A 144,179-nucleotide genomic window follows, 5' to 3' on the forward strand; every position below is an offset into this window, starting at 1 on the left:
GCTGATGAATCTCTCTGGTCTTCAAAGTATAGCATAGTATTATCCTAGATTCCTATTCCAAACCTTTCCAAATTGTTGGGACCTGCTGAGTCTCATGTTCAGCATTTAAAGACCAAGAGTAAGTATAATGGTGGGATTATCACAGTGAGATCTTATAAAAATAACTATCATTTCTTAGGAAGTACTCCCTTTTGAGAAATCCATAAACTTCTTGAGATTCAATCACTAACCTTTTTTTTTTTTCATGTTATCTGGCACTGTAAAAATTTGGAAAATAAATGACTAATTACCTCCCTTCTACCTGACAGTATAAGTCCTGCTTCTCCAAGGCCATACTTAACAACTCAAGTCTCTTCACCTAGCTCAGGATAGAATGTTTGACAGCATAATCACTTCTACTTCCTTTGTAAGCTTGAGGAAATTCAGGAGATAAAGTAAGAAAATAGCCCTTCCATAGAGTCTTTTGAGTATTATTTTTTAAGGATTTTCTTTTTCAATGTTGATCTATATATTTTTTCTTTCCTCCAGTATAGGTCATCTCAGACTTCATGAATGATTATAACAACTTATTATGGTCAAATAATAATAATAATAATCATGCAGCATCCATTAAGGAGATGAGCCTTTCAGTCAATAATCCTTACTATGTAATATTCCCTATTCTTGTCACTGTTTTACTATTCTTCATTCAATCATTTTATTCTGCAGAGGTTTTGTTGTTAGGATCAGGTTATAAGCCATGAAATTGTCTTTGATTTTTTGTTTGTTTGATCTACTTTAGAACAGAAAATAAAATTTGGACAAAGAAGCTGCTTCATCTGACTCCCAGGAATGCCAACATTCATCAATGAGTATTTCATGATCTCTGCCAAAATCCCACAAATCTACTTAAGTTCTTGAGGAAAGCAATTGAGTGTTTAGGCCTAGAAAAAGTTTGTGGGGAGCCCATCAAAGGTGGAATAAAACCCAATCAGTTCCTCCATAACAAAGGAGGGAGTAGGTAGTCCTCAGTTAGAAATCAGTTTATTTTGAAATAGGCAAAATATAAAAGAAAGAGCAGAAGTTCAAGCCCTACCTCTGATAAACACTAACTGCATGGGAAGGAAAGAGAGAAAGAAGGAAGGAAGAATGGAAGGAAGGAAGGAGGAAGGAAGAAAGGAAGGAAAGAAAGAAGAAAGGGAGGGAGGGAGGGAAAGAGAAAAGGAGGGAGGGAAAGAGGAAGGAAGGAAGGAAGGAAGGAAGGAAGGAAGGAAGGAAGGAAAGAAGGAAGGAAGAAAGGAAGGAAGGAAGGAAAGAGGGAGGGAGGGAAGAAAGGAAGAAAGAAAGGGAGGGAGGAAGGTAAGGAAGAAAAAGAAAAGAACCAAAAAATAAGAGAGTCTTTTCACACATGGTAGGTCTCAATTCAAATACACATTTTTAGCTCTCATCAAACTGGAAGTTTCTTAGTCACTGTTAGGTAGAGTTATGGTAATTTGAAATTTTCCCTCACTTTCTGGAGTTCTCTCTAATAAACCAAATGCAGTCAAACCCCACCAGTATTCTTAGCTTCTGCATCACTAATGGAGGCCACTTTTCTCTTCAGGGAAATAAAGAGAATTGCCCTCCTTTATTAGTATGCATGGAGCATTAGTAAATCTTTCAGAATCAAAATAAACTAGAAAAACATTGTAAACAGCATTCAGTCATCAAAAATATATTAAACAGTTATTAAGTATCAAGCAAAGTGATAAGCAACAATGTGACTTCATCATAGATATCCTTAGTTTGTAAGCTCCTTGAGGACAGGAATGGTGACATTTTTCATTGTTGTGTCCCCAGAACCAAATAGAGTTCCATGTATATTTGAAAAGTGGGAATGGAGTGAAAACCTATGATTTTTTTTTTTCAGTGCAAGAATCTCTTCATGTGGGAACTGGCCATTCATTTGTAACTTCTAAGAGGCACTGAGAGATTTAGTGACTTTTTCATAAAGCACTATTGTTTTTCCTTCATTCAGAGAAAACCAATGATGTTTTGGTGATGTCTTGACTTGCATATATATTGGACTGAAGTGAGGCAGAGTTATGCAAAGTTATCAACCTCACTGTGTTCCTGAGTCAGCAAAGTCCAGTGGAAAGACAAAAGGCAATGTGACTGGTGATGGTCTGGGATTCAATGGATGATCTTGGTATCTCTGGTGTCTGACCAAGCTGTAAGCTCTCCACCATGCCTGTTTCAAGTGACTTCATGGTGGTTGGAGCAAATTGTTTTTATCTGCTCATTCATCTCAGGAGAGCCTTCACATAGGATAGACATTCCCACACCAGAAGTGCTAGTCCTTTCTGAATACCTCCATACAACTCTGTAATAACATAACTAGTAATTATCAGAGGTAAAATTCAAACTCATGTCTTCCCAATTCTAAATTTAGTCCCCATACAATTCATCATCATACCTCATAGAGAAAACTTAACAATTGTTGAATAAAACTTAATTCAAAGAAGACACTATTGATAGTAATTATCATTATCTAAATCCATTTTTCAGTAGCTAAATTGGACACAGCACTGTTGGGGACTCTATATAAAGACAGTTTCACAGATATTGTTACTAATCAGGCAAATAGATTTGCTTGAAAAAAGCAGTGAGTTCTATATCTACTTTTTATACTTCCATTTATCCTTATTACAGTTATTATTTACAGACCTGTTAACTGTTTCATGAACTTTGATTTTTCTTATGTGGTCACCCCATTTCTGATCATTTTTGGCCAAGACTGCAGTCAGCCAAAGCCACTTGGTCACCTATAGCCTATCCACATATTGCCATATGACTTCAAAGTTGTCATTGTTGGGTTTTTGTTTTTAATTTTGCATGCATGCTTATGGTAAACAAATTATCCAATCTCTAAAATTCTTAAATTAAAAAAACTGATATCTTATGTGTCTATATTCTACATTTCCTAATATCTACTCCTTCCTAAAGAGCAATCATTTATAATGAAAAATAATAAAGAAGAGGGTGGGGAAAGCAATTCAACAAAACTAGTACCAAAAAGTCTGGTATTATTTATAGAATTCTATGCTCATAATTCCCTTCCTCTGCAAATAACAAAAGGAGATGTTTTCTGATATCTCTTCTTTAAGGACAAAGTTATTGGTCATAATTCTACTACATTCAGTTTCAATTATTTAGTTGCTATTGTCTCCAATTTCACAATTTAATATGTTATTTTCCTAATTTTGCTTACTTCACTTCTCATCAGTTTCTAATTTTTCCCATGCTTCTCTGAATTCCTCTTAGTCATCATTTCTTAAAACACAGTAATGTCGGGGCAGCTAGATGATGCAGTGGATAGAGCACCAGCCCTAAAGTCAGGAGGACCTGAGCTCAAATCTGGCCTCAAACACATAAGTCTTCCTAGCTGTGTGACTCTGGACAAGTTACTTAACCCCAATGGCTTCAGGGAAAAAAACACACAGTAATGTCCTATTATATCTATGTGCTGTTATTTCTTTTTTAATTAATATTTTATTTTATTTTATTTAATAATAACTTTATATTGACAGAATCCATGCCAGGGTAATTTTTTTACAACATTATCCCTTGCACTCATTTCTGTTCCGATTTTTCCCCTCCCTCCCTTCACCCCCTCCCCTAGATGGCAAGCAGTTCTATATATGTTAGCTATGTTACAGTATATCCTAGATACAATATATGTTTGCAGAACTGAACAGTTCTCTTGTTACACAGGGAGAATTGGATTCAGAAGGTAAATATAACCCGGGAAGAAAAACAAAAATGCATATAGTTCACATTCGTTTCCCAGTGTTCTTTCTTTGGGTGTAGCTGCTTCTGTCCATCATTTATCAATTGAAACTCAGTTAGGTCTCATTGTCTAAGAAATCTACTTCCATCAGAATACATCCTCATATAATATCGTTGTCGAAGTGTATAATGATCTCCTGGTTCTGCTCATTTCACTTAGCATCAGTTCATGTAAGTCTCGCCAGTCCTTTCTGTATTCATCCTGCTGGTCATTTCTTACAGAACAATAATATTCCATAACATCCATATACCACAATTTACCCAGCCATTCTCCAATTGATGGCATCCATTCATTTTCCAGTTTCTAGCCACTACAAACAGGGCTGCTACAAACATTTTGTATGTGCTATTATTTCTTTTTTTTTTTTTTTGATTTTTAATTTTTTTTTATTTTGAAAAAAAATTTCTTTTCAACATTATCACTTGTACTCACTTCTGTTCCGACTTTATCCCTCACTCCCTCTACCCCCTTGCCCAGATGGCAAGCAGTCCTATACATATTGAATATGTCACAGTATATCCTAGATACAATATATGTGTGTAGAATGGAACAGTTCTCTTGTTGCACAGGAAGAATTGGATTCAGAAGGCAAAAATAGCCCGGGAAGAAAAACAAAAATGCAAACAGTTTACATTCATTTCCCAGTGTTCTTTCTTTGGGTGTAGCTGCTTCTGTCCATCATTGATCAATTGAAACTGAGTTAGATCTTCTCTTTGTTGAAGAAATCCACTTCTGTGAGAATACATCCTCATACAGTATTGTTGTTGTTGTTGTTGTTGTTTTATTTTTTATTTTTTTTTAATTTTTATTTAATAATTACTTTATATTGACACTCTTTTCTGTTCCAATTTTTTTTCCCTCCATCCCTCCACCCCCTCCCCTAGATGGCAAGCAGTCCTTTATATGTTGGATATGTTGCAGTATATCCTAGATACAATATATGTTTGCAGAACCGAACAGTTCTCTTGTTGCATAGGGAGAATTGGATTCAGAAGGTATAAATAACCCGGGAAGAAAAACAAAAATGCAGATAGTTCACATTCGTTTCCCAGTGTTCTTTCTTTGGTGTAGCTGCTTTTGTCTGTCATTTATCAATTGAAACTCAGGTCTCTTTGTCAAAGAAATCCACTTCCATCAAAATATGTCCTCATACAATATCGTTGTCGAAGTGTATAATGATCTCCTGGTTCTGCTCATTTCACTTAGCATCAGTTCATGTAAGTCTCGCCAGTCCTCTCTGTATTCATCCTGCTGGTCATTTCTTACAGAACAATAATATTCCATAACATTCATATACCATAATTTACCCAGCCATTCTCCAATTGATGGGCATCCATTCATTTTCCAGTTTCTAGCCACTACAAACAGGGCTGTTACAAACATTTTGGCACATACAGCTCCCTTTCCCTTCTTTAGTATTTCTTTGGGATATAAGCCCAATAGAAACACTGCTGGATCAAAGGGTATGCACAATTTGATAATTTTTTGGGCATAATTCCAGATTGCTCTCCAGAATGGTTGGATTCGTTCACAACTCCACCAACAATGCAATAGTGTCCCAGTTTTCCCGCATCCCCTCCAACATTCATCATTATTTTTTCCTGTCATCTTAGCCAATCTGACAGGTGTGTAGTGGTATCTCAGAGTTGTCTTAATTTGCATTTCTCTGATCAAGTGCTATTATTTCTTTAGCCATCCCCTAACTAATAAATAGGCTTCGATTTATTTACAATGCTTAGCTTTTATAAAAATCTTGCTATAAATAGTTTGGTTTATGTGGAATCTTTCTTTTCATCACTGACCTCTTTGGAGTATAAGATCAGCAGTGAAAACTTGTGATCAAAGATTATGGACATTTTAATCACATATTTGCTGTGACTCCAAATTGTTTTCCAGAGTTGTTAGACCAATTCACAGTTCTAAGAAAAGTCCATTGGTGTGCTCATCTTTTTACAAGTTTCTTAGGAAATTTTTTACATACATATACACATGTTTATTTTCTCCTAATTACATGTTAAAACAATTTTAACATTTTTTTAAGTTATGAGTTTCCTAATTCTATCCCTTCCTTTCTCCTACTCCTTCCCATTCCTGAGATGGTAAGTAATCAGATATAGGTTATACACGTGCAAAATGTATAAATACATTTGTAAATGTTAAATATTTCTTGAAATATATTCAAATTTTTATTGAGATCCTACTATATACAATTTTCTATCATGCATTATCTCCAGTTATTAGGATAGCATAATACTTAAGGGGCAAGATCTAAGAAGAAGCATAAACTATAGGCAGAGACTTAAATCCAATATTCACAACATTCCTTCTCCACTCAGGCCATCTCCTCTCCATCAAAACCTTGGACTATCTCTACAACCACCCTACATTCTGACTGGCAAGCTTTCTCCTTACCTTGTCGTGATACAGGTTTCCATCTCACACTCCTCCCCTTCCAAACTGTTTTCTTCATGTAGAAATAAGTTTTGAGGGCAGGGACTCTCTTGCTTATATATCTATATCTATCTATATCTATAAACATAGATATAGATATGTATTTCTGCCACTTAATACAGTGTATTATGCCTTCGCTATCGGACTATCTCATGCAACTCTCTAGTATTCACTTACTAATCATAGTTGAGTTCCTTGGAAAAGAGAGTTTCCATATCCAGAGTATGTAATAATAGCAAAGTGATTTACATATTTTGTCTAATTTTATCTGATCCTCACAATAACTCTATAGTATAGGTTTTGTGATATCCCCATTTTACAGAAAACTGAGGTTCAAAAAGATTAAATGATTTGCCCAGGGCCACACAGTTTGTCTATGTCTGAGGCAGAACATCATCATCTCATTTCTTCCAGTGTCTAGACCCAGCAGGCTATCTACGACGCCATCTATCTCCCTAAACTGATGAAATCACATTCTGAGTATTTTTCTATGCTATATATACAAGGTATTTTAAGATATTAAGGAGTCAAAGAGTACTAGGACAATAAAGAACAGTATATCAGTATGGATAATAGGAAAGTCTTTCTGGAGATATGGTCACTTTCTTCCAATTTTCATATTTGCTAATTCAAAGAAGCATGAATAAAAATATTGATTTCATAAGAACCACACTAGACCAAACCAGTTTCTCATCCTTCCTGTTCTATTGTTGATAGTTAAACTAAAGGAATATTTATAGCTAAGAACATGGCAATTTTCTACCATGCATTATCTCCAGTTATTAGAAAGGGGATCTTCCCCCCTCTCATTGAAATCCCCAACTTCCCTTTAACTTCCACAAATTAATCTCAACCTTTCATTAACTTATTTATGTAGTTAGTCTGCACAATTACTACAGGACATGTTTAGTGAACTTATTATGCTTTATATTAAACAATACTCTCTTCAGTTGATCTCAAGATTATTTTAACTTCAAGCTTCAGCTTCCCTAATTTTAATATGCTGGGATTTGGTGAAATAACCATGACTGGTCTTTCTGCTGATGCAAGTCCCAGCAACCTTGCATCTTTATAGTTTTTTTGTTGCTATTATCTAAAATATTCATTTTTGAATAGAAAAAAATTAAATTTTAGGACAGTTATTTTATTTACTTCAAAAGAATTAAAGTTTCAGAATTGCAATGGATGTGAGAGATTATTGTTTGTATATCTCTCATGTTTATCAATGAGAAAATTGAAGAATGAAGGGTTAATTTGTCTAAGATCACATGGCTAATAAATAACCAAAATAGGATTTGATCCCTTACATTGCATTTTAATATCTTTTATTTGTACAATATCATCATTTTCAGAAATATTAAATTTACTTATTAAACTTATTATTTATTAAACCTTTTGAATTGCACTCTTCCAACATATATCAGAGATTTAAAAGGAACTTTATAGTGACTGTACTTCTATTTCTGACTTTCATTTTACCTATAAATGTCAGTCAGCTAACTAGCATTTGTTAAATGCTTACTATGTGCCAAACACTATGCTAAGTACCCCATAAAACAGATAAATCATCTGTGATAACTCCATAGTCAAAACCCTTCCAACTTGGTAGGACTTATAAGGATTCCTGTTTTATTATCATAGCCAATATAACCTTTCCAAAATGGTAAGACATCAAAGAAAGTAACTAGGTATATATCAACCTATCCACACCTTTCATGATTTTAGAGAATTAAATTATCTTTCTTGGTGGAAGAAAGTTCTAATCTTTGCTCCTAAGGAAACCATTTTGTTATTTTAGTTTATGCTTTCTTTACCAGCTTTTGGAATCTCCCTATGTTTTGTTTTGTTTTGGTTTGGTTTTTTGGATGCTCAGTTTATATACTTGCCCAAGGCATTCTATGTTTTTGAATTAGGGTAAAAAAATCTGTTTAAGTTTTCCAAGAATACATAATTTTATAATATTCTTTCCAAGAATACATAATTTTGGCAAGTGTTTCTTTGACCTGATAGTTGTCCATTGATATTCTCTTTAAGTAGAAGATAGAAGCCATTAATTTATGTAAAAATATAGCAAAAGTAGAATTTTTTAAAATTTAATTAATGACAGACCAGCTATCATTTCAAATTTTGCAGAAAAAAAAAATAGTACCAGATAGAACATTTCAGAGTTTAATGCCTTTTGTTGGCAGTGATTTAAGATTAAATAGAAAATAGATAATAAATATTGAAGATAAATTTTGCATTAATAACTATTTCTCCTGATAATGCAAAAATAATGATCTTCTTTTAATCTTCAGTACTTCCTAGACCACAGTAAAGCCAATCTAAAGAGAGGTCTTGAAATCATGGATTCTGGGTTACAAGCTCAATCCTGGACTCTCAGAGCTCACATTTGTTTACTCTTGGCAAAATGGTCTTCCTGCTTTTAGAAAAAGAGGGCTTAATGAGGCTTATGTTCTCTTGTACATCAAATAGCTTCTGCAAGACATCTTTCCAATTAAATGGAAGTCAGAAATATAGACAGTCATTGCAAATCACATTAAAATGACCAGCATGAAATGCAGAAGGCATTTGCCAAAATAGATCCTAGTAAACCCGAAACATTGGAAGATTTCTTTGAGGTGCTCCTGGAATCTAAATTATATGTGAATGCCTACTTCTTTCATATAAATCTATCCTTTCTACAGAAACCTGTTGCATTGGCAGTTGGGGAATTCACCAAAAATCCTGCAACTGCAATCATTCTGAACAAAAGTGAGTCGCAGCATGTATACCAACAAAATAAATAAGGTATATTGTCTATGTCTCTAAACATTTCGGGTTCAGATAAATTTCTATGGTACAAATGAAACAAAAAGGAAAAGAGGGAAACAATTTTTAAACAAGTATTCATTCTGTCTTCACAATAGCCCTGTGAAGTTGACAATGCTTATGTTATCATCTCTCTTTTTGCAAAGAAAAGCCACTATTTAGAGCAGTAAATGATTTGCTCAAAGCCACACAACTATTAAGTGGAAGAGTTACATTTGGACACTATCTCCACGACAGACATTTTTCTCCTTCACTACTCTGACCACTAGATAGAAAACTAAAAGCTGACTTCCTTTGAGTGGGAGAACACTATTAATAAGCACGGAGAAGCCTATTTGTATATATCCCTTAATGAGTTAGAGAATCTTTTTCATACATTATCTCATTGATCCCTATAATAACCCTGTAAGTAGTAGTAGTAGTAATACCTAGATTCTATAGATAAGAAACTGAGACTAATCAAAATCACACAGTAACCGCCAGAGGTGAGATTCAAAGACCAGTCCTTACGACTCTCTTTCTCTCCCGTGAGAAGAATTCAACGGTACAAAAGCTCTGGTCATAGGAGTACAAGGTTTCCTGAATAGGAAAAAGCCAAACTTTCATAAACCCTTGGCCTTCCTCTCAAAGCTCTCTTGCGTGGGTTTACAATAACCCCTTTTTAAGAACTGAGTCTTCTTTCAACTGCTGATCCTTGTGGTAACAGGTTGAATATATGTATTTAATCTTAGAAAAGCACACATCCCAAAATATATTTTTCCTGTTCTATCTCATTAAACCAAACAGGCCACAAAGCAAGCTCAAATAAATCAGCCTCTAGAGGGCCAGGCCACAAAGATCCAGAGAATTTGTATCACAAAGGGAAGACATGAGGTTGACAAATCACCCCAGTCAAAAGGAAGCTCCTTCCATCCCCATGTCCTGGGTTGACCCCAGAATCTGGAATGTGTTAAGAAAAAGTGTACCACAGACCTTCAACCTAGGTTGTGTACAACAAGAAAAACAAACAAAAAAAAAATGTCTGAAGTAAGCAAAACTGAGTTGGATTTCAAAAATAACTTTCATTTGGTTTTAAAGACAAAACACCTACCATCTTTAATTTCATAATGCTAAAATTCTATAGGCATATAGCATAAAGAAGCTATTGACAAAGGAGTAAATACATGTACTTCAAGCAAAAAACAATATCCTGGATGAGGATATGATGCATAATGAGGCATTGTGACTTCTCTGAAATAATAACTTGCACACCTGATATTCATTAAGTGGACAGAAGTCTGTTGGACACCAGTAATACCCTGAGCATCTGCCAGAGGAAATGGAGTTTTAAGGAGAGAGAATATCAAAACCAATGGTGGGAGGACAGAGCAGATGTGCATCTTAGGGCTGGCCAGACTCTCTAGTGTGGTCCCTTGGCATTCCTTATTGGCTATAGAGCTGAGACATAAAGAATACAAAATGAGGATAGTGTGACTTTAAAGAACTTGAAGAGATGTGGTTGGTCCGAAAAGGAAGAAAGGATTGTATTATGTGTAGACCAACCTAATCCCAGCTCTGAGATTTTCATCCTAAGTGACATTTCAAACTATCCCCTTTCCTGCCCTCTCTTGTGAGCATTGTCTTGTTTGGAAAATGTACAAGTGTCAATATAATAAAGGAATGATTTAAAATCAGTGGCATCAATCAATTTTATTTTTTAAGTAAAAAACCTATTTATTATCAATATGAAACAAAGTATTATTTTCCCTTTTTTTGGAGGATGGTAGTAGAGGGAATTAGCCTTCCTTCTCGAAAAGTTGCATAATATATTTTTACATGGCCTTTATTTAATGGAAACAGGGAATTTAAGAAAGTATAAATTTATCTGATCCTCCATAGGGAGGATACCTAAAAATCATCTTAGTTCAGGACACAATACAGGGAAGAGCACAAAGGTGGATTCCTAAGCTACATATATCAAGGAACTATTGGAAAATATAATCAGTAATCAATCAACAGACACTTAGTAAGCATATATTGTGTATCAGACTCTGCACTAGGCTTCAGAAGTTAGTGTAAGTCCCTAAGGACTTGAAATTTCCAGGCATTATCTTATGAATGAGAGAGACTACATAACCAATCGGGATATTAATTAAGATTCAGTTTTTTCTCAAGGAAATTTAGCTATCTCTGGCAAGAAGATGAACTCAGTGACAGAGAAATGAAGAGAGATATGGACATTGAAGAAAAGAATTGAAATAAAGACTAATTTTTGTATGTTTGAATGCGCTTTATAAAGAGCTCCTGAGAAGAATCAACTTTCACCAATGCAGAACAGCAATGGATCTGCAATCTATAATGTCAGATAGAGAGTCACTTGGAATACTGAAGGTTAAATAATTTGTCAGGATCACATGGCCAGTATGCATCAGAGACAGGACATGAATAATATCTTCATGCCCTGCCTGACTTTCTATCCACTATGACGCACTCTCTCACTCTAATATAATTTTACTATCTAGAATCTAAGTTTGATATCTGACTACTGAAAATAGCATATGCTATTTCAATTTATGACCACAAGATAGCAGGAGAACTTTTGATCTGAGCTCCAAACACTGAGGTCTTAGACTCAGAAAATAAGAGTAAATCAGGAAACCCATTTGAAGAACTACTGTGAAGCAGAACAGAAAATAAGCCAGTTATATTTTACTTGATTTAAAATATTTATCACACAAACAATTTGGTCATACTTATTTTAATGGCCTAATATTTAGAATGTTGTGAAAAAATTAATAAATAGATTACTAAACATAAAGAATATTTATTTTATAAATAAATTTATATTTGATCCTCAAACAGAATATGCCTCGGTTTTATTTAATATTATTATGCATAAATAGACACCTCATATACCATTTTCCTCATCTATAAATTGAAAAGATAGGACTTAATAGAACCTAAGGTCCTTTTAAAATCTCGATATGTGCTCCTAATATACATACATGAGGCACATAACCTGCTAAATACAGGATTGGGCTTGAAATTAAGTAATACTTACATTCAAATGCTGTATTTGACTCTTACTAGCAATCTGGCCATGGATAAGTCAATTAATGTCTTTTAAGTCTTATACACTGTCTAAAGTGAATCTATTATATTAAAGACATTAAATCTATTACATTGATTTGGTTAAGATAATTTCCCATACTGATGAAATTGGGTTTCTGGTATTTTTAGATACACGATACTCATACATATATATAATAGATATATATTTATAAATAAAAATGTATGCACTATAACAAAGATCAGGAGTAAAATTCATTGGAGAAAAAAGTAGGGCTAGTAATCGTTGATCTCAGACAAAAAAAATCAAAGATTCAGTTAAGAAAGAAATCTGCATTATATGTCAGCCATATTAATATTGTTTTAGATATATGTCTACATATATGTAAATGCATACCTAAACATTGTGTGTATGTAGTGTATGTAGCTGTATGTGTGTGTATGTGTATTTTTTTTATATACATATATATGTAAATATATATGGGTATGGGTATGGGTATAAATATGTGTGTGTGTATACCCATGCTTCACTATAGCTTGCTTTGGGGAAAGGGGGGAGGAATAATAAAATAAAAACTGTGCAACAGAGAACAAAAGAATAACCTACAAAGAAGCAAAGAAAAAAAGATGGATATGATCTCTTCTATTATTATATATGCTTCCTTGAAATGGAAACTTGTTGTTACATATTTTGAATGCTACCTCTGTTCTGCTGCACACATGATGCTTTGCTTTGTTTTTATTCTCCTTTTCTGTCTTTTTCTATTTTTTCTTATTTTGTGTTGTTTTAAATAAATAAATATTTTTAAATAACATAAACATTTATATATAATAATTAGTAAAAATTTATTAAATGCTTGCTTTATATCAGGCAGTGGACTAAGCACTGGAGATACAAGAAGAAGCAAAAGAGAGTTTCTTTGTCAAGGAGCTTGTGTGTGTGTGTGTGTGTGTGTGTGTGTGTGTGTGTGTGTGTGTGTTTGTATGTGTGTGTATTCATACACACAAACCAAATACAAGGTAAATAAGAAATAACAAAAGGGAACTTAAGAAGGGATATGAAAAATTTCCTGGTGGGATTTTAGTTAGACCTTAAAGGAAGTCAGAAAGCAGAGAAGAGACTATTTCAAGCATGGAGGTGAGGGGAGGAGAGGAAGAGGAGTCAGAGAAAAGTTTTAGAGTTGAGAGATAAGAGTGTTTTGTTCACATGAAGGTAAGAAGGCCATTGTCCCTGGATCAAAGAGTATATGACAAGAAATAAGATGTAAGAAAATTGAAATGGTAGGGAGGTGTTAGTATATGAAGGACACTGAACACAAAGCAGAGGATTTTGTATTTAACCCAAGAGATAATAAACTCATTGGGGTTTATTGAGTAGGAAGTGAAGTAGCTAAAACTGCACTTTCAGAAAATTATTTTGGAAGTTGAATATAGGGATTTGAAGTGGGCAGAACCATGAGCAGGGTATGCAATAGCACAAGTATAAGTGGGTTACACTATGATGATATCAATATCAAGAGAAAAAGGCATGCATTTGAGAGATGTGACAAATGTAAAATTGAAAGATCTTGACAAAAGCTTGGATGTGAACAATGAGAGGCAGTGAAGAATCAGAGGACTCCTAGATTTCAAACTGCATAGATTAAAAAGATGAAATTGTCTTCTACAATGATAGGAAAAGTTAGATAAAGAGAAGGTTTGAAAAGAAAGATAATGAGTTTCATTTTGGACATGTTGAATTTAAGATATGTAATAAACATCCAGTTTCAAATGTCTAAAAGACAGTTGTAGATATGAGATTGGAAGTCAACAGAGAGGTTGGAACAGGACGGATAAAGATGAGAGTTGTCAATTTAAAGAAGAATTAATTTTAATACTATGCAAATTATTTAGAAAAATAGGGAAAGAAGGAGTCCTACCAAATTTCTTTTATACCACGATATGATGCTATACTTAAACCAGATAGGATCAAAACATAGAAAGAAAATTATAAACCAATTCTCCTAATGAATATTAATGCAAAAACCTTAAATAAAATATTAGCAAAGAGATTACAGCAAATTATCACCAGAATAATTCACCATGACCAAGTAGGATTTATACAAGGAATGTAGGGTTTGTACAATATTAGGAAAACTATTAGCATAATTAACAATATCAATAACCAAACTAACAGAAACAATACAATTATCTCAATCGTATCAGAATCAATCAGAAAAAGCATTTGATTAACTCCAACAACCATTCCTATTAAAAACACTAGAGAATGTAGGAATAAATGGAGTTTTCCTTAAAATGATCAGTAGTTGATATGTAAAACAATTATCAGGCAACATATGTAATGGGAATAAACTAGAAGCATTCCCAAAAAAGTCAGGGTTAAACAAGTTGCCCACTATCACCACTGCTATTCAATATTGTATTTAAAATGTTAGCTTTAGTAATGAGAAGAAAAAAAATCAAAGGAATTCAGAGTAGGTGATGAGGAAGCCAAATTACCACTCTTTGCAGATGATATGATGATATACTTAGAGAATCCTAGAGAATCAACTGAAAAACTGGAGTAGTGGATCAGTAGAATAGGTTAAGTTCACAAGACACAATAGTCAGTGACTAAAGTAATCTAATGTTTGATAAACCCAAAGACCCCAGTTCTTAGTTAAGAACTCACTATTTGATAAAAATTGCTGGGAAAATTGGAAAATAGTATGGAAGAAACTAGGCATTAACCAACACCTAACACCAAGATAAGGTCAAAATAAGTTCATGATTTAGACATAAAGAATGATACAATAAATAAATTAGAAGAACAAAGGATAGTCTGCCTCTCAGATCTGTGGAAAAGGAATGAATTTATGGCCAAAGAAAAATTAGAGTACAGCATGAAATGCAAAATGGGCAACTCTTAATTTAAGTTAAAGTTTTTATACAAACAAAACCAATGCAGACAACATTAGAAGGGAAGCAGAAAACTGGGAAAAAATCTTTACATCCAAGACTTCTAATAAAGTCCTCGTTTCTAAAATATATACAGAATTGACTTAGATTTATAAGAATACAAAATATTCTCCAATTGATAAATGGCTAACGGATGTGAACAGACAATTTTCAGATGAAAAATTTAATACCATTTCTAGATATATGAAAAAATGCTTTAAATCATTATTAATCTAAGAAATGCAAATTAAAACAGCTCTAAAACTGGTAAAACAGTGGTACTGTTAAAAAAGTGGTAAAACAGTACCACTACACTCCTCTCAGATTAGCTAAAATGACAGGAAAAGATGGTGACAAATGCTGCAGGGAATATGGGAAAACTGGGACACTAATACATTATTGATGGAGTTGTGAACTGATTCAATCATTCTGAAGAGCAATTTAGAACTATGTTCAAAGGCCTATCAAACTGTGGATACCCTCTGATCCAGCAGTGTCTCTACTGGGCCTATATCCCAATGAGATAAAAAAGAGGAAAAGACCTACATTTGCAAAAAGGTTTATAGCAAGTAACCTTTTTATAGTGGCAAGGAATTGGAAACTGAGTGGATGCCCATCAGTTGGAGAATGGCTGAATAGGTTATGGCATATAATTGTAATGGAGTAGTATTATGCTATAAGAAATTATGAAGAGAGTAGTTTTCAGCAAAACTGATACAAAATGAAGTAGTTTTCAGCAAAACTGATACAAAATGAAGTAGTTTTCAGCAAAACTGATACAAAATGAAGTAGTTTTCAGCAAAACTGATACAAAATGAAGTAGTTTTCAGCAAAACTGATACAAAATGAAGTAGTTTTCAGCAAAACTGATACAAAATGAAGTAGTTTTCAGCAAAACTGATACAAAATGAAGTAGTTTTCAGCAAAACTGATACAAAATGAAGTAGTTTTCAGCAAAACTGATACAAAATGAAGTAGTTTTCAGCAAAACTGTATGAATTGATGCAAAATGAAATGAGAACCAGAAGATTAATGTACCCAGTAACAATAATGTTGTATTGACAATTAATTGTGAAAGACTTGGCTACTTTGATCAATACAATGATCCAAAACAATTAGAGTAGACTGATGATTAAAAAAAAATTATGATGAAAAAAGGAAGAACTAATGAACTCTAAGTGCACATTAAAGCATAATTTTCTCATTTTTACTCGAGTATTTTATTTTTTCAATTATATGTAAAGATAGTTTTGAATGTCAGATTTTGTGTTCCAAATTTTTCTCCTTCCTTCCCTTACCACGACCTTCCTCAACACAGCAAGCAATCTGAAATAAATTAAACATGTAAAATCACATTAAACACATTTCCATATTTATCATGTTGTGAAAGAAAAATCAAAACAAAAGGAGAAAAAAACTCACAAGAAAGAAAAGGCAAACAAAAAAAAAGGTGAAAATAGTATGTTTCTCTTTTTGTGGTAGCAAAGAATTGGAAAATAAGTAGATGTCCATCAATTAGGGAATAACGGAACAAGTTGTGATATATGAAAGTAATGGAATATTATTGTTCTATAAAAAATGATTTTAGAAAAGCCTAGAAAGATTTACAGTGCTGAGCAAAAGATGCAGATCCAGGAATACATTCTACACAATGACAACAAAAGAATGTGTGATGATCAACTATAAAAGACCTGGTTCTTCTTAATGGTTCAGTGATTCAAAGCAATCACAATAGACTTTGGACAGAAAATGCCATCTACATTCAGAAAAATAACTAAGGTGACTGAATGTAAATGAACACAGGTTGTTTTTACTTCTTTTTTCTTTTTTTTTTAAATCTCTCTGGTGTTTTTCCCTTTTTCTCTGATTTCTCTCCCAACTTGATTCACAAAACAATGTGTATTAAAAATAAATTTACTAGAAAAGGAAAAAGATGAAAGAAAATAGTATACTTCAATATGCATTCACTCTCCATAGTCCCCTCTCTGAATGTGGATGACATTTTCTTTCCCAAGTCTTTTGGAATTTTGGAGACTTGGAATTCCCAAGTCTCAAATAATACATTGCTGAGAAGAGATAAGTCTATCTTAGTTGACTGTCATATAATCCTGTTTTATTATATACAATGTTCTCCTGGTTCTATTCAGTTTACTCCATCAGTTCATGTAAGTCTTTTTTTTTCTAAAATCAGCCTACTCATCATTTCTTATAGAGCAATAACATACCATTATATTCAAGTACCATAACTTATGCAGCCATTCCCCAACTGATGAGCATTTACTCAATTTCCAATTCCAATAACAATCATATTTTACATGATTTCATATGTAAAATTAATTATCATGCTGTTTGCTTTTTCACTGGGTCACAGAGGGGTGAGAGGAAAAGAGAAAACTGGAATTCAAAATTTAAAAAGAAAAAGAGATGCCTGTGGAATAATACCTCCAATGAGGGGAAGAGCTAAATAAAAGTATAGTCAAAAGAGACTGAAAAAAAGCAGTCAAGTAGTTAGGAAAAGAACCAGGACAGATTGATGTCCTGAAAACTTGAAGAGAGAATGTCTTGAAAGGCAGGAGGATCAACAGTGTCAATGGCTGCAGAGAGGTCAAGAAAAATGAAGATCGAAAAAATATCACTGGATTTGGCAATTAAGAGATCATTGCTGACTTTGGAGAGTATAATTTTGGGGGAATGATGAGGTTGAAAACTTTATCAGGCTGAAAGAAATTAAAAATGGAGTGAGAGGAGACAAAGTGAAGCTATCTACTGTAGATGACTTTTTCAAGGAATTTATCTACAAAGGAATGTTGCTGAGAGTGAAGGAATGGAAGAACCAAGGGAGAGTTTTTATTTTCAGATTAGGGGAGACATGACCATGTTTGTAGGCAGTAGGAAATAAGTGAGTTGACTGAGAGATTGAAAATCAGTGATAAAATGAGGATCACAGAGGATCCAATCCATTAAAGAAAATAGGAGGAAGGAAAAAATAGTGGCAGAAGGTGTGTGAACAATAGGTGAGAAAGAGAGAAGAAGAGAAAGCTCACAGAACATAAACTTCTTTTTTTCTATAAATTATGAGGCAAAATATTCAGATACAATATGGCAGGGTAAGGACAGGACCCACTGACCCCTCTCAATAGCCTCCCTCCAACAACTTTGAGGGAAAAAAAAAAAAACATTTCAAATCCCATTTTGGACTAGCAGAACCAAAAAATAACAGAAGGAGATATTATCCAGGATAAGACATCACAGGAGATCCACAGGAGAAGTCTGTAACAGCAGAGAAGGCACAAGCCTGGAGTGCTACAAGAGCATCAGAGGTCAGCCTTGTAAGCTGACATCCCAGCAACAACAGCAGCAGCTTCAGGAATTCAGCCTAATGACTGAAAGGGAATCAGAAAAGAGGTTAGAGAGTACAAGGGATCCCTTTCTGGAAGATACAAACTGTCACTGTATCCCAAAGAGATCAATAAAAAGAAAAAGAAAGAAAAAGGGCTGTATGTATAAAAATATTTAGAGCAGCTCTTTTGGGGATGACAAAGAATTTGAAATTGAGGGGATGTCTATTACCTGGAGAATGGCTGAATTGGTCATGACATATAATTGTAATGGAGTAGTATTATGCTGTAAGAAATTATGAAGAGAGTAGTTTTCAGCAAAACTGATACAAAATGAAGTAGTTTTCAGCAAAACTGTATGAATTGATGCAAAATGAAATGAGAACCAGAAGATTAATGTACCCAGTAACAATAATGTTGTATTGACAATTAATTGTGAAAGACTTGGCTACTTTGATCAATACAATGATCCAAAACAATTAGAGTAGACTGATGATTAAAAAAAAATTATGATGAAAAAAGGAAGAACTAATGAACTCTAAGTGCACATTAAAGCATAATTTTCTCATTTTTACTCGAGTATTTTATTTTTTCAATTATATGTAAAGATAGTTTTGAATGTCAGATTTTGTGTTCCAAATTTTTCTCCTTCCTTCCCTTACCACGACCTTCCTCAACACAGCAAGCAATCTGAAATAAATTAAACATGTAAAATCACATTAAACACATTTCCATATTTATCATGTTGTGAAAGAAAAATCAAAACAAAAGGAGAAAAAAACTCACAAGAAAGAAAAGGCAAACAAAAAAAAAGGTGAAAATAGTATGTTTCTCTTTTTGTGGTAGCAAAGAATTGGAAAATAAGTAGATGTCCATCAATTAGGGAATAACGGAACAAGTTGTGGTATATGAAAGTAATGGAATATTATTGTTCTATAAAAAATGATTTTAGAAAAGCCTAGAAAGATTTACAGTGCTGAGCAAAAGATGCAGATCCAGGAATACATTCTACACAATGACAACAAAAGAATGTGTGATGATCAACTATAAAAGACCTGGCTCTTCTTAATGGTTCAGTGATTCAAAGCAATCACAATAGACTTTGGACAGAAAATGCCATCTACATTCAGAAAAATAACTAAGGTGACTGAATGTAAATGAATACAGGTTGTTTTTACTTCTTTTTTCTTTTTTTTTTAAATCTCTCTGGTGTTTTTCCCTTTTTCTCTGATTTCTCTCCCAACTTGATTCACAAAACAATGTGTATTAAAAATAAATTTACTAGAAAAGGAAAAAGATGAAAGAAAATAGTATGCTTCAATATGCATTCACTCTCCATAGTCCCCTCTCTGAATGTGGATGACATTTTCTTTCCTAAGTCTTTTGGAATTGTCTCAAATAATACATTGCTGAGAAGAGATAAGTCTATCTTAGTTGACTGTCATATAATCCTGTTTTATTATATACAATGTTCTCCTGGTTCTATTCAGTTTACTCCATCAGTTCATGTAAGTCTTTTTTTTTCTAAAATCAGCCTACTCATCATTTCTTATAGAGCAATAACATACCATTATATTCAAGTACCATAACTTATGCAGCCATTCCCCAACTGATGAGCATTTACTCAATTTCCAATTCCAATAACAATCATATTTTACATGATTTCATATGTAAAATTAATTATCATGCTGTTTGCTTTTTCACTGGGTCACAGAGGGGTGAGAGGAAAAGAGAAAACTGGAATTCAAAATTTAAAAAGAAAAAGATTGATTAACACAAATAAATAATCATTCATTTAAAATATGAGATAAGTTTCTCAGCCAAGAAGGTGCAGAAAAGGAAAGCCATGATAAGTATAAGAAGAAGCGAAAAGATTTATAAAAGTTAATGTAGAAAGTGTGATAGTAAGTTGATGAGTCAGTTATAGTAAGATTACCTAACATCATTAAGGACCTAGTTGAAGTTGTGCAACATAAATTTGCCATTGATCCAATCAGAAAAGTTGCATGATTTTCTCAACCTTAGTTCAGCAGTATACATGTAAGAACTACAAATGGTGGGAGTGATATATGACTGAGGCTTGGTAGGGTAAAAGAGGCGAAATGATAAGGGGTCTAAGGAATCAATAGAGAAAGACATTGTAAAGTTAATTTGGTTAAACAAGAGGTCAAAGTAGATAAAAAGAAGCCTAAGTGGCTGATACATAGAAGAGAACCTGGTAAAGAAGGGCATGATCAAGAGACTAAGAGGACACCTCAAACTGGATGTCCAATAGACATCTTAAACTTAATAAATCCAAAACTGAATTCATCTTTTTCCCTAAACCTTTCTCCTTTGTTGTTGTTCAATTCTTTCAGACTCCTTAAACCATTTGGGATTTTCTTGGCAAAGATACTGGAGTGGTTTGCAATTTCCTTTTCTAGCTCATTTGACAGATGAGGAAATTGAGGAAAATGACATAAATATTTTGCACAGATTCACATATCTAGTAAGTGTCTGAGGCCAGATTTGAATTCAGGAAGATAAGTCTTCCCAATAGCAAGCCCAACACTTAATCTACTATGTCACCTAATTCCATCTCCTACTTTCCTTATTATTGTAAAAGGCAACCCATCTTCAGAGAATCTCAGGCTTTCAACCTACAAGTCATCCTGCATTACTATATCGCACCCCCCATATCCAATCTGTTGCCAACATTGTTAGATTTTACTTTTGTATTATCTATTGAATAGATCATTCTAGATCAGGCTTTCAGTGCGTCACACATGGATTCTTGCAGTAGCTTACTGGTGTCTCAAGTCTCTCCTCCTTCATTATTCAGAAATAATTTTGAAGAATAAGAATAAACTATCTACCATTCTTGCCCTAGCTGCTTTTCTGCATCCTGCATTTATTTGTCATAGCACCAATCCACACATCTTTATGGGTTGTGTTAATGATTTCATTAATAATTATGAAATACTTGGCTACTTTGATCAATACAATGATCCAAAACAATTAGAGTAGACTGATGATTAAAAAAAAATTATGATGAAAAAAGGAAGAACTAATGAACTCTAAGTGCACATTAAAGCATAATTTTCTCATTTTTACTCGAGTATTTTATTTTTTCAATTATATGTAAAGATAGTTTTGAATGTCAGATTTTGTGTTCCAAATTTTTCTCCTTCCTTCCCTTACCACGACCTTCCTCAACACAGCAAGCAATCTGAAATAAATTAAACATGTAAAATCACATTAAACACATTTCCATATTTATCATGTTGTGAAAGAAAAATCAAAACAAAAGGAGAAAAAAACTCACAAGAAAGAAAAGGCAAACAAAAAAAAAAGGTGAAAATAGTATGTTTCTCTTTTTGTGGTAGCAAAGAATTGGAAAATAAGTAGATGCCCATCAATTAGGGAATAACGGAACAAGTTGTGATATATGAAAGTAATGGAATATTATTGTTCTATAAAAAATGATTTTAGAAAAGCCTAGAAAGATTTACAGTGCTGAGCAAAAGATGCAGATCCAGGAATACATTCTACACAATGACAACAAAAGAATGTGTGATGATCAACTATAAAAGACCTGGTTCTTCTTAATGGTTCAGTGATTCAAAGCAATCACAATAGACTTTGGACAGAAAATGCCATCTACATTCAGAAAAAGAACTAAGGTGACTGAATGTAAATGAACACAGGTTGTTTTTACTTCTTTTTTCTTTTTTTTTTAAATCTCTCTGGTGTTTTTCCCTTTTTCTCTGATTTCTCTCCCAACTTGATTCACAAAACAATGTGTATTAAAATAAATTTACTAGAAAAGGAAAAAGATGAAAGAAAATAGTATGCTTCAATATGCATTCACTCTCCATAGTCCCCTCTCTGAATGTGGATGACATTTTCTTTCCTAAGTCTTTTGGAATTGTCTCAAATAATACATTGCTGAGAAGAGATAAGTCTATCTTAGTTGACTGTCATATAATCCTGTTTTATTATATACAATGTTCTCCTGGGTCTATTCAGTTTACTCCATCAGTTCATGTAAGTCTTTTTTTTTTCTAAAATCAGCCTACTCATCATTTCTTATAGAGCAATAACATACCATTATATTCAAGTACCATAACTTATGCAGCCATTCCCCAACTGATGAGCATTTACTCAATTTCCAATTCCAATAACAATCATATTTTACATGATTTCATATGTAAAATTAATTATCATGCTGTTTGCTTTTTCACTGGGTCACAGAGGGGTGAGAGGAAAAGAGAAAACTGGAATTCAAAATTTAAAAAGAAAAAGATTGATTAACACAAATAAATAATCATTCATTTAAAATATGAGATAAGTTTCTCAGCCAAGAAGGTGCAGAAAAGGAAAGCCATGAGAAGTATAAGAAGAAGCGAAAAGATTTATAAAAGTTAATGTAGAAAGTGTGATAGTAAGTTGATGAGTCAGTTATAGTAAGATTACCTAACATCATTAAGGACCTAGTTGAAGTTGTGCAACATAAATTTGCCATTGATCCAATCAGAAAAGTTGCATGATTTTCTCAACCTTAGTTCAGCAGTATACATGTAAGAACTACAAATGGTGGGAGTGATATATGACTGAGGCTTGGTAGGGTAAAAGAGGCGAAATGATAAGGGGTCTAAGGAATCAATAGAGAAAGACATTGTAAAGTTAATTTGGTTAAACAAGAGGTCAAAGTAGATAAAAAGAAGCCTAAGTGGCTGATACATAGAAGAGAACCTGGTAAAGAAGGGCATGATCAAGAGACTAAGAGGACACCTCAAACTGGATGTCCAATAGACATCTTAAACTTAATAAATCCAAAACTGAATTCATCTTTTTCCCTAAACCTTTCTCCTTTGTTGTTGTTCAATTCTTTCAGACTCCTTAAACCATTTGGGATTTTCTTGGCAAAGATACTGGAGTGGTTTGCAATTTCCTTTTCTAGCTCATTTGACAGATGAGGAAATTGAGGAAAATGACATAAATATTTTGCACAGATTCACATATCTAGTAAGTGTCTGAGGCCAGATTTGAATTCAGGAAGATAAGTCTTCCCAATAGCAAGCCCAACACTTAATCTACTATGTCACCTAATTCCATCTCCTACTTTCCTTATTATTGTAAAAGGCAACCCATCTTCAGAGAATCTCAGGCTTTCAACCTACAAGTCATCCTGCATTACTATATCGCACCCCCCATATCCAATCTGTTGCCAACATTGTTAGATTTTACTTTTGTATTATCTATTGAATAGATCATTCTAGATCAGGCTTTCAGTGCGTCACACATGGATTCTTGCAGTAGCTTACTGGTGTCTCAAGTCTCTCCTCCTTCATTATTCAGAAATAATTTTGAAGAATAAGAATAAACTATCTACCATTCTTGCCCTAGCTGCTTTTCTGCATCCTGCATTTATTTGTCATAGCACCAATCCACACATCTTTATGGGTTGTGTTAATGATTTCATTAATAATTATGAAATATTCTGTGTGTATTTGATTAATAAAAATTACTAGTGTCACTAGGGCTGGATGATTATTCACAGCCCTAAAGTTGACAGAGATAACAATAAACATAGCATCTAAAGATTCCCAGCTTGTCTCAAGAGAAATGCCTTAAAGCTTTCTTCACATCTCTCCCCCAGAGCAAAAGCCTGAGAAAACAGATGGGTCTCCCTCAGTGACCTACAGATCAACCACCTCCCTGCCTGGCAGCTGGATGAGAGGAAGAAGTTCCAAGACTCAGGGCTCTGCATCAGAAACATGCTGCTTCCTACCTCTAAAGTTCAAAGTGAGACACCATCCCCAACATGCCCTTCTTTGATCAACTGTTGAGAAGACTGTTTGGGAATGCAACCAGGATAGCTGTCCCAGTGGATTAAGACAATGCTGGAGCCAAAGCAGTAGGATGTGAGGTGGTGGGGGTGGACAAAAAGTTTTAAGAGATATATTTATTTGCACTAGAGAAATGAATGGGTGGTTAAGACAGAATCCCTCCCACCCCACCCCCCAAAAAAAACTTTTATAAGAATGTGGAGGTTGGAATTTTAATTTTAAATTCATTTCAATGAACTTAGATAAGTTGATCTGGTTGCTACTGATGAGAAATAGTGCAATAAAACTTTAGCCCTCCAGTGATCATACATAAATCATGTCCCAGTAAGGGGCCAGGAGCACAAATGCTTTTAGTTCTTAGACACCCATCTGCCCATTGTAATGCACATACCTGGGGCACACAAAAGAACTCAACCAAGAGCACTCACTGTGAACATACACAAGGACTGCCCATGCTGAATACAAATGAGGTTGTCTGATCTGTTTTTCCTAAATTATATTGTCAGGTATGTTCCAGGACTATGCATTTCAGAGAAGTGAACATTTCTCCAGCATACAAAGCCTCTAAGTATGCAAACAAGGGCCTCTTGAATGTATCACAAAATAATGCTTCAGCTCGGTTCCCCAAGCAAATCAGATACCTAAACCTAGGGTACTGCTGCTCTGAGCTAGCTACATCAGTCTGTCAGGAAAAGAAGGGAAAGAAGCAACAGAAATAGAAGCCATCCATCTGAGTTCAAAATTAGTTTCAGATTCTTGCTAGTTATATTACTAGCTTGGTTTGTATTACTCAAAGTGGAGTTGGTTAATATAAGAATCTACCTCACAGGGTTGTTGTAAGGATCCAATTAGATTATCTGCAAAGCTCTTAGCACAATGATTGGCCCATAATACATATTTAATACATGTTTGTTCTTTTCCCTTTCCCTTCCCCCTTCCCATCCTCTTTTGCATCTCCACAGGCATCTTCACTTATAAAAATATTAAATACTTGAGAAACTGAAAAATAGAGAAGGGTTAATTCATATTCCTATCCTATGGCCCATAAACCTCTATGGTTTTGTACAATTATTGAATCCTTAGATACATATATGAATCCCTAAATAAGCAAACATACTTTTTATACAATAGACAAGTTGTCTAAATACATATATATAAATTCATTAAAAATGTGACAAAATTCTTACTAGTTTTTTGTCATCGTATATTTTCTTAATGGATATTAATGTTATCATGTGGGTAGCTAAGAAAACTGTATTTTGTTTTATTTTTAATTTATGAAATAAAACAAGCATTTTCATAACAGTACAATAAAAATATGATCATACATGAAACTGCTAATCTAGTATGCACACTTGTTATTTCTCTAAGAAATTGTTTGAAACTAAAAAAGGATACCCATATCCTGAAAGGTGGGAAATCACTATAGTTTATTAGAAAGAACACAAGAGTAACTTCTGGCAAAGATGATATTATGAAAGAGTCAACCCAAACCCAACTCCCCCTAAAACCGTCTAAAGAACAGCAAAAAATTGGTCCCAAATAAAACAAACACAACAAACACAAAGAAAGAAAAGAAACTCTGTAATGTAATCACACACAGGAGAATAAAACAGCAAGGGAGCATGCTTTCTGTTCTGAATTACAAACTTCTGAGGCAATGCCATGAAGATCCTATAACCTGACTCAGAATGAATCAGGGCCCAGAGAACACAATTCCTCACTTGGTACTAGAGTCCATAAAGGATTATAATGAGGAGGAAAGAACAGAAGCTACTATCAACCAGGCTTGCCAGTTGCCCTATTACAATCCAAAGACAAAGAGATTAACAGCCTGCTTTTCCCACAGGATTTAGCCATTTCAGAGCTCAAAAAAATTCAGAAGAAATAGCAGAGAATTGGAGAGGGGGTACAGGAATTTTACTACTGGGGGACAATATTAGAAAAAGCATAATGCTATGAGTTTATTCAAGGATAAAACTACAGAAAAGAGCAACTTAATAATAAATAGAATGCCAGAAAAGAGACTAAATTGATTTTATTGATTAAAAGAATAAATTAACAACTTGGTAAAAAGAAATTAAGGAAAAGAAAGGAGAGAATAAGAGTCACATTCATGCTCTTAAGAATAATAAGTTATTTAAAACAGAAGAAAACCTTTCCAGAGTAAATTTTCTGGAAAGGAAATTGAAGCAACAAATTCAATGATGCAAGACACATAACAGAAAAGTCAAAAGACAGGAAAATGTAGGAAGCAATTAACTATTTTCCATCAAAAACAACTGACCTAGAAATTAGGAAGAGTAGAGAAAATTTAAGAATCAATCAGGCTTCCACATTAGCATGATAAAACAAAAAACCTTGACACCAAATTTCAAGAACTCATCAAAGAAAACTGCCAGAGTTTTACAACCAGAGAACAAATTTTAAATAAGTCAAACCTGTCTGCAAGAAACTCCAAATTCATACACAGAAATATGAGAATGGAATTTCAGAGTTTTCAGATTGCAGAAATATATTGAAATAATTCAGAAAGAAAGAAATTACATACCAAGGATTCCATGTCAGATTTACACAAAAATATTCAGCAAAAATAAAAGCAGAATTTTGCAGAAAAGTGAAACATAAAATCCTGCAACCAAAAAAGATATAGCCTTTTACATAGTTAATACTTTAATGGAGAAATGAACATTTAAAAGAGTTAATGATTTCCAGTTGTTCCTATTAAGATAACTTAAGAGACAAGAGAAACCAAGAAAGAAAAACTTGAGAAATTTGAAATTGTAAATATTTCTTACAAAAGAAATTTATTTATTCTATTTATGTTGAATTCATTTATCTATATAAATCTAGAGAATTTATATATTTATGTACATATATAAAAAATAGTATGTAAAGCACCAGATCTAGAGCAAGGAATACCTGAGTTCATATTCTGCCTCAGACATTTAATAGCCCTGGACAAGGCACTTCATTCCGTTTGCCTTAGTTTCCACATCCATAAAATGAGCTGGAGAAGGAAATGGAGTACAATTCCAGTATTTTGGCCAAGCAAACCTCAAATGGGGGAGTCAGAAAAGAGTCAGTCATGTCTGAAATGACTGACAAACAACAAAATAAGAACAAGAGCCAATTAATAAGAAAAGATAATCTACAAGCAATCAATGAGAAAATTTACAACTATAAGGTGTCATATATGTAATTCTCATTGACCTGACAAAATATAAAAAATAGCAAGCTTAAGTATTGCAAAGATTATATGAATTCTTGAAAGCAGGGACTACCTTTTGTCTTTCTTTGTTTCTCTTGTAACTTAGCACAGAGCCTAAAGAATTGTAAGTACTTAATAAATGCTTGTTGATTGACTAGTTTATTGACTAAAATAATTATTGATTGACAGGCAAACTAGCACACAGATCATGAAGCTGTAAACTACTGTAATCATTCTGGAAAACAATTTTGAGTTCTAGAAAAGTCACTATTTATTCATACCTTTTGATCCAACAATCATACTGCTAAACAAACACTCAAAAGTTTATGTCAAAAAATAAAGACAATAATAATAGCTAACATTCACTAAGAGCTTACTCTGTGCTAAATACAGTGCTAAACACATTAAAAATATTATTTCATTTCATTCTTACAACAGTTCTGGGAGGAAGGTGCTATTATTATCCCCATTTTGCAGATGAAGAAATCAAAGCAAAGTGACTTACCAAGGATCCCATAGTTAGTAAGTATCTGAGGTTGGATTTGAACTCAGGCTTCTTGATTTCAGGGTTGAAGTTCTATTCACTGCACAACTTACATATACAAAAATAGCTATAGTAGCACTTATGAATCGGATGCAAAATCCCTGCCCATTGATTAAGGGATATTTGAATAAATTGTGCTTTATGAATGTAATGGAATGTTACAGTGCTTCAAAAATAATAATAACAAGAATTGGAGAAAAAGCAAGATTTATTAAACTCATGCAGACTGAAGCAAAATGAAGAGTACATTTAATATGCCTTTTGTGTGTCTCACACAGCTGCTGATCTTAGCCTCTCCCACATTCTTATTCTTGTCCATGTTCTTCTATAAAGCTTACATAATTTGGAAGCCATGACCTAATTCTCTTCTGCAGTTATCAGAATAAAAAGAGGACATATGGAAACATAAAACCCTATGTTTTCTGGGCTGGTGTGACCAAAGAATTTATCATATAGTTTGTGTCCAACCTTGGGACAGCTAGATGGTACCATAGTGCACAGAGAGTTAGATCTGGAGTCAAGAAGATCAAAAATCAAATGCAGACTTCAATAATTACTTGCTGTGTGACCCTGGGCAAGCCACTTAACTGATGTTTGGCTTAATCCACCAGAGAAAGAAATGGCAAACTACTCTAGTATCCTTGCCAAGAAAATCCCTGGAAATCAGGGTCCACAGGGCCACAGATAGTCAGACATAACTGTATGACTGAATAACAAAAAGAAGTATCTAACCTAATATGGTGGAGCATCTTGGATCAAATCTGAGCTGGTCCTTGGATGATGGATATAGTCTGTCACAAATCTTTTTTTCAAAGTAAGAAATCTGCTAGGATAGCCATAGGGAACACAGGGTCACCCAACTAGTATGACAAGTGATCAAAACAGTATTTTTGGGAGAATGACACAAACACAGATAAATACCAAAAAAAAAAAAAAATGGACTGAACTTATGAAAAGTACCTTTATCAAAGCAGAGCAGTACTTGCTCTGTATCTATTAGACTTCATTACCTGATATAAAGAGTGACTTCACCATGGTTATATGACCAATATGAGACAGAAGCAAGACTTGAATTCTGGTTTTCTCAGTTAAAGTATCTACCAAATGGACCTGTCCTTCCCCTTCTTTTCTGCTGGAGCAGATACCATGATGCACCCTAAGATGTCTTAGACATTTTTATTAACAGTATCTGAATGCTTAAGAACTGCAAGTCTTTCCAGCTGCCTTGTAATTGAACTCTCCTACATGTATTGGCTTTCCTAATTACATTTTGAGTCCCCTCAGAACAAGGACTGTCTTCTTTATTTGTACCCCCAGACTTTAAAACTGGATTTTGTTCATATTAAACACTTAATAAATATTTTTTCATTTATTCATTAATTGATGACTTGCGGGCTGGCTGTTGATCTACCATATCATACACTCTCTTACCATGTTACAAGCTGGAAACTAAAGTGTTACCTCTAGTGGTAGAGAAAGTTTTGAATGTCAGACAAAAGAGATCTGTGATAGACAATAGAGAACCATTGAAGGTATTTGAGCAAAGGAGTGACCTGAGAGATTTATGAGTACAAAATATTACTTTAAAGTGGAATGAAGGACAAATTTGATGGGGGAAAGAATAGGGAAAAGTCGTACTTTTAGGAGACTATAATACAATACAATAGTGCAGAAAGTAATAATGAGGGACTTTTTTACAATCATGGTAGTCAAAGTATTGAAAGAATAAATGGTAAAGCTGTTCATAGAATAATTGATTGTGAGGTGGATAGGGCATGAAAACTCAGTAAATCTCACCTTGTTCATTGAGGAACTGAGAGGTCATATTAAGTGTTAAGTTGAAGCTAAGTCCAGGGTCACACAATCAGGAACTGTCTGAGGTAGGATTGAATTCAGGTCTTCTTGCCTCTAAGTCTAAGACCCTTTCTGCTGTAGGACTTGTATAGCAAAGTTGTAAAGGAGGAAGTAGAGAATATGATCAAATGGTTAAGTTAAAAAATTTACCTTGTTTAGGAGAAGGAATAACTCAGGTTTCTGGAGGGAAAAAATATTTGTGTTCTAAGGGGAGGTACTCTCAGGATCTTAAAGATGGAAAGGGACCTGGTTAAAAAAGTTTGGGTGGTAGAAGGGTCTCAGTATAGAACTGGGATTTCAAAAAGTACCATGGAAGGGAATAGGATATGAGGAATTGAGACTACAATGAACTTGGGCAGAAATATGAATATATCAGTAATGAGACAAGGTCCATGGGATTGAACACAAGACACAACAAGGACAAGGTAAGCATATTATATCTTCCCAGACATTGAACAAAGTGATAATATTATCTACTTTTTTTAATCCTACATAGAATACAGAAAAATAAAAGAGGTAATGAGTTGGATGCCTAAGGTATTTTAAAATCTTTATTCAAACTTTTTTTCCTATTCATTACTGTGCACACAGAATTTTCCTAAGTAAAGTTTGTATGTTTTATAAAGTACTGAGAACATAATAAACAATAGAAAAATTTGTGGTTTAATCAAGTTTTTTGACCTTGTTAATGGCATTATAATAGCTTCAGTTTTCTTATTTGTCCATTATTCTTTGTCTAGTCTGCAAACCACTTTAAGGACTATAAACCATATGGATGGTCTGTGGTGCACATCTATACCTAGATAGATATAATTACTGTCCTTAAAGAACAAGTAAGTACTGAGGCCTAGAAACTCATAAGATTCCAGAGACCTAGCTTTCCTAATTTCCAGTTTAGTGCATTTTCTACTACACCATGCAAATTTCAAGCAGGTTTCAGAGCTAATTATAGTGCTGGACTTAAGTGTAGACAGAGTAAGTCATTCACTATATATTATGCTGTCAAGGTCAACTGTGAGACCTTACTGAAAAGTTAATATATAGAGATATATAGACTGAGGATTGTGTGTATGTGTGTTATTGTTTATGCATATATGCATGCATAGATATCCATATATGCACCTATGCATAAACATATATACATAAATAGCCATATTGAGGTATAAACATCTATATGCATACATAAATATATTCATGTATGCACTTATTTTAATATATATCTGTATACATACACACATATAAAGCAGTTAGATTATTTATATTATAGCAAAAAAGACTTGCATTCAAATTCTGCCTCTAGACACTTAGTAGATGTACAACAATAGGCAAATCATCTAATCTTTGACCCCTAGTTTCCTCATTTATTTAACAAAAATAAAGAGGATGAATTCAATGACTTGTGAGGTTTCTTAATAGTTCCCAATCTATGATCCTATAATAAATGTACTCATTCACTCAATGAATAATAGATAAACTCTCCCAAATTTTGTTTTCATTTATTTAACTAAAAAAGATGGTACCACCTTAAAATGTTATTCTGCAATTATAAGCTACAACCACATATAATAATGTGCGAAAGAAGAATCAGAAAACCCACTTGATAGGGAGATAGGTACTTGGCTATAGAAGGAAAGGTTTTAGAAAGAAAGACAGGGGAAAGGGATGGAGAGCAAGGAAAACTAATTTTATCTACCTCACAATTTTGTCTAGGGACATTCCAGGTTAATGGTATATCCATAAACTTTGATCCTCTTACAAAGTTCTTCTTCGTACTCAAAGAGAACCAAAATGACATCATGTTGTCAGAGTCAATGTATAACGCATAGTCTTTGGCTAATGAAATCAATACAAGCTTGGAAGACTCTAACAAAGGTCAGGCACAAATAATCTATAGGAACATTTGCAGTGGAACTGTCTCTAAATATAAGCATCTCACATTTCTTTTGAGCTACTACAATTCTGCTCTGCTCATAGAGCATAGCACCTTCTCTGATGCAGGGTGTTCCTCTGCCGGTATCTCCCACTTCACAAATCAATTCCAAAGTGCTTCAGAGAGACTTTGAGAATGTCCTTGTACTCTCAATATGATTATTTGCCTGGTTTATGAAGTAGTATTTTAGGCAAATTTGGTTTGTATTTGAACAATGTGGTCAGAATTATATTCTCTACAGTAAACTTTGAATGGGCTTGACAGCTCAGCTAAAGAAAGGACTTTAGTGCTGGTGCTTTATCTTTCGAGGTATCAGTGCCTGATACCTGAGAAATCAATGGTAAAGCTTTTCAAGCTCGCATTGGTCTGATCAGCCAATCAGACAAATTTTATTTTTACTCCAACATAGTGTTCTTGTTCCTCTGAGAACACCAACCAATCTACCAATCTTGCCAGTTTATCTTCAGTATCTTCCTAAAATAATTCAAATCAAAGTGATTTGATTTCCAGGCTTGTTGATGGTATACTGTCCAGTTTTCACAAACATATGACAATGAGGTCAGCTTTTGTAGACCTTCAGTTTTGATAAGTAGTTTAATAACTTTTCTCTAATGGGCAGCCTAATATTTCTCTCCCACATCTCCTTTCAGAGACTCTGAAAGTCTCTGAACTTTCATTGACTCTGACAACATCATGTCATTTTAGTTCTCTTTGAGTACGAACAAGAATTTTATAAGAGGACCAAAGTTTACGGATATATCATTAACCTGGAATGTCCCTAGACAAAATTGTGAGGTAGATAAAATTGGTTTTCCTAGCTCTCCATCCCTTTCCCCTGTGTTTCTTTCTAAAACCTTTCCTTCTATACCCAAGTACCTATCTCCCTATCAAGTGGGTTTTCTGATTCTTCTTTCGCACACTTTTATAAGTGGTTGAGAAAAGCTTAAAATTGCAGAATAACATTTTAAGGTAGCATCATCTTTCTTAGTTAAATAAATGAAAACAAAATTTGGGAGAGTTTATCTGTTATTCATTGAGTGACTGAGTACATTTATTATAGGATCACAATTGAGAACTATTAAGGAACCTCACAAGTCATTGAATTCATCCTCTTCATTTTTGTTAAATAAATGAAGTAACTCGAACAATGGCATGTGTCAACCTCATCATTTACATGTACATCCCTGGAAAGTATACTGCCAAGATAAGGGAACTTATCTACAGCATTAAAAATTTCTCCAAATGATGTAATCAATGGATTTGTGTATGGATGGTGTGTTGCTGTTTTGGTGGAGAACCTCTATTTCTATGCTGTTAATTGTCAAGCCAACATCATCACAAGTCACAGAACTGATCCATACTCTGTTACATTTCAGTCTCAGAGCTTGCATTGAGTACATAATCATCTATGAAGAAAAAGTCTCACATCAACTTTCCATCATTCTACTTTAGTTTTGGACAACTGCCTTTACATAATAATTAACATGTAATAAAAACCTATCAGCTTCAAGGAACTGAACTATACAATTATGATTTAAAAGTTAGAAATTGGAAAGATTTATCTTTGAAGAACTTGGAGTTTTGTAGGAAGTATATCAAACTTTAATACAAACTTATAAAAGAATATCCAGCTTTTAAACTAATTATATCATGGTAAAAAAAAAAGAAATTAGACCAAGGTCAAAGGAAATAGGGCAATGGGCCTAGAAAAATGTTGACACTCTCTTTTTGTTTGGTTTTCATGGGTAATCTATGTGGGAGATAGAGAGAGAAATCTGAGCAAATTTTTCTTACTCAGATGCTGGGATTTTCTTAACTCAAATATAATAAAAATGGGTGAAATAGAGAAGGATTCAAAAAAAATGAGGAGAACAATATTGAATCTGAAATGATGCAAATAGTAAAATGGTTTTAATATTTAGTAAATTTAGGGTTAGCATTTAATGTTTGCAACAAGTTTCTCTAATAAAAGTTTGATATCTAAATATATGTGGATTTTGTTTAAATATATAAGAATAAGAGTTATTCCTCCATACATGAATGGTCAAAGAACATGAAGAAGCAATTTTCAAGTGAAAAAAAATCTAACACATAAAAATTATTCCAAAATTAATAATAAAAATAATGAATATGAAGGCAAATGGGGAAAAAACAACTTTGATTTCCCCTTAAACTCATTAGATTAATAGAATCTACCTGATAGGACAAACAAATTAATGTACTCAAGAAAATTTTTGGAATTATTAGGTACCTATGTCCCACCCCTCAAAAACAAAGAACTGGAAATCAAGGAACTATGTGCTAATCCTTATCTATCTATCAGTCAGTCTATCTATCTACCTACCTACCATCCATGTACATATCTCTGAGATAATTAAGCAAATAGAGACTGATGAGTTTATTGAAAGGGTAAAGGGATAGTGGTTCAAGGAGAATGGGTGATTCTCAGAAATTAAATTTTGACAGTAAAATTCTGAATGACCCCTTTTAAAGAAAAGAAAAGCTGTCAACTGAGACTGATGTGACAAAGAGAACTTGCCAATAAACTCAAGTTTTAAAAGGGAAAGTGTGTAAAAAAAAAAAAAAAAGCACAGAGAATGACTAGTACAAGAGTGGCTAGAAAATATAAGAATAACTTCAGAAAAGCTTAACCTGAGAACCATACATTTGGAGCTCAAAGATGACACAATGCATTTGTCAATCTCATCATTTATGTGTATATCCCTGGAAAGCATACTGCCAAGATAAGTGAACTTATCCACAGCATTCAAAATTTCTACAAATGATAATGATAAAGGTCATGTAATCTAACTCCCTTATTTTATATATAAGCCCCAAACAATTGAGTGACTTGACTAATTTACTCAGATTCCTGATTATATCCATCTGACCTCCTGATGCATTTTAAAGAGTTCTGGACCTTGCATACCACCTTTTCCCTAACAACACTATACTCTAAGGTCTTTATCGTGAAGTCTATATCTGAATGCTCTTATATCTCCTCCAATTAAGACATAAACTCCTTGAGATTAAATACTATCTCACCTTTTCTATTTCTAAACCCAATGTAAAATACAGTGATTAAAGTTTTAAATGAATTTTTTTTTAATTCATGCTTTTCATTCTTTCACTTTATTTAGTCACAAAATAGAAATCAGCTGAATGGAATTCAAACCTCAGTATTCCAAGTTCAAATCCAGACTTGACCAGGCTAGATATGAGCCAAGACTTGTAAAAAATACTTAGGAGAAATGAGATATGGCTTTAATGAACAATAAAAAGTGCAAAAAAGAGAAAAGCACACTACTTAGACATCATGTTGACAAGTGAAAGAGAAATCTGAACACTTTTTTTCAGCTTTTCTTCCATCTTCTTTGTCAAGAAGAATGTTCTTCAAACTAGAAAAAAAGAAAAATAAATATTACTAGGAGAGTATTTAAGCCCAGGATTAATGAGGGGATAGTGGCAGAACATCTAGTTCAAAACAAATTCAAATTTGCTGAACAAGAAAAAATGCATCCCAGGTTATTGGGGGGAAAGTTGCTTACCCTCTCTATATATTCTTTGTGAAGATAAATGGTGATAGAAGTCTGTACATGGGCAAAAGTTGTTTCTGAATTTCAAAAAAAAGCTTAGGAAGGAAGCAATTAAGAAAGCAGGGCTACAATTCAAAAAACTACTAACTTTTGAGGTTATGATAGCTAACAGAGCTCTGGAATGGATTCCTAAATCAAAAATTTTTGGGTACTTATAAAACTAAGAATTTCTAGGAGTCACCAAGAACAAGTTAATTAACTGACCAGAGTTCACCATCAAGAAAGTGAGCCCACTGAAAAGGGAGTTTTCACCACTAAAGTCTTTGTCACTATCCGATGATTCAGCAATCAGAAATGGATATGGTTTAACAAAATAAAGGAGGTGCATTGTTGCCTGCTTTGTCACCCTATTGCCCATTCAGCTTTTCCATTCTGATTTGCAGTTGAAATCTCTTCTCATCTTGTATCCTCCTAGTAAAATGAGAGCTACCTGAGGACAAAGACTTTCTTGCTTTTCTATTTGCCCCCTTAGTGCCTAGTGTTTGGCATGAAGTAAATATTGAATAAATGATTGTTCCATTTATTTCTTTTTTTGATCGTTTCCAAACCAGAAAAGCAAGGAAGAGCTGTAAATATAGTACGTTTAGATTTCAGTAAGGCAAAAGAATATGAGGTGAATTATAACACTGGCAGTTGGATTCATAGTTAGCATTATTGATTAATGGATTGATGTCAGCCTAGAGGGAAGGCTCACATGGCCTGCCACAAGACTATTCTCTTGACCCATTCCTGGATGTCATTTAGGTTATGATTCAAACTATTGATAACATGGATGGCTGAGTTTCCAAAAGTGAATATGGCACAAAACTCCAAGAATAATGAATGAGAGGATCAAAATTAAAAAAAAAAATTTTGACAAGCTAGAATCATCAAATGTAAATTCTTGTAATTAGTTTTTGTGTTTGTTTGTATTTTTAGAAATCAATTATACCAGTACCACATGGAAATCTGCCTTAACAATGATTCATGTGAGGGGCTTAGGAACTTTGCTTATTTGCATATTTCATCTGAATTAACAGAATCAGTAATATGTTCCCTCTCAAAATATTATATAATTTCAAAAAGTATTTAGCAAATTATAGTTTCTAGGCCAAGAGAAGCAATAGCTCTTGTACTCTTTATTAGTCAGATTATAACTTAAGTATGAAGTTTATTTTGATCTGAAATATTTCAAGGCCATTGACAATCTAGAGATTATCCAAAGATGAGTAACCAGAGAGGTAAAAAAAACTAGAAACCATTTTAATTCAACAATTTAATTTAACAAGTATTTGTTAAGCACTTACTATATATCTGGTAAAGTGTTAGTTGTTGGAAATATTAAAACAATTAGAAGCATTGTATTTTATTTTCTATGAGTCAGGCATACTGCTAAATTCTGGAGACAAAAATTTGTCTCTGCCTTCAAAGAGCTCACACTCCAAAGGGAAGGGGGACAAAATGCCAATAACTGGATACATAAATTTATACAGTGTCAGTGGAAGGTAATCCCAGAAGGAATACACACCAGTAATAGAGAAGACCAGGAAAGAGCTACAAAATTGAGCCTAATGCTGAAATAATAAAAGAAGTCATCGGGAATTTTACTTTCTATAGGAAGAAAACAACATGTACTTAAGTTAATACAAAAAATCCAAGAACATACAATGTCCTTGGGGAGGGAAAGGAGAGCATGTATAGTTGTATTCATGAAAGACCTATAGGTAGTTGTTTTTGTGAAGCCTTGAAGACAGTCAGGGATTTGATTCTAAGAGGTAAAGGGGAAGGAGAGAGTTCTAGGAATGTAGAATGACATGGAAAATTAGAAGAGATAAAATACCATATATTGGGAACAAGTGGGGGGAGGGCAGTTTGGCAGGAATTTAGAATGACTTAAGGGGACATAAAGTGGAATCTGTCTAGAAATATTCATTGAAGCCAGATTATGACAGTCTTTAAATGCAAATGCAAAGTAGAGAAGCTTATTTTATCTTAGAGGTATTAGGGACTCATCAAATCCATGAGGGAGGAGGAAGAAGAGAAAAAAAGAAACAGAGAAAGAGGCAAAGACCAGGAGTTAGGGACAGCAAAACAGAGACAGAGGGAGGAAGATAAGGAATTCTCTCTGCCCTAGCCTTTCGATCTTGAATCACAAAAAACACAGTCTTTTGGGCAATATAAAGTTCAAAGAATATGACCCCTGTGTCCTAGATTCTCTAACAAAGAATTTCTCTCTTCTCTCTCTCTCTTTCTCTCTCTCTCTCTCTCTCTCTCTCTCTCTCTCTCTCTCTCTCTCTCTCTCTCTCACACACACACACACACACACACACACACACACCATCCAGACTAAGACAGATAAACCTTCCTAATGGATACAAACCTCTGCTAAAACAGGCATCCACCTTAGAAACAAGGAAAACCTGACGAGATAATGAGGTTCCTTCTTTTTCCAAATCCAAGGACAGTTCATGTCTTAGGTGGGCAAACTTCAGGATCCAAGTGTTCAGAAAGGCTGTAGAAGTCATTAATTACTTATGTAGTGCTGCACAGAGCACTGAACATCGCAGTTACACTAGAGGCCTTTTGCCCTGGCCATAGTAGCATTGGTCCAAATAATATGACCCAGTTGTGCAGTCGTAGAGTTCATGCCTACTTGTGCTAGATCCCAGCATCTAAGTGATTCAGGAGGCCAAAAAAAAGGAGGGAGAAAAAAATGTCCTGTGGGGGATGCAAGATCACAACTTTGAAATAAGAGAAGATGATAGACGAAAGATGTTAGAATTCTTACAAGGTGCTAAGTCAGTTATCTAATTTAGGATGATACTCAACAGTTCTCTAGCTCACTAACGTACTTAGTGTTTATTAGAGTTCTACAAGGTTCACACCTTTAAGAGAGCATATATAAGTTAGGAGCCTCAACCAGGATTGAGTCCAGAAGATTCACAAGTCAGCGAGGACAAGCCCACTCTTGGAGGCAGAGACAGATTCATTCCATTTTTCACCTTTGTGCTGGCTGGAGGCTGAAGCTGGAGAGGCAAAGAACTAGTGTCAAGAGCTCTCAGAACCGAGGAGGGAGATAGGCCTCTAAGAAAGCTAACCCTGCCCAAGGAAGGAGACAATACTTGAAAGAGAAAATAAAGGATCTGGATTTTAACACCTGGCTGTATGTGAGGTGATTATTACTTTGAAGTGAAACTAAGGCTGCCTCCAGAAGCCCCCCAAGAAACCTGCTCCCAGAGAACATTATATTTTAGAGAACATTACAGAAAGACCTGAATTTCTGCCAGGGGGAAAAAACGACCAGTGATTGGAAGTATCAAAGAGATTAATTTTATTTAAATACAACAAAGAACAACCTAACAATAAAGGATTTTGGATAATGGAATACCTTGCTCTATTAGAGAATAAGTACCAACTCCAAGATACTATGATTAATGCCAGGCAATATAGAAAAGCAAGAGGCAAAATTTTCATACTCATTAAGGAAAAATAAAATGTCTAATTTTAGCAAGATGATGATTTGGACTGCTATACATAGTACCTTGATTTTTTCTTTAAAAATCATGAAATCTTTTCTGAAGATCATTAAGAACAGATCAAAGACAAATATACCATTTTAAGGTGATTTAGTTCAGTATGTGGGACCTTGTAGTGTAGGACATATGCCAAAGAAATATGCAAGGTGAGCAATATAGAGGTGAGTACCAAGAAGAAAAAGACACCTTATACACCACGAGTACATGGGACTTAACTCTCAGAAATGACATTTTCAATTTTAAATTTGGGAAGCATAATCAGAATTTGAGAGGAACACAAGTTTTCCCTCCCTCAAATTTATCCTGTCATCATCATAACTGAGGTTTTCAGGCAGCCCTGAATAAAAGCAAGGATCATATAGCCATCTTATTTCTAAACTGAGTGAAGCCAAGCAAATCTGACAGTCAGCATATAATCTCTTACAAAATAGCCAAAATAGCAATGTAGATCAATATAATTATAAGCATTCCAATTACATAAAACGACAGAACTTAAGGTGCCAGATAATCAAAGTCAAGCCTTCAGGTCAAGTTTTAAAAACACTGAGAATAGCATTAATATAAATAATTTGGATATCAAAAGCACAAAAGCAAGTATTAGAATATCACAACATTAAAAACATAAACACAAGGACTAAAATACTGCTAAAGTCTTTTCTTAATTAAATCAGTTTTCTATATAGACTGAACAGCAGCAAAATATCAATTCCACAAGGCCATGTGGAGGCTAGAAGCACTGAGGAACAATCAATGAACAGTTCTCTGCCAAGATTGAAGTCAGAAGAAGGAACAAATAGAAAATGGAAGCTTTCTGAAAAGCTTAAAGAAAAAGGCACATTATGACTCCTCAACCAGTCTTTAATAGGTCTAGGGAAAATGCAAGCAGTTCATATTACCCTAAAAGTCTCTGGGCTTCCTGGAATTTCTATTAAAAATTCCAGCTATACCAGTAATCATTGTCAAATATAACAATTTTCAAACACAAACAATTTTTGCTAATAAAGGAAGACAATAAAGGTTTTTCCACCCCATGGTCAGAATATAGCTCCAAGACAGGGATTTTTTTTTTTTCTGACAGTGAGGCATAATAAAGGCATGAATGTGAGCCAAAAGGGTAGAAGATAATGACCTTACCAGCTTCCTAAGCTTTCATGTTTGCCTTCCTCAGCTTTTTAGCTGTCTTGAATTTGTATGACACACAAGAGAAGATCATGAGATTAAAACTGGCTTTGAAACTCAATCTCCACACAATTCTTGTAAGATTTCACAGAATCCCCCTAAAATGGGTTTTAGAAGCACATCCTTCTCATATAGAGTTTAAATTGGAATTACAATGAAGTTCTAATTTTATTTATTTTTTCTTTTATAATTTTATTATTATTATTATTATTATTTTGCTGAGGCAATTGGGTTAAGTGACTTGCCCAGGGTCACACAGCTAGGAAGTGTTCAATGTTTGAGGGCAGATTTGAACTTAGGTCCTCCTGACTTTAGGGCTGGTGGATAAAGCACCACCTAGCTGTCCCAAAGTTCTAATTTTAAATAAGATAATTGATTTGGAAGACAAAAACCAATTCAACCCCCAATACCTGCAGAGGTGGTGTATTAATCTGTAAAAAAGCATTTCCCCTGAGTGTACCTTATGAACATTGGAGTGAGTGCACCAAATCTTTTCTTGTCACTTTACTCATTCTACTATTTGATTAAATGCCTTTTGTTTGAATTTATGTGTTCTCTCTAGCAAACTGAAACACAGTTTTCTCACTCTCCCTCCCCATATCCAATAAATAACCCAATCTTGCTTTTTCTACTTTCACCCATGTTTCTTTTATTCAATCCTTCCTCTCTACTCATAGAAGTCCTTATCATCTGTCTTTCAGATTGTGTCCAAAACTTCTTAATAGATCTCCCTTCCTCACCACTGAAATCTACCCTACATGTTAGCAAAATACTTATTTTGTAAGTAAACTCTTAATAAATACTTATTGATTAACTGATTGATTATATTATGATCTTGAGTGAGTGCTAATACAGACAATACAGTGAACCTGAAGTACCTTTTCTAAATAGTCCACATGAAAAACTAAGTGACCCACTTGCTAACTTCCCCTCTCTGACTACATTGGTATTTCAGGGATTTGACCTTGTGTACTACTGAATTTCACATACATGGGATCTCACAAAGAACTCTCCCTAAAATACCTTCTGTGCCACCTTCCTATTATAGTCCCTCATAATCACAATATAAAATACATGTGTACAAAAATCCGATTAGGTATAATTGTGAAATTTATTTTCCGTGTCCCCAACCACCCCTTTTTCAGACTTATTCCCACTTGACAATACATCCTTTCTACTCTTTTCAGTTATCTTGAGATATCTCTCTCCTGAAGAGAGAGAGAAATCTTATCTTGTTTCTTATCCAAGCCATATGTATAACCTAATCCTTCACCCCAACTTTTTTGGTCATGAAAACCAATAATCATGTATAATATCAAATTCCACATTTTGCTCAAATGACATCAGAATTTTAAAACCTTACAAATGAGGGTGGAGTGTTTAATCAGAACTAGAGACCTATTATATCAGTATTGCTGTATACTAAAAAAAAAAAAAAAAAAAAAAAAAAAAGGGCCATGAAAACCAGAGAGAATCAAGTCCATGTGAATGTTAATGCTTTCACACAGGAGCTAGGGGTGGCCATTTAGAGGTCTGCTTAAGCCTTTCCTTGCTTTCTGAGCTAACAGCTTCTAGACAGCTAGAAGAGCAACGTAAATCTCCAAAGTTCTTCAGATTCAGCACCCAATTCTTTTGTATTTATATACACTAAGCATATGTTTCCTGAAACCACTTCAAAAGAAAATTAGCTTTCTGAAATAATATTTAAGTTTAGCACTGCTGGCCCAGAAAGAAAATCTATCTGAGTTGGAATGTTTTACTACATGAGTGGAGAAAGGAAGAAGTGGCTGGAATGTTATACTGACCAGTCGAGGAAATGGGTAATAACTTGTGATTAAGTGCAGATGCCCAACTGAAAATTTTGGCTAATCGCAAACATAGCTTGCTCCATGGAAACCATAAAGAGGCAAAGAAAAAAAGTTACAGTGTGTTTTCAAAGGTGAGCTCAGCAACAAGCAGTTAGCTCCTACTACAAAAACCCTCAGATTACTTCAACTCCCCAGTCTTACATAAATGTTTATACAAATGAATAGGCCATTGCTCTGGGTACTACTAACCTGGGACCATAGGCAGGCTAAGAATAAATCCAAATCAGAGTGGTCAGTGTCATGAATGTCAGCTCTGTAGTAGAATTTAGAAAGAACTCATTTGAAAAACAATCCACCTAAGCCAGCATAAACCTGTGCTAGAAGCATTATAAATAGCAGATACATGCTTTAACCTCAGCATTGCTGTTAGATCTAAATGTCACTCATTATATGGGGAGCAGATTATAATTTAAATAATCAGAAGTGGTGCTTAGAGATCAAAACTGAGAATTTCACACTTAATACTTCCTAAAATGTAAAATGATAGGTATTTAATTTTCAAATGGATCTGTGATCTCAATAAAGTGGATATCACCTCCAATGATTTAGAAAGCAAGCTCATTCACACCTACTCATACTGGTGATTCTTTATCATTTGTGGCCATAATATCAACATGGAACTTTACCTAAAAAACTGTTTTCTTTGCTTTCCCTTAACCCCACAAGATTAATAATGGAGTAAATGTATTGCTCCTACGGAGGTTATCCTGTTCTTTGCATACAACCAGTCCATCTTTTCCACTCATTTCTTTTTTCAGTTATATTTTTTACTCCAACAAGAGGTGCTAGGTGGCACAGTACAGAGAATTTCAGACCTGCATTCAGGAAGACTCATATTCTTGAGTTCAAATCTAGCTCTGTGATCTTGAGCAAGTCACTTAATCCCATTTACCTCCGTCTCTCATCTATAAAAATGAGTTGGAGAAATAGCAAACCACTCTGGTATCTTTGTCAAGAAAATTCCAAATGGCGATGACAAAGCTGACAACTCCAGCACATTTTTACTGTAATCTACTCTACATAATACATAACAAAGCAAGTTTAAATAATTCTTCTTGATACTGCTATCTTGAAATCAAAATCAGAAGAAAAATTGTACAAATGGTATCATTGAGAAAAAGTATCTCAAGAAACTAAGCCAATATATGCTGGAATTCTACTCAAGATGATCATCAATTATACAAATGATCCCCACTCTGCACAACCTCAAATGACTGAAAAACTTTTCTGGAAGAACTACAACACATTTATTTTCCTTTTTACCACTTACATTCATTTTTCCCTAGCCAAATTGATCAGCTGCTGATTGTCACTGTGAGCTGCTAATTCTTCAAAGTCCAACATAAAGATAGCCTTTTGGCAACAATGGGGGCCCAGAAAATACAAAACAATAAAATATACAGTGGGACAGCTAGAATTTAAATCCAGATCCTCTCATTGTACTAATATACCATGCCTCCTCTCAGAAGCTATGAAGTAAAGTTCTAATATTTACCATTCTGCTTTAGAATAGTGTTTCTAGAAATTGTTTATTCAGACATTTCAGTGGTAGCCAGCTCTCAATGACCCCATTTGGGTTTTTCTTGACAAAGATACCACAGTGGTTTGTCATTTCCTTCTCTAGCTCATTTTACAGATGAGGAAACTGAGGCAAACAGAGTTAAATGATTAACTCAGAGTCACACATTTCTAGTAAGTGCTATATTTGAACTTAGTCAAATAAGTCCCGAGTTCAGGGTCAGCATTCTAATCATTGTACCACCTAGCTACCCATGTTCTAGAAATACCTAGAAGAAAAAAACAGAAATATCCTCATCAATCAGAAAATACTACCCCCAAGTCATGTAGCACTAATTACATCATATAATCAAGAGTACAAACATTATTATTAAACATTTCTCCAAGAGCTACCTGACAAGTAAACATCAATATGCTTTTCAGATTTTGAAAATTCTCTAAAATTTTGTCAATAAGATTTTTTAAAATACCAATTTTATCTTTACTCCCAAAATGTCCTTAAAAAATTAGGTCTTCCACTGATAAATTGTTGGTGGAACTGTGAACGGATCCAACCATTCTGGAGAACAATTTGGAACTATGCTGAAAAAGTTATCAAACTGTGCATACCCTTTGATCCAGCAATGTTTCTACTGGGCTTATTTCCCAAAGAAATCTTAAAGGAGGGAAAGGGCCCCAACATGTGCAAAAATGTTTGTGGCAGCCTTGTTTGTAGTGGCTAGAAACTTTTAATTGAGTGGATGCCCATTAATTGGAGAATGGCTGAATAAATTATGGTATATGAATGTTATGGAATATTACTGTTCTGTAAGAAACAACCAACAGGATGATTTCAGGGAGGCCTGGAGAGACCTACATGAACTGATGCTGAGTGAAATAAGAAGAATCAGGAGATCATTGTACATGGCAACAAGATTATATGATGATCAATTCTGATAGACATGGCTCTCTTCAACAATGAGATGATTCAAACTTGAAGGAGCAGAAGAGCTGAATTCTTAGTTAAGTTCTCCAAAGCCAAAATCACTTTGTGTACATTGGAGTGGGAATTAATTGTCCCATGAGTCTGAGAAGCATAGATTGTTAGTTTATAGATAGTGGAAGCCAAGAACAGATGTTTGAATTTGAATTATCAACACTGAGTGCCAAAGCAGATATTCTCACCCAGGAGCTATGTTAAAGATAAGCAAAGTATCCCTATGGGCCTCTCCTCAACACTCCATCATTTTTCTTCTATACTAAGGACCCATAGTAGCTACATTGTCATCCTCAAAATCCTATATTTAGAAGAGCCAGGAGTTTTATTGTCTTGGCAGGGGAACAACCTTCCTGGATGAGGAGAAAAGAGTCCCTCACAGCCTAGAGAAAGGAAAAGCTTTCATATAATGACAGTGTTTTAATCATTTCAGTATTCAGGAGTGGTAGGGGAAGGGAACAACCTCTTTCTCAGTGACCAATGTTTATTTTTTAAAAGATAGTAGCATTAGCACAACCCTTTTAGCCTCAATGACCTTGGGAACAATGCTATACAGCACAGAGTCTGAGAAACACAGTGAAATCAAGCCAATGTTATTTCCTGTGAAGAAATGGGAAAACGTGAATGCCAAAAACTAACAAACTGACAGTCATGATCAAATCAAGAATCTTATGGGAACTCCTAAGATTTTAGCTTCATAATAATTTACATAAAGCACATCTAGGAATGGAGATACTCTTATATTTTTCTAAAATATCTTCAGAAAAGAGAATATAGTTTTCCCACTCTCATTCATCCTCTATACAAACTACTAAAGTAAAAATAGAATTGGCCCCGCTTCCCCTAATTCAATTTAAGAAGGAGAGTTTTTTTACACTGTATACAAAGTTGAAAATATATTGCATATTTGATCATAAAAATTAAATTCTTAAATTAGTAATTTAAGGATTTAAGTTTTGATAATATATTGCAAACTGTGATTTACCCAAAGAGCTGTGTTACAGAATTGTGGAAGAATTGAAAAGGACTTTAGTGGACCTTCTAAATCAACCTATACTAAAAAGGACATAACATTCTTTTTATTCATACTTTATTACCTTGTTGTAGGCCCTGCCACCAGTGCCCTTCAGTTGAAGTTCAATATATGGGGATTGAGGGGAGACAAGGTATTTGCTAGTTACTGGACATTTAGTAAGGTAGGTTTTTTTTAGCCTAATAACAGAAAGAATATGTGGAAATGATAAGGGGGCATTTGGCTTCTCTGGACGTGGCTCCACTCATCTCTAACTAGAAAGATGTCTGATCAGTACACAATTTGGATACGATAATTCAGATGATCTCAGGCATTCACAAAATCTAAGGGACACAGATTTCATATATCTGGGGCTTTTTATGACCTTAGATTAGGAAACTATATTAAGGAATCAGGGTGCAGGTAAATGAGGGGAGGATGTTACTCCAGGAAAATGTTGGTTCTATAAAAGCTCTCCATCTGAGTAGCCTATGTGACTTGGTTTGAGCATAGTTTTTCTAATATGCATATATATATATATATATATATATATATATATGTATATATATATACATATATGTATGTATATATATATATATATATATATATATATGTATGTATTTGAATAATGATGTTTATAATTATACTAAAGTCTTTCTCCAGTGTGTTATTGAGGCATGGAACCCTGAATTCTTGAAGGTTATGCTGGAAAGATATGAAGTCTGAAGGTCTGCCAAGTCAGAAATGCTTCCTCTAAGGACCTGGTGACAGAGTCTGAGGAACACCAAAATACCTTTGGAAAAATTATCAGGCAGACTCCATAGTGATGAATTTTTTGGCCATAGCACTCTTGCTGAGGAATGAAAGGGTTGAAATCTGAAGCCATGAAGAATTCACACTGATGAAGTTGCATATCCCTGAACTTTTCCAGTACAATTATATGTAATTGTAATAATAAATGTAATAAAGTGGAAAAAGGCAACTAGTGGACTTAGAGATTGAGTGCCAGTTCTGGAGTCATGAACACTCATCTTTCTAAGTTCAAATCTGGCTATAGACACTTACAAGCTGTCAGACCTGGTCAAGTCACTGAATTTATTTTGCCTCAGTTTCCTCTCATCTGTAAAATGAGCTAGAGAAGGAAATAACAAACCACTCCAATATCTTTGCCCGGGAAACTCCAAATGGGGTCACCCATTGTCAGACACAAGTGAAAAGAACAACAAAATGAAAACAATTAAGTGTCCAGCTGTAGGAGAATGATCAAAAACATGACACATTAATACAACTCTGAGCTACATCATTGAAGTGAATTATAAATACAGACTCTACAGAAATTTAGAAGAAAAAACTTTATGATGTAGTATCCTGTGGGGGGGGGGAACAAGCAAGAGGTACAATATATACACAAATGTCTTTAATTCTTCAATGGAAACATGATCCTATTCATTAATATGGGGACTTCCTTAAATGACACACATACTCACCCACATGACACAGCACATAACAAGGACTTAATAAATGCTCTGTCTACTGTCCATCATCAACTTTTGTAGGTGTAATATTCATAGAAAATGACATGAAAATCAAAAACAGGAATGTTGATACATTGAACCTTTGACAAATAGGGGGTTAGGTTCCTAAAACGACTAAAAACTATTTATTTTTTTCTAAATACACTTTTCTGCAGACAATTCTTTGTAACAAAACATTAATTCTGATAATATGTACTTTTCCTAATACAATAACAGTGAAAGAGCACATAAAAATCAGGGGAGAAAAGAGTGAACACTAGACTGGATGAGGAAGAACAAGGTCAGTTATATCAGAAGAATCCCAAGGTTAAAAAAGGAAAGGGGTAACATCTACCATTTTTAATCTCCCTTTTGGCTCCATGGTTGAACTATTCCCTGATTTAAAAAAAAAAAAAAAAACCTCACAGCGAGTCCCTGGTCCCTAGTTCGAGTTAGGAACTTTTGTCCTGGGCCAGCCAGGTACACCGGGACTTTGTAAGCCTGTTGGTATGGGCAACAGGGGAGGTGGAAATTTATCCTCAAGAGCACTGGTGAGAGAGTGACCATCATCTCTTTTATCTACCAACTTAACCACTTTTCCTTTTTTTCAATTCCCTCATTGTGCATTTGAGAGGCTATCTTAGCACTTTCTGGAATGGAACTTTGGGCACTTCCCTTCTTTTTGTAGATATACACTTGCACACATCAGTCCTCTCTTTGTTTTCCAAATTTGCGTAACTGAGAATATACAAGTTTGCCAACACAAAAGTAATTATGAGATTACTAATAAAATTACTGGAATGCTTGAAGTGTAAAAATTAAACATAAGAATGTTGAGGGTTGACTGCATAGTTCTCAATTATTTTATCCATTCGTCCATCCACTTATCCAAATATCCATGTATCCAGTCATTCATCTAACTAGGAGCTAGCTAGTTATCTTCTTATCTGTGTGCATCTATCTGTATATGATAATGGCCTTCCCATAGATTTCTCAGATGTTTTCTTTTATACTACTTCTCTTGAAAAACTCATCATTGGTATTAACCTTCAGCCTATTCGCACCCACCTGTGAATTTGTTCCATGGTTCTTTGAATGACTTGAAATTTAAATCTTCAGAGATTATGATTTTCTATGATTCACAGTTATATAGAATCACAGGAAAAATATTGCTATTTTTAAAAAAGTTAGGGTTTTTTGTATCAGAGAGAAGTATGGGATCATTAAAAGCATAGCACAAATTCCTATATGCACTCCAGCCCAGTATTTTCTACTCAATTTCAGGACTAACTGATTATCCACCTGCAGTTTTTGTCCAAAATACACAACTATTGGATTATCTCTACAAGCTGCCCATCCAATTACAAACCATTTTCTATATAATAGACACTCATCATCCATTTGATTTTATTTCTTTTCTGAATGAATAGTAAAGTCAACTTCTTGTGTGTTTATAGATATCACTTACATGTACCTCAATGTTCCAGAACTTCATGCAATCAGGATAATATGATCTATACACAGCAGCATCTAGAAAAATTTGCCAAATTTGGAAATCTCTCTTCCATTTGGGCTCTGCGTTAGATATCTTTCACCCTACTACCAAAATATTCTTTCTAAGGCAAAAATTTGTTATTCCCCTGCTCAAAACCCTTATGTGATTTCCTGCAGGATTAAGTACAAGCTTATTAGTCTGCTCTTTATTATCTTCAAGAATGCTAGTCAAATTGTACTTCCCTGGATGTGACATGTCTTTGTATTCAAATTATCCCCCATACCTTGAACACCTTTTAGTGTAATGCTGGAGAAACTGAGGCAAGATAGAGATTAGAGAGTATTTAATAATTTATTTAAAAGGGAGAGATTTACTGGGACCAAATGGATCCATGGTTTGGATGAGACTATTGTCTCCAAGAAACCAGCAAACAATGTGAATTCTCAGTGACATATATACACATGGCTCAGACTCAGGGGGTAGACTGAGGTGGGGGCAGAGTCAGGGTGCTGAGAACAGGAATGGAACTCTGACAGGGTAGTGTGAGCCACCAGAGAGGGGGATGACATAATAGAAGGAGGCACCCCAGAGATGGGGAGAAGCATCTTGATAAGACAGATTTTGATATTCTGATAGCTTGGGATGGGGAGAGACATTCTGATATTCTAAAATATAAGATCTTGTATCCTTATCAAATATTCTGATTAAGAAGGAAGGATGGTTTTGCAGGATTGAACAAAACAATTATAAACTGAGGCAGAACAATTAGGGAAACTGAGGCAGGATAACTAGGGAAACTGAGTCAGGATAATAAAAGAGAATTGTGGCATAACATTAGTATTCTCCTCTTCCTTAAAGGCTCAGATCAAATGTCCTACATTCTACAAAGTCTTCCCTAAAGCCCTATACTACTTGCAACTCTCTGTCTCTCTGTTTCTGTCTCTCAATCTCTGTCTTTCTCTGTCTCACTGTCTCTGTCTTTGTCTATGTATCTCTTCAAATGTCCTTGGATTATACTACATGTCTAATGTTTAAACCATAATATTGCACATAACAAGTTGTTTAATAAGTGTTATTGATTGATTAATACTAAAGACTGTTAGAACCAGGCATTCCCCTGTATACTTTCTGCCAGAAGCTGGAAGTTTCTTACAGGCAAAGGAAAATGACTTGACTATAATAGAAACTAAGGATTTGGAAAATATATAAACTTGACCCTTGAGCAGTTTTAGGCTATTTGAATGACCATTTTACTGTAATGGAACAAATCTCCTGACTAATTTCCCCTTCTGTGTTTTTTTCATCTTTAGCCAAAACTCTCAAATCACTTCCCATATCTAGGAGATACTGGTCACTTGTACTACATCAATTTCACTCTATACCAACAATGACTTGCTGTTGTGAAAATCTGATTGAATAGGGTAAGAATAAGGTAGATTGAATAGGATAAAAATCTAGTTTTCTGAATATTCACCTACAACAATTTTCATTGAAAATCTTGAAACTGCTATTAATTTATATTTGAGTAGCAAATTGAATGATTGTAAATAAGTGAGAATATGGCAGAGAGCTGTGGGATGATGGGGTTTAAATTAATCATGGGAAAACATTTTCAAAAGTCTGATTCAATGTTATTTCTGAAGACTAAGTACCATTGCTAAGTCTCAATTCAAGAAAATATTGCATAATTTAGTCTAATCCTACACACGGGAAAGTCAAAATTATAAAATTAAATATAAAACATTTTTGTCATTCCATTCAGAAATAGAGCTGGCAACAAGGTCAGAGCAGGCCCTCTGATCCTATATTTCCTGCTTGACAGGCCATGAGACCGGAAGACAGCCATTAAAGACTGATAAAAGTAGAAGACAGATGTTCTGTAATGATTCAGTGGAAAAGAATAGGACTCCAAAGACGTAATCCTTCAGCAGAGAATATTGGGCTGCAAAAGACATTTAATGATTGCTGATTATCCACTGGTTTTCTAAAAGTGAATGATACTACAAACTCATTGTTTGACTAGAATAGTTTAATAATGTTTATCTGATGGCAGATCACTAACCATTTTGAAATGTTAAAATACTTTTTAATAAAAATGAAATAAAAATATCACATAAAAATTCCAATGCTATGCATAATGTTTATGATTTGAGGTTAATTTATGCTTCAAAAAAAATTGAATTTTTCATTGTGGTAACTGATTTGACCAGAGATAAACTCAGGTCTTTCTATGACAATTTTACAAATTCATTTTCTTTTCAGGTATTTACTATTTAATCCAGATGTTCATGTCATTAGAGAACTATTATTTTTCAAAAATAATAATAGAAATAACAAAGTCTTTCTGTGTCTCTCTGTCTCTCTCACATATATTCACACACACACACACACACACACACACACATATATACATAATATACACACATATACATATGTGTGTAAGTATATATAGTTTCTCTTCTAAATACAACAAAATGACTAGCTACATGAAAACAAAGTAGTTTTGTTCAAATTTTAAATTTCATATGACAAAACTTGTGAATTACTTGTGTTGAAGCATAGAAGACAGAGTCAATTTCATGTCATTCAGAAAAGAGTTGAATTAGACTTCTGTTGAGGCAAAGCAAAAGACACTGACCTCAAATCATTCAGCAAGTATAAAGCAGTTCAATTTTTCTTAGTTTACTTGTGTCTGAAAAAATATCATGATGTCACTCCTCCGACCCATGAGAACACTCCAAGAACTGGAGTACTTTTTGAGTTTTACAGACGACCCAAAATATCAGAGTTTCCAGTGCTGACCTTGAATTTTAAGAGGCATATATTTGATTCCCTAAAGAGGTCCTCTTATATCTATTTTTCAAAGGAATTTGTTTTTTTCAAGTCTATTTATAACTTCTCAATGAGATTCTGCATATTTCTTTGTTAAAGCTTTACTTATCTTCTTGGTCACTTATGCTACAACCCTGGGAATCATGCCATTCCCTGGAGTTTTTGAAATCTTAATGCATTCTGATTTTTTCATCATTCTTTTTTTTTTTTTTTTCTTTTTTTTTTTTTTGGTAGAAGACAGCTTTGTTTTGTTTTTATTCTTCTGGAGTCTACTGACTATTTCCCTATCCAGATGCCCTCTCAAACAGCCCTTTATACAAATGATGGACAGAATCCATTAAAGAGCTTATTAATATCTGCATTCTCTGTCCTCTAATATTCTTTCTCTTTTATTTTTTGTAGTAGTCATATCTTTCCCACTGATCTTCTATTAAATATATCCATAATTAGCTTCATACATACTTGAGAGATTTTGCTGAATACTTTCTTATGATTTTGCTTACAGTGTTCACTTTGTATTCACTGTCAGGCACAAGTGAAAAATTCTTTTATTAATAGTATTTTATTTTCCAAATACATGTAAAGATAGTTTTCAACATTCATTTTTGTAAGAATTTATATTCCAGAATTTTCTTCTTCCTTCTTGTATCTTCTCCCCAAGATATAAGCAATCTAATATAGGTTAAAAATTCTTAGGAAAATAAAAACTGGTCTAGGATATGAGAAGGAGAGAAAAGGATGAGTCTATGGATGGAATATCAAGAAATGGGTAAATTAGGAACTAATTTTTATCTTCCTCTCCAGTACAATTAATTACAATTTGTCTCTATATGTGGTGACTCTAAATATATACTTGTTAATTTAACCTTCATCTTTTGAACTATGGAAAAGCAAGAGGAAATAAGGATGAAGACACTAAAAAAAAAAAAAAAAAGGTGAGGTCAAGGCAACGTTTGCAAGTTAAAATTATTTTTTGAAAGGTTATGCTAATACTTTGCTCTAAAACCTTCATGGGTAGTCAAACCAAATAATAGACATAAAATATATACTAGTTATAGAAATGATTAAAGATAAGGCTGTTTTGTCTGGAATCCTATAGACAATATGCATATACTTCTATTCTTCCATCCATAGAGTATGCTTTCAAAAATTGTTGTGATTTCTTTATGCAAAGCTGCATCTGGTACACAGTCACCAATAACCTCTTTTTTATTTTATGTGATCACCATAATTTTTTTTTACATTTTTGATTTTAAAAGTTTTAGTTATCACTCAACCCATCCTAAAACATGGTACTAAGATCTATTGTAGCAATACTCAAAGTGAGATCTACACACCCACTGGTGTCTCTGAGACCCTTACACAGGATCGTGAGATCAGATCTTCACAATAATATATGATATTATTGGCCTAACAAAATGCTCCTCCCTATTCCAACTACTTACTTGTGTAAAGCTGGACTTTCTTCATGTATTTCAAAAAAAATAACATTATAGCAGAATGATTAAAATATCAGAGCCTTGTATTAATCCAAACATTAAATATATTTGCAAAAAAAATTTTTAAAAACAATGTCATTCTTCTCACTAATATTTTTTTGTTTTGGAAATTATATTTATGTTTGTTAAAAGTTATTTATGTTAATATAATGGGCTTATTTTCTAATAAAAATAAATATGTTTATATTTTCTTAATTTTAATTTTTCACATCAATTATCAATAGACATAACCCATTAAACAAAAACTCTTTGGAATCTTCACTTTTTAAGATCATAGCAAGGCAATGAGACTAAAAAGCCTGAGGACTGTTAGTAGAGGGCAAAAGTCCTTAATCTTTTACTGAATAGAGAAAGCCCCCATAACAAATTGCTTCAATTACAGCTGATCTCATAGAATTTTCTAGCCCTGTTATTTATCACATTCAAATTTGCATTATTTTTCTCTATCAACAGCAATTTCCCCCATCAGGTTACAAGATACTAAAGGGCAATGACTGTATATTGTCAGTCTTTGAACTTTCCTTTGTATGGTGCTCTTAGTTGGAATTTCAGGAAAATATTTCTTGAATGAATGAATATCCATAATTCTCCTGAAGTCTTGTTAACAATGCAAGTCTTGTTACCTTGTTACCTTGCATTTGGAGGCAGAGGCAGAGAGAGAGACAGAAAAAGAAAGAGAGAGGAGAGGGAGAGGGAGAGAGAGAAGGAGAAGGAGAGGAAAAAGGAGAAGGAGAAGGAGAGGGAGAAAGAAAGGGAAAAGGAGAGGGAGAGAGAGAACAGGGAAGACAGAGAGAGAAGGAGAAGGAGGAAAAGGAGGAGAGGAGAAGGAGGAGCAGGAAAAAAGCTGGTTGAATAAATCACCGAAGAGGACAATTGAAGGATTCTGAATATGGTTTTATGAGTTACAAAAAAGCAAATGTGAGGGTAGTCTCATTCTTCTTAATGGAAAAGTCTAGGATCCACAGAGATGGAATGGGGTTTGGCAGCCCCAATTCACTCATCTATCAGATCAGGCCAGGGTTCAAGAGTTTGAGAGGCACAGATTTCTGATGAAATGGATGGGATTTTCCAGGAGAAACAAGATTTAGGAAGCTAATTCATTAGAAGTCAAACATTGTTTCTGATATAGGCAAGGAAAAATCCATGTTTCAAGTCCAAGAAAATTAAGTAAAGCAGGTATTGTGGGTCTAAAATCTAGGAGGCTACAGTGACCATGAAGCGCATTAATAAACAGAGGTAAACTCTGATCCCACAGAAAAGGTTGTTTGTTTTTGTTTCAAGAGTTTTCCCCCCTCTACACTGCTTTATACATCCTGGTGGATAGGGGGTGTTTCTAGGCTAATCAGTGTTTAGTGCATCCAGAGGAAAAATCAGAAATATGCAGGTGAATCCTGTCCCTGACTGAGCCAGGAAAACAGATGTTATGATTACCTCATGATCAATTAAAATCTAGATAAAAATAAATTGGGATAAAGTCAACTAAGATAAGGAGTTAATGCTTATGAAAACACTTGGGATTTTTTTTTAAGTTACTGTCTCCATGTACTCTATTTATTAAAGATGAATTTCACTCTTTTAACAAAAAAGTTTGTCACCTTACATATTAAGACAATATCTGGATTTTCACATAATGTTAGATTATCAAAATCTTATCAAAGTTGGAGTTTGAAACTTAACCAATTTTATGGGGTAGCTAGGTGGTGCAGTGGATAGAGCACTAGCCCTGAGTTTGAATCTAATCTCAGACACTTAACACGTAACACTTCCTAGCTGTGTGACCTTGGGCAAGTCACTCAATCCCAATTGCCTCACACACACAAAAAAAAAAAAAAAAAAAAAGAAAAAGAAAAAAAAAGAAAGAAAGAAAGAAAGAAAAGAAAGAAATTTAACCAATTTTTAAAAATAAAAACCAGTTCTCTGAAGTATCTAAAGAATTCTCTAGGATAATTTGGCTTAACTAAATGTAAATTAATTTCATATGTTTTTTCATTTCTTTACAAAATATCAGGCAGTACTATTTTTTCCACCCAATGAATATTTTATTTTTATTAAAGCTTTTATTTTTCAAAACATATGAGTGGACAATTCTTCAACATTAGCCCTTTCAAAACTTTGTGTTCCAATTTCCCCCCCCTTCCCTCATGCCCTTCCCTAGATGGCAAGTAGTCCAATATATGTTAAGCATGGTAAAAAGATATGTTAAATCCAATATATGCATACATATTTATGCAATTATCATTCCACACAAGAAAAATAATATCAAGCCAGTAAAAAAATAGAGAAGCAAAATAAAATACAAACAACAATAAAAAGAATGAAAATGCTATGTTGTGAACCACACTCAGTTCTCACAACCCTCTCTCTGGGGGGTAGATACCTCTCTTCATCACTGAACAATTGGAATTGGTTTGAATCATCTCACTGTTGAAGAGAAAGAGCCACGTTCATCAGAATTGATCATCATATAATCTTGTTGTTGCTGTGTATAATGATCTCCTAGTTTTGCTCATTTCACTTAGCATCAATTCATGTAGGTATCTCCAGGGCCCTCTGAAATTATTCTGCTAGTCATTTCTTTATTATTATTATTATTATTATTATTATAGCTTTTTATTGACAAAACATATGAATGGGTAGTTTTTCAACATTGACCCTTGCAAAAACTTTTGCTCCAACTTTTCTTCTCCTTCCTTCCACCCCCTCTCCTAGATAGCAGGTAGTCCCATACATGTTAAACATGTTAAAATATATATTAAATACAATGTATGTACACATATTTATACAGTTATCTTGTTGCACAAGAAAAATCGGATTTAGAAAGAAGGTAAAAATAACCTAGGAAGAAAAACAAAAATGCAAGCAAACAACAACAGAAAGAATGCAAATGCTATGTTGTGGTCCACACTCATTTCCCAGTGTTCTTTCACTGGGTGTAGCTGGTTCTGTTCATCACTCAATTGGAACTGACTTGGATCCTCTCATTATTGAAGAGGGCCACTTCCATTAGAATTGATTCTCATATGGTATTGTTGTTGAAGTGTATAATGATCTCTGGTTCTGCTCATTTCACTCACCATCAGTTCATGTAAATCTCTCCAAGCCTCTTGGTATTCATCCTGCTGGTCTTTTTTTTTTTTTTTTAAATAACTTTTTATTGACAGAACCCATGCCAGGATAATTTTTTACAACATCATCCCTTGCATTCACTTCTGTTCTGATTTTTCCCCTCCCTCCACCCCCTCCCCCAGATGGCAAGCAGTCCTATACATGTTAAATAGGTTATAGTATGTCCTAGATACAATATATGTATGCAGAACCAAACAGTTCTCTTATTGCACAGGGAGAATTGGATTCAGAAAGTATAAATAACCTGGGAAGAAAAACAATGCAAGCAGTTTACATTCATTTCCCAGTGTTCTTTCTTTGGGTGTAGCTGCTTCTGTCCATCCTTGATCAATTGAAACTGAGTTAGATCTCTTTGTCAAAGAAATCCACTTCCATCAGAATACATCCTCATACAGTATCATTGTTGAAGTATATATTGATCTCCTGGTTCTGCTCATTTCACTTAGCATCAATTCATGTAAACCTCGCCAATCCTCTCTGTATTCATTCTGCTGGTCATTTCTTACAGAACAATAATATTCCATAGCAATTTACTCAGTCATTCTCCAATTGATGAGCATCCACTCAGCATCCAGTTTCTTGCCACTGTGAAAAGGGCTACCACAAACATTTTTGCACATGTGGTTCCCTTTCCCTCCTTTAGGATCTTTTTGAAATATAATCCCAATAGAAACACTGCTGGATCAGAGGGTATGCACAGTTTGATAACTTTTTGAGTACAGTTCCAAATTGCTCTCCAGAATGGGTTGGATCTGTTCACAGTTCCACCAACAATGTATTAGTGTCCCACTTCCCCCACATCCTCTACAATATTCATCATTATCTCTTCCGGTCATCTTAGCCAACCTGAAAGGTATGTAGTGGCATCTCAGCGTTGTCTTAATTTGCATTTCTCTGATCAATAGTGATTTGGAGCACCTTTCCATATGAGTAAAAATAGTTTCAAGTTCTTCATCTGAAAATTATTCATATTCTTTGACCATTTATCAATTGGAGAATGACTTAAACTATTATAAATTTAGTCAATTCTCTATATATTTTAGAAATGAAGCCTTTATCAGAACCTTTGAATGTAAAATGTCTTCCCAGTTTATTGCTTCCCTTTTAATCTTGTCTGCATTAGTTTTGTTTGTACAAAAACTTTTTAACTTAATATAATCAAAATTATCTATTTTATGACCAGTAATGATCTCCAGTTCTTCTTCGGTCACAAATTCTTTCCTCGGTCACAAGTTCCTTCCTCCTCCACAAATCTGAGAGATAAACTATCCTATGTTCTTCTAATTTGTTTATAATATCTTTTTATGTCTAGATCATGAACCCATTTCGACCTTATTTGGTAAATGGTGTTAGGTATGGGTCAGTGCCTCCTTTTTGCCACACTAATTTCCAGTTTTCCCAGCAGTTTTTGTCAAATAGTGAATTCTTATCCCAAAGATTGAAGTCTTTGCATTTGTCAAACACTAGATTATTATAGTCATTGACTATTTTGTCCTGTGAACCTAATCTATTCCACTGAATGGCTACTTTATTTCCTAGCCAGTACCAAATGGTTTTGATGACCACTGCATTATTATATAGTTTTAGATCTGGTATAGCTAAGCCATCTTCATTTGCATTTTTTAAAATTAATTCCTTGGAATTCTTGACCTTTTGTCCTTACAGATGAATTTTGCTGTTCTTTTTCCTAGGTCAGTAAAATAGTTTCTTGGAATTTTGATTGGCATAGCACTAAATAAACATATTTGTTTAGGTAGTATTGTCATCTTTATTATATTGACTTGATCTAAGAGCACTTGACATGCTTCCAATTGTTTAGAGCTGACTTTATTTGTGTGGAAAGTGTTTAGTAATTTTGCTCATATTATTCCTGATTTCCCCTTGGCAGATAGGTTCCCAAATATTTTATACTATTGATAGTTATTTTAAATGGAATTTCTCTCTGAATGTCTTGCTTTTGGATTTTGTTAGTGATGTATAAAAATGCTGATGATTTATGTGGATTATTTTGTACCCTGAAACTTTGCTAAAGTTGTAGATTATTTCTAATAGTTTTTTAGTTGATTCTCTAGGATTCTCTAAGTGTACCATCATATCATCTGCAAAGAGTGATAATTTGGTTTCCTCATTACCTACTCTGAATTCCTTTGATTTTTTTCTTCTCTTGTTACTAAAGCTAACATTTTTAATATAATATTGAATAGTAGTAGTGATATGATGCTTGCTGGTGGTTTTAAATAGATGCTACTGACTATTTTAAGGAAAAGTCTATTTATTTCTATACTCTCTAAGTGTTATAAATAGGAATAGATGTAGGATTTTATCAATGCTTTTTCTGCATCTATTGAGAAAAAATGTTTTTTGTTAATTTGATTATGCTATGTTAATAATTTTCATAATATTGAACCATCCTTACATTCCTGGTATAAATTCTACTTGGTCATGGAACATTATTATCCTGGGGATGACTTTCTGTAATCTCTTTGCTAATATTTTATTGAATATATTATATTCATTAGGGAAATTGGTGTATAATTTTCTTTCTCTGTTTTCATCTTACATGGTTTAGGTATCAGTACCATGTCTGTGCCATAAAAGGAATTTGGTACAAGTATTTCCTTACCTATTTTTCAAATAATTTATATAATTTTGGAGTTAATTGTTTTTTAAATATTTGATAGAATTCACATACAAATCCATCTGAACCTGAAATTTTTTTTCTTAGGGAATTGATTAATAGCTTATTCTATTTCTTTTTCTAAAGTGGGACAATTAAGTAATTTATTTCCTCTTCTATTAATCTGGGTAATTTATATTTTTGTAGCTATTCGTCCATTACACTTAGATTATCAAATTTATTGGCATAAAGTTGGGCAAAATACTCCTAATTATTACTCTAATTCCCTCTTCATTGGTGGAAAGTTCTGCCTTTTCTTTTTTAAGACTAACAATTTGATTTTCCTCTTTCCTTTTTCTAATCAAACTAACTAAATGTTTATCTATTTTATTGGTTTTTTTTTTCATAAAACCAACTCTTTGATTTATCAATTCAATATTTTTTTTACTTTCAATTTTATTAATATCTCCTTTTGTTTTTAGAATTTCAAGTTTGGTATTTGATTGGGGCATTTTAATTTGTTCTCTTTTTAGCTTCTTTAGGTGCAAGCCCTATTCATTGATTTTCTTTTTCTCTAATTTATGTAAGTAAGAATCTTGAGATATAAAATTTCCCCTTATTATCACTTTGGCTGCATCCCACAAATTTTGGTATGTTGTCTCATTATTGTCATTCTCTTGGAAAAATTATTTATTTTGTCTATAATTTACTGTTTCACCCATTCATTCTTTAACATGAGATTATTTAATTTCCAATTACTTTTTGATCTATTTCTCCCTGGCCTTTTATTGAATATAATTTTTATTGCATTATGATCTGAAAAAAATGCATTTACTATTTCTGCCTTTCTGCATTTGATTTTGAGGTCTTTATGTCCTAATATATGGTCAATTTTTGTATAAGTTCCATGAATTGCCAAGAAGAAAGTGTACTCCTTTCTGTCTCCATTCAATTTTCTCCAAAGATTTATCATACCTAACTTTTCTAGTATTCTATTTACCTCCTTAACATCTTTCTTATTCTGTGGTTCAATTTATCTAGTTCAAATCTATCTAGTAGAGAACAAGGTTGAGATCTCCCACTATTATAATTTTGCTGCCTATTTGTTCTTGCAACTCTCATAACTTCTATGCTACACCACTTGGTGCATATTTGTTTGTTGTTGATATTGCTTCATTATCTATGGAACCCTTTAGCAAGATATAGTTTCCTTCCTTATGTCATTTAATTGGATCAATTTTTTTTAAAATTTTTATTTAATAATTACTTTATATTGACAGAATCCATGCCAGGGTAATTTTTTTTTTTACAACATTATTCTTTGCACTCGTTTCTGTTCCAATTTTTTCCCCTCCCTCCCTCTACCCCCTCCCCTAGATGGTAAGCAGTCCTTTATATGTTGGATATGTTGCAGTATATCCTAGATACAATATATGTTTGCAGAACCGAACAGTTCTCTTGTTGCATAGGGAGAACTGGATTCAGAAGGTATAAATAACCCGGGAAGAAAAACAAAAATGCAGATAGTTCACATTATTTTCCAGTGTTCTTTCTTTGGGTGTAGCTGCTTTTGTCCGTCATTTATCAATTGAAACTCAGTTAGGTCTCTTTGTCAAAGAAATCCACTTCCATCAAAATATGTCCTCATACAATATCGTTGTCGAAGTGTATAATGATCTCCTGGTTCTGCTCATTTCACTTAGCATCAGTTCATGTAAGTTTCACCAGTCCTCTCTGTATTCATCCTGCTGGTCATTTCTTACAGAACAATAATATTCCATAACATTCATATACCACAATTTACCCAGCCATTCTCCAATTGATGGGCATCCATTCATTTTCCAGTTTCTAGCCACTACAAATAGGGCTGCTACAAACATTTTGGCACATACAGGTCCCTTTCCCTTATTTAGTATTTCTTTGGGATATAAGCCCAATAGAAACACTGCTGGATCAGAGGGTATGCACAATTTGATAATTTTTTGGGCATAATTCCAGATTGCTCTCCAGAATGGTTGGATTCGTTCACAACTCCACCAATAATGCATCAGTGTCCCAGTTTTCCCGCATCCCCTCCAACATTCATCATTATTTTTTCCTGTCATCTTAGCCAATCTGACAGGTGTGTAGTGGTATCTCAGAGTTGTCTTAATTTGCATTTCTCTGATCAATAATGATTTGGAACACTCTTTCATATGAGTGGTAATAGTTTCAATTTCATCCTCTGAAAATTGTCTGTTCATATCCTTTGACCATTTATCAATTGGAGAATGGCTTGATTTCTTATAAATTTGAGTCAGTTCTCTATATATTTTGGAAATGAGGCCTTTATCAGAACCTTTAACTGTGAAGATGTTTTCCCAGTTTGTTGCTTCCCTTCTAATCTTGTTTGCATTAGTTTTGTTTGTACAAAGGCTTTTTAATTTGATGTAATCAAAATTTTCTATTTTGTGATCAGTAATGGTCTCTAGTTCATCTTTGGTCACAAATTTCTTTCTCCTCCACAAGTCTGAGAGAGAAACCATTCTATGTTCCTCTAATTTATTTATAATCTCGTTCTTTATGCCTAAGTCATGGACCCATTTTGATCTTATCTTGGTATATGGTGTTAAGTGTGGGTCCATGCCTAATTTCTGCCATACTAATTTCCAATTATCCCAGCCGTTTTTATCAAATAATGAATTCTTTTCCCAGAAGTTAGGGGCTTTGGGTTTGTCAAACACTAGATTGCTATAGTTGACTATTCTGTCTTGTGAACCTAACCTTTTCCACTGATCCACTAATCTATTTCTTAGCCAATACCAAATGGTTTTGGTGACTGCTGCTTTATAATATAATTTTAGATCAGGTACAGCTAGGCCACCTTTATTTGATTTTTTTTTCATTAATTCCCTTGAGATTCTCGACTTTTTATTGTTCCATATGAATTTTGTTGTTATTTTTTCTAGATCATTAAAATATTTTCTTGGAAGTCTGATTGGTATAGCACTAAATAAATAGATTAGTTTAGGGAGTATTGTCATCTTTATTATGTTCGCTCGGCCGATCCAAGAGCACTTAATATTTTTCCAATTATTTAAGTCTGACTTTATTTGTGTGGAGACTTTTTTATAATTTTGCTCATATAATTCCTGACTTTCCTTTGGTAGATAGATTCCCAAATATTTTATGGTATCAACAGTTATTCTGAATGGAATTTCTCTTTGTATCTCTTGCTGTTGGGTTTTGTTGGTGATGTATAAAAATGCTGAGGATTTATGGGGATTTATTTTGTAGCCAGCTACTTTGCTAAAATTATGAATTATTTCTAATAGCTTTTTAGTAGAATCTCTGGGGTTCTCTAGGTATACCATCATATCATCTGCAAAGAGTGATAGTTTGGTTTCCTCATTGCCTACTCTAATTCCTTTAATATCTTTCTCGACTCTTATTGCAGAGGCTAGTGTTTCTAATACTATATTAAATAATAATGGTGATAGTGGGCAACCTTGCTTCACTCCAGATCTTACTGGGAAAGGTTCCAATTTTTCCCCATTGCATATGATGCTTACTGATGGTTTTAAATATATGCTCCTGACTATTTTAAGGAAAAGTCCATTTATTCCTATGCTCTCAAGTGTTTTTATTAGGAATGGATGTTGGATTTTATCAAATGCTTTTTCTGCATCTATTGAGATGATCATATGGTTTTTGTTTGTTTGGTTATTGATATAGTCAATTATGCTAATAGTTTTCCTAATATTGAACCAGCCCTGCATTCCTGGTATAAATCCTACTTGGTCATAGTGTATTATCCTGGTGACGATTTTTTGTAATCTTTTTGCTAATATTTTATTTAAGATTTTAGCATCAATATTCATTAGGGAGATTGGTCTATAATTTTCTTTCTCTGTTTTCAGCCTACCTGGTTTAGGTATCAGTACCATGTCTGTGTCATAAAAGGAGTTTGATAGGACTCCTTCAATCCCTATTTTTTCAAATAGTTTATTTAGCATTGGAGTTAATTGTTCTTTAAATGTTTGGTAGAATTCACATGTAAATCCATCTGGTCTGGGGATTTTTTCTTAGGGAGTTGATTGATAGTTTGTTCTATTTCTTTTTCTGAGATGGGACTGTTTAGGATATTTACTTCTTCCTCTGTTAGTTTGGGCAAGCTATATTTTTGGAGGTATTTTTCTATTTCATTTAAGTTGTCGAATTTATTGGCATAAAGTTGGACAAAGTAACTCTTAATTATTCCTCTAATTTCCTCTTCATTACTGGCGAGTTCTCCCTTTTCATTTTTAAGACTAACAATTTGATTTTCCTCTTTTCTTTTTTTAATCAGATTTACTAAGGGTTTGTCTATTTTGTTGGTTTTTTTCATAGAACCAACTCTTAGTTTTATTAATTAATTCAATAGTTTTTTTTTTTTTACTTTCAATTTTATTGATCTCTCCTTTTATTTTTAGAATTTCAAGTTTAGTATTTGTCTGGGGGTTTTTAATTTGTTCCTTTTCTAGCATTTTTAGTTGCAAACCCAATTCATTGACCTTCTCTTTCTCTATTTTATACAAATAGGCCTCTAGAGATATGAACTTTCCCCTTATTACCGCTTTGGCTGCATCCCATACATTTTGGTATGATGTCTCATTATTATCGTTTTCTTGGGTGAAGTTATTAATTATGTCTATGATTTGCTGTTTCACCCAATCATTCTTTAGTATGAGATTATTTAGTTTCCAATTATTTTTTGGTCTACTTCCCCCTGCTTTTTTGTTGAATGTAATTTTCATTGCATCGTGGTCTGAAAAGGATGCATTTACTATTTCTGCCTTACTGCATTTGAGTTGGAGGTTTTTATGTCCTAATATATGGTCAATTTTTGTATAGGTTCCATGAACTGCTGAAAAGAAAGTGTATTCCTTTCTGTCTCCATTACATTTTCTCCAGAGATCTATCATATCTAACTTTTCTAGTATTCTATTTACCTCTTTGACTTCTTTCTTATTTATTTTGTGGTTTGATTTATCTAATTCTGAGAGTGCAAGGTTAAGATCTCCCACTATTATAGTTTTACTGTCTGTTTCTTCTTGCAGCTCTCTTAATTTCTCTTTTAAGAATTTAGATGCTACACCACTTGGTGCATATATGTTTAATATAGATAGTGCTTCATTATCCATGCTACCCTTTAGCAAGATATAGTGCCCTTCCTTATCTCTTTTAATTAGATCAATTTTTGCTTTTGCTTGATCTAAGAACAGGATGGTTACCTCTGCTTTTTTTACTTCACCTGAAGCATGATAGATTCTGCTCCAGCCTTTTACCTTTACTCTGTATGTATCATTCTGCTTTAAATGTGTTTTTTTTTTTTTACTTTCAATTTTATTGATCTCTCCTTTTATTTTTAGAATTTCAAGTTTAGTATTTGTCTGGGGGTTTTTAATTTGTTCCTTTTCTAGCATTTTTAGTTGCAAACCCAATTCATTGACCTTCTCTTTCTCTATTTTATACAAATAGGCCTCTAGAGATATGAACTTTCCCCTTATTACCGCTTTGGCTGCATCCCATACATTTTGGTATGATGTCTCATTATTATCGTTTTCTTGGGTGAAGTTATTAATTATGTCTATGATTTGCTGTTTCACCCAATCATTCTTTAGTATGAGATTATTTAGTTTCCAATTATTTTTTGGTCTACTTCCCCCTGCTTTTTTGTTGAATGTAATTTTCATTGCATCGTGGTCTGAAAAGGATGCATTTACTATTTCTGCCTTACTGCATTTGAGTTGGAGGTTTTTATGTCCTAATATATGGTCAATTTTTGTATAGGTTCCATGAACTGCTGAAAAGAAAGTGTATTCCTTTCTGTCTCCATTACATTTTCTCCAGAGATCTATCATATCTAACTTTTCTAGTATTCTATTTACCTCTTTGACTTCTTTCTTATTTATTTTGTGGTTTGATTTATCTAATTCTGAGAGTGCAAGGTTAAGATCTCCCACTATTATAGTTTTACTGTCTGTTTCTTCTTGCAGCTCTCTTAATTTCTCTTTTAAGAATTTAGATGCTACACCACTTGGTGCATATATGTTTAATATAGATAGTGCTTCATTATCCATGCTACCCTTTAGCAAGATATAGTGCCCTTCCTTATCTCTTTTAATTAGATCAATTTTTGCTTTAGCTTGATCTGAGATCAGGATGGCTACCCCTGCTTTTTTGACTTCACCTGAAGCATAGTAGATTTTGCTCCAACCTTTTACCTTTAACCTGCATGTATCTCCCCGCTTCAGGTGTGTTTCCTGTAAACAACATATTGTAGGAGTCTGGCTTTTAATTCATTCTGCTAACCACTTCCTCTTTATGGGGGAGTTTACCCCGTTCACATTTATGGTTAGAATGACCAATTCTGTATTACTTGCCATCTTGTTAACCCCGGTTTATGCTTTTCTCCCTTCTTTCCCCTTTCCCCCCTTCCCAGTATTAAGCTTGTGAGCACCACTTGCTTCTCACAGCCCTCCCTTTTTAGTATCCCTCCCCCCGCCTTAGAGTTCCTCCCCCTATCTTACCCCTTTCCCTCCCAGTTCCCATATTCCCTTCCGCTTAGCTTATTCCTTCCCTTTTCACTTTTCCCTTCTCACTTTTCAATGAGGTGGGAGAAGTTTCACCATAGATTGAATATGTCTTAAATTTTTTCACTTAAAGCCAATTCTGAAGGCAGTAAGATACCCACTATATTCATCCCCCTCCATTCTTTCTCTCAGATATAATAGGTTTCCTATGCCTCTTCATGAGATGTACTACCCCCACTTTACCCTTTTTCTGATACGATGTCCTTTCCACATCAATTTCTAGAACAAGGTATACATGTATTCTTTATACATCTATATAGTCAAAATATAGTTCCCAAGATTAATCTTTATCTTTTTAGATTTCTCTTGAGTTCTATATTTGTAGATCAAACTTTTTGTTAAGTTCTGGTTTTTTCATCAGAAATAAATGGAATTCATCTGTTTCATTGAATGTCCATCTTCTTCCCTGAAAGAAAATGCTCAGTTTAGCGGGGTAGTTTATTCTTGGCTGCATTGCAAGTTCCTTTGCCTTTGGGAATATTAGATTCTAAGCCTTTTAATCCTTTAAGGTGGATATTGCTAGATCCTGGGTAATCCTTATTGTGGCTCCTTGATACTTGAATTGGGTTTTTCTAGCCGCTTGCAATATTTTTTCCTTGGTCTGATAGTTCTGAAATTTAGCCATGATATTCCTTAGAGTTTTAATTTGGGGGTCTCTTTCAGGAAATGTTCAGTGAATTCTTTCAATGGCTGTTTTACCTTCTGATTCTAGGACATCAGGGCAGTTCTCTTTGATGATTTCCTGAAAAATAATGACTAGGCTTTTTTTTTCCATCATGGTTTTTAGGGAGTGCAATAATCCTTAGATTGTCTCTTCTAGATTTATTTTCCAGGTCAGTTTTTTTTCCCAAATAGGTATTTTACATTTTCTTCAATTTTTAAATTTTTTTGGTTTTGCTTGACTGATTCTTGATGTTTCATTGAGTCATCCCTTTCCATTTGTTCAGTTCAGATTTTTAGTGAATTATTTTCTTCACTCACTTTTTAAAGATCTTTTTCTAACTGTCCCATTGAATTCTTTTGTTCTGTGGAATTTTTTTCCATTTCGCCAATTTTGTTTTCCAGTTCACCAATCCTATTTTTCAAGGATTTTACTTCTTTATCCACTCTCTCTTTAACTGACTTCTCCAGGCTCTTTTGCCAAGCCTCCCTCTCCTTTCCCCATTTTTCTTCCAGCTCTCTCTTAAGATCTTTTTAAAATTTCTTCTAGGAGAGCCTTGTGATATGGGGATCAATTTATATCACCTTTTGGGGCTTCATCTGGAGACAATCTGCTTTTAGTCTCTTCAGAGTTTAAAAATCTATTCTTCTCTTTCACCATAAAAACTATCTATGGTCAGATTTATTTTTTGGTTTTTTTGCACATTAAAAAAAAAAAAAAAAAGTTGGGATCTGCTTTTAGGCCAAGGGAGATTGTCCACACTTCTTCTACAAGTGGCAATGGCTGTGCTAACTGACTTCTGGTGCTGGATGGATGTGGCTAGGTCCCATGAGATTCTGGACTTTCAAGGTTCACTATTTACCTTTTGTATTTGTTTTGAATGTTTTATAACTTCTCTGTTGATCTACTGGCTTGCAACCAGGACAGGGCAGCCACTACTGCTATAGACTCCTCTTCATAGAATCTCCACCATATGGAGTCTGCACCCTCTCTTCCTCGGAGCTGTCTGCACTAATGTCTGTGCTCAGCCTGCTTGTGCTTAACTTGCCTCCCTCCATGCCTGATTGAAACAGAACTTTTCTGGAGATCTTTGAAGTTATCATCTGCTGATAATTTGTGACACTCCCAATATTTGTGATTTCTGCTGGTCCAGAATTAAATCAGAGACTGGATTTGGTCATTACTCTGAGGGTTGTGGAAGAAAGTCAGAAGAAAAAGTGTGACCTCTCCATCATCTTGGCTTTGCTCCCCTCATATTTTAGATATGTTTATCAGGATATTTCTCACTATTCAATATAATGATTAATATTCTAGCTTAAGTTATTTCAATTTTTATGTGATTAATTTACTCTCAAAATTTTTTCTGAGGCCATTGAATGGATTTATAGATGATTTGTGAGGAGTTAGAAAGGTAAATAGTAATTACACCACTAGTAATTGCATGATATATTCACATAACTGAAAGACCATCAAGCAATATTTGAATAATTCACCTATAACTAAGTTCACCTATAACTAAAAGTGAACATCCCTGGCCACAAAATTCCCTTTAGGATGTCTATAAACATATACCTATATAAATATTCTATCCTATAATGCAAATTAAGGAAGTTTTGCTTTGTCTGATTAATCAGTAAAGACAAGAAGCCTGTTTGAGAATGCCTCCTCTCCAATAAAATGAAAGTGCATTTATCTCTAAGCTTTTGATTGCATGGCAACATTTCTCACATATTTCTGAAAGGTTAGCATATCCCATATATGATAAAAAATTTGCCAAGGCCACACAGGCCTAGGCTATATGCCAGTGGTCCATTCCACAATCAAAACTACAGTCAAATGCTGTAAAAGATGCAAGTTTAAGGAGCCAGAAGAGGGGGATAAAATTAAAGATACCTTGTCTCCCCATCAATTAAAATGTCAAAAGATACAAGTAGAAGCCAGAGAAAGGAGTAGAGATAGTACCTCAGAACAAAGAACAGAAATGAACCATTGTGTATATATATTTAATAAGAGTCTGAAGCCAGATTTGAACTCAAGAAAATGAGTATTCCTGATTCCAGGCCCAGCACTCTACCTGCTGCATCCTCTAACTGTCCATATCAGAACTCAGTTGTTCATTATGTTCTCTCTAGTCTCTGTGCCTTTACTTTGTCACAGCTGGAAACCAGAAATAAACTGATCCTCAAACTCCAAATCTTGTAATGTGATTTATTATCTTTGAGAGAAGTTGAAGTTAAAGTGAGGAGACAGCTAAAACTTCTCTGGAGGATTCATTCTTCTTTCTAATTTGGGACATCTAATTGACAGCATTGCTTTTATAAATATTTTTTGGAATTTTAGTGCCTAAACATTTCTTATAAATAATTAATAGAAACTATTCTTATCTAACTGCATCATTCAGTAGTAATGTGACTGACATGTTTCCTCCTTCCTCTTGCCTAGTAGCACCCTTTAGACTTGTTTGTCCACTTCCTGGATATGATGCCTTCTATGTTGTCATAAGTGGATGGACTAACTCTTTGCAGATGAAAAAAAATTAATATTCATTTATTCTCTTTTCTGAAATTTTTATGGCATGACAAGCTAGAGATCCTAATAGCTGGGGCAAATTCATTGGATATGGGAAGATTATTAGACATGATATTAGGCATTAGACATAAAGGTAGTAGGAATTGGGGAGGAGGAGGAACAAGCCAGACCAGTTGAAGTAAATGGGGATCAAGAAGTTTGTGAGCCAAGCACTAGGGAGGAGGAAGAGTGACTTGAGTTTCATCAGTAATAGCAAAAAGATCTGTGAAACAGTAAAAGAGAAGAATTTTCTGACTATATTGACAGAAGTGCATAACATCTTCCTCTCCCAGCCCCGTAAGTCATGAAATCTGAGGAAAGAAGCAGCCAAACTTGGAGAAGGTATCATAAGATTCAGTATCTTTAGGAAAAAGCTATTTCATGCAAATTAAGACAACTCTGAGATACCACTGCACACCTGTCAGATTGGCTAGAATGACAGGGAAAGATAATGGGGAATGTTGGAGGGGATGTGGGAAAACAGGGACACTGATACATTGTTGTGGAATTGTGAACACATCCAGCCATTCTGGAGAGCAATTTGGAATTATGCTCAAAAAGTTATCAAGCTGTGCACACCCTTTGATCCAGCAGTGTTTCTACTGGGCTTATACCCCAAAGAGATACTAAAGAAAGGAAAGGGACCTGTATGTGACAAAATGTTTGTGGCAGCCCTGTTTGTAGTGGCTAGAAGCTGGAAAATGAAAGGATGTCCATCAATTGGAGAATGGTTGAGTAAATTGTGGTATATGAACGTTATGGAATATTATTGTTCTGTAAGGAACAACCAGCAGGATGAATACAGAGAGGACTGGCGAGACTTACATGAACTGATGCTGAGTGAAATGAGCAGAACCAGGAGATCATTATATACCTCAACAATGATACTGTTTGAGGATATATTCTGATGGAAGTGGACCTCTTTGATAAAGAGAGCCTTAATTGATCAAAGTTGGACAGAAGCAGCTACACCCAGAGAAAGAACACTGGAAATGAATATAAACTGCTTGCATATATGTTTTTCTTCCCGGGTTATTTATACCTTCTGAATTCAATTCTCCCTGTGCAACAAGAAAACTGTTCGGTTCTGCACACATATATTGTATCTAGGATATACTGCAACCCATTCAACATGTAAAGGACTCTTGCCATCTCGGGGAAGGGGTGGAGGGAGGGAGGGGAAAAATCGGAACAGAAGTGAATGCAAGGGATAATGCTGTAAAAAATTACCCTGGCATGCGTTCTATCAATAAAAAATTATTAAAAAATTAAAAAAAAAAAGAATTGTAAGAACAAAATATACAAAAAAATAAATAAATATTGTATTTGTTAAAAAAAAAAAAGCTATTTCAGTAAACAACAGAAGATGGAAGGAATGTGAAAGGGTAAAGGGGAATTTGTTAAGAATAAGGAATGTTATGGAGGTCATGTGGGAAAGGAGAACACAGGAAATGAAGATTGGGGAAAGTTTAACAGGATTTTACTCTGAGAGAGGAGGAATGATAATGGCCATCACACTGACTACGATCCCACACTGTTCTGTTATGTGACTACTTAGGCCAGTTAGACCAGTAGTGGTACTCCAATCTGCATGGGAATTTGAGTCAAGAATACAGCATGATATCCACAGGACCTTAGTGGACTTGGACAAGGGAACTCCTCTGTTAAGGAGTTACAGGAAAGTACTCCCACCCTACTTCTTTCTCTCTTATTTTGAGTTTTTTTTAATGATAATATTAGCATCTGGGATAGTACAAAGTTTGTATATGATGTACAAAATATAATGATAAAGAATTTGGTTTGTGTGTATATATATATATATATATATATATACATATCTATATGTATAGATATGTATATATACATATATTTAACCATATATATACTCACATGCCCATCTATATTAATATATATGTATAAAATATACATATTTAGTTATATAGAGTTCTATAAATATGTAACTAAATAACTACATATGTATATATTTGTATCTCATACTATATACAATTTAAAGTACTAACATTGACATTTTAAGAAACAAAATTGCATCTCACAAGAAGTTGTTAATTCTCGAGTATTTACATATGTTTATCTCCCCAGCTACACGGTAAGCTTCTTAAAATCAGGCACTGTGCTTATACTTCTTTGAACAACACAGCACTTAAAACACAGTAGAAGTTTAATAACTAACATTCGACTGGTCACGGGTTCCCTAATTTCTAATAAATGTTATACTACTTTATAGCGGCCCTTCCTTCTCAGGTGCAAAGAACTTATTCTAATCTTTTCTATAGCAAACAAAAGAATAAAATCAATCTACCAACTAGAATTTACTAAGTGCCAATTTTGTGCCAGTCACTGTGCTATATCTGGGGATATAAGTACAGAGATTGGCACAATCCCTATTCTCTAGGCAAAGAAATGATCTTAAAGTATGATCATTAAAGGCTTACTGAAATTGGCATTATATTTTAACTTTGGCTTTCTCCACAATTATCATGTAAGCTTGTCCCTTATGGGGTAAAATATCATTCATGAAGAAAACATTTCCTATGGATAATGTCCATATACTTTGTACAGTCTTCCACAAAGACCAATTGCTGAACTGCCTAACTCTTGGCATATCATATTTTCTCAACTTTTTTGGTTAAAAAGCAAATTGATTTTTTAATAAGGCAAAAGCAAGTCAGGCATTTTCCAAGAAATCACATAGTCTAATTGTAATTTTATAGCACACAAGAAAGCTGTCTTTGCTAGTTGAAGTTTGGAAGGAAATGAAAATAATATTACATGTTTCTTTATCCATAATATTCTGAAAGCTTCCATCCCACTGTTGTACATTGATATCTAAAGTGAACAGAGGAATTTTTTTAAGAATCAGAGCCAGTTTAATAGTGTCCTCTTGAGTTGAGGTCAGCCAGTAGGAATTGTAACAGCTAATATTTTCAGTTTTCAAGATAGTGGGAACTTTGTAGATGAGTTTTCCCTTCTTTCCCAGGAGAAAGAATAAATATCAAGCCAGTCATTTTGAGAATCTGAAAGTCACAGCTGGAAACCAGAAATAAACTGATCCTCAAACTCCAAATCCTGTAATGTGATTTATTATCTTTGAGAGAAGTTGAAGTTAAAGTGAGGAGACAGCTAAAACTTCTCTGGAGGATTCATTCTTCTTTCTAATTTGGGACATCTAATTGACAGCATTGCTTTTATAAATATTTTTTGGAATTTTAGTGCCTAAACATTTCTTATAAATAATTAATAGAAACTATTCTTATCTAACTGCATCATTCAGTAGTAATGTGACTGACATGTTTCCTCCTTCCTCTTGCCTAGTAGCACCCTTTAGACTTGTTTGTCCACTTCCTGGATATGATGCCTTCTATGTTGTCATAAGTGGATGGACTAACTCTTTGCAGATGAAAAAGTGTTTTTCCATCTCCTTCCCTTAAATTTTAAACTCTAATCACTGTCATGAGGAATTCTGCTCCATCAATTATGTATTAATTTATTCCTACAAGTTTCCAGTTCTTAAAATTTGTTAGTACTTCTTATCAGTCTCCTCATAATTTACCTGAACCATTTTTTTCTGTTGAGGTTTTCCCATGCTTTTCCTTTTTATTGTAATTCAATTTCCCTCACTAACTGTCCTTCTACTAGCGTCAAATGGGAAAATCATGCTTACTTCAGTGATCCATCAGTTCATTGTCATGAGTATTTCTTCAAACAAGATAGATCACTACCCTATAAATGATCATCTTCATGTTTTGCTGTGCCTCCCTAAAATGTACCATCTACTAGTGTTTGCTGGGGGTAATTAGCCTCTCCAAGTTAGCTCTTCTTGTTCTTTGATTATATATATGTATATATATTCCATGAATGATCCTAAACTCAATGTCAGTCTTAGCTGTTAGGACCCACCTGTGGAACAGTCATGTTCTACTAGCATGGCTTTCCAGAGCTAGAGTCCAAGATTACCTGCAAATTCTATTGAGATATCAGAGCCATGCCTTTGTAGAAATAGAGAAATAATTCACATTGCTTGGAATCTTAGATTAAGAATTATTATGAACTTAAGACATCATCTATTATGAACTCCAGATTTTATAGCTGAGGAGACCAAAACCAGAGAGACTAAATGATTTCCCCAAAGTCACCATAAATAGTAAGTGGCTAAAACAGGATTTTTAATTCAGGCTTTCTGATTCTTAATCCAGCTTTTTCCCACTACATCCATCTGTTCCCAACTTATTTACTACTTTAATATTACATTTTACATCTTATTTTATAGCTCCAGTTTACCATTCTTGCTATATCATCTTTGATAGGTAGATGAAACACATTATTAACTTCAGTTTACAGTTAAGAAAACTGAGCCTAAAGGTTAAATAATTTGTTCAAGGTTTTTACAACTAAGATGTAGCAAGATCAGAATTGAAACATAGTTCTTCAACATCATCTCTACTTCTCCAAGTATCATAAAATGAGCCCTAAAGATTTTCTAACAAGTATGCTTCTTTTGTATTTTTAAAATTAAGCATACTAATCTCATATTTTCACCTGAACCAATTCCCAGAACAGATAGGTGATCCCATAGAGTATAGAGTACTAGGCCTGGGATCAGGAAGACTCATCATCTTGAGTTCAAATCTGACCTCAGACACTCACTGTGTTTGACTCAGTTTCTTCATCTATAAAATGATTTAGAAAAAGAAACAGCAAACCATTCCAATATCTCTGCCAAGAAAACCCCAAATGGAATCATATAGAGCTTTATGACTAAACTGAACCGAATCAATCTCAAACCTCCCTTGTTGGGGAAAAAATAGGTCATATAGCATCTAAAAGAAGTCATTTTTTTAAAATTTAGAGGTAAAGAAAACCTCTGAATTCATTTAGTCTAATTCTCTTTATTTGAGAGATGAGGAAATGTAAGCCTAGAGAAATGAAATGGCTTACCCAAAGGCCCACAATTAGTAAAGAGCAGAGTTGGTAGTCAAGCTTTCAGGCCTGATCCCAAATCCAATGTACCACATTTCCTTCATAACAATTCTATAAGATAAATGACATAAGTATTAAGAGTTTGTACTTTCCTCTAACACATCAAGTATTGGGTTTTGGTAGTCAACAAAAAAGGCAATATTTTGTCTCTCTTTAAATGAATTGTGTTACTCTGAAAAATGTGGTCCACTGTAGATATCACTTGAAAAACATCTATTCCCTTACCATGATTTTATCAGAGACACCCTCAATATGTATAAATTAATCTCAAAGAGATTTTGTAGAGATGAGAAAGTAGATAAATAATTGATAGCTACTGATATCCTTTCAACCATATTCTTTTACTCATAATTAGTCTTTGACTTTTTGATGTTTTTCCTTTTTTAAAATACCCCCAAAACCAATCTTTCAATACCTCAAAAATTTTGTCACTTCCAGAAATCTGATAATTGAAGTATATATTTAGGCCAATGTGGATTTCAGCTGCCATGTCTTTCTGCTTAGCAAAGAAATCGGGTATTTGCTGGCTGACACAATTTCTGAGTTCTTTTGCTTTTTCTCATTATAATCATTACAAGACATGATGCCCAAGGGTCCCATGAAATGTTTCTTGTTGTCTTTGGAAACACAATGAAATCAACTCTGCCAACTATTTTATTTGCTTCTCCAAGAAGAATTGACTCATCTTCCAGTTAGCTACATCAACTTTATAATTTATTGATTTAATTTATAATGAGACTGACAATAGTGAGAGGGTCTGGTTCTCTAGTAGCACGTTAATTCATTGACCATTGGACAAGAACTTCACATTTTTATTATTGACAATTAAAGTAATATTTATTTATGTCCTAAAAACTATGATTCTTTGCATTCTCTTCCCCTTTTTCCACTCCCCCCACCACTGTGATTACGAAAGAGAACTGGACTGTGAGAACTGAGAAATTTTTTTTACCTCTCTATTTCATGCATTTAAGTCCCAAGGCTTTCATAACTTGGTGACAAAATTACTGATGTTGGATTTTCCTATACATAATCTTGTCATCAGATGATAGAGACAGTCTGTAACTTTGACCATTCTTGAAGTCTTCAGTGTTGAGAAACTGACAGAATTGCAGCAAGGTGCCTCTATGGATAGAGCACCAGGTCTAAAGTGCTCTTTGTTTGCCTCAGTTTCCTCATCTATAATTGGGGATAATAGCATTTACCACCAAGGTTGTTGTGATGTATAAATGAGATAATAATTGTGTAACATTTAATACTGTAACACATAGTAAGCATGATGTGAATGTTAACCATTATTATTATTAATGGTTTAACCAAGGAATTTTTTTAAAATCCTTATGTTACAAAGGAAGAGACTCTCACCATAGGTGCAATATGTTTCACAGACTTCAACTAGATGAAGTAAAGAATAAAAAGAATATTATGAAAATAAAAGATGAATAGAGGATAGTACAGTCCTGAGAGAAAGAAGTACAAATTTGGGAAAATAATTAATTAATTAAGTAGTAGGAACTTTTATTGAATTTTGATTGGACCTTTCTAGGACTATAAGCACAAGTTGAGCGGATGCTTTGTATAGTCTTTCCTAGAGATGATATTCTTTCCCAGGAAATGCTTTCTTATAGTTTGTTTGTGTTAGCCATAACTAGTCTATCCATAGACCTTTGCAATGATGCTAAATTGTATAGCATAACAAAGAAAATCCTAGATTCCTTATTCCACATTTCTTGCTTTATACTTATAGAGAAATTAAAGTCCATGAGGTATGTGCCTTCATTTGCTCTAAATGGCAAATAAATGGTGGCTTGATGAGAACCATTGAAGAGATAATAAACAGCAAGCATAATCCCAACAACTAGAATGAAGATGAAGATAATGGATATAGTCTTTCCAAAGGCTTATCTTCCAATCTAATGCTGGCCTATCCAGTTACCAACCCAGTTAAATGGAACCTCTCCTAATAGCTATGTATGTAACAAATACCAAGTTATAAAACAAAATTGTATATAGCAAATTATTAATGTATAAGATGTATTACTAAGTTATTAGTATATAAAGTTGCCATGAAAATAAGGAATGTAGGAATAGTAATTCTGATATGTGAGACATAGACCCTCTTGTATAAATAGGAAATTAACTGTCTAATTGGTATGATATTCCAGGGAATGGAACAAAAGATAATTTGATTATCCTGATGTAAGACCTATGTCTATGGACTTAATGAATTTGTGCCTTTGACAAGTTTAATGAATTAAAGTGACAAATATGTTATAAGTCCTAGGTTCCAACATTCATTGCACCTTACTTGTTCAAAATTGATAATTCCTATTGATCCCCATGTGTTTTCTCTTGTCAATCCACTTATCCTTTGGTATTATATATCTAAAAGTTCAAAAAAAAAAAAAAAAAGCAAGACAGAAGTGATGGCAAGGCTGTTGCATCCTCAGGAATAGAAAGTAAGAATCCACATGGGAAGGTCTTGGCACTTTACCATCATGTGGATAATGAGAAGAATACAACAGAAGCTCTTACAGCAGGATTAGGAGAATCTAATGTTTGTGTTGTCTTTTCCTAACCCAAAGACCCAATGGATAAGACAGTAGCATTCCTCTTACTCTCTGAGACATAAAACAGAACTTATCACCATCAGTCCAAAAACTTATGTTCTGTTTAACAAATCTTCAAATTGTTGACATGGAAAAAGAATCAGTATACCATCCTCTGAATTTTGGCATTTAATGTTGTTTACTTGCAAAACTCTATCAAAGAATATTTATCTTTCCTCAACACTATTTTATTTTTTTAATTACATGTAAAGAGAGTTTTCAACATTTATTGTTATAAGATTTTGAGTTCCAAATTATTTCTTCCTCCTGCCCCCTTCCCAAGACAGCTAGCAATCTAATAAAGGATGTACATGTACAATCATTTTAAACATACTTCCATATCTGATATGTTGTAAAAGAAAAAAATGGGGGAAAATGCCTAAGAAAGTGAATTTAGTCATTTTTTAATACAAAGATTGAGAAAACACTGAATTAATCCATTACCTTTTATCCCTGTCCTGTGCATTCTATATTCCTTTACTTCTCTAGATTTGAGTTCATTATCAACATTGGTCAATGAACAACAAAAACCTCATAGCTGTCAGTCATATGTCCTTATGAATGAGACAATGACTAGATGGTTTAAATAAATGTATCAGATTTCCCACCTGTGATGATATTTTAGAAAAGCTTTGTCAGTTTTAATAAGAAACATCATAGACAGTCTAGAAATAGCAACAATACTGATGATGTAAGTCACTAGTGACAGGATTCAGTGGAAAAAAGTTTTAAGATTACTATGAAAACAGAATATTTCATTGTGAAACACTCGATAACTAAGACACATTGCTAAAGTGAATAAGCTTTTTTGATGTATTACAATGAAAATAAATCTATTGTAAGGGAAAATTCATAATGGGAAGCAATGGAGATTATAAATAGTTATTTACTGAACTGTGATTGCCTGTTCTCATAAACTATGTGACTTTGGGAATTGCATCTGACTATAAGATTCTGATTAGCCATCTCTAATGGTATTGGCCATCCCCTTCCTACATTGTGCTTGAAATTCAGGTGCTTCTGTTTGGAGACAATTATGATTTGACATTTGGAATGGGCTGGGGTGGAGATTATTCTTTTTCACTCCTGATGATCAAAAGGCTGCATCAATGACTATTTGAAATGTCTTAAGAGGCTAGTTTTCATCTAGACTATGTGATCTTTTGTAATTATAGGTTAATCCTCTATTTAGAAAGCCCTCTGTGACTATCAGTGGTAGCGCTCATTCTGAGGGTGTGATGCACATTGCAGAAAAGCTACATTCTGGAAAAGCAAGTATAATAATGACATAGGAGGGACCCAAATATGGTTCAAATAATAGGGTGCTAACTAAAATTAAGCTTGAAAAGAAGAATCCTCCCCCATCTCTTCCCTCTCTATCCTGAAGGGATCTAGTACTAAAAATATATTTTGTTTCTTTACTTCACCAAATATTTAAGAGAAAGGGAAACCACATTTTTTTCCAATACTTTTTTCATACTTTGTTTTCTTGGACAGGTCATTTTCTTTCTGCACAAAGCAAAAACCAGTGACTATTCTTGCATGTTCATCCTTGGAAACAGGAGGTAAATATCTACCAAAGTAAAGCAAAAACATGACCCCTGTACACCACAAATCATTTCAAAAGGAAAAGAAGTTTGTGGCTATTTTTATGTAATTTTTAGATTCTCTTTTGTGAAGTACCAGAAAGAGTTGGACTATACAATTCAAAGAAAAAAAGAAGGGAAGAAGAACATTTGGCCCTTCCTGACACTGAAGAACAAATTTGCTTCACCGATGGATATATGAATTCAATCATTTATGTGGCATGTTGTTATGGAGAACCCACATAGGTTCTGCTATTACAACATATCAACATTTTTGTGGAAATTTTTGAGTTAAAGCCTTTATGTTTTAAGATTTCTCTATCTTCAAGAATATTACATTCAAATAAAAAGATCTTTGTGTAGTGCTAAATTTCATTCAATAACATTTTATCTGATATTTGTGAGAGAGCAAGAGCCTGGAATGAATGAATGAATTGAATTGAATTGAATAGGAAATCATTAGTTAAGTGCTTTCAGTACACAATGCTAAATTCTGGAAACACAAATTCAAACAATTAAGATAATGTCTGGTCTTAAGTTATGAATCATGAGAAAAATACAAAGTAGAGGAGAGTTTTTAGGAGGTGGCACTGAGAATTCACATATAGCCTGAAAATGTCCTAAATATGATTTGGTGGTCATCTAAAATAATCTAGAAACTCATCCATTGGACTTCAGGGTCCAAAGAATAGAAGGAAAGAAGTGGGAAGTTGAGATAAGAGTGTAGACAGCATGAGCCTCTGATGATCAGGAAGTGATAGACTCTCACATCTGTATCTTATATGGAAGCCTCTGGAAATTTATTTCTGGGGAATTCAATGCTTTCCCTCTCAATCTAATTCAGTTTTTATTTGGAAAATAGAAACCCCTAAAATCATAGTGCTCTATCTACACATTCCAACAGATCTTCCTCCAGATTGAGTCCAGGTGCCCCCATTTTTGCCATGTAAAGTCCACAATCATATCCTTACAGATCATTGATTCCTGGGCTGTACCTTTAGTAGTATAGGGAAGGAAGAAGGCACAAATTATACTCAAGATATACATTAATTCACCATTAGCACATCCATGAATTTCAATCCACAAAAAAATTTTGAAAATCAGACAGTTTTTAAGGGAAGAAATCTAAACTATCAATAAACACATATATATAGTTTCTAAATCACTAATGATTATACAAATATAAACTGAAACAACTTTGAAATTTTATATATCAGATTGGTGGGGATAAAATAAGGGTAGCTAGTGCAAGAGGGGCTATGGGAAGAAAGCATACTTGTGCACTATTGTTGGAGCTATGAGATGGGCCAACTATTTTGAAAGAAATATGGAACTATGTCTAAGATGCTGATGAATTATGAATATACTTTGACCCAATTGTACCATTACTAGCTCAGGTAAATCAGCGAGGGAGGAAAAACACTTATATGCACAAAAATTTTTAATAGCAGCTTTTTTCTTTTAGCCAAAGATTAGAAGCTTGAAAGAGGCTGTCTTCCTTTTGGAGAACAGCTAAACAAATAATTATACAGGACTATAACAGAATTTTGTTATGCCATAACAAATAACAAATAGGACAGTCTGGGAAAAAAATGGGAAGATATTTGTGAACTGATGCAGAGATGGGCAGAACAAGGCAAAAGAAAAAATGTATCTGTCAATAATATATAGAAAAAAAGTCTTCTGAATGAAAATGCCCCACTTACCTCCTGGCAAAGAAGTGTTACACTTGGAAAGCAGAGACAAAGACATACATTTTAGACAAGGCTAGTGTGGGAATTTGTTTTGCAGGACTATGTGTATTTACAATGAAAAATTTTATTTTTTCAGAGACTTTCTTATTGCTCCTGCTGTTATTCAATGAATGAGAAGAGAAAGATAAATCCTCCTGTGAATTATCCAAGGTTCCATCATGTCACAAATGTCGAACTGTTCATTCTACCCCACTTTCTTCCTTTGCAGAATCATTCTTCTATAAATTTCTATTAAAAATGATTCCTGGGCAGTTAGGTAGTGCAATGGATAGAGCATCAGCGCTGAAGTCAGGAGGACCTGAACTCAAAGTGGCCTCAGACAATTAACACTTCCTAGCTGTGTGACCTTAGGCAAGTCACTTAATCCCAATTGCCTCAGCAATAACAACAACAACAACAACAACAACAACAAAATGATCTCAAAGCCTTCAAACATCCCTTCTAAGTCCAAAGCTTCTGAACTTGGTAGATTTGGGGGCATCTCTATCACAAAGCAAGACCAGATTTTTTCTAATTGTTATTGGACTAAAGAAAATAAAATCCAACAGTTCATTCATATCAACATTACTGCATTTTTTCCATGGTATTTTACAGTTTGGTTGAAATATTTTAAAAGTAATAGATATTCTATATTTTACTAGGTTTATATCAAAATCTAATCTCAAGACCAAGACTATTCTCACCCACCCACTCCATTCCTACAGATTTGCTATTTCTCCTTTATTGAAACTCAAAAATAAAGAAGAATATTTCAATACTTTTAATATACAGACCAGAAATTAATTAAGAGATTTAAATTGGGACTAGAGTGACTAATCTTTTATAATTGAATGTGGAGTATGGGTTTCGTTTGATTTTGTTTTGCTATGATGCTAATTCCATGGTAGTTTGCACATTTGCCGCTAACTAGATAAATCTGTATGAGAATAATACCATAGTATTATCATCAAATGCTTTTAGAAAATAGACAATATGTGGGGCAGCTAGGTGGCACAGTGGACAGAGCACCAGCCCTGAAGTCAGGTGGACCTGAGTTCAAATGTGATTTCAGATACTTAACACTTCCTAGCTGTGTGACACTGAGCAAGTCACTTAACTCCAATTGCCTCAGCAAAAAAAAAAAAAGAAAAGAAAAGAAAAACAAAATAGACAATATGTGCAGATACTTCTGGGATTTCTGAAATTCCCATTTGAGAAATATGTAAAGAGTAGAATATAAGCTGAGCTATTAGATTGTTTCCATTGCCATAGGCTATAATGACAGTCAACTTGCAACTATGTGTCTACTGTGTGCCATGCACTATGGTAAGCACTAGGCATGTGAGAAAAGACAGAAAATAGTCTCTGCTCTCAAAAAATTTATATACTCTCATTTTATTAAGCAACTATATACAAACAGGACAAATTGGAGGTGGGCAGCAGAGGATGCACAAGTATTAAGGCAGATAGGAAAAGGCTTCTGTAGAAAGTGATATTTTAGCTGAAGGGAGCCCTAATGAGGAAGGAGAGAATTCCAGACAGCCTATGAATATCCTGGAATGAATATTCTGGAATCACTGCAGATCAAAATTGGCACTCAGTAATTTGGAACTATTTAGTTTCTATTTTAAAAATTATGTTTTGAAACTTAAGTTTTTAATGCAAATCAAAATTGGAGCTCGGTGATTTCATAATATTAAGCTTCTGTTTAAAAATTATATTTCAAAACTTTAAAAAATGAAGTTTTTTTTTTTTCATACACCTCTGCACTTCCCAGTTGTCTTTAGAATCTAAAGAGGAAATGCTGAAATACCAAAGAAATGACTCTTCTTATGGTATTTATGGCTGGCCAGGGAGGAAGTGAAAGAAATCTCATGAGGCATGCATTTCTTGTTATTTTTTTCAGTTTAATTTTTTCTTTCTGGAATGTACACTACAGAGAGGCGTCAGAGAAGTATATGAAGGAAAGAGTATCTGGGTAGATGACTGACTTCTTCAAAAGTAGATCTGTGGGAGAAAACATCCTTGAAGCTGTTATTCTCATTCCTAAGTGCAACCAGAAAGCATGCACTTAAAAAGACAAAAGTAAGATTTTTGGGGGATGGAAACCTGATTCAAAATCCACAGAAAGCCAAAATTTCCCACAGTGTGTTTGTTGTTCTTTTGGTTTGGTTTTAGAGGCAATCAGAATTAAGTGACTTGCCCAGGGTCACATGGCTATCAATGGCTAATGCCAGATGCTGGTGTTCTATCAACAATGCAACTTATCTGCCCCCTCCTTCACCCTACCCTCATTTTTGAACAATTACCTATAAAAGCTAGTGCCATAATGGCTTCAAATACACTACCTCTGTAAAGACCTGACGTGGTGTGAGGCAACACAATACCTACTCTCCTCTTTCCTTCAGGCTATTAGTCTAATATTTCTTCAACTCTGCTTAAAACCTTAGTTCTTTATCCAAGTATGTTCCCAAGTAATAGCCATTGCTAATCAACACAGCCAAAGAGAAAGACACTAGTACCATGAGAAAAGGAATGGGTTTGTGATCAGAAGAGCAGAATTAGATTTTTGACTCTTTCATATCATATACTACTTGGGGGACTTTGCATAAGATACTTAACCTTTCTGAACTCAGTTATCTCCTCTGTAAAAATGATGTTTATGGACCAGATTTCTTCTAAAAATCCCCTTTATCTCTCAATCTATGATTTAAAAGAAATCCTTTATGATTATTGCTGTGGTGATGCTTGTGGTTGTGGTTGTGGTTGTGGTCATTGTTGTTTTGGTCATATGGCAAAATCATCAAGTAGCCAAATTAACCATGAAAATAAGCATTACTCTACTTGACCAAGAAAAAACAAATAAGTGATCATGAATTGATGGGAAATTTAAAATATTTAAAATATCCTGTGGGAAATTTAAAATATTCATTTTCTTTTCTAGTCTTTTTAATTTTTCCCTTCATTGTTTATCTTGGTGTGTGAAACTATTTACTAAAGGAAATAGCTGTATTCTCTTAACTTAATGGCATGAACATTAGTTGGGGTAATTCAGAGGAGATAATAGTATTAACCCACATCCTTCAGAAGCCTTTCTCAGGATCCCAGCTGCTAATGTCTTGCTGGATAAGACTAACTTCTATCTATTCTGTTTAACTGTGTTTTACACCATGGTCTTTATCACTATTATGCAAACTTCTTGAGGGCAGGCACTGATTTTGCTTTTTCTTTATACTTTTAGTATTATTTAGCACAGTGACTGAATGTTGTAAATAATTAATCAATTCTTGCTGATTGTTAATTGTGACAGTGGGAGATAATACAAATAATGTAAGCCAAGTAACACTTTTTACAGTTCTATTGATTTTATAAACTATTTCCAAGACTAATACAATGCTTCACAAAGAAACATCTTTCACAAAATTGTAAAGCATTTGCAAAAACATAGGGTGGAAGGTTTTTCAATGGAACCCAGCCTCAGATCATTTCTCACATATATTATTGATGACATGCCAACTATAAGCCGTATGTATTTTGCTTTGTTCCCTGTTCTAGCACAAGTTGCCAACTGGTAGTTAGTTAGACAGTCATTTAAAGTAGAAAAACCACTAATAATTGTGTCAAATATTTCATTTAAAGGGTTGACATTTCTAAGAAATAGTAAGCTTGGTTACCAAATGCATTATTACTGTGACTAGAATGGAAATAAAAAAGCAATGTCATAGCTTTTGTTCATATAACATAGCTGCTTAGTCTGTTAACAAATTAGATTCTAGAAAGGAAAGTGTATTTGTTTTTCTTCAGAGAAGTATTTCATTTAGTTGGTATTGGGGGTAATCTTCAAATCTAATAAAATTCTAAAAAGACCTTCAGAAGAATCATTTTCAGTATATAGGAATATATGGTTCTCACATCCCACAGATTAGCAAGTAGTTTCTATCTTCCTCTGAATTCCATGGAGCAAGTATGAAAATCATTTTGTCATTGACTTTACAAAGAAAATCAGAACAGCTAGCAACAGGCTCTCAGGCGCTGGGTTTTTTCAGTAGTTTGAGTGTGATATAAACATTACATATACATAAGACATTTTGGCATTGCTCTCCTTTCTTTAGCAGGATCCCATAACATTAATGTAGATGACTCCTAAATTTACCTGATCCTTTTATTCAAGACTTACCCACACTAATAACTAGATTTATATGGCACTTTATAGTTTCTCATGAACTTTTCATACATTGTGTCATTCAAGCCACACAACATCCCTAAGTCTGGTACTTCAGGTATTGTTATGTCCATTTAAAGAACTTAAAAAAAAAAAAAAAACTAAGAAAGGTTAAGTGACTTGATGGTGTCTCACACAAATAAGTGTCATGGGTAGGTTTTGAACTGAAGTTTTTGGGAATCCAAATCCAGCATGCTAGCTAGTATACCATATTGCTCCTATCAGTTACCCATACCATTTACTAATTAGCTGTTACCCAGGCTGTTATCACCTGATGCCTACATTACTACACGACTCCTGATGGGTCTGACACAAGCCTCTCCCCACTCCAATCCGTCCTCCACTCAGGCATAAAAGAGAACTTCCTTCCTAAAATGTAGGTCACCCCTTATTCAATCAATTCTTGTGACTCCTTATTACATCTAGAATCAAATACAAAATCCTCTTTTTGAGATTCAAAGACCTTCATAACTAGCTCTCTTATCAGTCTTCTTACACTTCATGTCCCACCTATACCTAGTGATTCATTGACATGAATCTTCTTGCTATTCCTTTCCAGAGGCACTCCAACTCCTGAGTTGGGGCCTTTTCCCTGGATGTGTTCCATGAATAGAATGCTTTCCCTTCTGTATCCCATCTTTCTTCAAGTCCCACTTAAAATCCTACTTTTTATAAGATACCTTCCCCAATCCTCCCATATTCTATTGATTATTCCTTCTATTGTTTATTTCCAATGTATCCCATATGTAGCTTGTTTGTGATAGTTATTTGTGCTTTTTCTCCCATAATATTATAAACTCCTGGATTGCAGAATATGTCTTACTTTTCTTTGTATTTCCACTGTTTAAGTACAGTACCTGGCAAATAGTGGACACTTAATACATTTTTATTGACTGATTGACTTGAAATAAGAGGATTACTTGAGCTTATTTCTTATGTGACTTTGAGCTAACACAACTTTTTTGAGTCTCAGTTTCCTCATCTGTAAAATAAAGTTGGACTGGTTGTCTTCCAAGGACTCTTCTACCTCTGTATCAGTAAATCAAGTTATCACTCAAAACTAATTCAAATACTTAGTACAAGAAAAGAACATCTATGATACTAAGTTTTGGGGAGTTGTTGTTGTTGTTGTTGTTTTTACCAGATGAGTGATTCCATTGGTACAAAAACTTGTAATAAGGAAATAATGCATATCCGTAACTACCCTGTGACTTATAATCTCAAATAATTATCTGATATAGTTCTACAGAATCTGAGTTTAAATTGTGGGAGCCTCATAACAGTGAGAATTACAATGATGTCCAAAGAAAAACTTTCCAATATCACTGTGAGGCTTTAAACAATCCTCTTTTATTCAGACCTCTTTTAAGTTTGCAACGTAAAGGGTCACAAAAGTTAGTTATTCTTAATAAGTGGAGTTTGGGGAAAAGAGCCAGGAATTATACTCACTGGCTAGGTTCAAGTTAAGTCACTTTCTAGCTTAAACAGGTACTGCACATGATTCTGGGTTCAGACACCAGATGCCAATATAGCCAAAACTATAAAGAATTCCTTTGGTAGCCCTTCATTCTTGTATTAAAATTTGAAAATTCTCTGTCTTCCATATTGAAGCATTGAAAATTTAACTGATTTACACAGCCAAAAGATATCAGGGATAATATATGAATCCAGATCTTCCTCATTCTGGGACACACCATCTACTTACAATGATATAATAATAACATTAGCAATAATAATAATGACTTTTATATAGCACTTTGAGATTTTGGAAAATATTTTACAAATGTCTCACTTAATACTTAGAACAATGTTGAAAGGTAAATGCTATTATTATCTCAATTTTGCAGTTGATGAAATTGAGGCAGACAAAGGTCTGTTATCACACAGCTTAAATAATTGTCTGAGACAAGATTGACTCCACCTTCTATGCTCAATCTACTGCTCCATCTACTATCTCTTGTGACCCAAAATTGACCTAGCACAATTAAACAAAGCTCAAAAGTAAGACAAAATCCAAATTTTCAATTTTCAAGGAAAATGAAAGACAAGTTTAGAATAGGACTGTGTCAGTATTTGACATTTTATTACTAAAAAATGATCTGTGAAACATATTAAGTAGATCAAGATTAAAAATACATTAAAATCTGGTATCTAGAAGCTTTATTTTTTATTTAAAGAAGCTATTGAAGGGATAACTGCAAAAAAAATGGATAGATTACATATGACTTCTATTGTTTGGAAACAATCTTTGGTTATGTCATGAGGTAAAGAGTAGAGAAGTTGTGGGTTTTTCCTGGGTTTTATTTTCCCAGAAATACATTCCTATGTCATGCAAATTGTCAATATCAATGAGCCTTGTTACCCTTTATAAAGGCTGCCAAAATGATATACTGGGATGTAATGTATACTATTTATTAGGCTATTTAATAGGAAATGGAGTTATTTAATAAAGAAATTGAATAGGTTCAATAAAAATTATTTCTCTATACAATGACTACTTCCAAACAGTATTTAAAAAAATGCACGTTTGTCATGTGGACAGATAAGTATAGGAGAATTTGAATAACTTGGTAAACTCCTGAATAGTCCAACATTTTCTGGCCACAATCACAGTAACAATGTGTAATGAATCAATAAGTATTTGCTAAGTTCTTACTATGTGCCAAGTACTATGCATTTAAGTTACAAAGAAGTTTAAAAATTGCCCTTACCTCAAGGAACTTAAATTCTAATGGTATAATGATGCAAAATATTATGTTTCACTAAAATAAATATTTTATTTACTGAATATCACTGAAAAGTGATAAATTTAATAATAATGAAAACATTAGTAATTTAATTCTTAATTCTACTTTAACATATAACAGAGAAATCTAGATTCTATCTAGCCTTGTATTCTGAGAGTGGTACTAAGAGATATATTTTGAGTAGATATAGTTGTCTTGCTTCATGAGGAAAATGAAGATTAAGGATGTTTCCAAACTATACAAGTTAGCATAACTATCAAAAGTATCAAACACATAGCCCACAATATTCCTAAGGCCTGAACCAGGTTAAAATGCATTTGGGAAATAATAACAAACTTAATTAATTAATTAGCAAAGAAATATATAAGCGTGTGATTTTCTAAGTCAATATGTGTCCCACAGAGATTTTTATGTACCTTTACTGGCCTTATTTTCTACTTGACACCATTGATTTAGATAAAATTTGTTTTCTCCTATATATAAATATAGAAGTTCATAAAGTACCTTTTCGTTTCCCTAATGTCACTTAAAAAAAAAAAAAAAGGAAGAACAGTAGGAGGCTAATTAATAATACAACATGGTACCTTTAAGTTGGCACTGAAATGGTGGGGAGAGACTAGGGAAAAGGGACATTTAGGAATCAGGGATTTGTTGAATTAAATCATCATCTTTTTTTATTATTTTGTGTTGTTAGATAAATCAATGGCCTTTACTTATTGTGATGTATACTTTGTAACAATCTCAAATATAAACAACATTCTGAGATGATATTGTACATCACCAAAGAGTTATATAGACAATTTTTGATATTCACAAGTTTGACTTTTGTGATTTAAAGCATTTCAGTGATTTTATTTGTAACTTCAATTTCACTTTCGCATGGACAACTGTGTACTTTTGTGGCTGTGTTCCCATACTCCAAGACCCTTAGGGATCTATGAAGCAGATGTAGCTGATGGATTTCAAGTTGGTGCATTCTACATGTTCTTCAATACCATCCACTAGCCATGAAGGAAAGAGTTTTGGTGGTGATGTTGAGACTTTATAATCTTGCATCTTCTCACCGCAGCAAGTCCCAACAATGATTTTCAGAGGGCAGTCAAGATAGGGAGATTTACAGCAATATGGTACAATGTCCTTATATTGCCATCTGACACATAAAAGTAAACTAAGATTCAAGTTTAAAAATGTTTTAGTTTTGAGAATTTTATTTGCTATACAGTATTTATAGTACTATAGATTTCATGTATTATGAAAAGTGATATTTTTTTCTGAAGTCAATGCCTTTCTTTTTAAAATTGAGATATTAACACAAAAGGTCACAGAATTCCAAAGAATTACTAGCAAGAAAAAATGTTTTGGATGTTTGTATTATTTTTATACTGCATTTTACATGCTATTTCATGGTTACTATGTTAAGAAAAATGAAAATTATCAGAATTAATGTTTTGTTATAAATAATTGCATGCACAAAAGTATATTTTCAGCAATCTCTGGCAAAAGAGTATAACTTGAGGGGGATAATATCATAGAAACCTAACTCCTGTTTGCCAGGGATTCAATGTGTTAACATTAGCATTTCTTACTTTTGTACCATTTTCAAGGAATATTTACCCTGTGAAAGTTAAGGATTGAGTGTATTAGGAATTTTTTTAGGAAATCTTAAAGAAAAATAGCAGGTTCATTTCTCAGAAAGATGTAACCACCTACTTGTTGTTGTTTGTCCTTTATTCTTAAAGAAAACAATGACATTAGGGAGATGGTGTCATGATTTTCAAGTGAATTGGATTTAAGTGAAGGAGGGTTGGATAAAGTCACCAGCCTTACTTTCTCCTACAGAATCATCTGGGTCCAGTGGAAAAATATAAAGCCAGACAACTGGACATGGCCCTGTATACAGAGGGAAGCCTTGACCTTTTTAAACAAAGAGGTTTAATAGGTCTGACTGAGGTAACTGATTAAGTTTACATAAGAAATAAGACAGAACTAATGAGTCTAGTATGCCAAAGAGATCATAAAAAAGGAAAAAGAAACCACATGTGCAAAAATGTAACCTTTTTTTGTAGTGATAAAGAAATGGAAATTGAATAAATTCCCATCATTTGGGGAATGGATGAATAAGTTATGGCATATGAATGTAATGGATTATTATTATTCTATAAGAAATGAAGAGCAGGCTGATTTCAGAAAACACTATAAAGATTTGCATTAAGTAATGCTGAGTTAAGTGAACAGAACCAAGAGAATATCGTGCACAGTAACAAAAAGATTATGAAATGATCAGTTGTGATGAATATGGCTCTTCTCAACATGCAATGATTCAAGATCATTCCAATAGACTTGAGATGTAAAATGCTTTCTGCATCCATAGAGAGAATTATGGAGACTGAATGTGAATTGAAGCATAATATTTTCACATTTTTGTTTTTTGGTTTATTTCTTTTTTTCTTGGTCTGATTTTTTCTTGCACAATATGATAAACATGGAAATATGTTTTAAAGGATTGCAAGTATTTAACCCATATTAAATTGCTTACTGTCTTTGGGAAGAGGAGGTAAAGGAGGGAGAAAGAAAACTTTGTGACAGTCTTATAAAAATGAATATTGAAAATTAACTTTAAATTAAAATCATTTCTAGTCATATGAAAAGGTGCTCTAAATTACTATTGATCAGAGAAATACAAATTAAGACAACTCTGAGATAATACCACTACACATTTCTCAGATTGGCTAAGATGACAAGAAAAGATAATGATGAATGTTGGAGGGGATATGGGAAAACTGGGATACTAATATATTGTTGATGGAATTGTGAATGGATTCAGCCATTCTGGAGAGCAATTTGGAACAATGCTCAAAACATTATCAAACTGAGCATACCCTTTGATCCAGCAGTATTTCTACTGAGCTTATATCCCAAAGAGATAGTAAAGGAGGGAAAGGGACTCATATGTGCAAAAAATGTTTTTGGCAGTTCTTTTTGTAGTGGCAAGAAACTGGAAACTAGTTTCCAGTGAATGTGAATGACCATCAGTTGGAGAATGACTGAATAAGTTATGGTATATGATTGTTATGGAATATTACTGTTCTATAAGAAATGATCTGCAGGATGATTTCAGAGAGATCTGAAGAGACTTACATGAATGATTATAAATGAAATGAGAAGAACTAGAAGATCATTATATATGGCAACAAAATTATATGATGATCAATTCTGATGAACGTGACTATTTTCAATGATTCAGGACCATTCCAATGATCTTGTGATGAAAAGAGCCATCTATATCCAAAGTGAGGACTGTGGGAACCAAGTGTGGATCACAAGATAGCATTTTCACTATTTTTGTTGTTGTTTGCATGAATTTTATTTTCTTTCTCATTTTTTCTAATTTGATCTGATTTTTCATATTTTACCATGTTTAATATATATTAGATTATTTGCCTAGGGGAGAGGATAGAGAAAAAAGGAAGGGAATTGCAGCACAAGGTTTTGCAAGGGTCAGTGTTGAAAAATTATCCATGCATATGTTTTGAAAATTAAAAGCATTAAAAAAAATTCTGATACTATATAAAATATTTGGGGAAAAAGACAGTTCTTGCCTTGAAGGAGACCAGAATTTAATGGTAAAAAACATACAAAAAATATGTTCAAAGTATATACAACATAAATGGAGTTGGGGGTGGGTAACAAGGGGAAATCATCAGGATTAAGAGACATTGTGAAAGTTTTCCTCTAGAATGCTGAATTCTAGCTGAGAGTTAAAAGAAGTTAGGGTATCCAGGAAGCAGAAAAGAAAAAGAAAATTCCAAGAATGGGAGAAACCAGAGAAAATGCGCAGAGTCAAGTGATGGAGTGTCTTGCTCATGAAACAGCAAGGCCATTGTCACTAAATCACATAGTATATTGGAGAAAAGGGGGTATAAGGTAGGAAAACTGGAAAAGTAGGCAGGGGCCAGAGGATAAAGGGCTTCAACTGGTAAAGAATTTTGTATTTGATTTTGGAGGTGAAAGAAAGTCACTGGAGTTTACTAAGCATATGGGGTAATGTGGTCAGATCAATGAATTCTCTCTCTGTCTCTGTTTCTCTCTCTCTCTCTCTCTCTCTCTCTCTCTCTCTTTCTCTCTCTGTCTCTGCCTCAGTTTGTCTCTCTGTCTCTGTTTCTATCTCTTCTCTCTATGTCTGTCTCTGTGTCTCTGTCTCAATCTCTTTGTGTGTATGTGTATGTGTGTGTGTGTGTGTGTGTGTGTGTGTGTATCTCCATTTCTCTCCTCTCTGAGGGTGTGTGTCTGTCAGTCTACTTCTTCTCTGTCTGCCAGTACCTTTCTGACATAGCAAGTTCTTGATGTGCTTATGCTAATTTATAATGAGAAGCACTTCCTTTTCTATGTGCTTACTAGCTATCTGTTTAATATCTTCCCTGGATTGTACTGCCTAAAAGGAATTGTATAGCAACTTCCATCCTTTTTGAATCACTCTCTTAAATATCTGTCCATAGAATCATACTGTTTTGAGTTTTGTCAGGTAGTTATTTTTTTAACTTACATTTTTTTAAAAATAATAACTTTTTAGTAACAGAACCCATGCCAGGGTAATTTTTTACAGCATTATCCCTTGCACTCACTTCTGTTCTGACTTTTTCCCCTCCCTCTCTCCACCCCCTCCCCCAGATGGCAAGCAGTCCTATACATGTTAAATAGGTTACAGTATATCCTAGATACAATATATGTGTGCAGAACCAAACAGTTCTCTTGTTGCACAGGGAGAATTGGATTCAGAAGGTATAAATAACTCAGGAAGAAAAACAAAAATGCAAGCAGTTTATATTCATTTCCCAGTGTTCTTTCTTTGGGTGTAGCTGCTTCTGTCCATCTTTGATCAATTGAAACTGAATTAGCGCTCTTTATTGAAGAGATCCACTTCAATCAGAATACAACCTCAAACAGTATCGTTGTTGAGATATATAATGATCTCCTGGTTCTGCTCATTTCACTCAGCATCAGTTCATGTAAGTCTCGCCAGTCCTCTCTGTATTCATCCTGCTGGTCATTCCTTACAGAACAATAATTTTCCATAATGTTCATATACCACAATTTACTCAACCATTGTCCAATTGATGGGCATCCATTCATTTTCCAGCTTCTATCCACTACAAATAGGGCTGCCACAAACATTTTGGCACATACAGGTCCCTTTCCCTTCTTTAGTATCTCTTTGGGGTATAAGCCCAGTAGAAACACTGCTGGATCAAAGGGTATGCAGAGTTTGATAACTTTTTGAGCATAGGTCCAAATTGCTCTCCAGAATGGCTGGATGTGTTCACAATTCCACCAACAATGGATCAGTGTCCCTGTTTTCCCACATCCCCTCCAACATTGCGCATTATCTTTCCCTGTCACTCTAGCCAATCTGACAGGTGTGTAGTGGTATCTCAGAGTTGTCTTAATTTGCATTTCTCTGATTAATAATGATTTGGAGCATATTTTCATATGTCTATAAATAGTTTCAATTTCTTCGCCTGAGAATTGTCTGTTCATATCCTTTGACCATTTATCAATTGAAGAATGGTTTGATTTCTTATAAATTAGAGTCAGTTCTCTATATATTTTGGAAACGAGGCCTTTATCAGAACCTTTGACTGTAAAAATGTTTTCCCAGTTTATTGTTTCCCTTCTAATCTTGTCTGCATTTGTTTTGTTTGTACAAAAACTTTTCAATTTGATATAACTTACAAATTTTATTTTAACCTAACCAAAAATGCAATTATTATAGACACATCAGGAGTATGCTGACTAATATTTAACAACAAGCTCTCACACACACACACACACACACACAAATTACTCCAAACAAAATGTAAAATAATGCTATTAAAATTTTACTCATAAGTTCCTTAAATCTAGACAATAAAACAGTAAGTTAAGTCCAGAATTGTTGGTTTGCCAATTTCTGAGGTGTAAATGTTCACATTGAAAGTTGAAGCAAGCTAACTCCAGCATATTCCTAGATAACTCTAGGAACTAGACCAAATTAGAGAATTTTGGTAGATGTCACTTTTGTTCTATGGGCATAGTCAGCTCACAGTATAACCAGGAATGGTACTAGATTATTCATTCATTAAAAAGTAGATGGCTTCTCAAAGCCTTCTAAAGTAGGGGAAATTCCTTATTTCCTTTCCCACAATCCTCTATGAAATTTTCTATCTATTACAATGACTGGGCAGGTTATGAGCTCTATCCGTCCATCCTAACCTGCTTGGAAATTTAAGCAGTAGTCAAAGTTTGCTTCATCTTCTCTGAGATACTTGGTTGTTATGGCAGAGAGAAACTGTAGAGGGCCGCAGATCGTGGGGGAACTCTGGGTAAGGTAGGAAATTATCCTATTAACAGGCTATTGCTATTATTTCTCCTTTGTTTTCAACAAAAACCAATGACATCACTAGATGATGTCTTGACTTGTGTAATAATTGGATTTAAGCGAGGCAAAGTTGCAAAAAGTCATAAACCTCAATCTCTCTTGCAGAGTCCAGTGGCAAGACAAAAGTTAAGATAACTGATAATGGCCAGGGATGTAGTGAATGACCTTGGTGTCTTTAATGTCTGACGAAGCTCTAAGTGTTCCACATTGCCTGCTTTAATTATCTTAATGGAGATTGGACAAAGTGTTCTAATCCACCCCTTCCACTGGAGGATATCTTCACATGCTTTAGGTAGATACTTGCCTGACTCATCAATGAATTTGAGATCTATTGGTTATCCTCAACATGGCTTAAATCATTTGTCAAGACTAGATGTGAATGCTTTTCATGCTACATCTTCTTAGAATCACCTTGAATATAAAGTAGATAACAAAGGTGCAACTCTGAAAAGGACTTGTCAAATCCTTTTAATAGAGGGATTATTCCTTTTTAAACACCCCCATGCACTTTTACATAGTATAGTGGATAGAGTTCCAATTTAAAACCACAAAGACTCATTTTTCTGAGTTTAAAGCTAGCCTTAGACACTTATTAGCTTGCTAATCCTGGGTAAGTCACTTAACTGAGGCAAAAGCCTCCAGGTTCCTTATCTGTAAAATGAGTCAGAAAAGGAAATAGAAAACCACTTTCAGTATCTTTTCCAAGAAAACCCCAAATAGGGTCATGAAGAGTCAGATACAATTGAAAATGAATGAGCAACAACAACACCAGTTAATAATACAAAGGTAGTGACTTTCTATAACCAGTGGAAAGGGGAAAAGAGTTCTGCACTTGACATCAGAAGGACCCATGTACGAACCCTGCCTCCACATTAACTTAGCTGTGTGACCCTGAGAAAGTTATATAACTTCAACTTCAGTTTCCTTATGTATAAAAGTGACAGCAATAAAAGCAATTATTTCATTAGGTGTTTGTGAATATCAAATAAGATGATTTATGTAAAATACTGCAAACCTAAAAGCAGCACATATTGTTGTGACTGGGCATCAATGAGCTTTTAAAAAACAAACCTGAAGCCTTTTTTCTCAATTCTCATCATTCTTGACTTTTCTACACACACACAGATACTGTTAGTCACCTTCTTCTCTTTGATGTTTTTAATCTAAGTTTCATGATGCTGCTCTCTCCTAATTTTTCTATTATCTGGCTAGACACTCTTCAGTTCCTTTGCTGGATCTTCATCCAGTTCATGCCCACATTAACTATGGGTGTTCTCCAAGGCACTGTCCTAGGCCCTTTTCTCTTCTCTTTCTATGTTATCTTGATTTATGATCTTGTCAGTTTTCATGTGTTATTTAATTATCATTTACATATGGAGATAACTCTAACTTCTTTCTAGTCCTAACTTCTCCACTGACTTTTAGGATGAATATCTTCACATGTCCAAAAATGAATTCAATATCTCTCTTCCTAAGCCCTCTCCTCTTCTGAATTTCACCTTCCTCTCAGTCATCCAGGCTTGAAGCCTCAAAGTTGTACTCAACTCCTCAGTCTCTCTCATCATCTCCTCCAGTATATTTTCAAGGTTTTTCAGCTCCATCTTGGCAACATCTCTCATGAATGCTCTCTTCTCATTTCTGATACTGCTATCACCCTGGTGCATTCCTAGCTTGGAACCAGAGTCTAGTGTCCTTATACAAGCTAGCCCCCCTTTCCTTCCAACTTTAGTTTCATTGAATGGAGGGGAAACAAGTTTTTAAGAAAAGTCACTTTTCCCTGAGCATACTTTGAAGCAGACATAAGCAAATAATTCCCCAAATTCTATTTGCTATTTCTTCATCTTCCTGCCAAGCACAAATGCAGAATTGTTGATTGGTCATTTCTCATTCTTCAAATATATCTTCTTCAGGGAAATACCCGGCTCAATTCTGTTTTTAGTGACTGGGTTGAAGAGTATAGAAGACTGAAGACAATTTCAGAAGAATTAGGACTTTCAAAAATGACATTTCTTTGACTCTCCTTTTTTATTCATTCTTTTGTTTACTCTACAGAAGGACATTTTAGTGGAAAGATATAATATTTTGTTTGTTAGAAAAGAGTTTCTGAAGAAATTGAAAATGACTGATCCTACTTAGACAAATCCCAAGTTGTTAAGGATCTAAAAGGCTTGGCCAGTTCAATGTCACTGTGACTTACTAGAGCTGTTTTTCTAAAAATTAAGCTTTTGAGATGGGGCTATGTTTCTAATTTATTTATAAGATGTTCTTTCATAGGACTGACTGACTATAGAAACTTAAATACCTCAAAATTCATTTCCTGCTATGACAATGTGTTAAGTTTCGTTTGTTTGATGGAATTGGGCAAGAGGGTTTTAACAGTTAACAAAGTTCAAATTTATCTTGCAGCATCTTAGATGAATTATATAGGTAAAGGGTAGGTGTTGCTTCCTCTTCATATCTAGAAGCAAGGCATTTGATATATTTTTTATAAAGCCCCATTAAATATATTCATTACTGGCAAGAACTATATTGTAGAACATTCATTCAATATTTAATAACATTTATTGAGCTGCAGTGAGTAAAATATTATGCTGAGGAAGAACGACACAAGGAAAGAGATTTGAAAGGAAGTCTCTATTTTTAAGGAATTTACATTTTACAGTGGGTTTCTCCTTTGTCTATTACTATTTTATCAGAGCTTTTCACCCCCAATATTTCAGAAACCATTTTTATTTTTATTTGCACTTTTGAATTTTAAATACTTTTTCTTTGTCATGCTTCTTCCCTATCCATTGAGAAGGTAAGCAATATGGTACTCGTTATACATGTGAAGTCAGAGCAAACAAACTCAGTTTTTATATCCTCATGATACAGCTTTAAAATATCTAACCCAGAGGATTAGAGATGAGTTTGGACTTTCCACCCGCAAGTAATTTAAGAGAAAAGAAGTTATATAAGATCATTTCTAACTGCCTTTCTCAAAGGGGCAATTAGGCTGGGCAGTGGATAGAACAGTAAGCTTGGAGTCAGGAAGTTCAAATTGGGCCTAGGACACTTACTTAGGTATGTAATCTGGGCAAATCATTTAAATTGTTTGCCTCAATTGCTTCAACCATAAAATGGGAATCACAGTAGTACTGAAATCCCAGGGTTTTTTGTTAGAATCAAATGAGATATTTGGAAAATGCTTAACACAATGTTGGACACATAGTAGGCGCTCTGGGTGTGTGTGTGTGTGTGTGTGTGTGTGTGTGTGTGTGTGTGCTATTACTATTATTCAAAGATATAGGTTGTCAGTGCACTACTATCAAATCAACTTTTATTTATACAACATTAACAGGTCAGCATGTGAAAGACTTGGAAGTGAACTGCTAGGTCAGCTTCCAAGAAATTAGTACACTCTCAATTATTAGTAATTTAAGTTTTTCACCCTTATCCCCATTGCTATTTGTCATCTTGCAATTGTAGCTCTGAGGAAGCTCAGGAAAAGATTATTGTATCAAATCCTTCAGAAAAGGATTTGGTAGCCAAGGAAGAGACAAATTAATAGAAATAGATATTTCAGCTTGAATAGATAGATAGACAGATAGATATAGATATATAAAGAGAGTACATTTATATAATGTGTATCATATACATAATATTTACATACATATACATATATGTTATGAGTGAATAAAGAATTTACTGATTTATCAAAGTGACAGAAATTTCAGTATTTTTCATATCATTTCATTCTTGTGGGACAGATCAAAAACCAATACATCAATGGCCAAGGGATAGTTTTCAAAAGAAGAATTACAAACTATTTTCAGCCATATGAAAGAATACTCCTAATCACTAATCATAATCACTAATCACTAATAATAAGAGAAATGTAAATTAAAACAACTTTGAGATTTTACCCCACAACTAGCAAAGATTAGAAAAGAATGGTCATTGATGGGATGATCCACTGATGGAGAAAGAGAGGCACAGTAATACATTATTAATGGAAATATGAATTAGTAGAGCTACTTGTTAAAGAAATTTTGAATTATTAAATGAAGTGGGTAAAATCCTCATGTCCTTTATAGCAGAAAGGACATGCTAAGCTCTGAGGTCATTTATCAAAAAAAAAATAGAAAAAAATATTCTATGTCACCAAAATATTTATAGTAGCATCTTGTGATAGCAAAGAACTGGAAACAAAATAAATGTCCAATAGAAAAATGGTTGATTGAACAAATTAACCTCATTTCCTTTTTTGACAGAGTTACTACACTAATAGATCGGTAAATTGTGAAACAAATTATTTAGATTTCAGAAAAGCACTGGGCAAAGTTCCTTTTATTATTATTATGAATAATAAGGAGAGATATAACCTAGACAATAATAAAATTAGGTGAATGAATATAAGATTATTTAAATGTAAGACCCAGGGATAGTTATTAATGGTTTTATGTCAAGGACCATTTGGAAAGGACCAAAGATAGAATCTCTAGAGAAGTATCCCATGGACTGGTACTAGGTCCTACATTGTTTTATGTTTTTGTCCTGCCTTTGAAAGCTTAATCAATTGACAGATCACTCAAAGCTAGCATATATCTTTCTTGTCTTAAATAAATTAATTAGTTTCAAAGTTCTATAAAGGGGTAAGGATAAGAAGCATTTATTAAATGACTACTATGTGACAGGCACTGTGCTAAGTACTTTAAAAATATGATCTCATTTGATGGACTATTAAAATGGCCATGTCATAATTGAGAACACTGAGGTATACAGAGGTTAAATGACTTGTCTAGGCTCACACAATTACTCTTTGGCTATATTTGAACTCAGAAGTTTCTTATTCCAAGACCAGTGCTTTATCCAGTATGCTACCTAGCTGTTCTCTAATAAGTAACCCTGTATGATGCAAGCAATCTTTTTGATGTAATAGAAATTGTTTTAGGAAAATTAGCTACTGCTAATTAAAAAACATCTAATTTTCTCTGGAAAAAAACATTGTCCCACCAATGTATTCACATATATAATTTCAAAATGTTCCAACTCATTAGATATCATACTATGTAGCTAATATATTTGTACAATGTAAATATAGATGTGTTGGGGGGGTTTGAGGGGAAGCTTATTTTATCAGTAACAGTATTTGTGAATCCCAATAATAAGTGGTGGACCATATTTTCTGGATTTGTTTTTTTTTTTAATTTTGTGTTTCTGAATTTCTGTTTCTGAAAATATTTCTTTTGGATTTGCTTATATGAGTTTTAGTTGCTTCAATAAATTTTCTTTGCAAACTAATTATATATTTATAATAAAAAGATACTTTTTTTTAAATTAGAGAAAAAAATTTAATTGACATTTTAATTATTTCTACCCACATAGCTTCCTAAACAGGAGAAATACCACTCTCTGCTGCTTATCAACTTCATCAGAACCTCAAAGTTCATACCAAACCAAAAAAATGACCAAGTCATAATTGAGAACACTGAGGTATACAGAGGTTAAATGACTTGTCTAGGCTCACACAATTACTCTTTGGCTATATTTGAACTCAGAAGTTTCTTATTCCAAGACCAGTGCTTTATCCAGTATGCCACCTAGCTGTTCTCTAATAAGTAACCCTGTATGATGCAAGCAATCTTTTTGATGTAATAGAAATTGTTTTAGGAAAATTAGCTACTGCTAATTAAAAAACATCTAATTTTCTCTGGAAAAAAACATTGTCCCACCAATGTATTCACATATATAATTTCAAAATGTTCCAACTCATTAGATATCATACTATGTAGCTAATATATTTGTACAATGTAAATATAGATGTGTTGGGGGGGTTTGAGGGGAAGCTTATTTTACCAGTAACAGTATTTGTGAATCCCAATAATAAGTGGTGGACCATATTTTCTGGATTTGTTTTTTTTTTAATTTTGTGTTTCTGAATTTCTGTTTCTGAAAATATTTCTTTTGGATTTGCTTATATGAGTTTTAGTTGCTTCAATAAATTTTCTTTGCAAACTAATTATATATTTATAATAAAAAGATACTTTTTTTAAATTAGAGAAAAAAAAAATTTAATTGACATTTTAATTATTTCTACCCACATAGCTTCCTAAACAGGAGAAATACCACTCTCTGCTGCTTATCAACTTCATCAGAACCTCAAAGTTCATACCAAACCAAAAAAATGACCAAGAAATTATTTAAGAAACTACAGTGTCAGTCTTCTATCCTCCAAAATTTATATTAAAATATCAGCCAAAATTCCACATGTAGTAGGAAAGAAGACCGCTCATGTAAGGAGATCAAACACCAACACAACCAGAGACAAGATACATGTAGCTTTTGAGTCTCTGTGACCAGAGGCAGTAAAAGAGGAGGTTTTCCCTTAGAATGCCCTAAAATGATCAGGAAATTTCATAGTAAGAATCCTGGAAGCCCAATGGAATGGCAGAAGAAAGAGCAAGGTTAATTTAGACTACAGAATTCATACTGAGACAAAGAGTTACCTAAAGATGCACAATTCTAACTCCCAAGATGTGGGAAGGAGGGTTGTCACAACAAGAAGTGGAAGTCATCACAAGAACTCTAAATCAAGTAGGGCTGATCACCCCATCTAAAAGTTCAGCAGAGAGCAAAGATTGAGCCTATCACAAAACCCCAAGTCAGGAACCAAAGGTGAAGAGATGAGTAAATCAAAGAAAACAATGACCAGTATCAAAAATTATTGTAAATGTAGAGTACCTCCAAAAAGAGAGAGCAACTTTATAATTACTGTAAGACTATTCTCAAATGGGGAAAAAATAAACATTTTCTGAAAAGACTATGTGACTACTTAGAAAAAAAAAAAGCAAAAAAAAAAAGGAAAAATAAATGAAACAAAAGCTCTGAACCAAAGAACTGGTAGAAGAATAAGCAATTTAGGAGAAAAAATGATACAATTCCCAAGAAATGGATTCCTTGAACATTACATCAATAAATTTATGAGACAGCAAGAAACATTAGGAACAAATCAAAAGACTGCAAAAGTAAAAGAAAATATAACATACCAATATCAAAAATATAGCAAATATTAAATATCAAAAACAACTGACCTGGAAAACAGTTCAAGAAGAAATAATTTCAGAATCACTTAGGATCTTTGAAAAGTATAACTTTACAAAAAAAGAAAAAACTGAAAATTACCCAAATTTATTTGAATTAGAGAACTAAAGATAAAAAGAAGCAACTTACCATCTCCTAGAAAGAACGCCAAAAGGAAAGGACCCTAAGCCATATCCAAAAACCAGTATTCCTATATTAAAGAAAAAACACTGTCAGCAGCCAGAAAGAATCAATTCAGGTACTAAAAACTATAATCAAGATCACATAAGGCCTGGCACTTAAAAAAAAAAAAAAGAATATCTTAGAATATAGGTGTTATGGGCCAGAATTTTGAACTTGAAACAAAGGATTTTTATAAGGTACTAAGTCAGTGGAATTGATAGAGACAATAGTTATCTAATTTATCATAGTTCAGTATGATTGATTTAATCCTACAAGGAGATGTTATGAGCCAGAACTTGAAACAAGGCACTAAGTGGAATTGAGGAGACAATGGTTAAATCTAGTTTAGCATTGACTTAATCCTTCAACAAATAATAGTTTCCTAGTAATGTAATGATTGGTGTATACTCTGTGTGGAGTATATAAAGGAGAAGCTCTCAAGGCCAGAAGAGACAAAGGCACTAGAAGCTCTCTGAGGCTGAGACAGATTCATTCCATTGTCCACTTTTGTGGTGGCTGCAGGCTAAAACACAAACCTTTGGAGTCCGGGAGATTCAGAAGCCAGAGAAGGCAGGTGGGAGCTCAAGCTCTCGGAACCAAGGAGAGAGATAGGCCTCCAGAAAAACTAGAGGAGCCCCAAGTGGAGGAGACAAGACTTTGAAGGAGACAATAAAGGATTTAGACTTTAACCCCTGGTTACTCGTGTGGTAAGTGCTAAACTGAAACAGAGGCTGCTCCCAGAGACCCCAAGGAAACCTCAACAGAGAACATTACATTTTAGAGAGAATATTACATATAGGATTCCAAATGGCTGGAAAAAAAGAAAATATTAAAATCAAAAATAATTCACCTGGCAAAGTAGAGCACAATGCTACAAGACAAAATGTATTTTTAATGAAATATATGGTTTTCAAATATTTCTGATGAAAAGGCTAGAACTGGGCTTCAAACTGGGTTTGAAATACAAACACAAGAGTACAGAAAAATATAGAAAAAAATTTGAGCAATTTGAAATACATGTAGAATGATGTAGATCTAATAAGGAGAGAAGAAATAACTGTCCTTTCAGAAGCTTAATGTCTCCAAAGGGTTTTGAGTGAATTAAATAGAATAAAAACAAGAGTCCTAGAAGTATATTAGTTCTGTTTTATAAGTTTGAAAAGGGAAAAGAGAGATTAAAATGTATATACTAATAGAGAAAATGTATATATTAATTAAGATTAAAATGTATATACTAGTAGAGGGGAAAATAAGGATTGGATTATTGTATTGGATCAAATAATGGTAATCTGAAATGGACAAAGAATCCATTGAAAGAGTTTGGCATAGAAATATATTGAACTCAAATTCTGTTCCTTTCTAGGAGTCAAGAGGGAGAATGGGACAAAATAGTCATTAGCAAAAGAAATTTACTAATCCTAAAGGGAAAATTAAAGAGAAAAAGGAGAAAAAGAATAGAATTAATGAAAAAAGGAGAGAACTTAAAAATTAAAATTAAAAAAAAATAAAAAACTACAGCTTAAGGGTATGGCTTAGACTTCTAGTGAGACCATTGGGGAAAGGCTGAACGAATTGTGGTGTGTGAATATAAAGGATTATTATTGCATTATAAATATTGAAAGAAGCAATTTCAGAAAATTCTGATTATGAACTAATAAAAAGTAAAGTAAGATAAACCAGTAAAACTCTTCACACAAGGACAACATTGCAAAGAAAAACAACTTTGAAAGCCAAAAGGACTCTGAACAATATAATGAGCAACTATTCCTCCACAGAACCTATGATGAACCATGTGACTACCTCCTACAGAGAGGTAATGGACTCAATATGCAAATATATATTTTGACTCCAGTTTTTAATCGAGAGAAGTGAGAGGAGAAAAGTTAGCAACAGTGAGTCTAAAAAACAAAAAGAGGGAGGGGGATTATAGCAATGTTTAAATGCAGACAAGAGAATAGAAAGATTTCAGAAGGAAGCACAGATTAACAGGACAATTTTGAAAGTAGCAAGTAGAATTTATTTTGTACATATACATATATATGTATATATAATATATATTAAGCAAGTGGTATGGTAAGAAAATTTTTTTGTTGTTTAAGTTCAGAATTCTTTTTTTTTTTTTAATAAATGTAGTTCTTTAATTTTTCAAGTTGTTATATAAAACTACCCAGGTTAATTTTTTCTTTTTTTCCATTTATTTTTGTTCAATTACTATTTTTTTATTTTTTTTTGCTTTTAATTTGTGGGAAAATATGAATATTTCCATAATAACATAATAAAAAGGTGATTGTATATAAATGATATCTATTATGTATAATTTGCCATTTCTTTCAAATAGATAATAAAGTTATCATGTAATTTTTTTCTTTATTTTTTCCCTTCCCTTTCTTTCCCTTTCAACCTTAAAAACAAATAGCTCACTGTACAAGTATGTGTGTGTAAAATTATTCTACACCTGTTTTTATTCATCAGTTTTATTCTGAATGCAGATAGCCTCTTTCTTCATATGTCCTTAATTTTTAAGTATTTATAATAGTCAAAATGATTTATTCACTCAAAGTCTTTCTTAAAACACTATTGCTATTATTGTACATAACGTTCTCTGTTAAACTCATTTTGCTCTTCATTATTTTGTGTAAGTCTTTCCCCATTTTCTAAGATTACTGAGCTCATCATTTCTTATAGCATAATAGTATTTCACCATAATCATATACCACAACTCATTCAGTCATTCTCTAATTGCTGGTCACTCTTCTACAAGTCCTTCTACCACACTCTCCCCCTCCACCCCAGTTTTTTCACACTCCTCTATAAATTCAAAAGACTTCCAGATGTACACAGAATTTCCTCTTCAATCAAGATGAGACTGTTTCAAAATTATCAGCTCTCTACTCCCACCTGCTTTCGCTGAATTTATCTTCTTTCACATCCCATTTTTATGTTAAAATTGTTCTTTTTTGCCCTTTCCTACCCAATTTTGATTTTTTAGAATCACCCCATCTTCTACAACTTGGCCCCAACATTTCTTTCAAACTACCTGAATAATTATTACAGTTTAAAGAATATGGATAACATTTTCAGAAATACATTATATATATATATATATATGTTTGGCTTTAATGACTGCCTTAAAATTAGTCTTTAATATTTTCCCCATATTTCCCCATTTACTATTTTCCTCATATCAAACTTCCCATTGAATTCTAGATTCTTTCTTTAAAAAAAATCACTGAAGAGGATTCATAACTTTTTGTATTCCTTTTTTTCTGTTATTCATTGTATAGGGAACTGTTATGTTTGTTGTCAAATTCATGTAAATTTTTAAAAATTAAAATCTAGATGATCACTTGTCATTTGCATTGCAGAGAAGATCAAGTTACAGGATGAGCCTGGTGCCTGAGGTCACTTGAAAAATTACAGTTCTGTGATTCTGAAAAACACTTTGTAATCAACAGAAGCCTCAGTGACTAATTCTATCCTTCCTATACATTAACTGTTAACCACTCACATTTTTGAAGCTCGACACAGATAAAAAGTTAGTGCAAATAAGAACCATATGACTATTCTAACTGGTAGAACTACCTGAAATGTCCCTTCTAATAAAATTTAAGTTAATAGCTCCAAAACAAGCACAGAAATCAACAAGCCCAATCTCCTAAGTTCCAGTAGTTTAGATTCCAATTTTGAACTCCCAAGTTGCATTTGATTACTACTGCTGCTACTGCTACTGCTACTACTACTAATAAAATACAACCAGTATTTATATAGTGTTTTATTAAGTTTGAAAAGAACTTGACAAATTATACCATTTGATCCTCAGAACAATACTATGATGTAGATGCTATTATTATCCTCATTTTTTTCAGATAGAGAAATAGAGATAAAGACTTTAGATGATATCAGCAGTGTCACCCAACTAGTATGTGTTTGAGATAGCATTCAAACTTGAATCATCTTATCTATCTTCTGATCAATCCTCAAATTACTGTGCAACCTAGAAAGTATCTCTATTTTAAAACTCACATTTCAAAATTGGATTTTCTTTTTCATTTTCTATATGGGTCAATGTGATTTCTAAAAATAAGGGGAATGGCTATTTCTCCTGAGAGCTTAAATTTATCTTTCTTTATTCTCTTTTCTAGTGGCTTAATTATTTCTTCTAATTTCCTTTTTAAAAAGCAGCAGTTTAAAACAGATTGCTATATTTTGGATATTGTGCATCTTCTCACTTTCTCTCTCTCTTTCTCTCTCTCTCTCTCTCTCTCTCTCTCTCTCTCTCTCTGGCTCCCCCCCCTCTTAAATTTCCATAATATTTTATTTTTTTCAGCTACATGTAAAGATAGTTCACAAAATATTTATAAAATTTTGAAAAGGAAGTGGAATACCATTCCAATATCTTTGCCAAGAAATTTTTTTCTCCCTCTCTCCCTTTCCTCCCCCTCCCCATGACAGCAAGAAATATGATATAGGTTGTAGATGTACTATCATTGTAACTACATTTCCATTTTAGTCATATTGTGAAAGAGAAATCAGAACAAAAGAGAAAAACTATGAGGGAAAAAAGCAACAAAATAGTGAAAATGTAGTGCCTCAATCTGCATTTAGTCTCCATAGTTTTCTGTCTCTGGTTGGAGATGGCATTTCCCTTCCCATTTTTATTGGAATTGTCTTGGATCACTGTATTGCTGAGAAAAGGTAAGTCTATTATAGCTGATCATCACATAATCTTGCTGTTACTGTGTACATTGTTCTCCTGGTTCTTCTCACGTCATTCAGCAGGAGTTCCTCTAAGTCCTTCCAGGCTTTCCTGAAATCAGCTTGCCCACTGTTTCTGATAAAACAATAATATTCCATTACACTCGTATACCATAACTTATTTAGTCATTCCTCAATTGATGACCATTTACTCAATTTCCAATTCTTTGTCACCACAAAAAAAGCTGTTACAAACATTTTTGCACATGTGGATCTTTCCCCTCTTTTAATGAGCAGCTGCTTTCAATTTAAAAGGTTTCTAGATGCTTAAATATACTGTTAAATGTATTTAGCAATTATTTGTTCAAGGATGGAATATAGTTATGATTTTAATCAATATATTAGAAAGGAAAACATTTTAGCTTGTTCATTATATACAGAACTGATCATTGATGCACCTTACCCAAGATACCCTAGAAAGCATCTTTTCCACAAATATTTCCTTGTTCCTCCTGCCATTGGCTCATTATTACCCCTAGGATAAAATAAAAAATTCTCTATCTTTTAAAGTATTTTCATGATTTAACACCTTTCTTCCATTCCAGGATCCACACATTCTAAACACCAGCTTATATAGAAGCATTCCAAGTACCATTGAGTATGGTGTGACTTTTTATTTCCCTTACTCTGCATCTCATTTTAATAATGCAATCTAGAATCACACACAGACATATATACACACACACACACCCCTTAGAAATAACATGATTTGAATGTGATATGGATGCTTATCATATATGTGATATTTGTAGATAGTGACATATCACATAAACATAAAATTTCATAGTCATATCATTTAGGTGCTAGATAAAATATAATTTTAATGCATCTTATGCTATATTGTATTATATTATGTTATGAACAGTTACAATACCCTCAAATTACATTCATTTTATGATGTTTCATATGTTTACCTACATTATAACTCTAGATTCCATTATTTTAAAAAGAATAATATGGTTGGTTGCCTATAATAGGATAAAATATAATATCATATAATATGTGGCAGTTAGGTCGCTTAGTAGATAGACTATCAGACCTCTAATCAGGAAAACTCATCTTCCTGCGTTTAAATCTGGCTTCAAACATTTACTAGCTACATGGTCCTAGGTAACTCATTTAACTTTAGCTGCCTGTTTCCTCATGTGTAAGTGAATTGGAAAAGGAAATAAAAAAAACCATTCCAATATCTTTGTTAAGACAATTCCAAATGTTCACAAAGAGAAGAATATGACTGAAACACTAAACAACAACAATCATATAATGTCATATTATGCCATTTTATAGCAGAGCATACAATCCAATATCATAAATAACATACAAGGCACATCATATATATAAATCATATTGGCTAAAATCTCTAGATCTCTTTTTTCACATGAACTACCAATAATTTTCTTCATTTTTGAGATAATATAGAAAAGTAGAATTTAATTTTATATTTTGTTGACATATTGGACTCCATTTGTCCTTTTGAAAAAAAATATGCTAAGATAAAGCAAAAGAGGAAGCCAAATCACAGGTTTGATGTTGATGAAAGATAGCCTAATTGAGGTTAAGTGAAAGGAAGATATGGTGCTTAGAGGGGAGGAAGAATAAAGATTATATCTGGGGTTTCATTATATACTGCCCATAGACAGGATCTGACTTTTGAAAATAATAATTTTTGTTGTTTGCCATTATAAATTCATACAATGTGAAATGTGATCATAGATAAAATATCCCCTTTGACAAAGTACTCTTAGCCAGTGTCTCAATGAATCTACTCAAGATTAGTAAACTATAATTTTTTCTTAAATTAAAATAGTTAAAGGATGTACTAATTAACCACATGAGGTAGCTTCCTTGATTCCCCTGCCATTGGTTCATTCTTATTTTTAGGATAAAACAAAAATTTCTCTCTTTTTTTAAAAGTATTTTCACAATTCGATAACTTTCAGCAATTCTAAGCTTCACATATTCTAAACTGCAGTTTACCTAGATGCATTCTAAGTACCCTTGAATATGCTGTGACTATTACTTCCCTTACTCTGCATCTCATTTTAATAATACAGATTAGAATTACACACACACACACACACACACACACACACACACACACACACACCATAGAAATAACATGACATTTTGGATTCCATTTGTTCTTATGTGTAAAGCATCCTAGCCAAGGAGTCGGGAAAACTAGAGTTTCAATCTTGTCACACTCATTAGCTTTGTGATGATCATGGACAAGTAACTTTACTTCTTTCAGCTTTAGTTTCCTCATCCCAAAAATAGGATGATAATACTAGCACCTATTTCCCAGGTCTGTTATGAGGAACAAATGAGATAATATAGGTGAAGTGCTTTGTAAGCATTAACAGTATTACATAAATGCTAGCTATTAACTGTTAAGGGACAGATCAGTTTTCTGAGAGCCTCCACAGCTGAGGATCATAGCATCTGAAGGAGTTGCAGGACAGCCTTTGCTGACACGTGTTGTGGACTGGGAATGAGATAAATTGGAGGCAGAAGGAAGAGGAGAGAGGTCAGACAACACAATGGCCTCTCAGTCAGAGAAGTCAGAGAATAGAAACTGCCTCTCAGTCTCCTCTCACAAGAGGAGGTTCATTCTACATGTCTGGGTTGGATCTCCAGCAGCCACTGTTAGATGGCTCCCATGTATTCCAACAATTAACAAATATCATGTCTAGCACCATGCAAAGTTTAAAAAATTTATACATCAGTACAAACAGGAATTAGTCATTCTTTCCTCAGTTCCCTTTTAAGAAATGAATGAACAGCTTCTTCCATCTTTTCTTATCTTAGTTGTAGTTTGTAACACTTTAGGGTGATTTAAATAATTCTACCCATTTGCTTATAAGATCCTTTGGAACTTAGAGAAACATAGAGAGAAAATGGGATGAACATGTAAGAACAGCTTATATGATCAGGGAGCACTTCTCCTTGATATCTTAATCTAGAAAGAGCAAAAGTTAGTTACCCTAACACTATTATTGGTTACTGGACTCTATTAAAAACACTGAGGAAAAAAACCCACATATAGTTACCAAGAGAAGCCATCCTTGAGATTCACCAAGAAAGGTCTGTCTTTACTGGAGGGCTGGGATGGTTTTAGATTGGGCACAGGTGGCAGGCAGCGGCAGTGAGAGCATGGGAGCAGACGGGAGAGGAGGTGGGGAGTGATCGCAGCCGTCTCTGCGGGGAGAGCTTCGCTACAGGTTTGGATACTTTGCTCCGGCAGCAAGTCAGCAGCCCAGCAGAGAAGCTAAAAACACCGGGGATGAAGAATACAACCCCAAACAGCTGGAGTCTCTCGGGACCTGGCCGCCCCCCCCATCCCCACAGTGACTCAGCACGCTCTGGGATCTCAGAGCGCAGGCACAGCACAGTAGGGCTAGTGCCTCACAGCTGCGCCCCACAGTCTGGAGAGGAAGCTCGATAACACACCCAGCCCCTCCTCCAAAGAAAGACTCCAGTTTTTTTCTGTTTTTCTTTGCTAGTTTGTCTCTGATTATTAGACAGAATGAGCAAGAAGCTGAAGAGGACTTTAACCCTTGACAGCTTCTACACAGATAGAGAGCAGACTCTAAATCCTGAGGAGACTAAAAACAGACTGTCTCCAGGTGAATCCCCAAAGGAGGAGATCATCTGTTCCTCAGCACAGATGAACTTCATAGAAGTAATTAAAAAGGCTCTCACAAGGGAGCTAGAAGAAAAATGGGGAAAGCAGAGTGAGGCTTGGCAAAAGGAGAGGGAAGCTTGGGAAAAGGAGAGGGAGGCTTGGCAAAAGAGCCTGGAGAAGTCAGTTAAAGAGAGAGTGGATAAAGAAGTAAAATCCTTGAAAAATAGGATTGGTGAACTGGAAACAGAAAACAGCTCTCTAAAAAACAAAATTGGCGAAATGGAAAAAAATTCCACAGAACAAAAGAACTCAATTGGATAATTAGAAAAAGATCTTAAAAAAGTGAGAGAAGAAAATACTTCACTGAAAATCAGGGTCGAACAAATGGAATTGAATGACTCGAGGAGACAAGAAGAATCAGTCAAGCAAATCCAAAAAATTCAAACAATGGAAAAGAATGTGAAATACCTTCTGGGGAAGACAACAGACCTGGAAAACAGATCCAGGAGAGACAATCTGAGAATCATTGGACTCCCAGAAAAGAATGATGAAAAAAAGAGCCTGGACACTATTTTCCAGGAAATTATCAAAGAGAACTGCCCAGAAGTCATAGGAACAGAGGAAAAAATAAACATTGAAAGGATTCATCGATCACCCACTGAAAGGGATCCTAAAATCAAAACACCAAGGAATATAGTGGCCAAATGCCAGAACCCTCAGATGAAGGAAAAAATATTGCAAGCGGCTAGAAAAACCCAATTCAAGTATCAAGGAGCCACAATAAGGATCACCCAGGATCTGGCAGCATCCACATTAAAAGATCGAAGGACCTGGAATATGATATTCCAAAAGGCTAAGGAACTTGGTATGCAACCAAAAATAACTTACCCAGCGAGAATGAGCATCTTTTTCCAGGGAAGAAGATGGACATTCAACGAAGTAAGCGAATTTCATCTATTTCTGATGAAAAAGCCAGAACTTAATAAAAAGTTTGATCTACAAATATAGAACTCAAGAGAAATCTAAAAAGGTAAAGATTAATCTTGGGAACTATATTTCGACTATATAGATGTATAAAGAATACATGTATACCTTGTTCTAGAAATTGATGTGGAAAGGACATTGTACCAGAAAAAGGGTAAAGTGGGGATAGTACATCTCATGAAGAGGCATAGGAAACCTATTATATCTGAGAGAAAGAAGGGAGGGGGATGAATATAGTGGGTATCTTACTGCCTTCAGAATTGGCTTTAAGTGAAAAATCTTAAGACATATTCAATCTATGGTGAAACTTCTCCCACCTCATTGAAAAGTGAGAAGGGAAAAGTGAAAAGGGAAGGAATAAGCTAAGCGGAAGGGAATACGGGAACTGGGAGGGAAAGGGGTAAGATAGAGGGAGGAACTCTAAGGCGGGGAGAGGGACACTAAAAAGGGAAGGCTGTGAGAAGCAAGTGGTGCTCACAAGCTTAATACTGGGAAGGGGGGGAAAGGGGAAAGAAGGGAGAAAAACACTGAGGAACAGGATTCTTCTTTCCCAGTCAAGCTTTCAGGATTATGAACATAGAGTAGAAAAGTACTTCAAAAGAGCAACTCACTCATTTTGTAGATGATGAAACTCAACCCCTAAGAAAAATGACTTATTTAAGGCACACAAAGATATTAATTTTATGAGGCAAGACTAGAACCCAGGTCCCTTGACTACAGGGACAATTTTTATTAAATTAAGTGAAGTGAAGCTAGGGTAGCCAAAGTAGAAATAAAAGGGGATCATCTTAGTAAAAGGAAGTCTCTTGTCTGACAACGCATCATTTTTTTGTGATTCAGGGAGAACTATTTCTCCTGCCATATTGGAAAAGTCTAGGAGCACTTCCCTTGGAAGCGAGCAAAGACTTCACCCAATGACAGAGAAACAGATGGCTTACTAGATACTGCAGAACTAGAACTGCATGCATACACACAGTTAATGGATATGCATTCTTATGCCCATATACATATATATTGCACATAAACTCATATTACATATATACACATACATTACTATATTTGCACATATGCATAGGAATATGCATATGCAATGTATGAATATATGTGTTTTTATTTTCATATATATATATATATATATATATATATATATATATATATATATATTCACATGTCCATTTTTGGTGTTGTTCAGTGGTTTCAATCATGTGCAATTTGATCAGTCCATTTATAGTTTTCTCAGCAAAAATACTGGAATGCCTTACCATTTCCTTCTCCAGCTCATTTACAGATGAGGCATTGAGATAAATAGGGTTAAATGATTTACCCAGGGTTTTATAGCTAGCAAGTGTCTGAGGCCAGAGTTGAACTGGAAGATAAATCTTCCTGATTCTAAGCCCAGTGCTCTATCTGCTGCATCACCCAGCTCTCTTGTGTATAGGTATAGGTATAGGAATGAGTATATGTATATGCAAATTGTTTATAGCACATCTACACATACATATAGTTACATACATATACATATATATTGCACATAAACTCATATTACATATATACACATACATTACTATATTTGCACATATGCATAGGAATATGCATATGCAATGTATGAATATATGTGTTTTTATTTTCATATATATATATATATATATATATATAAGGAAAAAATAAACATTGAAAGGATTCATCGATCACCCACTGAAAGGGATCCTAAAATCAAAACACCAAGGAATATAGTGGCCAAATGCCAGAACCCTCAGATGAAGGAAAAAATATTGCAAGCGGCTAGAAAAACCCAATTCAAGTATCAAGGAGCCACAATAAGGATCACCCAGGATCTGGCAGCATCCACATTAAAAGATCGAAGGACCTGGAATATGATATTCCAAAAGGCTAAGGAACTTGGTATGCAACCAAAAATAACTTACCCAGCGAGAATGAGCATCTTTTTCCAGGGAAGAAGATGGACATTCAACGAAGTAAGCGAATTTCATCTATTTCTGATGAAAAAGCCAGAACTTAATAAAAAGTTTGATCTACAAATATAGAACTCAAGAGAAATCTAAAAAGGTAAAGATTAATCTTGGGAACTATATTTCGACTATATAGATGTATAAAGAATACATGTATACCTTGTTCTAGAAATTGATGTGGAAAGGACATTGTACCAGAAAAAGGGTAAAGTGGGGATAGTACATCTCATGAAGAGGCATAGGAAACCTATTATATCTGAGAGAAAGAAGGGAGGGGGATGAATATAGTGGGTATCTTACTGCCTTCAGAATTGGCTTTAAGTGAAAAATCTTAAGACATATTCAATCTATGGTGAAACTTCTCCCACCTCATTGAAAAGTGAGAAGGGAAAAGTGAAAAGGGAAGGAATAAGCTAAGCGGAAGGGAATACGGGAACTGGGAGGGAAAGGGGTAAGATAGAGGGAGGAACTCTAAGGCGGGGGGAGGGACACTAAAAAGGGAAGGCTGTGAGAAGCAAGTGGTGCTCACAAGCTTAATACTGGGAAGGGGGGGAAAGGGGAAAGAAGGGAGAAAAACACTGAGGAACAGGATTCTTCTTTCCCAGTCAAGCTTTCAGGATTATGAACATAGAGTAGAAAAGTACTTCAAAAGAGCAACTCACTCATTTTGTAGATGATGAAACTCAACCCCTAAGAAAAATGACTTATTTAAGGCACACAAAGATATTAATTTTATGAGGCAAGACTAGAACCCAGGTCCCTTGACTACAGGGACAATTTTTATTAAATTAAGTGAAGTGAAGCTAGGGTAGCCAAAGTAGAAATAAAAGGGGATCATCTTAGTAAAAGGAAGTCTCTTGTCTGACAACGCATCATTTTTTTGTGATTCAGGGAGAACTATTTCTCCTGCCATATTGGAAAAGTCTAGGAGCACTTCCCTTGGAAGCGAGCAAAGACTTCACCTAATGACAGAGAAACAGATGGCTTACTAGATACTGCAGAACTAGAACTGCATGCATACACACAGTTAATGGATATGCATTCTTATGCCCATATACATATATATTGCACATAAACTCATATTACATATATACACATACATTACTATATTTGCACATATGCATAGGTATATGCATATGCAATGTATGAGTATATGTGTTTTTATTTTCATATATATGTATATATTCACATGTCCATTTTTGGTGTTGTTCAGTGGTTTCAATCATGTGCAATTTGATCAGTCCATTTATAGTTTTCTCAGCAAAAATACTGGAATGCCTTACCATTTCCTTCTCCAGCTCATTTACAGATGAGGCATTGAGATAAATAGGGTTAAATGATTTACCCAGGGTTTTATAGCTAGCAAGTGTCTGAGGCCAGAGTTGAACTGGAAGATAAATCTTCCTGATTCTAAGCCCAGTGCTCTATCTGCTGCATCACCCAGCTCTCTTGTGTATAGGTATAGGTATAGGAATGAGTATATGTATATGCAAATTGTTTATAGCACATCTACACATACATATAGTTATATACATATAAAGCATAAATAAATATATACATTATATGTGTACATATATACATATGTGTGTGCACATACATTAGAAATAGTAGAATACTTTTTATATTTGCAAAGAAAAAACTGGGAAAGTACTTAACAGGGAATGAGGTGAGAAATAAAACATCCTAATATTTCATCATTTGCATAATGGAAGTCATTTCTTACTGTTTCTAACCCCAGAAATTCATCACCTCAGAGAAACTTCCTGTTATAGGTAGAAGAGATAACAGTATGTTACTTTCTGTCACAGATCACTGACTATCGGGTATACATCTTCATGTGGTATGCATTCAAGCCATAAGAAAGTTGCAGGAGGTTTCATTAATCTTCTACTGTTATGTACTTTTTAGAGTTCACTTAAGGCCTTTCTGTTGAAATAGATCACGCCCAGGTGTTCCTTCTTTATTCCCTGTTCTTTTAGTTTTAGTCTCCTGGGGATAGTGAACTCTTAGAAAATTTGGACTTGTCAACTAGGACAGACTTGTTCTCCTCGGCTGTTCAAAGATCCAAAGCAATTTCAATAAACTTTGAATGGAAAATTATCAACATCCAGAGAGAGAACTATGAAGACTGAATGTAAATCAACACATGCTATGTTCACTTTTTTTCTCTTTTATTTTTTTCTCTCATAGTTTTTCCCTTTTATTCTGATTTTTCTCTCCTAACATGATTTGCAAGGAAATATGTTTTAAAAAAAGAACATACAGGGGCAGCTATGTGGTGCAGTGGGTAGAACACCAGCCCTGAAGTCAGGAGGACCTGAGTTCAAATGTGGCCTCAGATACTTAATGCTTCCTAGCTGTGTGACCCTGGGCAGGTCACTTAACCCCAATTGTCTCAATATATATATGTGTATGTATGTATATGTGTATGTATGTATGTGTGTATATATATCATGTTTTTTATGTGTAACTGGGGAAAATATTTTTTAATTGGACTTGGAAGAACCATCAACTTTATCTTCTTGTATTTTTTCATTATTACTATAGAGTAAAGCATATATTTGATGCTAACCTGAATTGTTGAATTAATAACAACCAATGCATAACATTAAATGGCAGGATAGGTTCATGAACAAAAGCATTTGAAAGACATCCAATATACCAGCATTGAAGTAATGCTTAAAACAGCACAAGTCCATTGGGCTGTACCCGAACAAAGAACAGATGATTCAAATGACAAAGCAGACTCCCAAACAGCTGTTGAACAGTAATGTGAAGAAGAAGGTGTGTTCCAGACTTCCAAGCATATTTTATTTCCACCTATAAAAGCAAATTGTTTCATTTCAAGAAGTAGAATAGACTAGAGGCTAAAAAAACTGATTCCAATTGATTAACATGTTGTACCGAGAAGATTCATAGAAAGATATATCCTCAGGGACTAGCAAGAATCAGAATGCATGTTAGTTCTCTTTTCCAAAATTTCTTCTGAGTAAAATGTAATAATGGAGATGGATATGTTGGCTCTCCATATGTGGTATCCATTACTTATATCATCTACTTCAGTTAGCTTTAATGATAGAAACTTTTTTATAAAACAGGATCTATTATATTATTTATATGGGCACCCATCTGATGATAGAAATTACACATAATTTCTCTACCCTTTAAGTATTCATGAGTTACTGTGAAAAAAAACAGATGAGAAAGAAAGAGAAAGAGAGAAAATGAACAAATAAGTAAATAAATAATTGCCCTTTGTTGGTCAAGCTGATAATACACCTTTTAAAATTTAAGTAGGTTTTTTTAGTTCTTGAAGTTGAATATCTCTTTTATATTCAAGGGCAAATGACACATTAAATAGAATGCTAAAACTAGGGTCAGAAGGACTTATCTTCCTGAGTTCAAATCCAGCCTCAAATGCTAGCTGTCACCCTAAGCAAGTCACTTAACCCTATTTATCTCCTTATCTGTAAAAGAAACTATAGAGGAAAATAGCAAAAATACTATCTTTACCAAGAAAATCTCAAATGAGGGGTAGCTCTGTGATACAGTAGATATTATGGAGTTAGGAAGATCTGAATTCAAATCCAGCCTCAGACACTTGATATTTACTAGCTATGTAATCCTGGGCAAATCATTTAAACCAATTTGCCTCTAGGAAAAAGGTCAAAAAGGGGAGGCAGAGCCAAGATGGTGGAGAGTAGACAGTTGTTTGAGCTCTTCCTGGCTTCCTTCAGATCAACACCAATCAAGCCTCTGAATGGGTTTTAGAATGGCAGAACCCTTGCATATTTGGAGTATAACAAATTTTTAGCAGAAGATATTTTGAAAGAACTTCAGGAAAGGTCTGTCTCAATTGGGCAGGGAGCTGGGGGGAGTTGGCCGAGGACAGACTCAGTGCAGAGAGGTCTCCACATAAAGGAGAAATCTAGTGGAAGGCTTTTAGACAAAATACAGCAGCCTTGTTTACTCTTTCCCAGTACAGAAACCAGTGGATCAGCAGACCAGTTGTGAGACCTACAATGCAACTGCAGAGAGCAAATAGTGAGCCCCTGAACCCAAGTTTAACATCTTGATCATACTTACCCAGCATGGGAAAGAAGCTAGCAGCATTGGCCCCAGGACAGTGTGAAACCTCTGTCACCTGTAGAGGAAGCTTGAGGCAATCTCTCTTTTGCCCTAAGAGCAGATCTCAACCTTTTAAAACAAGCAAAAAATGCAAAAAAAAAAAAAAAAAGCTCTAATCGTAGATAGCTATTATGGAGACAGGGAAGGACAGCCCCAAAACTTTAGGTCACGAAAGGCAAAATGTCTTCAGATGAAGCCTCAAAAGGTGATATGAATTTGAATTGGAAGAACTCAAAACAGATCTTAAAAGAGAGAAAGAAGTAAAATGGGGGAAGGAAATGAGAGCTTTCATTTCTAAAATATGTAGAGAGTTGACTCAAATTTATAAGAATTCCAGCCATTCTTCAATTTATAAATGGTCATAAGATATGAATAGACAATTTTCAGTTGAAAAAATTAAAACCATTTCTAATCATATGAAAATGTACTCTAAACTACCGACTATTGATCAGAAAAATGCAAATTAAGAAAACTCTGAGATATCATAACATACCTCTCAGATTGGCTAAACTGACAGGAAAAGATAATGACGAATGTTGGAGGGGATGTAAAACTGGAACACTAATACATTGTTGGTGGAGTTATGAACTGATCCAACTATTCTGGAGAGCAATTTGGAACTATGCTCAAAAAATTATCAACCTTTGATACAGCAGGGTCTCTATTGGACCTTTATAGCAAAGAGATCATGAAAAAGTGAAAAGGACCCACATGTGCAAAAATGTTTGCAGCAACCCTTTTTGTGGTGGCAAGGAACTGGAAACTGAGTGAATGAATGCCCATCAGTTGGAGAATGGCTGAATAAGTTATGGGATATGAATGTTATGGAATATTATTGTTTTATAAGAAACAATCAGCAGGATGATTTCAGAAAAGCCTGGAAAGACTTATATGAACTGATGCTACGAGGAGTAGAACCAAGAGAACATTGTACACAGCAACAAATATGATGATCAATTCTGATGGACTTAGCTCTTTCCAGCAATGAAGGGATTCAGGCCAATACTAATAGACTTATGATGGAAAGAGCCTTCTGCACATAGAGAGAACTATGGTGACTGAATGTGGATCACATAATAGTATTTTCACCTTTTGTTGCTATTTGCTGGCTTTTTGTTTTCTTTCTCATTTTTGCCCTTTTTGATCTAATTTTTCCATGCTTTCCTATCACCATAACTATCATTTTCTGGTCTTTTGTTTGTTTGTTTGTTTCCTCTATATTACTTGGCCACACTGGTTGTTCATTACTTATGCCTCATTCTCACTGTGGCCATGACAAGTCCATATTTTTTTTCCAGACATATAATTCTATGATGACATATTTTAAACTGCTTCTTGTTAATGTAATTCATCATTTAGAATGTATCACAACCTGCTAATGCTTACTTTATACCTTATCTTTTTCTTTGGGGTAAACCTCAATGTCAATTCTCTTTACTCAGTACTATTTCATGACTCACAACTCACTGTACCAAGAAAAGAAAACATATTTCAAAAAAATGAGTCACTCTTTATATAACAGACAACATTTATATAATACTTTCAGGTTTACTTAATTCTATAGATATTATCTCCCTTGATATAAGTATTTAGCACAGTGCCTTATTAATAAGCACTTAATAAATGTTTATTTGAATGTTTAATTAACCCATCATTTGATAGGAAAACTAAATCATAGAGAAGTTTAAGTTTAATTTAAATATTTAAATAATTGACATATGTATGTATATATACATATGCATGCAAATATTTTGAACAATTTATATTTTTTACTGTTCTTGTGATTTCATCAATATAGGTATTTTTTTTAAGTGAAGAACTTTCTCAACCAAGACAGACTAGCATCTTTTCTGTATCGTAATAGTTTCCTGGGGCACTAAGAAGTTAAGCTACTAAATCAAAGTCACTGAGCCAGTATGTGTCAAAGGTAGAACATAGGTTTTCCTGACAATGAGGCTTACTCTTTTCCCATTACAACACATTGTATACTGCCAACAAAATTTTTATTATCTTTATTTTTGGTTATGTACATAATTTTTTTGTCTCCAAAAACCCTGAAAAACTAAAACATATTGTCAACTATCCATTTTATCCCTTCTCTGCCTGCCTACTCTGAGTGGGCTATCTCTAACTGTTCATTTTTCCATAGAAACAGAAAAATGTGACAAATGACCACCACCATTTCCACCACTGGTTGAGTATCAACCAGTAACAACCCTTTCTATATTATGCCTAGAATGTTTCTTGCCATATCAGTATGAGAAATATTTTTTAATCTCTGTTTTATTATATCATTTCCTTTCACATCATGTCCCTAATCTGGTACTCGGAGCCACTTCATTATTACTACCAACCCATGGAAAGTTCTTCTAGAATCTTAATGGAGTTATTTCTAGAAAGGTTAAATTTTTCATACTCTACTTCTCTGATCTTTTACCACTCACCAAATTATTAAACTTTCTTCCAGAAAATAATATCCAAAGCTTTGTCCTGCATGGACAGCAATAATCTGAAATAGTATATAAATAATTCATTTTACCTGTTTTTTTTCTTAATTTTGTGAACTTCAAGGGTTTGATAGTTTCAAAATTATTTATCTTTTCATAAGACAAAAACAAAAACAACCAAATTTGCTGGAGTTTCCTTCCATTGCTCATACAGCAGCTAAATGCATGCACACACACACACACACACACACACACACACACACACACACACACAGATATATGTATCTATTTATATATGTGTGTGTGTGTATATATATATAATTCAGCACATATATTTACTTCAAGGCCACCAAAATTTATATGGACTCTTCCTCTTTAATTGTAGCATTACTAAAAGAATGCCAAGGTTAGAAGGTGAGAAAACAGAATTTCCATAACCCAGAACCAAGGACAGTTGGTAAAATGATGGGAAAAGCAATTCCTTCTCAACAACTTTGGATTTAGTGGTCTTTATAGTGACTTTTTTTATCTTCCGGAGGTGATAAGGGAAAAAACCAGAATTCCTGTAGGTCATGAGAGTTATACAACCCTTGTGCTTCAGATAGCTAAGAGAACTTTCCTCTTTTTTTATTTATTAATTTTATAAACATTTATTTTCTCTCTCTTCTTCTACCTCCTCTCATTGAACAAGAAAAAAAGAAAACCCTTTTAATCAGCAAAATGCATACTTACATTAATCTTGTCCAGAAATGCATTATTTTTCATGTTTAAGACCATTCCCTTTCTGGAAGAAATGAGTGGGCTGATTCATGTTCAGTTCCCTGAATTCATTGTTTGTGGTTGCCTTCATTACAGCCCTAATATCTTTCAAAGTTAGTGTTGGTGTGCATATATGTGTATGGGTGTGTAACATTGTCTTGTTCTCCAAGTCCTGCTCACTTCATTCTGCATCATTTCTTAGATGTCTTCTGAAAGGAAATTTTAAGCAACTATTTAATCAACTTCTGCTCTGAAGTTTAGTTTAATGAGGGAGAAAACATATAACTAGCTATGTACAAACAAAACATATCCAGGATGCGTTAGTGGTAATGTCTTAACAGAAAGACATTAAGATTAAGAGATAACAAAGATTTTTTGCAGCTGAGAATTGAAGGAAGCCAGAGAAACCAGGAGGTGGAGATAAAGAGGAAGAAAGATACAGACATGGAGGATAACCAGGATTATCAGAGTTAGGAGTGTTAGGTTCAAAGAACTGCAAGGAGATCAGTAACACAGGTATGGGAATAATCCAATAATCAGTCTACAAGTATTTACTGAGCACATTGTATATATTCAGCACTTTGCTAAATTTTATAAGAAACACAAAACTTTAAGGCATTGTTCCCTAAAATCAAGGAATTAATCATCGAATTCAACCTCAACTGCTGACTTGAAACACTCAGGGTTCCCACTAGCATCATCAGCATTGACCTACAAGACAAAGCATATTTTTAATTCTGAGCCAATTTTTAAATTTGAGAGTCTCAGTTGCTATATATATTTCAGACACTGAATAAAGTAAGGAGAGAATAGGGGAGTTCTTAAGGGGAGGTGGGTATAGCCTCCTTTCCTTTTTTTTCAGAGTACTGAGTAGATAAACAGGAGAGGACAAACAATGGCATATTAAAGGAAATACTAGGGAAGTCAGAAGTAAGCTATTATTTCAGTGTGGCAGGAAATGTGGTAATTTGGAGTGTGAGGCAATCTGATATAATGGAAAGGAACTTATTTTCTTCATTTCTGTCTTTGTAGTCCCATCATCTAGTATGATTCAATGTATATAACAGATTCTTTTAAAAATATTCATTGAATTAAACCAGAACACTCAAGTTCAAGTCTTATTTTCAATTACTAGTAGATATCCCTCTCTTTTCTGAGTCAGTTTTTTTTTTGTTTTGTTTTGTTTTGTTTTTGGTTATAAAAAGGAAGCAAAAATATTTCTCCTACTTCATAAAGTTTTGTGGGAAAGTCCTTTACAAATTGGAAAAGGCTATATAAATGAAACTTTTAAATTCTATGACAGTAACACTTACATATTATGCTTCTTTGTAGACCTCCCAACTCTAATCTAATGTCTTCAATACAGAAGATATTTACCCTATCAACAGACATTTTAAGTACATACTGTGTGCCAGATCAAGAATACAAATACAATAAACAAATTGAACTAAATTATGAACTCAAGCATGGGCCAGTCTAACATAAGGAATGAGAAGATAAGGTCCAACTCATGAGATCAATTTCATTGTCATAAAAGCTGTTGGACTTCATTTAATTAAGCAAGGATTAAATGCATGAATGAATGATTTTGAATGAAACAGCTAATAGTATATTATGCTAGACCATTGGAGAAGGTATAATGGAAAAGGTGAATTAGATTCTTCCTCAAAGTACTTTACAATCTAAGATGGAAGCTATATATATGTAAATAGCTATGGCATGAAATAGAATATATATGTTTGAGAGGAACTAGATGAGTGCTATGAGAGTCAAAAAGACAGAGTCACAAAGACACTATTGCTAAAGTTTCAGTTCTCTTCTCTGAAAAATAAGGCTTCCAAGTTCATTTTCACTTCTAGAATCCATCACATCATAGTTTTGCACAGAACTTGCTCCATGATGAATATATGTACATGTACTTAAAGTGAAGGAGAGTGCTAATATTTTGTTATTAGCACTACTTATCTTTGACAGCTGTTATTTACCTTGCCTCTGCCAGATGATGAAACCCAGGCAAGCTGATATAAATGTGTAGCATTTCCTGCTCCTTGAAAAATGCCTGGGAAGGCAAATACAGCCCATTTCTGTTTAAAACATAATTAGTTTACATTCCCTCCTTAAATTACATAATTCTACAATTCATCAAGCCTTTATGTAATACCAAATGGAATCAAAACTGAAAAGGGATTAGAGTAATAGAAATAATTAAATCTTAAATATTACTTTTAAGAAAAAGAAAATAGTAACCAAAAGTAACATCTTGCACATTTATGCCAAGTAAAGACAGCGAAACAAATTTTTTTTTTGTTTTTATTTTTTACTCTCTGACTACTGAATTATAATGTGGAAGGACATGTTGAACATTGATTGGGTACTACTGTTGTCCATAGCATCTGGGGTGCAATAGAAAAACATCTGGGCTTTAGAATCAGAAGACTTTGGTTTAAACCCCTGCTCCATAAATCATGTGAATCAAGCTTCTCTGAGCTCTCAATTTATTTATCTGACAAATGAGAATGTTAGTATTTTCTACAACTACCTGACAGAGGTTTTGCAAGAATCAGTCATAATATCTTATGTCAAGTGTTTTGTCATCTGAAAAGCATTCTATAAATCTCTGCTGTTATTGCAATTAGATACTCATGCCAGCTGTTATCATTATTACATACCTCTCTTAACTATGGGAATAGGATGTGAGATATAAAAATAGTATAGACAAAGACATGGGGGGAAAAGAATATTTTGCAGCTTGCAGGTCTTCTTTTTCAATAGTGTGTAGTAAATTTTGCAAAGTGTCTAGAGGAAAAACAAAGAAATATTTCACATTTCAAATTCAAGCTCTTCAAATTCAATGTGTTCAATTGTTTTGACTTCTTTTGACAAATTATAATTTAATAAAATATAATTATTTGTAACAGTGTTTCTGAACAATTGCTTCCTGACCAATACTGTTTTATTAATGAAGTCTGAGCAATATGATGACTAGCATTATATTACAGGTTTTAGAAGTTTGTGAATTAAGAAGTATCTATGTTTTCAGGTTCGTTTGGTTTTTTTTTTAACTTCTATTTTCCAACCCTAACAACACAAAGTTAAAATTCCAGATGTTTTGAAAATACATGACAACCTCTACTTTGTCTAGTCCACCAGGACATCTCATTTTCTTCACTAACATAAAATGTCTATGAATATGAAGAGAGGATATGCTGATTTTTAAAATCAAGATTAGAAGTATAAAACAAAGTACACTGGGGTCAAGATGAGTAATGAAAGGCCTCTGCACATCAAAGCCTGTCAATTAATGTGAAAGCTAGAAAAGTTTAGTATGTGCCCACATGTGCATGTCTATGAGGCTAGTCATTCTAAATTCATTGCTTGTAATGCATCTTATGAAGTTTCACTTGGGGGAAAAGAAAAAAAAATCCTGATTCCATTTATATCTATAAAAGTTGTCCAAGTACTTGTCTTGCCCATGGCTAGTTGGAGCTGTCTGAAGAGGAATAGAATGAGATGAGAGAAATATCTGATTTCTCGTGTCATTCAAAAAGAATCATGGGTGAAAAATTTTCAAAAGTAAAAACCCAATAAACTAAAAACAAAAGCTATGTGAATATATAAAGTTTTAGATTTTACTCATCCAACTTAAAATGACCAAAAACCATTAAATTATGAGAGAAACAAAAAACAAAGAATTGAAACAAACTGGGTTTTCAAGAACTAGCCATCCTCCTCAGCATTTGAAATGTTCCATGTGAATGCTGTTCATGGTAATAAACAAGAAGTGAAATAATGCCCGGATTCATTTTCCAGAAAACCTGCCAAGTTTTCACATCACAATTACAGTTCACAGGCACTTCTGAATGCTAAATTTCAGAAAATATCTTTGCCACAAAGTCAAAAGTACCAAGTCCGAATGACTTTGAATGGCTATCTTTAGGAGAAATGATAGGAAAGGGAAAGGTGTGAAACTCAAGACCTGTTAGCACCTGGCTACAGAATCTAGTGTGGAGAAGGTTGAAGCTTGAGGCTTCTGATTTTTAAAGGACACAGACATTATACAGGGCTTTTAATAACTTTTGCATCTTTATCCCCCTCTTATTAGGTTGTTAGGTGATGTGCAGTGGATAGAGCACAAGGTCTGCAATCAAGAAGAAATGGGATCAAATATTGCCTCAGGAACTTAGTAGCTGTGTGACTCTGGGCAAGTTACTTAACTTCAGGTTTCTCAACTATAAAATGAAGATAATTACACTATGTACATTATAGGATTGTTTTGAGGTTCAAATAAGATAATAGGTAAAAATACATGGCACAGTGTCTGGCACATGTCAAACCCAATATAAATGTTTATCCCTTTCCCTCCTACCTCTTATCACAGATAGGTAACCATTCAATAGAAGGTGCCCATAATTTTGATCCCAAGAATCCAAGTCTTATTTTCCTATTTGAAAATTCTTCTGGTGGTGAGTTGGGGAGTTCAGATTGTGTACTTATTAACCACTTTTATGGCTTATGTGTTTCAGAATGTTTTGAAAATTAGTGACCCTGATATTCTTTCTAACCTCTGTTCTCCTTTAAAAGTTAGCTTATTTAAAACATCACAGAAATATGTTGTGTTGCATTGCTTCTGTTTTTCTTACTCGTTCAAATGTATTTGGTCATTCCAAAAAATAGCCTTTTTCCCCTTATGAGGAACTTACTAGAATTAGTTAAGTTTTACCTTCATTAAGCATTAGACTAGGCTGAGATAGTATTAGATGGAGGGGAGAGCAGAAGAGAGGAAAAAATGATATGAATAGCATAGGAGAAAAGAGTTAGAATTGGCTAGGATAGAATAGATAGGATAGTAAGTATGGCATGGATTCACATTGCATGGGATGGCATGGGATAGTGTGGCATGTGATATGATAGAATTGGAAGTGTGGGGAAAAAAATCAGTATTTGTAATAACCGTAAAGCAATCATTGAGAAAAAATGATCAGGAGGGTAAATCTGGTAAAATTGGTATTGATCTTTATTACCTTATCACCCAATATGATTGGAAGCAGAAACAAAAACCAGGATATTCTATAATTGTGGGGAGAAAAAAAGAATTGGCTTCAAAAGAGAAAAGGCATATCTGTTTGGGGAAAGATAAAGAAATATAGCACTTAAAAGAAAACAGTGTTGTCAGTGTGTCTGCTTCTATGATTTTCAATTTTTTTTAAGGACTGAAAATTTTGAAATGAAGAAAAAATACAATAATCAAAAAATGAGATCTTCCGTTTATACCTTATACCCCCCACCCACCCCCCAAAAAACCCTAAAACTAAATATTTTTCTTTGATGGTAGAAATGATAACTTGCTGTTTCTTATAGATAGGCTTTTTAAACTTTTTTTAATGCTGTGACTACTTTGTTTGAAGATATACAGGGTTCCCTATACAATACTATTAATGAGTTGATTAAGAAACTACATGATTTTGCTCTTCTCAGCAATTCAATGATCTAAGACAATTTCAAAAGACTCATGTTGGAAAATGCTATTCATATCTAGAGAAAGTATATGGAATCTGAATATAGATCAAAGCATACTATTTTTACTTTTTTTCATTGTTCTTTCTTATATATTTTTTACTTTTAATCTGATTCTTCTTTAAAATATGACTAATGTGAAAATAAGTTTAATATGAATATACATGTATAAACTATAATAGATTGCTGTCTTGGAGAGAAAAGGAAAGAAAGGAGAAAAATTGAAAATCAAAATCTTATAAAAGATAATGTTGGGGGAAAATGTAAATGTTGAAAACTATCTTTACATGTAATTTGAAAAAAATAAAATACTATTAAGTAGAATAAAATAAATAAAAACAAAACAGCAATCTTTGTTATGAATATACATTCTTGGGCCCTTTGTAGTAACAATATGTTCCATTAGGTGTCTATAACCCACTTTTTATAGCTTCTCAAACTACAATAAACTCATTTCCTGAGACCCTCCCTAATCTGTTGGGAAAAGAGTTGCTCCTCTTACAAGTTCAAGATACAGACTTCTTATGACATAGTGCTATACACTATGTGAATCCTTAAAGATATTTGGGTTATGACTTGGATAAAGCTGACCAGAATGAAACAAATTTTGTCTGTCCTCATGAGATATATAGTAGGTGCTTAATAAATGAATTTCCATTAATTCATTTAACCCAAATGATCTCTTAAGTATTATAAAGTAAAAGAGTGCTGAGATAATCACCCCTAGATCATCCAAGGTAGAGTGTAGAGTTCAAGGAAGGATACAACTACTTAGGGTGTGCCAAGACTCAGTTCCAGAAATATCTGCTTTATTAGGAAAAACACAAACCTCTTCAAAACATGGTCTGAGTATTATAGACAGGAAATAAGGTATGGATAATCATACTTTGTGCAAAAACTCTTAAGATGAAAGAAGTCATTTCTGGGAAGAAGATCTCTGCAACCCAATTATTCAAGATTTAAAACAAAATCATTAGTTCATCCTGAAAAATTCTATTTTGTACTCTCCACAGTGCCTAAGGAATGGAAAGATCATCTGAACACCATGGTTTTATAATAGAATGTAAGTTCCTTGCAAGTAAGAATCATTTTATTCTTGATACTTATACCCCTATCATCAGGTACAGTGTCATTCATACAGCAATTATTTAATAAACCCTTGTTAATTGATTAATAATTCATTTAGAAGAGTTCTTTGATGCATCTACTCATATAGAGGTGAGGCTTTATTTGGGACACTGATAGAAAGACAAATGGTACGGATGTACCACTTTAATTTATTATTGACTCTGAATAGATGAATTGACATGTATTCCTCATTCATTGCCAATTCAAATGGCAATTTTAAAGTTTTATATTTATTTCTGTTATCTTACTCTATCCAGAAGGATCCACTGGATTGTGTAAGGTCTGTAAAAAAACAACAAAAAAGGACATGCTTCAAAGGCAATGTTTTTACCTTTTTAATTTTTGAAAAATATAAAGGGAATAGAACTAAAATTAGAACTCTGGCCCAGGGTTTAACTTCCCTGCCAATGATTGCCTAAAGGGGAAAGGAGAAATGAAGCAAGAAAGCATAAAGGATTTGCATTTAACTATTCTCATAGTTTCCAAAATGAGAGTTTCTGTATTACAAGTTTCTTGCTCCACCTTTGGTGAGACAAATGCAACCTCTCAGCTTTAGAGGGACAAGGTATGTAAGAGGGAAAAAAAAAAAAAAAAAAAAAACACCTAATCTGAATGTTTGAATTTCTTGACACCCTTTCACCCTCATTGCATCCATTTCTGCAGAAATTTTGAAAGTTTATGAACCTCACTGTACTGAGGTTCAGAAGAGGAGAAGGAAATTTAATTACCTTGATAATAAAATCCAATTCTCTAATAAGAGAAGAGAAAATTCCTTTTTTTTATTTTTCCATTTTTTTTACTACGTTAATGTGTATTTATGGAATAAAACAAGCATTTCCACAACATAGTACAATAAGAAAGATGATTGCACATGAAACTGCAAATCTACTGTGTATAACTTGCTATTCTTTTCAAATATACAATAAAATTATTGTGTAAATTGTTTTCTCCCTTTTTTCTAATCTCCCCCATCCCATCATAGAAATAGCTGCTATTAGAACTAAATGTGTGTGTGTGTGTGAAATTATTCTAGATATATCCCTATAGGTTGCATATATACTTAGAAAATCAAAAATCAATATTATCTGCATCGTGCTGTATTTTTCTTTATTTTATTAAGCATTTTTCAATTACATTTTAATCTACTTTTGGCCACATAGAGGAAATTTTCCAGGAATGAATATCAAGCCATAAACTTGACATTTCTAATCTAGAACAAAGTTTCTTAAACTGGGAGAGTCACAATCCCCATTGGGTCATGTAGCTGAATGTGGGGGTCGCAAAATTATGATTTATTATTGGCAAATATGTTATTTGCATATCTATTTTATGCATCTATATGTCTGGGGTCACATAAAAATCTCTTGCTCAAAAAGAGGTGACATGGGAAAAGTTTAAGAAGCCCTAATCTAGAATACCTATAAATTTCAAATCAATTTTATGATTGATTAAGCCTGATTTTTTTTTAACTTGGAGGGGGGATAAGAGAGCTAAATCTATCAGTCTATCTCCCCACATATGTATATATTTTATTTTTTTGTTTTAAGGATTTGGGAGAGACTCTTCCAGTCTAAGTTGTACTTAAAATTATCTAGTCTAACACACTTAAATAATCCTTTTTTACATCCACTCCATGAAATACTCATCAAACTCTGCTTGAAGACTTTTTGTCGCCCACAGTATCTCAAAGCAGTCCATTCCATTTTGAAATAGCTCTAACTTAATGAATTTTTTCTTTACACAGAAACAAAATCTCTACTTTTCTGCAATTTTCATGGATACAAGTCACTATAGAATATTTAAAATACAATGTTATTTAGAATTATTTGGAAATAGAGATTTTTATAGACCCAAAATTATTAAAATGTCAAAGGAAAACATAAAGGTCAGCATCTACTTCAATTTTACACTATTCTTGCATCGACTTTGTAGATACACTGATCATTCTAAGTTTACCTTACTGTGCTAGTGTGTAGGTAAAATTTATTTATGTAAGGAATAATCTCTGGATATTACTTACTGAAGATCAATTCTCCCAGATAAAGGCTTTGCCTGCAAACATGAAAGCATATCTGTAATAGATGCTCAGTCTTCATAATAGCTTCCATGCTCTACTTTTGCATTGCCAGCTGAGTAGCAGCACACTGTTGTGTTCAAGATTAGTCTGTCTACTCTTTTAAGAATGGCAAATTACTTTGTTCTTCCCTCTTCAGTATTTCTTTCACTGCATAGTCTTAGAGAGTATCCCTTCCCCCCATCCCCATTTTTTTTTTTACCACTTTGTATTTCATAAAACAATGAGGAAAGCTGTAAAAGAAAATACAAATTCAGCAAGAAATGACACAGGGTCAATTTAGAAAACTGCTACTCTGCTGCCTCTGGGGCCAAATTTAATGAGATAATAAGATAACAGAAATAAATATAAGGCTTTAAACTTCATTTTGAAAATCAGCTTCACAATACAAGATGAAAAGTGAAGCAAATGCAAACTGCAGTTTAATATTTAAAGTTCTTTTAGTCTATCTCTAACCTATCTTTCTAAATTGACTTTATTTTGTTCACCATATTACCTCCAACCAAACTAATTTATTGGCTTTTCTCTATCCATAATATTTCCTTTCTTATATCAATCCCTTTCCTAGAATGTTCTCCTTCCTCATATTTACCTTGTAAAATCCCTTCTTTTAAGCTGCAATGCAAATAAATAATTTTTTAAAAGATACAGTGCAAGGTCTCTTTTATATAAAGTTTTTTGTTGATCATTCTAACTGTGAGGCCTTCCCTCCCTAACAACTTTCTTATTAATATCCTTGCACTAATTTTGTATATATTTATTCTGTTTATCCTTACATAGGTACATACTAACCCTCACTAAACTTTTTGAATTTTATTTTTGGTTTTCATATCTTCCAAAACCTGGAATATACTGTGTAATCATTAGGTAATTGATTGGTTACAAAAATAAAATATAAGCTGGTAAAACTTCTGAATAATGTTATTATAACATTGGTCAAAACTATAACAGCAAAATTAGGTTTGTATGTTACAACCTTTCTCAAGAGAAAAATACATATCTATTTTTATATATGTATAAGCATTATGTACACATATATATGTATCTATACATATATGTAATTATATATGTATAAAGAGATATATAAAATGTGACTATCATTTGTTTACTTTTCCCAAGTAATATGGGGAAGTGGCTCAGCTAAATGGTGTAATGATAAGAGTCCCAGTCCTGAAGTAAACAAAACAAAACAAAACAAACAAAAAAAGACTCATCTGCCCGAGTTCAACTCAATGAACCCTATTTGCCTCAATTTCCTCATCTGTAAAATAACTTGGAAAATGAAGTGACAAATTACTGCAGTATCTTTTCCAAGAAAACTTCAAATGGTGTCATAAATAGCTGGAGGCAACTGAAAATGATTGCACAATAATAAGAACAACAAAAATCTAGTCTGCTCTTGTAGTCTCATCCATAATATGAAATCTACAATTCATATCACTCCAAATGCAACTGTGGTTTTCTACTAGCTGCTTGCCAAAGCATAAATTAAGTAAAACAGAAATGCCATTTCCAAAGAGATGAACCACTCATAAAATCCAGCAACCCAATTCCACTCAAAATAAATACAGGAAAGAAATGGATCAGTCCTATAGACTGAAGCCATGTCTAAAGGCAGCAACTAAATCTATTGTTTAGAAGTTACATAAGATGTATATATTATTATTGTTGTTGTTACTGCTGCTGCTGTACTTTTAATTTATGGTCAGAACGATGGATTCAATCAGTTAAATAAGAAATCAATCCAATTTAGATGTTAAGGCAGATAAAATTACCAGAAAGAAAATTTTAATTGCAGGGGACACTTTGCTGCCACTAAGTGCAGGACTATTGCATTACCAAAACAGGGATCTGGGTCACAGTACCAGGGTGAGCAGAAGCATTAGCTCACTAAAGTATATGGCAGCAGGAGAGTGGGGATCCTGGAGACAGGTTCAGGACAAAAAGTATCCTTGTAATCATTAACAAACTAAAGCTAAAGGCAGGAGATCATTCATCACATTTCTCTTTAGATCACTGTTGAAGAATTAAAACTTGCAAGTCTCAAAAATAAGTTCTGAAAATAATAATACCAAAAAATCTGAAGCTCAGAACTGCTCCCTTCATCCCAAGAGAATAACCCAATTTTAACATAAAATGCATAGTCAAGAAATAGCCTGAGAAAGTGATCAAACAAACAAACAAAAAATATGACCAAAGAGGGTTACTATAGTGACAAAGGGAAGATTAAAACAAATTCAGAAGAGGACAACAATGGCAAAAGAGCTACGTGTGAATTGGTATCTGCCTTGCCCCCACCTCACTGCCCAAAAAACAACTACTAGAAGAATCAAAAAGAATTTTAAAAATCAGAGATATGAAAGAAAAATTCCTTAGCAAAGTGGGGAAAGATGTATAAAAATTCACTGAAGTAAACAAGTCCTTAAAAAGGAAGACTGGCCAAATGAAAAGTGAGATACAAAAATTCACTAAAGAAAACAACTCAGAGGGGCAGCTAAATGGTTCAGTAGATAAATCACGGGCCCTGAAGTCAGAAGAAACTACATTCAAATCTGATCTTAGACACTTAATATTTACTCGTTGTGTGATCCCAGGCATGTCACTGAGCCTCAGTTGTCTCAAAAGAGGGAGAGACACAGAGACAGACAGAGAGATAGAGACAGAAAGAGAGACAGAGACAGTTTAGACATTATATTTCAAGAAATTATCAAGGAAGTTTTCTGCGAACCGGAGGGTAAAATAGAAATTGAAAGAATCCACTAATCCCAAAACAAATACTCCCAGGAATATTACCATCAAATTCCAGAGTTCTCAGGTGAAAGAGAAAGTTTGTCAGCAACCAGAAAAAAACAGTGCAAATATCACTGAGCCAAAGTTAGATTAATATAAAAGTTAGCATTAAAGGACTGGAGGACTTGAAACCTGTAAATCTGGAAAGCAAAGGGGCTGGGATTTCAATCAAGAAGGACCAACCCAGTGAAAGTGAGTGCAATGCTTCTTCGGGTTGGAGAGGGGAGAGAGGAATACAGTGAAATTGAAGATTTTCTAGTATTCTTGAACAGAACAATTGATTTTCAAATACAAAACTCAAGAGAAGCATAAAAAAGATAAACAGAAAAAAAAAGAAAGAAAGAAAACATAAGGGATTCAATAAGCTTAAGTTGCCCACATTCCAACAAAGGGAAAAAAAGATTCACCAACTCGTGATTTTATCGATTTTAGAGCTGTTATGAGGAATATACATAGACAGGGGGCACAGGTGAGAGTTAAATATGATGGGATGATATCCAAGGGAGAGATAGAATGGATAAGAAAAAGATAAGAAAGAGGTATTACAGTAAGAAGAAAACTGCTAAGGAGTATGGTGGGCAGTTCTTGAACCTTTTTCACATGAGAATTGACTCAAAAGAGGAAGAACATTATGCACTCAGCTGGGTATAAAAATCTCTTATCCTACAGAAAAGTAAGAGGGAAGGGATATAAAACAGGGAGAAGAGTGTGATAGAAGGGAAGGTGAATTGAGGAAGGTGCTGATTAGAAGGAATATATTTGTGAGAAGGAATAGGATAAAAAGAGAGGTGGGGTATGAGAGACAGACAGACAGACCGAGAGGGGAAAGAGACAGACAGAGAGGGGGAGACAACAGACAGAGAGAGGGAGACACAGACAGAGAGGAGGAGAGAGACAGAGACAGTGAGGAAAGAGACAGAGGTGGAGCGGGGAGAGAGAGACAGAGCAGAGAGAGACAGAGAAAGAGACAGAGATGGAGACAAAGAGGGGAGAAGGGAGGGAAAGAAAGAGGGGAGGGAGCGACAGACAGACAAATACACAGCTAGTAATCATAATTGTAACTGTGAATGGGATGAACTAACCCATAGAACAGAAATGGATAGCAAAATAGATTAAAAATCTGAATCCTAAAATATGTTGCTGATAGGAAGTATACTTAAAACAGATATACAGAGTAAATATAAGGGAATGGAGCAGAATCTATTATGTTTCAGCTTAAGGGGGAAAAAAGCAGGGGATGCAATCACAATTCCAGACAAAGCAAAAGCAAAAATAGATCTACTTAAAAGAGATTTTTAAAAGGAAATTATATCTTGCCAAAAGGTACCATTGCCTATGAAATAATATTAGTACCAAAGATATATGAACCAAATGCTATAATATCCAAACTCTTAAAGGAAAAATTAAATGAATTACAGGAGGAAATAGACAATAAAACCATATTTTGGAAGAGCACAACTTTTTCTTTTAAGAAGCTAGATAAATCTAGTCAAAAAATAAATAAGAAAACTTAAGGAGGTTAATGGAATTATAGAAAAGTTAACTATGATGGATCTCTAGGAAGAAAAAAAAACCTGAATGTTGATAGAAAGGAATATACCTTTTTCTCAGTGGTTCATGGCACCTACACAAAAATCGACCAAATATTAGATCATAAAAACCTCACAACCAAATGCAAAATGTTAAATGCATACTTTTCAGACCATAATACAATAAAAATTACATTTAAGAGGGTCATGAAAACATAGATTAAAAATTAGTTGAAAATCAAATAATTTAATCCTAAAGAATGAGTGGTTCAAAAAACAATTGATACAATCAATAATTTCAATAACAATGATGAAAATGAGACAACATACAACAACAAACATCTATGAAGGGGATAAACCTTCCCAATAAGGTCAAGGGTAAAAAAGGATGCCCATGATTACCATTATTATTCATTACTGTATTGACAGCCATTTCCAATAGTTCCAATAGTGTCTAATCTACCACTGGGCCCTGATAGTTCTGGAGGAGAAAGTGAGGCTGGTAACTTTGCACAGCCCTCCTTCACTTGAATGCAAGTGACTTGCATGTCATGGCATCAATTCATTAATGCCATGGTCCTCTTAGAGAACAGAAGGCAAAGAACAACCTTTGTTTAGAGCTATCCCACTGGGTACCCAACTTAATGATCAGTTGGCAACACATCTCTTCCTTCCTTCCTGTTGTGACACAGGAGCTGTTGAAATACATGGGAGCCACCCGACAGTGGCTACTGGAGATCCAACCCAGACCTGCAGAAGGGATCTCCTCTTGTGCAAGGATGATACAAGGAGATTGAGAGACAGTTGCTGTTCTCTGACCAAGAGGCCATTGCATTGTCTGACCTCCTCTTTTTCCCTCTGCCTCCAATTTATTTCATTCCCAGTCCACAACACCTGTGTCAGTAAAGGTTGCCCTTCAACTCCTTCAGATGTTATGGTCCACAGCTATGGAGGCTTTCAGAGAATTGATTTGTCCCTTAAAAATTCCCTGGTTTTTTTTTTTTTTGTTTGTTTGTTTTTTGCTGTTATTTCTCCCCCCACAGCATGGTGTGCACACTAAGGAATGCAAGCAGCACTATCAATTCTGGATGGTTGTTGCAGGTATTGATCTTGTGAAATATCAGGGAGGCAGACTTTCAAATGGAGAAGAGGACTACAGTCAGAACATGCAATTGGCAAAATGTAAAATATCATTAAAAAAAAAGAAATGTCTTTAATATCTTCTCTTCTTCCAGCATTCTCCTATACAATCAAGTATATGGTGGCTCCATGCTATAATCTGAGCTCCCTAGAACCTTACCCCTACACAGCCTTATTCTGACTGTCCATCTCTTTGTTTTTCAATTTTTCACATGACAACTTACTTAATAGAACAAAGGTCACAAATACTACTAGGCCAAAGAAAGACTAAATTTGGGAATGCATATATGGCAAATAATTAAAGTAACTGATTCCTGATATATTTCAATAAGTTAGACTGAAAACAAATGATAGAAGAAAGAACATAGACATAGATGATAATAATTTTATATAGAATTTCATATAAATTAATCACCATAATAAAGTAACCAGCAAAACATCTTTGTTAACAAATACTATACTTATATGTGGAATCGAGAAAGATAAGCAAAAGCAACAGTAGTTTAGTCTATAACTTCACTGGTAAAATTTTGCAAAAAAAAAAAAAAAAAAGAATGAAAATTATAAGAAGTATCACTTTAAAGAGAGAAGCAGTAAAAGGCTAAAAATTTTAGATGTGGCAAAATAAACAAAATTGCTTTTGAAGTAATCTAGAGATAAAAATAATAGTATGATGACAAACAGGTGAAAAATGGAAAAATTGGGGGGGGGAAATTATTACAAACATTTATCACCATCTAAGACAGTGGAGAAATCTTACTTTGTAGACATGGATTTTCTTTTAGAGGACTTAAAATAGCATCAAAAAGAACAAAAAGAGGTGCAGGAAGATGGCATAATAAATAGAGCACTAGTCAGGAAGATCTGATTTAAATTTGGCATCAGACACTTAAGACTTCCTACTTGTGTGACCCTGGACAAATCACTTAACCCCTTTTCCCTTGCCAAAAAAAAAAAAAAAAAAAAAAAAAGAAAGAGAAAAAGAAAGAAAGAAAGAAAGAAAATAAGAAGAAAGGAAACTAAACCATCTAGATCAGAGCAAATGTACATAGTTACCATACAAACTAAATGACATTGAGCAGTTGATTCTCGAGGCACCTGAAGGACAGAAGATATTAACAACATTGTAATAGAAGAGAGTCTCAAATATTATAAATACTGGGGGGAAAAGAAGGGGGATCAACAAGAAGAACAATAACAAATATTTATTACTATATCACATGATCTCTTTTTAAAATACATTTTTATTTATTTCATTAAATATTTCCCAATTGCAAGTAAAAAAAAAAAAATTATCTCATTCATACTCACCTTTCCCTGTCCCTTGAGACGGCAACAATATGTAATCAATTATATATGTGAAAACATGCAAAACATATTTCCATATTAAACATGTTACTAAAAGAAAAAAAGGAATAAAAAGCAAGAAACCCAAGGATATGGGGGGAAAAAAGTATGCTTAATTCTGCACTGAGAGTTTATCATTTTTTTCTGTGAAAGTGGATAGTATTTTTCATTATGGGTCTTTTGAAATTGTCTTTGATTAATGTATTAATCAGAGTAGCTAAGTTTTTCACAGCTTACAATTGACTACAATTGCTATTATGGTACATGACGTTATCCTTGTTCACCTCATTTCATTTTGTATCAATTCATGTAAGTCTTCTCAAGTTTTTCTGGAACCAGCCTACTCATTATTTCTTATAGCACAAAAGTATTCCATATACTTGTTTATATACCACATCATATACTACAGATTATTCAAACAATTGATAGGCATCCCCACAGTTTCCAAGTCTTTGTCACCATAAAAAAAAAGCTGCTATAAATATTTTTATTCAAATAGGTACTTTTCCCTTTTCTTCAATCTCTTTGGGATAAAGACCTAGTAGTGATATTGGTGGGCTAAATAGTATACACAGTTTTATAGCTCTTTGGGAAGGATTGCAATTGTTGCACTATTTCATAACTCCACCAACAATTTGCTAATGTAGCTATTTTTCTTCATCACTTCTACCATCCGTCATCTTTCTTTTCATAGTAGACATTCTAATAGGTTTGAAGTAGTTCATAAGAATTATTTTAGTTTGAATTTCTTTAATCAATAGTGATTTAGAACATTTCTTCATGTGATTAATAGTAGCTTTGGTTTCTTGTTCTCAAAACTTCCTTTTCATAGTTTTTGACCTTTTATCAGTTAGGGAAGGGTTCTTATTTTTTATAAATTTGGCTCGGTTCTCTACATGGTTGAGAAATAAGGCTTTTATCACAAAATGTGATACAGGACTTCCAGTTAAGATGGCGGAGAGGAGGCTCACAGCTGCATAAGCTCCGCGCTTTCTCTCACTATCCACTTCATTACAAGCCTCTGAATCAATGCTTGACTGAAAAAAACCCACATATAATTACCAAGAGAAGCCATCCTTGAGATTTGCCAAGAAAGGTCTGTCTTTACTGGAGGGCTGGGACGGTTTTAGATCGGACGCAGGCGACGGGCAGCGGCAATGAGAGCACAGGAGCAGACTGGAGAGGGGGTGGGGAGTGATCGCAGCCATCTCTGCGGGGAGAGCTTCGCTACAGGTTTGGATACTTTGCTCCGGCAGCAAGTCAGCAGCCCAGCAGAGAAGCTAAAAACACCGGGGCTGAAGAATACAACCCCAAACAGCTGGAGTCTCTTGGGACCTGGCCACCCCCTCCCCTCCCCCCCCCACAGTGACTCAGCACGCTCTGGGATCTCAGAGCGCAGGCGCAGCACAGTAGGGCTAGTGCCTCACTGCTGCCCCCTGCAGTCTGTAGAGGAAGCTCGATAACATACCCAGCCCCTCCCCCAAAGAAAGACTCCAGTTTTTTCTGTTTTTCTTTGCTAGTTTGTCTCTGATTATTACACAGAATGAGCCAGAAGCTGAAGAGGACTTTAACCCTTGACAGCTTCTATACAGATAGAGAGCAGACTCTAAATCCTGAGGAGACTAAAAACAGACAGTCCCCAGGTGAATCCCCAAAGGAGGAGATCATCTGTTCCTCAGCACAGATGAACCTCATAGAAGTGATTAAAAAGGCTCTCACAAGGGAGCTAGAAGAAAAATGGGAAAAGGAGAGGGAGGCTTGGCAAAAGGAGAGGGAAGCTTGGGAAAAGGAGAGGGAGGCTTGGCAAAAGAGCCTGGAGAAGTCAGTTAAAGAGAGAGTGGATAAAGAAGTAAAATACTTGAAAAATAGGATTGGTGAACTGGAAAACAAAATTGGCGAAATGGAAAAAAATTCCACAGAACAAAAGAATTCAATTGGACAATTAGAAAAAGATCTTTAAAAAGTGAGTGAAGAAAACACTTCACTGAAAATCAGAATTGAACAAGTGGAATTGAATGACTGGAGGAGACAAGAAGAATCAGTCAAGCAAATCCAAAAAAATCAAACAATGGAAAAGGATGTGAAATACCTTCTGGGGAAGACAACAGACCTGGAAAACAGATCCAGGAGAGACAATCTGAGAATCATTGGACTTCCAGAAAAGTATGATGAAAAAAAGAGCCTGTACACTATTTTCCAGGAAATTATCAAAGAGAACTGCCCAGAAGTCATAGGAACAGAGGAAAAAATAAACATTGAAAGGATTCATCAATCACCCACTGAAAGGGATCCTAAAATCAAAACACCAAGGAATATAGTGGCCAAATGCCAGAACCCTCAGATGAAGGAAAAAATATTGCAAGCGGCTAGAAAAACCCAATTCAAGTATCAAGGAGCCACAATAAGGATCACCCAGGATCTGGCAGCATCCACATTAAAAGATCAAAGGGCCTGGAATATGATATTCCGAAAGGCTAAGGAACTTGGTATGCAACCAAAAATAACTTACCCAGCAAGAATGAGCATCTTTTTCCAGGGAAGAAGATGGACATTCAACGAAGTAAGCGAATTTCATCTATTTCTGATGAAAAAGCCAGAACTTAATAAAAAGTTTGATCTACAAATATAGAACTCAAGAGAAATCTGAAAAAGGTAAAGATTAATCTTGGGAACTATATTTTGACTATATAGATGTATAAAGAATACATGTATACCTTGTTCTAGAAATTGATGTGGAAAGGACATTGTACCAGAAAAAGGGTAAAGTGGGGATACTACATCTCATGAAGAGGCATAGGAAACCCATTATATCTGAGAGAAAGAAGGGAGGGGGATGAATATAGTGGGTATCTTACTGCCTTCAGAATTGGCTTTAAGTGAAAAATCTTAAGACATATTTAATCTATGGTGAAACTTCTCCCACCTCATTGAAAAGTGAGAAGGGAAAAGTGAAAAGGGAAGGAATAAGCTAAGCAGAAGGGAATACGGGAATTGGGAGGGAAAGGGGTAAGATAGGGGGAGGAACTCTAAGGCAGGGGGAGAGATACTAAAAAGGGAGGGCTGTGAGAAGCAAGTGGTGCTCATAAGCTTAATACTGGGAAGGGGGGAAAAGGGGATAGAAGGGAGAAAAGCATAAACCGGGGTTAACAAGATGGCAAGCAATACAGAATTGGTCATTTTAACCATAAATGTGAACGGGGTAAACTCCCCCATAAAGAGGAAGCAGTTAGCAGAATGGATTAAAAGCCAGAATCCTACAATATGTTGTTTACAGGAAACACACCTGAAGCGGGGAGATACATGCAGGTTAAAGGTAAAAGGTTGGAGCAAAATCTACTATGCTTCAGGTGAAGTCAAAAAAGCAGGGGTAGCCATCCTGATCTCAGATCAAGCTAAAGCAAAAATTGATCTAATTAAAAGAGATAAGGAAGGGCACTATATCTTGCTAAAGGGCAGCATGGATAATGAAGCACTATCTATATTAAACATATATGCACCAAGTGGGGTAGCATCTAAATTCTTAAAAGAGAAACTAAGAGAGTTGCAAGAAGAAATAGACAGTAAAACTATAATAGTGGGAGATCTTAACCTTGCACTCTCAGAATTAGATAAATCAAACCACAAAATAAATAAGAAAGAAGTCAAAGAGGTAAACAGAATACTAGAAAAGTTAGATATGATAGAACTCTGGAGAAAATGTAATGGAGACAGAAAGGAATACACTTTCTTTTCAGCAGTTCATGGAACCTATACAAAAATTGACCATATATTAGGATATAAAAGCCTCAAACTCAAATGCAGTAAGGCAGAAATAGTAAATGCATCCTTTTCAGACCACGATGCAATGAAAATTACATTCAACAAAAAACCAGGGGGAAGTAGACCAAAAAATAATTGGAAACTAAATAATCTCATACTAAAGAATGATTGGGTGAAACAGCAAATCATAGACATAATTAATAACTTCACACAAGAAAACGATAATAATGAGACATCATACCAAAATGTATGGGATGCAGCCAAAGCGGTAATAAGGGGAAATTTCATATCTCTAGAGGCCTATTTGTATAAAATAGAGAAAGAGAAGATCAATGAATTGGGTTTGCAACTAAAAATGCTAGAAAAGGAACAAATTAAAAACCCCCAGTCAAACACTAAACTTGAAATTCTAAAAATAAAAGGAGAGATCAATAAAATTGAAAGTAAAAAAACTATTGAAATGATTAATAAAACTAAGAGTTGGTTCTATGAAAAAACCAACAAAATAGACAAACCCTTAGTAAATCTGATTAAAAAAAGGAAAGAGGAAAATCAAATTGTTAGTCTTAAAAATGAAAAGGGAGAACTCACCAGTAACAAAGAGGAAATTAGAGCAATAATTAGGAGTTACTTTGCTCAACTTTATGCCAATAAATTCGACAACTTAAATGAAATAGAAAAATACCTCCAAAAATATAGCTTGCCCAAACTAACAGAGGAAGAAGTAAATATCCTAAACAGTCCCATCTCAGAAAAAGAAATAGAACAAACTATCAATCAACTCCCTAAGAAAAAATCCCCAGGACCAGATGGATTTACATGTGAATTCTACCAAACATTTAAAGAACAATTAACTCCAATGCTAAATAAACTATTTGAAAAAATAGGGACCGAAGGAGTCCTACCAAACTCCTTTTATGACACAGACATGGTACTGATACCTAAACCAGGTAGGCTGAAAACAGAGAAAGAAAATTATAGACCAATCTCCCTAATGAATATTGATGCTAAAATCTTAAATAAAATATTAGCAAAAAGATTACAGAAAATCATCCCCAGGATAATACACTATGACCAAGTAGGATTTATACCAGGAATGCAGGGCTGGTTCAATATTAGGAAAACTATTAGCATAATTGACTATATCAATAACCAAACAAACAAAAACCATATGATCATCTCAATAGATGCAGAAAAAGCATTTGATAAAATCCAACATCCATTCCTAATAAAAACACTTGAGAGCACAGGAATAAATGGACTTTTCCTTAAAATAGTCAGGAGCATATATTTAAAACCATCAGTAAGCATCATATGCAATGGAGAAAAACTGGAACCTTTCCCAGTAAGATCTGGAGTGAAGCAAGGTTGCCCTCTATCACCATTATTATTTAATATCGTATTAGAAACACTAGCCTCGGCAATAAGAGTCGAGAAAGATATTAAAGGAATTAGAGTAGGCAATGAAGAAACCAAACTATCACTCTTTGCAGATGATATGATGGTATACCTAGAGAACCCCAGAGATTCTACTAAAAAGCAATTAGAAATAATTCATAATTTTAGCAAAGTAGCTGGCTACAAAATAAATCCCCATAAATCCTCAGCATTTTTATACATCTCCAAGAAAACTCAACAGCAAGAGATACAAAGAGAAATTCCATTCAGAATAACTGTTGATACCATAAAATATTTGGGAATCTATCTACCAAAGGAAAGTCAGGAATTATATGAGCAAAATTATAAAAAAGTCTCCACACAAATAAAGTCAGACTTAAATAATTGGAAAAATATTAAGTGCTCTTGGATCGGCCGAGCGAACATAATAAAGATGACAATACTCCCTAAACTAATCTATTTATTTAGTGCTATACCAATCAGACTTCCAAGAAAATATTTTATTGATCTAGAAAAAATAACAACAAAATTCATATGGAACAATAAAAAGTCGAGAATCTCAAGGGAATTAATGAAAAAAAAATCAAATGAAGGTGGCCTAGCTGTACCTGATCTAAAATTATATTATAAAGCAGCAGTCACCAAAACCATTTGGTATTGGCTAAGAAATAGATTAGTGGATCAGTGCAAAAGGTTAGGTTCACAAGACAGAATAGTGAACTATAGCAATCTAGTGTTTGACAAACCCAAAGCCCCTAACTTCTGGGAAAAGAATTCATTATTTGATAAAAACTGCTGGGATAATTGGAAATTAGTATGGCAGAAATTAGGCATGGACCCACACCTAACACCATATACCAAGATAAGATCAAAATGGGTCTATGACCTAGGCATAAAGAACGAGATTATAAACAAATTAGAGGAACATAAAATAGTTTATCTCTCAGACTTGTGGAGGAGAAAGAAATGTGTGACCAAAGATGAACTAGAGACCATTACTGATCACAAAATAGAAAATTTTGATTACATCAAATTAAAAAGCCTTTGTACAAACAAAATTAATGCAAACAAGATTAGAAGGGAAGCAACAAACTGGGAAAACATCTTCACAGTTAAAGGTTCTGATAAAGGCCTCATTTCTAAAATATATAGAGAACTGACTCAAATTTATAAGAAATCAAGCCATTCTCCAGTTGATAAATGGTCAAAGGATATGAACAGACAATTTTCAGAGGATGAAATTGAAACTATTATCACTCATATGAAAGAGTGTTCCAAATCATTATTGATCAGAGAAATGCAAATTAAGACAACTCTGAGATACTACTACACACCTGTCAGATTGGCTAAGATGACAGGAAAAAATAATGATGAATGTTGGAGGGGATGCGGGAAAACTGGGACACTGATGCATTGTTGGTGGAGTTGTGAACGAGTCCAACCATTCTGGAGAGCAATCTGGAATTATGCCCAAAAAATTATCAAATTGTGCATACCCTTTGATCCAGCAGTGTTTCTATTGGGCTTATATCCCAAAGAAATACTAAAGAAGGGAAAGGGACCTGTATGTGCCAAAATGTTTGTAGCAGCCCTATTTGTAGTGGCTAGAAACTGGAAAATGAATGGATGCCCATCAATTGGAGAATGGCTGAGTAAATTGTGGTATATGAATGTTATGGAATATTATTGTTCTGTAAGAAATGACCAGCAGGATGAATACAGAGAGGACTGGCGAGACTTACATGAACTGATGCTAAGTGAAATGAGCAGAACCAGGAGATCATTATACACTTCGACAACGATATTGTATGAGGACATATTTTGATGGAAGTGGATTTATTTGACAAAGAGACCTAACTAAGTTTCAATTGATAAATGACGGACATAAGCAGCTACATCCAAAGAACAAACACTGGGAAACAAATGTGAACTATCTGCATTTTTGTTTTTCTTCCCGGGTTATTTATACCTTCTGAATCCAATTCTCCCTATGCAACAAGAGAACTGTTCGGTTCTGCAAACATATATTGTATCTAGGATATACTGCAACATATCCAACATATAAAGGACTGCTTGCCATCTAGGGGAGGGGGGGGAGGGAGGGAGGGGGAAAAAAAATTGGAAAAGAAACGAGTGCAAGGAATAATGTTGTCATTATAAAGTAATCATTAAATAAAAAAAAAAAAGAAACTAATATAGAAAAAAAAATGTGATACAATTTCCCCCCTAGTTTCCTGTTTCCTTCTAATTTTATCTACTTTGTGTTGTTTGTGTTAAACTTTTAATTTCATATAATTAAAATTATCCATTTTGCATGCTATGTGTCTTTCTCCTACCCCAATCTGACAGGTATATTTTTTCTAAACTCCCCTAATTTACTTATGATATCACTCTTTATGTCTAAATTAGTTATCCATTTAGAATTTACTTTCATATATAACATAAATTATTAGTCTATGCATGACGTCTTCCAAATTGCTTTCTAGTTTTCCAACAATTTTTGTCAAATGGAGAAGTAATGTCCCAAAATCTTCGATCTTTAAATTGATCAAATAATAGATTATTATCATAATTTACTACTGTGTGTCATGTACTTAATCTACTTCACTGTTCCAGCATTCTATTTCTAAGTCAATCCCAGATTTTTTTCATGATTACCACTTTGTAATATGGTTTGAAATATGGTGCTAAGCTATTTTCCTTTGTAATTTTTAGAATTGATTCCCTTGACATTCTTTATCATTTGTTCTTTTAAATGGATTTTGTTATTTTTTTCTAGCTATATATATATATAAAAAAAAAAACTTGGTAATTTGGTATGGCAAAAATAGTCAATTGATATTTTTATTACATGTATTTTTATTATATTGGCTTAGATCACCTGTGAGCAATTAATATTTTTCTATTGCTTAAATCTGTCTTTACTTGTGTGAAAAGTGTTTTGCAATTGTTTTCATATAATCCCTGGGTTTTTCTTAGAAGTTGGACTCCTAACATTTTGTGTTGTCTGCAGTTATTTAAAATATTTTTATTTCTATTCTTTCTATTGAGTTTTGTTGATAGTATATAGAAATGCTGATGATTTTTGGTCCTGCAACTTTGCTAAAATGATTCATTGTTTCAACTAATTTTTAGTTGGTTCCCTAAGGTTTTCTAAGTATAGTATCCATATCATCTGCAAAGGGTGATAATTTTATTTCCTCAATTTTTATTTTCATTCCTTCAATTTTTTTATCTTATTGCTTTACCTTGATTTTCTAATACAATGTTGAATAATAGTGGTGATAATGAACATTCTTGTTTCACCCCTGATTTTATTGGGAAGCTTCAAGTTAATTCTTATTACAGATAATGCTTGCACTTGGCTTTAGGTATCACTTTTTAAGAAAGTCTTAATTTATTATTTTGCTTTCTAGTGATTCTTATAAGAAAGCTTATTGTATTTTATCACAAACTTTTCCTGCATCTTTTGAAATAATAATTTGATTTTTGATATTTTCTCATAATATGTTTGTGCTTATAATTTTCCTAATATTGAACCATCCTGTATTCCTAGTATAAATTCCCTGATATAAATTTTGTGATATATTTCTGCTATCACTTGGTTGATATTTTATTTAAAATTTTTGCATAAATATTTATCATGGAAATTGATCTATGGTTTTCTTTCTCTGTTTTTCCTTTTTTTTTTGGCTTAGGCATCAAAATTATATCTGTGGTATAAAAGAAATTCAGTAGGACTCTTTTTTTTTCCCCAAGTAGTTTATGTAATATTGGGATTGATGTTTTTTTTAATGTTTTGTAGAATTCACTCATAAATCTTTCTAGTCCTGAAGACTAGGTTCATTTTTCTTAAGGAGATCATTTATGCTTGTTCAATTTCTTTTTCTAAGATAGAGTTATTTAAGGATTGTACTTTCTTTTTTGTTAATCTGGGAAGTTTTATTTTTATAGTCATCCATTTCATTTAGACTGTCAGTTTTACTGCCATGTAATGGCAAAACAACTTCTATCAATTACTTTAATTTTATCTTCATTAATGGTGTATTCACTCTTTTCATTTTCATTACTGCTAATTTGATTTTCTTTTTTTTAATCAAATTAACCAATGAATTATACATTCTTTTTTTATAACACCAGTCCTTAATTTTAGTATTTGTATTAATTTAATGGATTTTTTTTAAACTTTCAATTTTATTCATCTCTACTTTGGTTTTTAGGATTTTCATTTTTGTATTTAATTTGGGATTTTAAATTTATCATTTTTCTAGAAACTGTTTAGTTGCATGCCCATTTTGTTGATCTTCTCTTTCTTTTATTGTGGTACATATTTAATGATATAAATTTTCTCCTAAATAGAGCTTTGATTGCATTCTACAAATTTTGGTGTGCTATCTCATTGTTATCATTCTCTGTAATAAAATTACTAATTATGTTTATGATTTGTTCTTTGAGACACTCATTATTTAGGATTAGATTATTTGGTTTCTAATTAATTTTTAATCTATGCTTGTATGGTCCTTTATTGAATATAATTTTTATTATGTTAAAGTCTAAAAAGGACACATTAAATATTTCCGATTTTCTGCATTTGGTTGTAAGGTTTTTATGCCCTAATATCTGGGCAATTTTTCTAAAGATGCCATATAGAACTAAGAAAAAGTTATAGTATTTTTCTATTTCCATTCAATTTCTCCAAAGATCTACTACATCTAACTTTTCTAAGATTTTATTCTTCTCTTTAACTTTTTTATTATTTATCTTATGGTCAGATTTATCAAGCTTGGAGAAGAAAAAGTTGAGATTTCCCCCTCTAGTACAATTTTACTGTTTATTTCGTCCTATAATTCATTAAGCTTTTCCTTTAAACATTTGGATTCTATGCTATTTGATGCAAACATGTTATTTATTTCATTGTCTACAG

This window comes from Antechinus flavipes, chromosome 1 (genome assembly GCF_016432865.1).
Source record: "Antechinus flavipes isolate AdamAnt ecotype Samford, QLD, Australia chromosome 1, AdamAnt_v2, whole genome shotgun sequence".
NCBI lineage: Eukaryota > Metazoa > Chordata > Mammalia > Dasyuromorphia > Dasyuridae > Antechinus > Antechinus flavipes.